Below are 144179 nucleotides of genomic sequence, written 5' to 3'. Positions count from 1 at the left end.
GCTTGCTTTGTGTCATGTTCAGAAGCCATACAACAATCCTTCCAACCCCCCACTGCGCCCCCGCCTTCCCAAGTATACACAAACACTGAATAAACACAAGGCATGTTGCAGTCTGTCAGAATTTTTTGTCAGACATGATGCCATTATCAAGGCATATCAGGTTGGGATAAGTTGACCTAACTGACCACAGGCTTACAAATGTCTTGGGAAGAAGGGAAGATGGTGAATCAAAAGGTAGCTTTGCTGTATTTTCCTGAGGCTGTTTTATTGACAAGAATGACAAGGGTCCCAAGATGCACTATTATCCACAACCGGCTACCAGACATCAAATGGTGCTGAGCCGTCTTTGTCAGAACTGAGAATATGGCTCACCGCGTACCATACAGAGCAAGGCTTATTACATTTTGTACAGCTAAGGTTTGTCAAAAGACAGGGTCAATGTGCAGTGCCCTAAAGGGAAAATGTTAAAAAAAGAGATACACAGTCATCTTCAAAACCTTAGCCTAGAAACAGAACTCAGAGTTGAGAGATGACTAAAGCCTAGAACTTTCTTCATATCAAACGAAAAAGAAGTCGTTTTCCTTAAATCATACATAAACCAGACAGACCATCATTTTATGAATCAAAGAACAGGTTTCAAACAAGCTGTTAGATTGTTGATTCACCTCCATATTCAAGGTCAATAATACTTTAATCATAACTTCAGTTTCTCTTTTCTACCTCTGCCTCCTGTGTTTTATCCTTTGTAGCAGAACAGTCGGCTAATTTTAAATACGAACTACAGTTCTGCACTGATATATCTGTGGGCACTGAGATGAAACATCGCTATACCTCAAGAACATTTTTTAAAATATCAGAATGCTCCTAGGAATGGGTGAAGGAAAATCGTGATTTTCATTTTTGACATGTAACAACTCTGAATCGACAGGCATGAAAGCATGAGAACTTTTTCTGTTAGCTGTCGGAGTTACCTAATTTGTGTAAGAATGTTCAACTTGTTCTGCAGCTTTAATACAACAATGTGAGGGATCTTAGCAGGAGAAAAGGATAGTTTTCTGCTTTGACAGGTCTGCGAACTTCTGAAAGGTCAATGGCAATAGTATACTCAATTGGATACAGCATCTTTCTCACCTTTGCCTATTTTCTCTGCTCCTCTCTTTACTTGTTGGTGCATGGATTCGCAAGCAGTAGCTATTTTCCAATTTCTCAACCAAATGAACATCTTCAAGTCAGTTCAGTAAGTATTTGCCAGGCTATCTGAATGTGGTGGGTACAGCAACCAGGCCCAAACTTTGGCGAACCCAATGTCCACACATGTGTACCTCTAGCAGGGGTCACCAAATAGTGTAAGGGAGCAGGAACATTCTTGGATTTTCCCATCCCTAAACCACGGCTAATTGGGATATTGCCAGCTTCCCCTCTCCACCATTGAAATCAGCTAACTCAGCTAACAGAATGAAGATTAAAACTAGAACCTTACTTAATCTGTAAGGATCAATAAATAAATTCACTAGGCACAGGGGGACCCATAATGCATCTATCATCTGAGCATCAAACAAGTATCGAAATGGTCTGGGTAGCTCAGGCAACTGAACACTTGATGTCCAATAGAACAATGTGTCTGTGAGACTCCCAGGGGTCACTCATTCACCTCATTAGGGCGAGTTTTATCTGATCACCATGAAACATCATACAAAGAGCCACCTAAGAGTGAGATATTCCACCACAGAGGATGGGGGACTGTTAAAGAAAAGCTGTCATCCTTTGTCTCAAGATGTATTTGAGCTCTGTTGTATAATCACAGTGTTACTTTGGTGCAATGATTATGGAAGAAGTATTCCATCCTGCTAGCTGGTAAAGAGGTGTAGTGGGGAGCAAAGTGTCAGGTGTAATAAAGGAAATATAAAATCTAGGAGCAGTCTAACAATCTTGATCTTATCTCATGTAAAACAGACCCGTGCTGTTGCTTCAACCCACAACTGAAAGTATAAGTGAAAAGAGACAAAAGGAGTTCAATCTAATACACTGCATAGGGCAAACTTAAATATCTTCCAACCATTTTAGATAACATCCAATAATAACCTCTCCCATAGTGCTGTAATTCAGTCCTGAATGGTACAAAATTAGCCAAAATACTAGTGCTCCCAAATCATCTCATTGGCATAACTATTCACAGCTCCAAAATGCAACTTAGGTCTGTTGTAGGGAGTTGATCAAAGGGAAGACCCAGAAATTATGGTTCAGGTACAATTTAAAAAGAAGTGGTAGCACTGGGGGGTGGGGGGGGGGGGGGGTGGGGGCGGACCTCAAAAGTTTTTAAATACTTTCAAATGGCATTTCAATCTGTTGGTGACCTTTGGCTGAAGAGAAGAGGAGGATGGAGATGGCAAGCAGAGAAGAAAACCAATGTGGAGGTACCGCATGCCATGAGGAAAAGTGACAGCATCCAACCCTGGCTGGTGAAGTGGATGGCATGCTGTCTGAAGTAAATGTGAAAAAGGTTGCCCTCTTTGGCACTCCAGGTTGCCTATCCCAATAAGACCAGTACTGCAGCATATCTGCAGTGAGTTCAGCATAAAAGGTAAAGATCAAAATTAAATTCATATCCCTTAGCGCAGTGTTGTGCCTAAGCTGCAATTTAGGTGCAAGTCAGATTGCAGTCAACAGCATAAGTCTGTCAATGTGTCCCAGGTGAATTACAGTTTATCCACACAGATTTCCTTGGATAAATTCAGGTATGGATGCCTGTACAAGTGTTGGTGGGTGAGAAGGTAATAGTGAGTATAATGTCAGTTGCCTGGACTCCTTTCACTTTCTACCTCAGAAAAGCTTAGTTCTGGGCAAGGATTCCCATTGGGAAGTACATTATGCTGCTATTAGAGCTGTAGGGAAAAAAGGCAACAGTAGAGCAATTGGCACAAGGCTCCAGAGAACCCGAGTACCTAAGCAACTGCAGAACAAAACAAATCAGGAAAAAAACTACAGAAATGGCTGCAAGTTGTTCATTGGAACTTCAAGGCAAAATGTTGGACTGGGCTGCCAAAGTGTAGAGTTCATGCGCTGTTTTTAGTGAGCAAGAAAATGGCTTGCAGAATAAGGAAGTGGTTGATGATACAACAACAGCAATTTACATTTCTATTTCTAACTTCCGAGGTGTGCATCACAGATCCTATGGCTCTCTTTGATAAGAAGCAGGGAGTTCTTTGCTAGTCTTGTCCAGTGTTCATTGTTAAATCAACAACACCAAAACACATTACCCAGTCAGTTATCTCAATAGTTAGGTTGCATTAGTTTGTTTAATTTAGTTTGTATTCCCTTGAGTTTAGAAGGTTTAAGGGCAATGTAATCGAGTGATTTTGAATGATAAAGAGATTTGATAGAGTAGATACAGGGAAATTATTTCCTCTGTTGAAAGAATCCAGAACATGAGGGTATAATTTTAAAATTAATACTGGGCCATTTAGGAGTGTCATCAGGAACCATTTTTTCACATAAATGGTAGTGGAAATCTAGAACTCTCTCCCCCATTAGGCCGTGGATGCTGTGTCAATTGAAATTTTCAGAACTGAGACTGATAGATTTTTGTTGTGTATTAAGGCATATGGAACAAAAGCAGTTAAATCAAATGGAGGTACAGATCAGCCATGATCTAATTAAATGGTAGAACAGGCTCAACCAACTGAATGCCCTACTAATGTTATCATGTTTTCAAATACAATGCTAAGGGAGCACTTTTTCAATGATAAGAGTTTTTGCAATGTTATAATTAATGACTTGGCAGAGAATTATGAATTATCTTTTTCCCCTCTTAAATCAACTCAAAAATTCACCTTTTGCCTATGATTTGGAAGATAGCCTCTGTATCTATACTAGAAACTTGTTCCTCATGTCCAACACAACCATTTCTAGAATATAAACCATAGGGATGCGATTTTAACTCTATCTGTTCGGCAGAAACCAGGTGGATGCCTGGCTTACTTATCCACCATGGAGCTTCCAGGAGCTGACTATTCCCAGTTTTAACCTGTTATATTGAATAGGTGGCAAGGACATATAGCCAATGCTGTTGGGATCCTTTTTTCACACATGCATTATGTCTCGATGTCATTGGGACCCAATTGGAATTTTAACAAGACAGTTAAGCAAGGAGGCAATATGACTTTCCCACAGGTGATGCCAGCAGGAAGGTGGTTGGGTCCAGCAGTGTCTGCTGCGGATTTGTCATCCTTCCCATTATGCGACCAACCAATCCCATGAGATGGCACCAACAGTCAATCCTGCCACCTACCCACTAGCAGAGAGTAGCCTCTGGCCTTGCAACACTCCACCACTTGCCGCTAACTTTTGGCTCAAAACAGGCATGATGTTGACCAATGGGTTTAAATGAGCTCTAGCTGTTAAAATTGGCTGTGTATCATTCTGCCACATGAGGGCAGGAAGTTAACTTGCCAGCGTGATTGCCCTTCCACCCCCACACTGCATCCTATCCCCTCCCCCCGGAAACCCGCTGGCAGTTAAAATCTAGGCTGTACCCTTTAATATCTCAGTAAACCTGTTGCATTGGAAAGAACATTTTAATGCTCAAACAAAGGAAATATGAGAACTTTTATTGAGACAATTTCCTTTAATACTACATAAAACATAAAAGGAGCTAATTTATAAAGTGTACTGTTATCTCTCAGAAACCTTTTAAGCAATTGTTAATCTCTGTGAGATGCAGAAGTTCACATCCTTTTTTTGTCTTAATGAAGCATCTAATATGAAAAAAATCATATCAAGCTCCGATTTTCATGCTAGATTTCTAATGCACTTAATTGACTAATGTCAGGAAAAGGATACAGGCTACCATTGCTAAATTCAGTTAACAACCATAAATGCCTAATAATGAGAAAAGCAAAATAATGTTTTGAACAGAATTATGTTCAATTTGACTAACATTTGCAATGTCCTGGGTATATAAATTTCACGCGGTGAGTAGGCACATTTAAATTAGGTGTAGCCAAAGTAAGAAGGACAATGTGAATATTACATCAATGTAATTATTGCTTTTATTCAGTGTAGCATTATCATTCAGCATAGTCTATCATTATCATGTAAAAACTAACCACACAAAAACCCACAAAGGCTGCTTTTATTCAGCTAGACCAAATGCTTTCAGAATTAAATAGTGCAATGTAGACGGGGATGACTTCTTCTATATACTAGTAATGAAATCCTAAACCCATTTATAAAGAACAGATTTATAATTTCGTTACACATAGTGCACAGAGGAAACTTTTCCTCATAATGGCTTCAGACAATACATTAAATAACGATACATGCAAAGGTCTCTTACTGAACAACCTCTTCAAAAGTCTTATCTGATCCCATAGGATTTTGGTTATTTCTGACAAGATGCATTGGAATGATTTTCAGGACCTACGGGGTCTGTTACTTTTTTTGCAAACTGTAGTATATTTGCACCTTTTTTCTGCAGTTTTACTTCTTCAGAGAATTAGGTGATTCTTTGAAGTTTTATATGAAGCTGCGCAAAATACCTGATCATAGTCAAGAATAAAGATTTACTGCGCTGGGATTTTGTTTGCACCTTAGAAGATGGATATTTGCCTTGAAAGCTGCAAAGGCTATTTGGACTTTGAAGATGCAATGCCTTTTGCACAAGTGTGCATCTCTTCTCTCTAAGAGAAGTTAATAATGTAACATGGGCCCTATTTCCATGGATGAGTTGAAAAGTGACTGGAGTTGTATCATATTAATAGTTACATATTTCAAGTGATTTACAGAGAGTAAACTTGCAGGGAACATAAAAATTGACTGTAAAAGCTTCTATAAATATGTGAAGAGAAAAAGATTAGTGAAGACAAATTTAGGTCCCTTACAGTCAGAAAAGGGGGAAATTATAATGGGGAACAAAGAAATGGCAGAACAATTAGACACATACTTTGGTTCTGTCTTCACAAAGGAGGACACAAATAACCTCCCAGAAATGTGAGGGAACCAAGGATCTAATGAGAGGGAGGAACTGAAGGAAATCAGAATTAGTAAAAAAAAAGTGTTAGTAAAATTAATGGGGTTAAAGACTAACAAATTCCCAGGGCCTGATAATCTACATCCCAGAGTACTAAAGGAAGTGGCCCTGGAAATAGCGAATGCATTGGTGGTCATATTCCAAAATTCTATAGACTTTGGAGCAGTTCCTGCAGATTGGAGGGTGCCAAATGTAACCCCACTATTTAAAAAAGGAGGGAGAGAAAAAACGGAATTACAGACCAGTTAGCCTTACATCAGTAGTGGGGAAAATGCTAGCACCTATTGTAAAGGCGGTGATAACAGAACACCTGGAAAGCATAAACGGGATTGGACAAAGTCAGCATGGGTTTACGAAAGGGAAATCACAGTTAACAAATCTACTGGAGTTTTTTGAGGATGTAACTAGTAGAACCAGTGGATGTGGTGTATTTGGATTTTCAGAAGGCTTTTGATAAGGTTCCACATAAGAGGTTAGTGTGCAAAATAAAGCACATGGGATTGGCAGTAATATACATAGTCTAATAATCTAACAAGACTAAACAGGCTAGATGCAGGGAGGATGTTCCCGATGGCTGGGGAATGCAGAACTAGGAGTCATAGTCTCAGGATACGGGGTATGCCGTTTAGAACCGAGATGTGGAGAAATTTCTTCAGAGGGTGGTGAACCTCTACTGCAGAAGGCAGTGGAGGCCAAGTCATTAAATATATTCAAGAGGAGATAGATATATTTTTTAATGCCAAAAGATCAAGGGATATGGGGAGAAAGCGGGAACAGGGTACTGAATTAGATGATCAGCCATGATCTTTTTTGAATGGCGAACAGATCCAAAGGGCTGAATGGCCTACTCCTGCTCCTATTTTCCTGTTTCTATGTTACAGTGATTAGTTTGCTGGATTTTTGAATATTCTGGTGGATTATTTATAAATTATTCACTCACATGATATATTGCACAATATAATTTAAGGGTGACACAGTGGTGCAGTGGTTAGCACCGCAGCCTCACAGCTCCAGCGACCCGGGATGCAAACTGAGACAAACATCAACTGCTGCTGGAGGACCATCAACTCAGTGAAAGATATTCTTTGGTCTGCCTGAAACCTGTTGGTCTTCCAGCGTAAAGCGTTGTCCACAACTGAGTGTTGCAGATTAGCACATTCCAAGGTCCAGGATTATGTTCTGCGTGATGCCCTAAAGCTTGGGGCAACTGCTGGAAAGGCCACAGTCTAAGGCCTTCCTGTCTTAGTATACCAAGGGGTTGGAAACTGCGTAAACACCCACCCTGGGCTGTATGTTTCACATGAAATGTATGTTGTGTTCTCTCTTCTCTCTTTGGCCTACTTGTCTCGAGAGACAATGGATAAGCACCTGGAGGTGGTCAGTGGTTTGTGAAGCAGCACCTGGAGTGGCTATAAAGGCCAATTCTAGTGACAGACTCTTGTGTTACTGGACTAATGATTTGGTGACATGAGCTCAAATCCCACTGTGGCAGCTGGGAAAATTAAATACAATTCATTAAACAAATCTGGAATAAAAAGCTAGTATCAGTAATGGTGGACATGAAACTGCCAGCTTGTTGCAATAACCCAACCAGTTCACTAATATTCTTTAGGGATGGAAACCTGCTGACCTTACCTAGTCTGGCCTATATGTGACTCAGAGCAACTATATATAGGGACAGGTGGGGATGTTTGGTAGGAATATGGGATTAGTGTAGGATTAGTATAAATGGGTGGTTGATGTTCGGCACAGACTCGGTGGGCCGAAGGGCCTGTTTCAGTGCTGTATCTCTAATCTAATCTAATCTAAACTCTTAAACCATTCAGTAGTATTCAAGAATTTGGCCCTTCACCACCTTCTGAAGGGCAACAGCCTTGCCAGTGATGCCCATATACCTATGAATAGAGGGGGGAAATATTCATTCAATAAATTGGCCAAAAATCAATCTGAGCAAACTAAATGCCTTGTAGTCTTATACTCTGTTGATGATTTCCCATGTTAACTCGCTTGGCTGCGAAAATATAAGGTCCCATAATTGGTCAAATAAGTCAAATTAGTTTGCAAGAAAATAATATCACATAAAAAATGAGATATAGTTTCAAACATGATATTATATAAGCAGGTGTTGCAAAATATATTTTTTTAAATGGAACTCTGATATGCAAATGGAGTGCAAATCTATATCCAATACACTCTTCGCAGCCCTTCGGGAAAAGGAGATGGTGGATCCTGTCGGATGGTTCCCTGAGCAGACTGTCAAAGTAATTGGCCAGAATGCCTCATCACCAGCACTTTCAAACAAGTACCAAGATGGAGCTTGGCTGGTGTTGAGAAGGGCCCTCCCCATCAGATCCTTCATGCACACCCGGAATCTCACCCCTCTGTACACTGCCCTCAAGGTGGCTGGGTTGGAGAAGAGACTGTCGCCCACCTCCTTCTGGAACGTACCTTTGCAAAGAAGGTCTGGAGAGAGATGCAGTGGTTTTTGTTGAGGTTCATCCTGAGCAGCTCCGTGGCACAAGGCTCTGTGCTCTATGGGCTGTTGCCAGGGATGCACACCGAGATAAACATCAGCTGCTGCTGGAGGACCATTAACTCAGTGAAAGATGCTCTTTGGCCTGCCCGAAACCTAGTGGTCCTCCAGTGCAAAGAGTTGTCCATGACCAAGTGTTGCAGACTGGCACATTCCAAGGTCCAGGACTATGTTCTGATGGATAAAGTTTGGGGCAGCCGTTGCAAAGTCTCAATGGGAAAAGGCCACAGTCTAAGGCCTGCCTGCCATAGTATACCGTGGGGCTGGAAACTGTGTCAACCACCCTCTGGCCTTTTATTGGCTGCCCCAGGGAAAATCACAATGAGTGACTGTTTCCCATAAATTGCGGGCTTCTGTCCCACACTTCAGTCTGAGAATGGGGTTCAGAGGCCCGCAGGGAAAATCCAGCCCATGGTTTCTGTTTACCCCATTGATGCTAATACGACATTTTTCTTCTTAACACCCCTCTACAGCAAAAAAAATCTCCTAACCTTTCCTTTCACGTTTTTTGGTGCTATTCCCAAATTTATACCCTTTAATTACTGACTCGCTCATTATAAGTTTCCCGATTTGCTCAAAATCCCTCAAACCACCTCTATCAGATTTCCTCTTAAATGTCTCTGCTCTAGTGAAAAGGCATAATATATCTAGTCACTCCTTGTAACTAAAGCCATCAACCTTCATATCTTGTTAGTAAATCTTTGTGTATCTTTTACATGATTTTGGCATGCTTCTTATAGCAGGATACCTAGAATGACAATCAATTTTCCATCTGTATCCTATCCCATGATTTGAATAGGTTTAGTATTATCTTTTTGGGTTTGTACCTGATGTCCCTATTTATAGGATCCATATGATTTTGAGGAGTGCTTTCCCATGCAGGAGAGCCTTGTATTCCCTGCATTTCATATTTAAGAGCTTCTGTGTTTAATCTTCAAACAGAGCAATTCTATAGCACAGCTGTATTGCAGCACCAACACCTGGACTGTCCTCTTTCTACAAATGCAAAGGGTTAAGAACCTGCCTGAGCCTTTTAATTGCTGCGCCCTCATACTGCATTGGACAACTGGCTGTGCAGGTGGTAAATTGGTCCAAGTTTCACATACCACTGAAAACATGAATATCAGGGGTTAATGAGCAGACAAGAAAGCTCCTTAGAAAAAACCTTGAGTAAGCCATAGTTAACCCCGAATAGTATACCAACAGCATTATCTATGTGTAAATGTTATGAATTCAGACTCCCAGCTTGAAACTTCACCCTTCGGTGATGCACACTGGGAATTCTCACACTGTGGTCAGCAGGCAAATTAATTTTAATGGACATAAACTCCTGTAGGAACACTGACCTCCATTTTGAAATTCTGAACATACATTCCCAATAGGAGAAGCTCTGTGACGGCAGTAGAAATTCATAAAACCTATATAACCAGTGACGTTTCACTCTTGTAGTTTATGGCATAAGTTGAACTGTTAAGTTACATTCATAGGACACTCTAAGTCAGCTACACCTATTAAGAAAGCTATATTGTATGGCGTAGCTCCAAAGAGGAAAAAATAGTTGCTTCAGTTTGTTTTTTTCTTTAGTGGAGGATTTGGAAAGGATGCCTCTTCTATCCTAGAAACTACATAACTGAGCATTGTGCTAGCTGAGGACATTATGGAACTATACTTGACAAAACTGATGATTTTATTGCACTAGTTTTGGCAGCTGAACAATTATTTGGAAATTAAATTAATAAACAGAAAAAAATCTGGCCTTACACTTTTCCCACCAACTGCTAAATTAAAAAATATTAGGCAATAAACTTTGTAGTTACTAAGATATTTGTGACATGAAGAGTAATGACGTTTTCATTATGGTTTTCAGCTATTAAAAAGCTTAAAATAAATTGTAATTGTTAATTTTGTCTTTGGCCAGAAGATCATAGACTCATAAACTAAATTATGACAGAGAAATACTGTTTCATACTGCATAAAGCATTAATCACTGGTACGCACAGATAATACATTAGGTCAGACAAAAGTAATGTTTAGTTTCCTGTCATGAAACTTTTAATAAAATTGATGAGGGAGGGAGAAACATGCAGAATATAATAAAGGTACAGGATATAATTAAATGGGCTATTGAAAACCAAAGTTCAACCAAGCCTTTATCCGATACCATATGAAACAAACTGTAAGATATTTTAGTTCCAGTAACAAAAGAAATGTGGTGAAGTACAAAATAAAAAATGAAAGCATTATTTAGAAACAAAAGAAAGTTAATCGTCTTTCTTATTTTTCACCTTGCTGATAGTTAGGCTCTTTATCTTGGCTTTGCAATATAAAAAATGCAAATTGAATGGGACTGTCTGAACAGCTGATAACTCCATGACAACATTCCATGCAACTCTGTCTATGGCAGAAGATGATGTGGCTGTAGGGCAATCAAGCAATTCATTTTTCTCCGGCTATTTCCTTTCTTCCTGTGATGGAACCCAGCAGAGATCTTGGAGGATGCATCCAACTGAAGCAAACAAGAAATAACCCGCAGCCCTAGGACTCAATCTTACAACTTTAGCATTGCATTCAAAAGACAACAAGAGAAGGTGGCTGTAAGAGCATTCACTACTCTTACGGTTTCTAAGTAAATGTTTGAATCTGAGGTCTATCTCTCATTTACATTTGCTGGTCTCTTTTGTAGAAATCTCACTTCAATCAGAAAGTGGTAATAAAGCATTGTCTTGTGAAGAAAGAACAATAACAATACTAATCTTAGCTCCAGTAATGCAATCATGAAAAGTGCTGTATAAATAGCCATGTGCTCGCATTCTTTTCAAAGGACTCTGTAAGACTGAATAATATAAGAGAATAATGTGCTGGTAAAAAATTATATATATATTTGAAAAGGAAATATGATGTTAAACATTGGTGTCTTACTAAAAATACTTTATTCAAAATGTTTTGATGGTTCAGAAGGTTAAAAATGCCAAATTGAAATGTCTTTCCAGACGAACCTCTCAAAGGTATTAGCCACAGCATTGACAAACAATCATTATAAAGAGACAGAAGAAAGACTGCATATCTCCAAGGCCTCTGCCACTGTTGTTTTGGATTGTGACGTAATGCATAGGGCAGCACAGTGGCGCAGTGGTTAGCACTGCAGCCTCACAGCTCCAGCGACCCGGCTTCAGCTCCGGGTACTGCCTGTACGGAGTTTGCAAGTTCTCCCTGTGTCTGTGTGGGTTTCCGCCGGGTGCTCCGGTTTCCTCCCACAGCCAAAGACTTGCAGGTTGATAGGTAAATTGGCCATTGTAAATTGCCCCTAGTGTAGGTAGGTGGTAGGAGAATGGTGGGGATGTGGTAGAGAATATGAGGTTAATGTAGGATTAGTATAAATGGGTGGTTGTTGGTCGGCACAGATTCGGTGGGCCGAAGGGCCTGTTTCAGTGCTGTATCTCTAAATAAATAAATGTAGAACAACTGGTAATTTATAGAAAATAGAAGCTATGTTGTTTAAGCCAATTTTCAACCCTAATAGTTGAATTCTGAGAAGCACATTTGTTGACTTTCTATACGTTACTCCTGATATATATCTTAATTTCTGTCTGCCTTTGATTCTTATAATTGAGAACCTATGTATGGCCTTTATAATGTGTCTATCTTCATAATGCACAATTAATATGGTCCCAAAGTCAGTGTATAAAGAGGGATGGACTATGGCTGGTTTGCCAAGAAATGTTATGCTTGGACCAGATTTTATAGACTGTTTACAAAATGATCTTTTTGTAATATTTGTACCACAGCCCATTTAATTACTCACGCAGCAACTAAATCTAAATCCAAACATTTTCCTGTACAAAAAATGATGTTTTTGCAGGAATTTGTTAATATACAATATATGGATGGTTTGGCAATATTCATTGTACTGAGGAATGATGTATAAATAATAAGAGCAATTTATATTAGATTAGAAATGCATATTTATGGTGTGTTTATGCATGGTGCGTTCAGATCAGTAAATAAGTTTGAAATGGAAGTGGTTTTGTACATTGCAATTGTCTGCTTACTTTAGATATATGTTTTAACTGTACAGTACAATCAAGCATTTCAAATTAAAAGGAAGGCATTCAATAATATATGACACCATATATTCACTCAGAAGCATCTCAAAAGCTTCACATTAAATCAATTTCTTTTAAATGTATTGACTTATGTAGGCAAGCCATTTTACATCAAAAAGATCCCACGATAAACTGAATGGCTAGTTAATTTGCTGTTGAGGTTGAGGAAATAATGTTGGCCAGAATGTTATCCCCAATCTTCTTCTAATCGTGCTACAGAATCTTTTACTCACCTGAACCATTGAAACTGGCAGAAAAGTCCAGTTCAACACCTCATCTAAAGGGTTTCACTGTATGATTAATCACTTTACTATTTCCATTCTAAACAAAGGTAAATGATATGCAAAAGCTGGAAATTGGAAATAGAAACAGAAAAAGGGGAGAGCATCATGTAAAGAAAATTGAAATGCATGATAAGTTAATATTTGCCTACTTAAGGCCCGCCATTCCATTTTTTTGGGTGCAAAAATGGTGTAGTTCTAGTTGGTCAGAATTTGGGTCATAAGTGAGATATGCCTGTGATACATCCCTTCTAAAATTCATGCTGAATTCCAATCGAATTGGCTGTTGATAGGAGATGTGGCTAATGTATGTATGTATGTATGAAAAATGACATTATAATGAGGGGAAAAGTAGTTATCCCAAATCCTGCCATTTACACCAGAATAGATCCTGACTTAAGTTAAATTTGTGGAAAAGACAGCCAGGAAGTTATTGAGGTTACAGGCTTTGAACGTCCACAAACTGTGAATGAAACATTAGAATTAACTGAAGCAATTAAAAGAAAAAAACTTTCTTCGGTTGTGCAGTTAGGAAGTGATTCTGCATGCTGCCTTTCAGCAGTGACAAACTGGAAATTGTTTTCTTCCTATTGTTTTATTATAGAACCCTTATCAGGGAGTTTGCAATGGTCAGTATATATCATTATAATGGAGGCAGAACAGGAGAAAGAGGAAATGAAAAAGACATGCTGGATAAGGGTATACCAACAGAGAAGAACAATTAGGAGTTACCCTCTCACCTAAATTTACAGACCATGCCGCTCCTTCACTGAGATTTGCCTAAGGAGGCAATGGTTCAGCAAAGAGGCATGGAAGGGACTTGTGGCATGAAGTTGGTAGTGCACCCTTCTGAGGCTACAGTCAGGGGGCCCCAACCATTTTCAGGTTCAGTCTTCATTTGAAATTTACTAGAAAGAACTCCAGTTGCCCACTTTAGGTAGTGAAAAATCAGCTTCTGTAAGGAGCCAGCCAGCAGGTAAGGCCTGTTGGGGAGGAGAGTAGATTTTGAGGACAGAGTAGCGAAAATGGGCTCGAAGATTTTTGTATGACCAGGAGGTGAATAAATGTGTGGTTCTTAAGCCTATTCTGCTGCTGCATCGTGCTGATACTTAATGGTCAGGAATGTCAGTGCTGTTTGGCTGCACTGTGGTATTAAGAGACTCTTGGAATCAGAGGCCCTCATATCATGACTTCTGAGTCCAGGAAAGGCTCTTTAGCAAGCTGTAACACCAGTGCCAATAGGCAGCCTGATTCTCTACGCCATTATACATAGGCAGTCAATTGAAAAGATCACGTGAGTCGTCACCAGGAGAGAGTATGGCATCAAGACCTTGACCTCGAATAGACTATCTGACCAGCTCTACCTCTGTTACTATGACATTCAGGTCAGGCTCCTTGAAGTTTTCACTAATTTTGTTGATGTGGCTACCATTCTTATATTCCTGCTTTCTCAGTGCTGCCATTCCTCTTTCAGCATTGGCAGCTTTTATATCCTGGCATTGCAGCAGATTTATGCCTCTACTCCAATTATTTTTCAATATCAACCTTCCAAAGCCCTCCCCCATGCCTGGTTTCCCAACCCTGCCTTCCCATTCTCCACATAACCGCCCCTTCACTCCTATCCATGTGTTATTTTCAACCTCTCAAACTCCTTCCAATGTATTGGAGGCATTGCAAATTGTACTTACCCTATGCTCCTCCACTATAATTTAACTGTCCTTGCAATTTAATGAAGGATCAGCAGTGACCTTTGAAGATGGGAGGTCCCATTGTGCCCTGGCTCCGTAGTGCAATGGTGTCATCAGATTATCAGGCCCTTAACATTCGACATAGAGTTTTACAGCACAGAAACAGGCCCTTCGGCCCAACGTGCCTGCGCCGACCATCAAGCACCCGTCCCAACTAATCCCATTTCCCCGTATTTGGCCCGTAGCCTTGTATGTTATGGTGTTTCAAGTGCTCATCTAAATACTTCTTGAATGTCGTGAGTGTTCCCGCCTCTACCACCTCTTCAGGCAGTGTGTTCCAGATTCTAACCAACCTCTGGGTGAAAAAATTCTTCCTCAACTCCCCTCTAAACCTCCTGCCCATTACCTTAAATCTATGCCACCTAGTTATTGACCTCTCCACTAAAGGAAAAAGTTTCTTCCTATCTATCATCTCAATGCCCCTCATAATTTTGTATACCTCAATCAGGTCTCCCCTCAGCCTTGTTCGCTCCAAGGAAAACAACCCCAGCCTATCCAGTCTGTCTTCACAACTGAAATGCTCCAGCACAGGCAACATCCTGGTGAATCTCCTCTGCACCCTCTCCAGTGCAATCACATCCTTCCTATAGTGTGGCGACCAGAACTGTACACAGTACTCCAGCTGTGGCCTAACTAGCATTTTATACAGCTCCATCAAAACCTCCCGGCTCTTATACTCTATGCCTCGGCCAATAAAGGCAAGTATCCCGTATGCCTTCCAAACCACCTTATCCAATTATTAGTCTGCAGCCACAATTTTCCAGAAAATTAATTCCATTGAGTCTATAATTTAAAAACTCTGGTTTTGTTTTAATAAATTTAAGTTGAAATCAAATGATTATTTTCTCCTATTGTCTCCTGGGCATTCATATATGAGAACGTCGAAGCTCCTACAGCTGGATGTTAAAAGCATTTCGGGGGTTGGGATTGGAGGCAGGCAAGTGGTGGGTAGCCAATTGAGGGCAATTAGGGCCAATAGGCCATGTTCCCGCGCTGACTGGGATTTCCAGTTGGCAGTGCGGGCAAGACACATCGGCCTGGACCATGGCCAGACAATCATGGTGGCCTCACATCGGGAAAGAGGGAGACAAACTTCATCCTGTGAGGGACCCCCACCCATCTGCACTAGTCATGGCCACTGGGCTGCAGCTGCTGGCCACCCCATGGAGGGGTTGCCCTTCACGATCATGGCCCGGCAACTGTGCTGTTTTAAATTTTAAAAAGACTGATCTCTTCTTCAGAGGGCACCTCCCATTGGCCCTCCGGCCTTGGGAGCCGGCCCACTGTCCTTAATTGGACAGAGAGCCCGCTCCCTGCCATTAATTGCCCTGGCCCTTTAAAAATCCTGTTGGGTGTATCTGGAACACATCGTACGGTGTCAAGATGCAGAACTGGTCCTGACCTCCGGTTCTTAAAACGTGACTGACAATCCAGCCCCTAATGTTGGGAATCCAGTGTCATGCCCTCTGTGCCACAAGCCTTTTCTGGGACAAGAAGGGGGTTCAGAGTCATGCTGGGAGCATGTAAGTTAGAAAGGCCATGGGTTTAAAATGCCATTGAGACATTTGGGACAGAGATTTGCACATGTCATGGAATGCAATATGTTCTTGTACTGCTAGGAGACCAGGGTGTGGGAGGCAGGATCAGAGTGTATGTGTAGTTGGGGAAAGATGATGTCCATGGAGGTTGGGGGAGGCTTCAGATTAGAATTGATTCTTCTTTGGCCTCCTTGTCTCGAGAGACAATGGGTAAGGGCCTACTGGAGTGGCTATAAAGGCCAATTCTAGAGTGACAGACTCTTCCACAGGCGCTGCAGGTAAAATTGGTTGTCGGGGCTGTTACACAGTTGGCTCTCTCCTTGCGCTTCTGTCTTTTTTCCTGCCAACTGCTAAGTCTCTTTGACTCACCACTCTTTAACCCCGCCTTTATGGCTGTCCGCCAGCTCTGGCGATCACTGGCAACCGACTCCCACGACTTGTGGTCAATGTCACAGGACTTCATGTTGTGTTTGCAGACGTCTTTAAAGTGAAGATATGGACGGCCGGTCTTATACCAGTGACGAGCTCGCTGTACAATGCGTCTTTGGGGATCCTGCCATCTTCCATGCGGCTCACATAGCCAAGCCATCTCAAGCGCCGCTGGCTCAGTAGGGTGTATATGCTGGGGATGTTGGCCACCTCGAGGACTTCTGCGTTGGAGATACGGTCCTGCCACCTGATGCAAAGGATTCTCTGGAGACAGTGAAGATGGAATGAGTTGAGGCATCGCTCTTGGCTGACGTACGTTGTCCAGGCCTCGCTGCTATAGAGCAAGGTACTGAGGACACAGGCTTGAAACACTCGGACTTTTGTGTTCCGTATCAGTGCGCCATTTTCCCACACCCTCTTGGCCAGTCTGGACATAGCAGTGGACACCTTTCCCATGCGCTTGTTGATTTCTGCAACGAGAGACAGGTTACTGGTGATAGTTGAGCTTAGGTAGGTGAACTCTTGAACCACTTCCAGAGCGTGGTCGCCAATATTGATGGATGGAGCATTTCTGACGTCCTGTCCCATGATGTTCATTTTCTTGAGGCTGATGGTTAGGCCAAATTCATTGCAGGCAGCCGCCATCCTGTCGATGAGTCTCTGCAGACACTCTTCTGTGTGGGATGTTAATGCAACATTGTCAGCAAAGAGGAGTTCCCTGATGAGGACCTTCCATACTTTGGTCTTCGCTCTAAGCCGGGCAAGGTTGAACAACCTGCCATCTGATCTTGTGTGGAGGAAAATTCCTTCTTCTGAAGACTTGAATGCATGTGAGGGCAGCAGTGAAAAGAAGATCCCAAACAGTGTAGGTGCGAGAACACTGCCCTGTTTCACGCCACTCAGGATAGGAAAGCGGTCTGATGAAGAATCAATTAAAGAGATAATAATAGAATAAATAGGGATTAGTAAGTATTTGGGAGTTTTGCTTGCTTATCTTTCCAAATCAGAGAGTACTTATGTAAAGTTTCTATCAGAAGATTACTAGATAGAGTAGAGCCCCTTGTTAGGCTCGAGGTACCTGATCTGCAGATGGAACTGGCCTGATAGGTCCAATGGTCTTATCCCATTTCATGCTTTCTTGTGTTCTTATTGCACCTCAGGATAATGACATTGTCTGCATACAATGGACATGTGTTTATGTTTCTGAGCAATTTATGGCAAGTTACTGTTTTTTCAAATAGGGTAGAGTTCCTTTAACAGTTGTCAAAGAATATTTTGTGCATGAAAGCAAGCAACTTGTAGAAATCAAGCTATACATTTTAATACGTGTATACCAGCTGATCTGAGTTGCAATTATTTTCATAAGACAACTTCATCTCAGCTGTTGAAGACTTGCAGAAATATTTAAAAATCAGGAATATATAATCAAAGTGGAGGAGCTGTCAAGCTCAATGCTACCTTGAAATAATAAAACTTAGCTTTAATAGTCAGTTCAAATTATAACAAAGAGGAGGTTGTGACATTTTATCAGAACAAGCTGCCACTTGGGAAGCAGTTTAATATGTTGAAATATTTTGGCAAGCTGGCTGCTTATTTCAGACATATAATGTTAGAAGATTATTACTCAGTGGGTTTGCTTTTCCTTTGAACTGAATGGCATCAGCAGTAGTCTATTCAATATTTTTGAATACTGACTGATAGATTGAATCGATCTGGCGCTATCCCTTGTAATGGTGAGGATAACTGCATGGCTACCAATCTTAGAATCTCTATCCCGTATATGCATATTCACTCTGCCAGGAAATGTTGGTGATTAGTTAGACCGGAGGTGTCATTTTTTTTTAGGTTATAGCACAATTGTTACAAAATCCCTTGAGATTATATTACCCAGGCCATGAAGTAGACTCCGAAATAAAGCAGTTAATATTGTGTTGATTAACAGCTCTTAAAAATATAATTGGATGAATATATAGTTAGGACCAGGATTTAAGGTTATAACAATAAGTACAAATTCAGGTGATTGACAACTTGGCCAATTATGATGTTAGCTAATTGCGTTCGGTAACCTACTGTTTATGGTACTGAATTAGCAGCACAGAGGTTGTGAGTTAAATTCAATAGATCTGGTAATTGTGAGCGAGCTTCTGGATTGTTGTAAAAACAAAACTGGTTCATAAACGTTCTTCAGGGAAAGGAGTCTGCTCCCCCTACCTGGTTTAGCCTACTTGTGACTCCAGTCCCACAATGGCTGGAATTTTTCGTTGGGTGGGAGGCTCCGCCCACCAACCAAAAAGTTGGTGGCGAGCCCACCTCCGCCGGGCCCCATGAGCCAGGCCGGGTTTTTTTGCACCCCATTTTGCCCTTAATTGGTGTTGGGCGGGACTACCACCTCCTTGAGGCAGGATGTCCCACCTAATGGAGCTGCTGGCCAATCCGCGGGCCGACAGCTCTTAGTTCCAGCAGTGCCACCGGGAGCAGTGGCCACTGTTGGGACTACAGCCAGCCATCGCAAGCAAGGCGAAGGATGGCCCTGGAAGACAGGTACATTTTTAGTGCCTCGCCGGGGACAATTGGCTGGGCCTTGGTGAGGCAAGGAGGGTGGGTTAGGGGGGAAGGGGGAGTGTTGTGTGTTGAGGACAGTTGTGGCATCAGGGGCGGCCCTCCGTGGGGCACAGGGTGCTCAATCAGGAGGGCCTCCCCACAGCCTGCAAGAAGGCCACCTGGTTCTTGAGGCTTTTGCCGGCTGGCTGCCGAGGGTAAAATACCCACAGTGGCGCGAGGAGGCCTTAAGTGCCAGTTAATTGGCCACATAAGGGCCTTGATTGGCCTGGGGCGTGCTGGCCTGTTCTCGCTGCTGCTTCTGCCCATGTAAAATAGCAGCAGGGGCGGGAGGGGGTCGGGAATGGCCCCCGCCCCCGCTGTCTCTCACTCAATTTTACGACCACCCCCGCAAACAGCGCACTCATTTGGGGGCCGTAAAATCTTGGCCTATGTTTTTGACTTTAAACACTTTCTGGGCAACAACAGATCGACAATAAATACTGCCTTGTCAATGTCTCCCAAATTCTAGGAATGAATAATTTAAAAAATGCTGCTCGGGTCATGAATGTCAAACAAGAAGGCCAATGCACTATGATATACAATGTAGGATGCAAAGTTAGAAATGAATATGACAGGCTTAGGTAAGTTAGACAAGGAAAAATTGTTCCCATTAACTGATGGTACAAGAACTAGGGAACACAAATTTTGGGCAAAAGATGCATGGGGGATGTGATGAAGAACATTTTTGCGCAGTGAGTGGTAATGACCTGGAATTTGCTGCCCACGAGAGTTGTGGAAGGGAGACATGTAAGGAATTGGGATGTCCACTGCAAATGAAACCCGACCCGAGCCCGACAGAACTACATCCAACCCAAGCCCGACCTGGCCCGAGTCCTTTCGTTTTTTCCCACGCTCGACCAGACCTGACCCGTCCATCAGTTAACCTAGCTTCCATTTTTCACTTTGTTGCTTATCTGCACAAGCTTAAAAAAAACTGTAACTAAACAACCTTTCAAATCCAAAAAGTACATTAACATTGGAGCCACGTACTGGAGGTGGAGATAGAGTGTGTCCGACCCAGCCCGACCCGACCCAAGTTCAAATGCTGGACGCAGAAGAGTGACCCGACCCGATCCCAACCTGACACATGTCGTCGGGTCCTGTCGGGTCCGATTGGGTTCGGGTTGGCTAGCCATGATCTAGTCCGCTGATGGCAACAAAACTTTGAATCCGCTGCAATGTATGAACTGTTTACTGGAAAATGTAAAAATATAATCTAATATAATCACTTTTGTATGGAGATCAGACTTGAAACATTCCAAATACAATGTTAGTTTAAAGATCAAGGTGGTCTCAATTTGACTCTGTTATTTTTGATGTACCATTAGTAATAGTTTGTTTAGAGAGTGTAATTACTTACTTCAAAGCAAATAATCAGTCCTGTAGAAATATCACCCAATAAACTTCCCAGAAAATTGAACTATTGAATATGTCGTTTTATTTCTAAGGCTGACCTCTAATCAATATGGTTAGTATAAGAAATCTGAAATGATTGCATCACTAGAGAAATTCACTGAGATTAGCATTAAAATTTAATCCTTTGGGGCTTCCACTCACATTTAAATCTGCATTGAAACTGCTCTCTGCTTTCAGTCGTGAACACTCACTTAGCAACGATTGCACCTTAAAGGCGAGTGATACTAGGAGAAGCACCGCACACCATTTCTATCATAAATAACACAGGGATATTTTTGTGGTTTAATGGTACATTGCGACATGAATTAAATGTTCATGTCACAGTATTTAGCATGCACAGTAAAAGAATTTGATAAAGGCATTAAAACATATTTGTTTACCATTTAGTGCTCTAGTGCCCGGGGGTTGGGGAGGGGGTGGGAGGAGGTGGAGACACGAGCACACAAATTTCTGACTCAAAGCTGATGAGTGGTACTACTAAGCCATAGCCAACATGGCTGTTAATGTCCTTTAGGGAAGGAAATCTGCCATCCTTACCCAGTCTGACCTATATGTGACTCCAGATCCACAGCAATGTGGTTAACTCTTAACTGTCCCCTGAAATTCCCTAGCAAGCCACCCAGTTGTACCAATTAAAGGGCAATTACGAATGGGAAGCAAATGTTGACCTTGCCAGTGGCGCCCACATCCCATGAATGAATAAAGAAAAGCTTACCATTTCCTGATTAGACATTTCCGATAGATCAATTTGTTCTCTTTGTATCTTCTCAATGCTTTCACTTTAATTTCCCATGATATCTTCCTGTACATTTCCTCTCCTCATATTCTGTCTGTTTTTTAAATTCATGTGCATTTAAGAACTGATTTGTTTTATATTAGAATTTGCTATTTCTGTTCAGACTTATGCTCCTCTCAATTACTTTGCCTGTTTCTCCTTGCTGCTGTTTTTCTTTTTTGTCATTTCTACATTTTGTTCATTCTTCAGCTGCTGTTTTTCATGCTTTCCTGCTAACATCACCTAACCCTACCACTCACTCCATCACCTCCATGTGATCAGACGACCAGTCTGACATCAAGTCATGGATGAGTCATCAACTTTCTTCCATCAGAAGGACTGAAGCCATACTCTTAGGATCTTGGGTCCCTTAACAATGACTCCCCCTCCCCAATCATATGTTAAGCTGAAACAGACAGTGTGAAACCTTGGCATCCTACTTAACAGAGCTAAACTTCAAGCCCTGCATTCTGGGTTGCCAAAATCACTTATTTCCACCTCTGCAACATTGCCTACCTTAGGCCCACCAACATTGCCATGTTTTTGTCACTCAAGACTCAATTATTTCAAAGCTCTCCTTGCTCACTGCTCATTGTCTACGCTCCATAAATTCCAACTTATCCAAAACCTCAGTCAAACATGGCCTGTCCCATGGTCTGTCCTACTTACAAATTACCACAGTCCTTATTAACTGCAGTGACTTGATCCCTCAAAAATCACATTTAAAAGCCATATCCTTAGCTTCACGTGCCTCCACCCTCTCACCCCTTACTGTGCAAACTCATGCTCCTCTCTGGACCTTTCATCTCTCCATTTTTAAAAATGTACTCAAAATCCTATTTTTTGACAAGCCTTTGACCATTCTGTAATCAGTATAGTTTGGCCATGTGAGCCGCATGGAAGATGGCAGGATCCCCAAGGACGCATCGTACAGCGAGCTCGTCACTGGTATCAGACCCACTAGCCGCCATGTCTCCGATTTAAAGACGTCTGCAAATGCCACATGAAGTCCTGCGACATTGACCATAAGTCGTGGGAGTCAGTTGCCAGCGATTGCCAGAGCTGGCGGACAGTTATAAAGGCGGGACTAAAGAGAGGCGAGTCAAAGAGACTTCGCAGTTGGCAGGAAAAGAGACAGAAGTGTAAGGGGACAGCCAACTGTGTAACAGCCCTGACAACCAATTTTATCTGCAGCGCCTGTGGAAGAGTCTGTCACTCTAGAATTGGCCTTTATAGCCACTCCAGGCACTGCTTCACAAACCACTGACCACCTGTAGGCACTTACCCATTGTCACTCGAGACAAGGAGGCCAAAGAAATAGTAGTGTACTGCACATATCACTAGTATGGGAAATCCAAAAGCTTGGACAAATAATCCAAAAAACACAAGTTCAAATCTCACCATGGCAGTTTGGGAATTTTTACTCAGTTTAAAAAAAACTAGTATAAGTAAATGTGACCGTGAACCTATTGGATTGTTATAAAAACCCAACTGGCTCACTTATGTCCTTAAGTGAAGGAAACCTGTCATTCTTGCTCAGTCTGGCCTAAATGGAACTCCAACCCCACACCAATGTGATTGACTTGTAACTGCCTTCTGAAGTGGCCAAGCAAGCCATTCAATATCAAACACTTTCATAAAGATGGTCCACTATCACCTTCTCAGGGAAACTAGGGATGGATAATAAATGCCAGCTTTACCATTGATACCCATATCTGAGACTCCATGGCCCAGTTCATTCATTCCATTTCCCTATTGATTTCCATTGTGAATTGCATTGAGTATTTTTACACTAGTGTTATGTAAATGAAAGCTGTTCTTTCTTACTGGCTTACTTCTCTTAATGTATTGTTTCTTCCTTTTTTCATTTTTTCTAATTCTCTAGGTTTTCTCAGTTTTATTTTATTTGTCACTGCTATTCAGTACTTTTCTTCTATGTATCCCTTACTGATCTCTGCCCTCCATTCTTTAGCTTTACTTTTTTTGGCATGCAAAGCCTCTAAATCCTGAGAAAAGGAAATTAGTCCCACTCTCCAACCCCTTTCCCATAGCCCTGTACATTTTTCCTCCTTCAAGTATTTATCTATTTCCCTTTGAAAATTATGACTGAATCTGCTTCAACACTTATTCAGGCAGTGCTTTCTAGATCATACCAATTTGCTGTGTATAAAAAAAAAGTCCTCATCTCACCTCTTGATCTCCTTGCCAGATATTTCACATCTGTGTCGTTTGATTACTGCCCCTCCTGCCACTGGAAGTAGCAGAGTCCAGCTCAACAGAGTACTGCTTTGACAGAGTACTTAACTCGGGGAATTTGGTAAGTGAAAGAATTTAGCGCAGTGAGGCAAAAGGTGCTGTTCTGGTCTTTTACAAAACAAGGAGCAGTCCGAGTGAGGGAGCGGGAGACCTGAAAGTTGAAGTCTAGAGGCATCAATTAGGTCAGCAGCCACAAGGAGGACCAGGCAGGTAGGCAGGGATCCCATGAATGCATCTCACTCTACAATTGGTATTCAGTTCTGAATACTGGTGAGAGTGATGGTTTTTCTGGGGAGTGCAGCAGAGCCAAGTCCACGGCATCATGGGTGGCTCAGTTGCATGTGGGGCAGGAAGAAGAGTGTGTCGTGAACAAGTTTCCATTTTTAATATTTTTGAAGACTTGTGTTCAAAAGACTGTGGAAAAAGCTGAGGAGGTGCTGGACTTGTTTTTTTTTAAACCAGGATGTACAACCCTAACCATACATGATGTGGATGTAGGAGAATCCTCTCCTATAAATCAGCATCCTTATTGCTAGGTCCAGAGAAACAGGCCCAGGTGAAAGCAGAAATCCAATACGTGTTGGAAAACTGTCTAATTGAACACAGTCAAAGCAGCTAGAGTTCCCCAGTGGTGTTATTGCCTAAGCCTGATGGTTCAACTAGATTTTGCATAGAGTAGGGAAAGGTTAATGCAGTAGCAAAGGCAGGCTGCTACCCAATTCTTCGCTTGGAAGATTGTATTGACAGAGTTGGCACTGCCATGTTTCTTATCAACATAGATTTGTTAAAGGGATTCTGGCAGGATCCTTTAATACCCAGAGCTAAAGAAATAGCAGCATTTGTCACATGAATCTTTTCCAATGCCAAGTGATGGCATTTGGGCAAAAAAAATGCCCTAGCAACTTTCCAGAGAACTTTCCAAGTGGTAGCTAGTGTTCCTAACTGTGTGGTTTACATTGATGTGCTGGTATACAGTGACACTTGGAAGGACCACTTGGAACAACTAGAAGCTCCATTTAGAAAGTTACAGTTGGCTGATTTGGGGATAAACCTTGCCAAAAGTGAATTTGCAAAAGCGCGGGTAACCTACCTAGGGCATATCATAGGGCAAGGCCAAGTGTTGCCAAGAACAGCGGAAGTACAAGCATTGGTGGAGTTCCCTGCTCCGAAGACTAAATAAGAAATCATGAGCTTTTTGGGGATGTGTGGTTTCTACCACATGTTTGTACCAAATTTCAGCACTATAGCTGTCCCACTGATGGATTTGCCATAGTCAGGGGAGTGCCAAGCATCTTTTGAGAAGCTGCAAGCAATTTTGATCAATGAAACAGTGTTAGTGTTGGCTGCCCTAAATTTCACTGAGCCGTTCAAGGTAGCAATTGATGCTAGTGACCCGGGGGTCAGTGCTGTCCTGTTCCAAGAAGATGAATTGGGCATAGAAAGGCCTGTGAGATACTTTTCCAAAAAGCTAAATTGACACCAAAAGAGATACTCTACAGTGGAAAAAGAAACCCTGGGCTTACTACTACCTCTTAAACATTTTGAAGTAAATGTCTGCCACAGCTACAGGGAGACACTCATATATACTGATCATAACCCCCTAGCCTTTGTGGAAAAATTCAAAAACCGGAATGCCAGACTATTTCAATGGAGTTTACTATTACAGCCCTATCACTTAAAGATTATCCATATTGTGGGGAAAAACAATGTAATTGCTGATGCTTTGTCGAGAATTTAACTTTGCTTTGAGTTATCTGAGTACACAGATGGTACAGGGCAGAACTTTATTAGTTACAGGTAAAGAGTGAATGAGAGTGAGTGTGTAAATGTGATTTGATTTTTTCATATTCTGTTTTTTCCCACACTTTATAATGAAACATATTTAAAAATGGTGTTTCATTCCCCTAAGGGTGGAGGTGTCATGAACATGCTTTCATTGTTAATATTTTTTGAGAACTTGTGTTCATAAGACTGTGGAAATACCTGAGGAGATGCTGGACTTGTTTTTTTTTAAAAAGGTCACTGGAAGGACACTTGGCACTTTGTTTAAACAAAAACACTTACTGGAAGTCACGTGTCTTAAGCTAAGTAAACAGCAGGAGCCTTGTTGACTACTGGAGTTGTTTATAGAGAATTGACATGTCTAGATTTATGGTGGTCAGGAGCTGGTTTCGTTTTTGAACAGTTTGAATGGGGAGTTGGGGTGTAAGCCTGTTAAGAGAGAGTGGCTACTAGCTCATCCTGTTCCACCTCTTTGAGAAACCCTGAGAATCCAGCATGAGAACTGGAGAAACTGATGCAGCATTTCTCCTGAATTCTGCAAAACTTTCTTTTGGCATCTCCTGAATGAACTGCTTCTGAAAAGATCCCAGTGACAACTGTATGTGTCTAGTGACACCCATCTATGTGTATCCAGATGCCAGACCAACTGGAAGATTCCATATCTTATCCTTATTCTTCAAGAAATAACAAATATTTGGCCAAAGTACTTTTTTCTTTCTTTGTAAAGTTGATCTCTGCAGGGAAAGCTTCTTTATTTTTCCTTGTGTGTGTGCATGTGTGTTGGGTTATTTAGAAGGGAATATATTTATACTTTCATATTTCAACCAGTGTGTTAATAAGATTTGCATCTTTATTGAATAAGTCTTGTTTTACAATAATTCAATAGCTTTGTTGCTTATTAAAGAAACCTGGTTGGTATTTTTATTCTGAAACTAAACTAAATAAAGTATATAATTGGCTGTATCAGTAACTGGGTAAAACATTGAAATATATGCTGTGACCTGTGGATAAGTGGAACTAGAGAAAGACAGTCCACTATCAACATCTGGGGGTTACTATTGACCAGAAACTGAACTAGAGTAGCCATATAAATACCAGAGCTACAAGAGCAGGTCAGAGGCTAGGAATCCTGCAGTGAGTAACTCACCTCCTGACTCCCCAAAGCCTGTCCACCATCTACAAGGCACAAGTCAGGAATGTGATGGAGTACTCTCCACTTGCCTGGATGAGTGCAGCTCCAACAAAACTCGAGAAGCTCGACACCATCTAGGACAAAGCAGCCCACTTGATTGGCATTCCATCAACAAACATTCACTCCCTCCACCATCGATGCACAGTGGTAACGGTGTGTACCATCTATAAGATGCACTGCAGCAATGCATCAAGGCTCCTTAGACAGCACCTTCCAAACCCACAACCTCTACCACCTAGAAGGACAAGGGCAGCAGTTGTATGGGAACACCACCACCTGCAAGTTCCCCTCCAAGCCACACACCATTCTGACTTGGAACTATATCACTGTTCCTTCTCTGTTGCTAGGTCAAAATCATGGAACTCCCTTCCTAGCAGCACTGTGGGTGTACCTACCCCACATGGACTGCAGCGTTCAAGAAGGCAGCTCAACACCACCTTCTCAAGCGTAATTAGGGATGGACAATAAATGCTGTTCCAGCGATGCCCACATCCCATTAATGATTTAAAATAAAATCTCCTCCATCCTCAGTCGTAACAAGTGGAAGAGCAATAGTGGTAGGGGATTTGATAGTGAGATGAGCAAACAGTCACTTCTGGAGCTGTAGACATGACTTCAGGATGGTGTGTTGCTTCCTTGGTGCCATCTTTCCCTTCTCACCCATGGCAGTTCATCCTCCTTTCACCCTCCTTCACCCTCCCACCTTCTATCCTTTCAGCTTTATGGAGGTGACTAGGGAAGGGTTTCCCTTGGGGAAAGGGCTTGTGGACAAGCTCATCATCATCAGCCAGAGTTGCTGCCTGCCTGGCTCTTGAAAACTTTTGTTCCTCCACGTGAGTTTTTACGGAAAGGAGAAGCGAGTTTTTAAACTCCTCGAGGAGGATCACCCCTCCGAGGCTTTCATTAGTGGGGTCTATCTTAAGTACCCATATCTATTGGTCGAAAGTGAGCTGCTTGTGAGTTGCTTATCCCTTTCGTCCTCGGTGTAAATTTGTCCAGGCCATTTATGGAGAGTTTAGAAAATTTTGGTGGTGCACCTCTGGTACCAGTTTGTATGCGCACAGGATAGCATTTTTCGTCCTCTCATAGTTTGATAAACTCTCATCAGACAATAGGGAATAAACCTCATTGGCTTTTCCTGTTAATTTGCTTTGCAGTAGCAGGGTCTATCCTGCTGCTGGCCACTTCAACTGTTTTGCAAGCTTTTCAAATAAGATGAAAATGCTTCCACATCATCTCATTGAACTTTGGTATCAATTGGGAGAACTTTAAGACCTCAGCACTCAGTCCTGAGCTGGGTTAGTCCCCTCACTAGCGATGTCTTCACTGGATATATTTGGTCTGCCTCTAGTCAGTTCGAGTTGCCTTAACTCTCTTCCTTGCCTCTCCTCCTGGAAAGCTCTTTCTTCTCCCTTTCCTGGAATCCTCTCTCTCGTTCTTCCTTTCGTTCCTGTCTCTCTTTATCCTGGAAAACTCTCTCTTCCTTTCATTCCTGTCTCTCCCTTTCCTTTACTTGGAATTCTAGCTCTAGTTTCCGCTGCTCCAGCTTTATCTTGGTCAATGCTAGCCTGCCTGTTCAAGATTCTATACCTGTCTCTGGTTCCTCAAGTTCAATTTCAAAATGGTCGGCCACAAGTTTTAGTATTTTGGGTTTCCTAGCTTTTGGACAGATATTTATCTAGCCATACTCTTTAACTCTTCAACATATAAAACTTTTAAACTGTCCCAAGTTACTTTACTCTGTTCTAGGATGGTATTGGCCTCGAATGTGGCTATTTTTAGTGCTCCAGCACTGAAAACCACAAGAAAACCTGTATTTTAAATTATTGCTCGAGATCAATTTGGTTTCCAGCTTCCAATTTCTCATTTGTCCGTGGGTTCGATCCCAGATGTAGATCCCCCATATTTCTGTTACAATCAGGCGAGGAGGGGTCGAATGGCTCCCCTCTTTTTCCTCTCCTTGTTTGACCGCAACAGTTTTACTTCTTTTTGAAAAGGATATATTTGCCAATTCAGTGAATGTTTAACTGTTTATGCACTGTGATAATAAAATATCCATTGGACAAGTTTTCTTGAGTTTAACAAAGAAAGAGGTTAGTTTTATTATATTTAAACTGATCTAAGTAAAAATAATAAAATAAACTCTGACTTACACACACACACACACACACACACACTCTCTCTCTCTCTCTCTCTCCCCCACCCGAAGTTCACACATATATACAAATAGATTACAGAGTGAAGGGGCAGGATAGATTGGTCAAGTTAGAGTCCAGAGAAATAAAAAGGGTAGACAGTCTGTGGAGATTGGTGACTCGGCTGGCTTGAGGCTGAACTCGGTGGTCGTGTGACTTTTCCTTGGTGGTCTCGATGCCTTCTATTTAAAGATGTAGATGGCTGATTTGGCTGTTCTCCTGGAGACAGTAGCGCAGGGTCGATTTCCTTCAAGGAGTGCCTGTCTGTGGCAGGGGCTTCCCTATGTGGTCATGATCAGCAAACACGGTTCATAGCTTGCAAGGTGGGTTGGAGAAAGAGGAAGGAAGGAAAGACCCCACTCGGGTCTACTCTCATCAGCATCTCAGCTGCTTGTCTTCTTTACTGCAGAGAAAGCAGAAGCTTACACACATGAAGGTTGGGCCTGTCACATGACTCAAGCATGGTCGTTACTAGTGTATTTCCCCTTGCAACTTAATTACTTCATGTCAGGGAATCCCCTTGTCAAAGCAAGGACCTAATTTTTCAAGTAACTAGGTTGAGTGGTTCGTCTCCACCAGTTGAATCCCTCAGGTGACGCCTTGATGCCTTGATAATGGGGACAGGATATCTGGTTCACTTAGATTCTCCAGGTCATTGTCCTTGATGGGTCTTTGCTGACATGGGCCAGAATTTGACACCACTCCGACGAGCGGGATGTTGGAGGGGTAAAGGATTATCGTTTTTAATTCAAGAATTTATTCGCCAGGGGTAAAACCCCAGTTTTGGGAAAATGGCTGTGAAAAGGACCCTGTTTAAAACACAGTTACCAAAGGACAGGCTGTTGGTCTCAGACCAGAAAGGACAAGCTTTTCAAAGGCTAAACCACATCCCACCCCACCCAACAGAGATATTGCCTTCTGCTCTCAGCCAGCCCCCCACGTCTTCACTGCTCCAAGCTGGCTAAAGAGACAATGAAATCCACCGGTTGATATAATCAAGTCAATCGGTATGGACAACAGAACCCATCGGAAACAGTTCACACCTCGTATAGTATTCAACTAGATGACGCAAGACCAGCAATTCCCATTGTCCCCATCCCCACCCCCCGAAACCAGCTAGATGAGAGGCGGGAAAATACCACACATTCAAACAAAGCTTTCCTTCCAGGGACCAATCGAAGCATTTTCCACCTTCTGACTAGATCATTCAGAAAACAAGGGAACATTTGGTTTTGGTGGAAAAAGCAAGACCGCTGAAACAGTGGAACTGAAGCAGCCTGAGGAAGGAGAGGAGGGTCGAACTGTTGATGTCAAACGGACACCAGCCACACAGCTCTACAGGACAGACGATCAGAGCACGCTGTTCTCTCTACAACCAGGACCAAAGGAAGTCGCATGTCCTAAGGAACCCGGTACGGCCCCCAAAGACTTCGATCATAGAAGACATGACCCAGCAGCCAAAGTTAGCAGGGTGAGCATTTCATCCACAGCCTGCAGAATACTCAACTCACAGCCGTGTGGAGAGTTACCTCTGCACGTCCCAACCAAACCTTAGAAAAGGGGGTTAGTGTAGTGTAGAGAATTAACTGACCATGAGTAAGGGAACACGAAAGGCCTTAGTTTAAGAAGTCCAAGGGGAAGTAATCTATTTGTTGTTAGTCATATAGGAACGTTAGCATCGATTTTGCCATATTGAGATTCATTGTACACATTAAACATACTTTTATTATTCAAAATCTGAAACCTGTGTCGATTGCATTATTCATCATCCTTCAGTGTGATTCATAAGGGTAAGCCCAGACCTTCGACCGTAAATAGGTGGGTTCGGTCGTGACCAGCAAGGCTGAATGACCTTCACACGATCGGAAACACCCTACGGTGGGGGGGGGGGTGGCATAAAATGGAGACCTTCCCGACGCTCACCCGCCTCTCGCTGCCACTTTACGCAGGGTGGCGGCAGCGGATAGCGGTCCACTCGCCTCAGGCCAATCAAGGCCCTTAAGTGGCCACTTAGCAGCCACTGAAGGGCCTTCACCTGCCTCCACGTGGATTTTACATATGGCAAGTGGGCATCCTGGAGCTGGGAGAAGCTGCCTAATGAAACCAGGCAGCTTCTCAGCATCCCAGGGTGGCCCTCATGGTCAGGCACCCTGTGCCTGATGGAGGGCTACCCCCGCTACCCACAACAACCCAACACACCCCCCTTCCCCCCAAACAACCACCCTTGCCTCACCGAGGCCCAACCGATTACCCCCGGCAAGGCAACCAAAACTTACTTTCCTTCCTGGCTCCCAGGTATCTTCTCTGCATGCTGGGCTGCAGTCCCAGCAGTGGCCACTGCTTCCAGTGGCGCTGCTGGGACTAAGAGTTGCCAGCCCGCTGATTGGCTGGCAGCTCGCTGATTGGCTGGCAGCTCTATTAGGTGGGACTTCTTACCTCCAGGAAGTGCCGCCCATGCCAATTGAAGCCCGGGGACCCGCAAAATACGGGTTGGATCCCCAGGCGAGGCGGAAGCGGGTTCAGTCGGTGTCCAGCTCCCGTCTGCCTAGTGAGTCACCTTTAGTCTCTGCTTTTTTAAAAATTCAATTCGGTTTCCAGCCAGTGGATTAAAAATTATTATTTGACATAAAGCACACTTTTGTGACAACTGGAAAAAAAAGCACATCTACAGTTTATGAATGTCTAAAAGATGCCAGGAAATTTGTATGCCACTCCAATCTAAATATATTATTTTCTTTAAATTATTTTTTATGAATCTGTTACAATAATAGCACTAAATCAAATCTGAATTGCATACTGTGAATTTTATATACAATAAAATCCATATTTAAGTTATACATTCTGTGTGCTATGAACCCATTTACATGTAGCCTGAACTTAAGACGTTAACCCCATGCAAAAAAAAGGGAGATTTGTTATCTGATTAAAAATTAATGAATGAAGTATTATCTAAGTTTGATCCATTTCCTGTTTTAACTTTGAACAAATAATGACAAGGTGAAAGGAACGTTTCATCTCATCAAAGAATGTTTGGGTTTTTAAAGTAGGGATGTTTAAAGCGTACTCAATCTATGGATTATTTATTACTGGTTGACATATGGACCTATATCATCATAAATTCTTCTAATGATTTCCTGGCAAAGGTCAGGAACTTTTCAAGCTAAACTGTATTCTTGCAACATCTTAACTCTTGGCACTTTATAGTGTTCTCTTTCAAGCATGTTTTTCAAATCCTATGGGCAGACACTGGGTATTACAAAAAAGGAAAAAATGCAATTAAAGTACTTCTGTCATAATTTAGCAGAAAAAAATATTATTCTATTTCACTCCTACCAAGGCTTCCTTGATGGTTTTAAAATTAGTAATAACCATTTAATGCCATTTCAACTTTCTGGAGTATGAGTTACACTGGTATCATATAACCAACAGACAAACAAGAATAAGAAGTACGTGCTTGAGACAAGTTTCCTCAGTCATGCTGCAGTGCTGCTTAAAATTACATAATCAAGAAGAACTTTAGATAACACATTGCTTATCATTTATATTTTATGATAGGTTCTTAGACTATGTAGTTTTTAGCATCTAAAATGAATTTTGTCCTTACTACCGTTTCTTTTAATTTTATTTTTATAGTCCCTATTTCAATCACTGGCAATTTAAAGAAGGAAAGACTTGCATTTATATAGTCTTCATGACCTCAGGATGTCCCAAAGCGCTTTACAGACAATGAAGTATTTTTGAAGTGTAGTCACTGTTATAATGTAGGAAATGCAGCAGCCAAATTGTGCAGAACAAGCTCCCATAAACAACAATGTAATAATGACAGACCATCTAGTTTTGACATGTTGATTGGAGGATAAATATTGGCCAGGAAACCAGGGAGAGCTCATCTGCCTTTCTCTGAAATAGTGCCATGAGATCTTTTATGTCCACCTGAGAGGGCAGACGGGGCCTCGGTCTAACATCTCATCCAAAAGACAGCACCTCAGATAATGCAGCGCTCCTTCAGTACTGCACTGGAGTATCAGCCTAAATTATTGTGTTGAAGTCCTGGAGTGGAACTTGAACCCAAAACTCTTGAGTTAGAGGCAACAGTGTTACCAACTGGGCCACAGCACATAGGACACTTACCATGTATCAGTTTTTGCTTAAATTGCTGCATTGGACATTTTATTGAAGTAAATTACTGATTGTACAGAAGGTGAGGATGATATAGATTGAAAGAGTGACAAGTGAAGGTTAGTCCCCACTATTCTCCTTGCTTTGCTGTGCATGTTGACTATAATTACAAACACCCGGCCAGGTGTTCGATTTAGATGTAGGTGAGCACTTTGGCGATAGTGATCACAATTCGGTTAGGTTTACCTTAGCGATGGGCAGGGACAGGTATATACCGCAGGGCAAGAATTATAGCTGGGGGAAAGGAAATTATGACGCGATTAGGCAAGATTTAGGATGTGTAGGATGGGGAAGGAAACTGCAGGGGATGGGCACAAACGAAATGTGGAGCTTATTCAAGGAGCAGCTAATGCGTGTCCTTGATAAGTATGTACCTGTCAGGCAGGGAGGAAGTTGTCGAGCGAGGGAGCCGTGGTTTACTCAAGAAGTTGAAGCGCTTGTCAAGAGGAAGAGGGCGGCTTATGTTAGGATGAGACGTGAAGGCTCAGTTAGGGCGCTTGAGAGTTACAAGCTAGCCAGGAAGGATCTAAAGGGAGGGCTAAGAAGAGCAAGGAGAGGACACGAGAAGTCATTGGCGGATAGGATCAAAGAAAACCCTAAGGCTTTCTATAGGTATATCGGGAATAAACGAATGATAAGAGTTAGAACAGGGCCAATCAAGGATAGTAGTGGGAAGTTGTGTGCGGAATCAGAGGAGATAGGGGAAGCGTTAAATGAATATTTTTTGTCAGTATTTACAGTAGAAAAAGAAAATGTTGCCGAGGGGATTACTGAGATACAGCCTACTAGGCTAGATGGGATTGAGATTCACAAGGAGGAGGTGTTAGCAATTTTGGAAAGTGTGAAAATAGATAAGTCCCCTGGGCCAGATGGGATTTATCCTAGGATTCTCTGGGAAGCCAGGGAGGAGATTGCAGAGCCGTTGTTGTTGATCTTTAAGTCGTCATTGTCGACAGGAGTAGTGCCGGAGGACTGGAGGATAGCAAATGTTGTCCCCTTGTTCAAGAAGGGGAGTAGAGACAGCCCTGGTAATTATAGACCTGTGAGCCTTACTTCGGTTGTGGGTAAAATGTTGGAAAAGGTTATAAGAGACAGGATTTATAATCATCTTGAAAAGAATAAGTTCATTTGCGATAGTCAGCACGGTTTTGTGAAAGGTAGGTCGTGCCTCACAAACCTTATTGAGTTTTTCGAGAAGGTGACCAAACAGGTGGATGAGGGTAAAGCCGTGGATGTGGTGTATATGGATTTCAGTAAGGCGTTTGATAAGGTTCCCCACAGTAGGCTATTGCAGAAAATACGGAAGTATGGGGTTGAAGGTGATTTAGAGCTTTGGATCAGAAATTGGCTAGCTGAAAGAAGACAGAGGGTGGTGGTTGATGGCAAATGTTCATCCTGGAGTTTAGTTACTAGTGGTGTACCGCAAGGTTCTGTTTTGGGGCCACTGCTGTTTGTCATTTTTATAAACGACCTGGATGAGGGTGTAGAAGGGTGGGTTAGTAAATTTGCGGATGACACGAAGGTCGGTGGAGTTGTGGATAGTGTCGAAGGGTGTTGTAGGGTACAGAGGGACATAGATAGGCTGCAGAGCTGGGCTGAGAGATGGCAAATGGAGTTTAATGCGGAGAAGTGTGAGGTGATTCACTTTGGAAGGAGTAACAGCAATGCAGAGTACTGGGCTAATGGGAAGATTCTTGGTAGTGTAGATGAGCAGAGAGATCTTGGTATCCAGGTACATAAATCCCTGAAAGTTGCTACCCAGGTTAATAGGGCTGTTAAGAAGGCATATGGTGTGTTAGCCTTTATTAGTAGGGGGATCGAGTTTCGGAGCCACGAGGTCATGATGCAGCTGTACAAAACTCTGGTGAGGCCGCACCTGGAGTATTGCGTGCAGTTCTGGTCACCGCATTATAGGAAGGATGTCGAAGCTTTGGAAAGGGTGCAGAGGAGATTTACTAGGATGTTGCCTGGTATGGAAGGAAGGTCTTACGAGGAAAGGCTGAGGGACTTGGGGTTGTTTTCGTTAGAGAGAAGGAGGAGGAGAGGTGACTTAATAGAGACATACAAGATAATCAGAGGGTTAGATAGGGTGGATAGTGAGAGTCTTTTTCCTCGGATGATGATGGCAAACACGAGGGGACATAGCTTTAAGTTGAGGGGTGAAAGATATAGGACAGATGTCAGAGGTAGTTTCTTTACGCAGAGAGTAGTAGGGGCGTGGAACGCCCTGCCTGCAACAGTAGTAGACTCGCCAACTTTAAGGGCATTTAAGTGGTCATTGGATAGACATATGGATGTAAATGGAATAGTGTAGGTCAGATGATCGGCGCAACATCGAGGGCCGAAGGGCCTGTACTGCGCTGTAATATTCTAATTCTAATTCTAATTCTAATTAGGCAGTGTGAGATAGGATGCAGGAGAAGAGCTCAGTTTCAAGCTAAATATGTATTCAATTTGATCAGACCTGAGCTGTATTGGATTCATGAATATATCAATTGTGACTCAATTCTGACCATTAAGAATCAAGTGCAAGATTATAAGATTACTGTGTGTGAAGATTTTACTGAAAAATAAGAGTAAGGTCCACTAGCATAACAGGAAAATAATATATTAATGAAAATATTCTTTAGTGGGTTACAATGCTTCTATATGTATATTGCAAAAAGAATTATAATATATACACAATTCATTACCTAATGATATATCGCTTGTTCCATTTTGTATAATGTTTCTATATTTGTCCAAACCAATGATCATAAACGGAACAGTATGTCACACTGTTGTGCTACTACTGCTCTCACACTGACTTACGGGTTTAACATTTATTAAAGAAAAATGGTAACACAATACCACCACTGCAATATTCTATTTGTAGTCTATCATCATTTTAGGGTCAGGGCACCAGGTCGATATCCTACAATTGATTACTGGCACTTTTTGCCAACTCAGTCATTGGACCTAACATATTTTACTGTGAGTTGAGAATAGATCCCATAAATATTGTTCTGATAACACTTCATTCCCCTATTTTTACCATCATAGTGGCCATATTTGTTTTTTTTAAAACTCTGAATCAACTTAAAGGCTCTTTCAATTTAGCAAAGTGCTTAAATATACCCTTCAAAGGCAGTTGTTTAAAGGAAAAGGAAACTTTACTCTGGAGTGTAAGATTCTCAGCAATGTCACATTTCATGTAGTAGTTATACAGCCAACAATCTGTAGGGACTTTCATTGCATTAGTTCAGCTGGTTTCAAACCCATGTCTCATAGGCGAAAGCATAGTGCTCTCTAGACACGAGAATTTAATATCTGTCAGTCTACCATAAGCTGTTGGTAACTTGGAAAAAGGTATTTTTGGCAACATGGGCCAAGCCAAATTGTAGCCAATTGTAACAATGACCTATCCTTTGCAGGTGAAAAACAAGAAGGAAATGGACATAAGGTTATGTCTGGCATAAGCAGGGTAGTAGACAACCATTGTTAACCCTTCGTCTCCCACTCGAGGGCATAAACAGCATCAAGGTTGACACTTCAGTGCAGCATCAAAGGAGTCCTCCATTTTGGAAGTTCTGTCTTTCACAGTGGATATTAAACTGAGGGTTAAGACCCAAACTTTCTCTGTGGGGTCAGGAGGAGCATGCTTGCTCTTGGCCCTACAAAATCAATTCCTCTGGTGATGGAGCTGAAGAGCACCTCCAAAGGTAAGTGGCGCATTATTTTTGAGGGACACAGAGGTACCACCCCAGCAGCTCGATAGCCAGATTTGAATGAGGCCAGGGCCTCAAGATCACAGGGTCCTCATTGTTGCTGGAATAAGCGGCTCCACCAGTTGGGGGGGGGGGGGGGGGGGGTGTCAAAGGTCACAATTATTTTCTTCGTTAAAATGATTAAATATAATTAAAGGAATTTGGGGTGGTCAGCCAGTGAACATGTAGGCCTGCTGCCTGGGAGGCACTGTGAGAAGCCAGTCCATTTTTACAGCTGGCCCCTATTAACATAGATGCAGCGAGCTGCCCACAGGAAAAGAATGTCTCGAGCCCACGTGCCGGGTTCCCACTAACGAATATTGAGTGGCCTAGATGCCACCTGGTTACGACACATTGGGGAACACATTCAGGAGGGGATTTCATGAATGCTGGACATGACAGAGGCCTCAACTTCTTTGTGGATTCTCGAGGAGCACCTTTCCTCTTCTTGGCCTCACAAAACTCTAATGTTTACACTTACCTGCAAAGGCCTCTGCTTCTTGCCTACTGAGCAACAGAGTCACTCCTCCCTCTCCTCCACCCAGTACCTCCCACCCTCCCAGGACATTGACAGTGTAAGTTCCAGAAAGCTCAGCGAATATCTTTGCTGGAAAATGCAATGTAATGTGCTACTTAGCAAAGACTCACAACATTTAAAAAATAAAGCAAAATACTAGAAGCTAGAAACCTGGAATTGGAACATTAAAAGCTGTAAACACTCAGCAGGTCAGGGAGCTTCTCTGATGAGGGGAAGCTAGGGTTATCATTTCAGAACTGTCAGACGAAAGGTCATCGCCCCAAATGTTAACCTTACCTTTCCTTCTCCACTGAGGCTGCAGATCTCACAAAATCTATCCAGTAACGAACTGCAAATTGGTTCATTACAAATACTGTACAGACCAGCAATGTTCTTAAAGTCATCTGACTTACTTCCTAATGTATCATCCACTCAGCATACAGTATACAAGACACAATGAATGTATTGTCTGCAAGTATGTTCAAAAATTGGTCAAAATGTGGTTTATGGTATTTATTTTGAAATATCAGAGAATGGGAGCGACTTAATTTGTTCAATTCTACTTCAAATAATTAGTTCAAAGGTGCTTTCTGTTCACTAGAAATAAACATTTACTGTGGAGTCAAGCCTACAACAAAGTGTGTCACTTCAAAATGTGCTTTAATGTCGTGAATGATATTTTCAACCTGGCGCGCTGTTAACATAACTACTGTCAGTGAGAAAATAGGCCCTTATATTCTTCCTAATGCTCATAAGAATCTGGAAAATTCTGACAATATGGGCCTTTTTGTTTGGTACATTTGAGTAATGATCAATATTATTAATATTTGATATGATTATAATAATATTAATGCTTCTTTCATGTTCATCTGAATAACTTTTAAACTCGTTGGGAAAGGGATTAAAAGCTTTCAAAAACTTCAAATGAATCTTTAGACATTACAATACAAACCTGACTGATGCAGGGACTGGGAAGCAGGTGTGGAGTGAGGTCATAAATAGATCTTTCCCTCCCATTATCTATCTGAAAGCTTGGATCCTCTTGTTAGATTCATTCACTTCATTCTGTTGAAAGATCTTATTCCAATAGTTCTTCACTTGCAAGAGTTGTCTGTACGAATTGCAGTAGTGTTAGGTGTTCCCTGCCAGTTAAAAACAGGGTTATATAAGTCGCTGGGTGCTTTAGTATAATTAGATTGATCTCAATTACACATAGGCTTGTTAATCTATTTATAATAAGCAGGTGCCTGCTATTGCAAAAGTTTGTTTTGTCTTGAGTTGGAGTACTTTTAATTTAATGGAGCTACTGGGAAAAAGTCTTTCGTAAGGAAACATGAAGTCTGGCTGTGTTGAATGCTGGTATCAGTTGTTTATATATTGTAGCTGATAACAAGAGAGAAGTCATTAAGAGCTAATGCAAAAGACTCCAAACTGTTACGATTTTATTGCAATTCAGTAAGTTAGAAACACAATTTCATTGTTCTCTTTTCTTTTTGCTTCTTGTTTATGTTAACTGGGAATTAGATTCTCTGATACACTAAGGGAAACTTAGTTAATTCTTAACTGCATATAATATTTCTGAAAATGGCTCCATAAATAGCATTCTAGTGCACTGCAGTAGAACCCACTTCACTGGTGGGAAAGTATTTCAAATTTTGAAAGCTTTATTCCACGGGTTTTAGAATTCCAATCACTGAGTATCCCTGAGAATAGGCAAGCTTTTTGACATTGTGCAGACTGTGACAGTCTGAAAATAAACAGTCCTGACCTTAATGGCTTCATATATCTTTGCTAAAGTTCCTACAAAGAAAGAAAGATTGATATTATTTTCTTTTTTAATCCTGATTAGTTCACATGTAAAAAAAAATCTCGATGTCCTGAAGGCAATTTTTCATCTCTTCAATGCCAAGTTGTTTTCGCTGGTTCCATGAATTTCTACCACCACTCCATGCACACTTTTCACACTGTGCTGACTGATATGGTTTGAAAGTGATGCTTATTATGCTGCTGGTAAGTTGCCTTCTAGAGAGTGTGCAAGAAATGCACAGCTTGATTTGTTCTCCGATTTATGCTGTTTTTCTCCCTCCTCCTTCACTCTGGCAAAGGCCTTTACCTTGACCCGGTCCATCTCCAATATGGCCTGGCAGTAAATGGAAACACATAGGATGAAGAATCACAGCTGTGATTTCACTTTTTATTACTGTACAGGGTAATGTATTTATACATAAACAAGCTAGATCATTAACCCACTGGAGCAAGCCCTTGGCTTAATGACAGCATTCCAGCCTCTAAGTCAGAAGATGCAGGGTCTGAACCCTATTCCAGACAGTCACGGCGAATGAAAATTTGGTTAAATTTATCTTCAAACCTGGGTCCCAAGCAATACAAACAGTCCAAGATTGGATCCTAATCTAAAGTTTTTCCAAGTCAACATAGGACATTGTCAATAACTGTCCTCACCCTGTCCCAATTTACTGTATGATGTCTTTTTAAACCACTAGGAGGCATCTAATCAGATCACTTCGCCACGTGGCCACCAAGCAAATTAAAGCCCATAGCAATAGCAATATGACCTATTATACAGAATTAACTAATTATGAAAAAAAGAACAAAAAAGATATCAGCAGAAACAATATACTGGCAGTAGCAAAAAAGGATATAACTGTTAAAGAGATAGAAACAGAATGCATTGTGTTATAGCTAGGTGAGGAGGGAGTCCCAGGCTCCACTCTTGTCCTTCCTCTTATTCCTTTTTTTTAAACAGCGTTGTATTTACCACCTCAATGAGTATTTTACATTTTACCTTTAATGTGATAGTGAAAGAAGCAATCAGACAGGTTTTCTTGAGTTTAAACAAGAAAGAGGTGAGTTTATTATACTTAACAATCTAAAACCAATCTAGAAAAAAAACTATCCTACACATTCACGCACACATTCTCTCAAGACTCATCGACACACAAATAGATTACAGAGGGAAAAGTAGATTTTGTGCTTGGATTAGAGTTCAGAATAAATGGAAATTAAATACACAGTCTGTGAAGTTGGATGATTCGATGGTCTTCCAGCTGAAGCTGTATTCCTAAAGTCCGTGGCTGGTCAAAGGGTACTTTGTGGCTGGCCCACTTGGCTTGTGGCTTTCCTAAAGGCAGACTTGTAGGTTTCTCTCTTCCCCTGGTCTCTGTAGAAATATGTAGGTTTGGAGGGTCCACAGTCACAGACGGGGTTCAAACTTTTATTATTGGGAGAGAGAGAGAGAGGGAAAGGCACACAGCCTTTCTCCTGCTGTATAGTCCGAGTTGCTGCCTGTCTCTTTGTTCAAGGAAACTTTAGCTTTCACAGAGTGGACAGATAGTTACACGATGGCCCAGGTGTATTCACTGGAAACTTCTAATGATATTCAAGGTTCGGAGTTGGTTCCCCAGGCCCCAGGATGCCAGTATTTACACTTGTAGGGGGTTTGCTCTTTCAAAGTCAAGGTGTTAGGATTGCCTTGAATGCCATGCTAATGAAGCAATCTTAGGTGATTCAATCACTTCAAGCAAGCCATTGTTCTGGGTCTATGGTACATAGATCTCTGGCTCCAGGTGGGTCTTTGGAATGTGAAAAGGTGTTTCAGATGCAAATTGTGGTGGCCATCTTAACTGCTAGTTTTTTCAAAGTTAACTGCAGGATTTTTTCCATTAAAAGTTGAATGTAATTTTCCAACTGATGAATTAATAATCCCTATTTTGGCATATTGTGTTTTCTTGATAATTGTTTATGATTGAGATAAAGGATAAGAATGGCGGGATCACACAATGAAGTGTTTTCTACAGAATATAGAAAGGAAGTGGAGGGAGAAATACGTAGGCAATAAATTTAAAAAATCATAATAATTGGGGATTTCAACTACCTTCAATAAACTGGCAGAGTGAGGGAAAGGAGAGGGAGTTTTTACAACATGTACAGGACTCTTTTCTAACCTATATATGTAAGAAACCCAAGAAGGGAGGAAGCATTGCTGAAGCTTGTATTGGGAAAGGATAAGAGAAGTAAGCACTGGAGAATATCTAGACAACCTGTCAAAATTCATTCTTGGGTTGTAAGCATCACTGGCAAGGCCAGCATTTATTGCCTATCCCTAATTGTCCTTGAGCAGTTGTTGGTGGTGAGTAAAGGCCTGCTCAGGTCAGGGGAAAAATCCTGACCCGAACCCGACAGAACCACATCAGACCCGAACCTGACCCAGCCTGAGTCCCTCCACTTTTTTCCTGCGCCCGACCCGACCCGACCCGAGCCCGAATCGACCTGACCCAACCAGAGCCCGACCTGACCACCAAAATGTTCCTTTACCTACTTTGCGACTCCCAATCTTCAGGAAGCTGCAGCATGAGTGTGATGATGTCATAGAGACGCTCACTCACTCACTGCACAGACTCAGAGTTTCCCTCTTTGACATCCCAGACACGCAGCTCAGGTAGGTTTTTTACTTTTAACACTTCTTACTCTGTGTGTCTGGCTTGACTCAGACCCTTGTCATTGGGTCCTGTCGGGGTCGGGTTGGGTAGCAGGCCTTTAGTTGTGAGCCAGCTATAACACACACAGTTAGGTTACAGAGTGGGGAAAGGTAGATTGGTTGAGTTACAGTCCATAAAAAAGATATACAGTTTGTGGTGTTTGGTGATTCAGCTGGCCTCTAGCTGAATTCAGTGGGCCTGAGGCTTTTAGTTTGAAGAGGTAGATGATTGGGTCAGTGGGTCTCTTGGAGACAGCGACGTGGATGATTTCCTCCAACGGGGTTTCTGATTGTAGCCAGAGCATGCAAAGAGTGGTCAGTAAACAAGCAGGATTTGAAAGCTTTCAAGCTAGAATGGAGAGAGAGGGAGGACCCCCACTTAGGGTATGCACATGTCAGAGTCCAGTTGCTTCTCCTTTGCTGCAGAGAAAACACCAGATGAAACTACAGATGGGGAGGAGCTTGTCATATGACAGTCACTCAGTGATTCAAAAATAGCAGTTAGCAGTATTTCTCTGCTTGCTGAAAGAACAGGTAGTTCCTTTAAACTTCCTGGGTCTTGGTTCATGCTGGGGACTGAGAAGACATTTCAGCTCTCTCTTCACAAGAATTGCAGTGCAGGATACAGTGTTGCAAATTAGGTGACCATCCTAAGCTTTTCTTTTTTAAATGTCTTTTTTTGAAACAATAAATTCAGATCTCCAGTCAGTTATCAACAAAGCACATTGGTGTAACAGTGGTTATAATGTGTAAATCTACAGCAAGGAATAGTTGAGTTGATTAGCATAGATGCATTTATGGGGAAGCTAAGTAAAGACAGGAGGGAGAAAGGAATAAAAGGATATGCTGAGAAGATGAGATGAAATCGGGTGGAAGGAGGTTCATGTGGGGGCTCATGTGGGCCAAATAGCCATATTTCTATGCTGTAGTTCTATGTAATCTGATCTTCCAACAGTTTTCAAGTCTTCAATTCTTCCTGTTACCAGTGAGCTGTGTTCCTTTGCATATTGCCACTTCCTGTCTTTGAGTTCCCTGACAGTTCAATGTGCTTTAGATTTCCCACCTGAACTACCTGAAGAATACTTGTAGGATATCATTGCCAGGTCTGATATCTTGCTCTCACTGCAACACAAATAATACATTAATCGTCTTTACTCAAGGTGATCTACAGAGGGAGGTCGAGTATCTCAGGGATCTATACTTCACTGTAAAATACTGCTCAGATGTACAAAGGGAAAGGTACATTGTCCAGAAAACTAGTTATCATGGATAACTATGGTTTAGAACTGTTATTTGGGGTTAAGCTTCATACGAATTGAAGTGTGCTGACACCATGCAATAGAAGTTCCTACCACACCCTGCTTCCACCAGCCCCAGTGCTAGACAGTCTCAGAGCACCTAAAATGTGCTTCTCTTGTCCAGGCTCAGGAGCCGCATGATTTTTTTGTCCCAGGCTAGTAATATGGCATGGGAATCATTTGCTGGCACCAGAAGATGGAGTAGGAAATTTGGGTCCAGGAGTAGGCTCTTCTGGGCATCCAACATTGCAGTCTTCCAGCTGTTGATGGTGACCAGCAGCTAGAAAGTCCTGATTTCCAAAGGACAACTTGGGGATGGGAGAGGACTGAATTCTTTGGGGTTTTAGTTACACTTATATCTTTGGCCTACCCAAAAACCTCCACCAACCCTTCCCCTTGTAGGAATTCAAGTAGTCACAACACCATGTTTATCTGGGTGCCTCTGGAGGAGGATGACCAGTGAGCAATCCTCTAAAAATTGGAATCTAAGAATGCCATTCATGCCTCATTATAGACTCATAGAATGTTTACAGTACAGAAAGAGGTCACTTGGCCCATCATGTCTGCGACGACCGAAAAACGAGCCAGCCAGCCTAATCCCACCTTCCAGCATTTGATCTGTAGCCTTGCAGGTTACGGCATTTGAGGTGCACATCCAGACACTTTTTAAATGAGTTAAGGGTTTCTGCCTCCAGTGCCTTCGGGCAGTGAGTTCCAGACCCCCACCACCCTCTGGGTGAAAAGATTTTCCCTCATCTCCCCTCTAATCTTTCTACCAATCACTTTAAATCTATGCCCCTAGTCACTGACCTCTCTGCTGAGGTAATAGGCCCTTCACATCCACCCAATCCAGGCCTCTCACAATTTTGTACATCAAATCTCCCCTCAGCCTTCTCTGTTCCAAGGAGAACAACCCAAGCCTATTCAATCTTTCCTCATAGCTGCATTTTTCCAGTCCTGTTAAGTCTCCTCTGTACCCTCTCTAGTGCAATTACATCCTTTCTGTAATGAGGTGACCAGAACTGTACATGATACTCAAGTTGTGGCCTAACCAATGATAATATACTTCCAGCATAACCTTCCTGCTCTTATATTCTACACCTTGGCTAATAAAGGAAAGGATTCCATATGCCTTCTTAACCAACTTATCAACCTGAGCTACTACCTTCAGGGATCTGTGGACATTCACTCCAAGGTCCCTCACTTCCTCTACACCTCTTAGTATTTTCCCATTAATCGTGTTTTCCTTTGCCTTGTTTGACCTCCCCAAATGCATCACCTCACACTTCTCCAGGTTGAATTCCATTTGCTACTTTTCTGCCCATCTGACCAGACCATCGCTATCTTTTTGCAGCCTACAACGATCCTCCTCGTTATCTACCACACGGCCAATCTTTGTGTCGTCTGCAAACTTCTTGATCATGCCCCTACATTTACATCCAAATCGTTAATATACACCACAAAAAGCAGGGGACCCAGTACTGACCCCTGCAGAACGCCATGGAAACAGCCCTCCAGGCAAAAAAACACCCGTCAACAATTATCTTTAGTTTCCTGCCACTGAGCCAATTTTGTATCTGCCTTGCTACATTTCCCTGGATCCCATGGGTTTTTATTTTTCTAACTAGTCTGCCATGTAGCACCTTGTCAAAAGCCTTGCTAAAATCCATGTAGACCAAATCAACTGCACTACCCTCATCAATCTTCCTTATTACTTCTTCAAACAATTCTATCAAGTTAGTAAGACAAGATCTTCCCTTAACAAATCCATGCTGACTATCCCCAATTAATCTGTGATCTTCTAAGTGACAGTTTATCCTGTCTCTCAGAATTGCTTCCAATAATTTGCCCACTACTGAGGTTAGACTGACTGGCCTGTAATTATTTGGTCTATCCCTCACTCCCTTTTTAAATAGATAATAACATTAGCAGTGCTCCAGTCCTCCAGGACCACACCTGTATCCAGTGAGGACTGGACAAGGATGGACAGACCTGCCACTATTTCCTTTCTGGCTTCTTTTAACAGCCTGGGGTACATTTCATACGGCCCTGGTGATTTATCAACTTTCAAGGGCGCTAATCCTATTAATACTTCCTCTCTCCCTATGTTTATCACATCCAATACTTCACATCCCTCTTCCTTAACTACAATATCTGCATCATCTCCCTCTTTTGTAAAGACAGACGCAAAGTATTCATTAAGAACAATACCAACATCTTCCGCCTCTACACATAGGTTACCTTTTTGGTCTTTTATGGGCGCTACTCTTTCCTTAGTTATCCTCCTACTCTTAGGGCTGGATTCTATAGAACCCACGACATCGGGATCCGTGGCAGGGGAGGGGCCTGAAAATGGCCCCGGATGAGGCCCGCCACGGACCTTGACGCCGGAAGGGCCCAGCCCAATATTGCCGGTGGTGGCGAGGCCTCATAGCGGCACCACCCCCCACGCCCGCCCCCCGCCCCCCCAACTTGGCGACGGAAGCGAATTTAAATATTTAAATAAATTAAAATACCTGCAAGAACCACCCTCATGTCACCTCCTGAAGTCCCACCACGATCTTCACCCCAGTGGCCGGCACTACTGCACCTTTGGACCCCCATCCAGGGAAACGAGGCGGGTGGGGAGGAGGTAAGTTTCTCAGTGCGGGATCGGCGGGGATGAGTCAAATTAACGTCATGGGCGTAGGGGATTGTGAGTAGAGTTATCGTTTAATGTTTGTGCAGTTAGGTGGGGGGAAACTCAGGTTGTGAAGCTAAGTGTTTTTGGGGGGAAAGGGCAAATTATTAATTTAATTGATATGGGGGGAGTGGAAGAGGATCAAAAGACAATTTCATTTTAAATATTTAAATGTCCTGGTAGGGCTGACAGTCCTTTTAAAATGGTGTCAGCACCTGCGCACAGGTAGCTGACGCCATTGCCAAGGACAGACAGCCCACCCCCTCCATGTGATCGGAGCGGGGGCGGGGGGGGTGGTGCGGCCCACCCCGGCGATTTAAATGGACTCGCCGGGGTTCTTTGGCGTGCAGCGGGCTGTTAGAATTCAACCCTTAATGTATTGATAAAATACCTTTGGGTTCACCTTGATTGGCTTGCCAATATTCTTTCATGCCCTCTCTTAGCTTTCCTAATTTCCTTTTTGATTTCACCCCTTCACTTTCTACACTCCTCTCGGCTTTCTGTAGTATTGAATTCTCGGTGTCTGACATAAGCTTTCCTTTTCTGCCTTATCTTACGCTGTAAGCTCCTAGGCATCCATGGAGTTCTAGTTTTGGCCATTCCACCTTTTTCTTTTTGGGAACATATTTACTCTGAACACCCTGAATTGATTGCCTCCCACTGCTCTGACACTGATTTACCTTCAAGTAGCTGTTTCCAGTCCACTTTCACTACATCACTCCTCAGCTTAGTAAAATTGGCCTTGCCTCAATTGAGAACTCTAACTCCTGTTCTATCTCTGTCCTTTTCCATAATTATGTTAAAACTGGCTGAATTATGATCACTACCACCAAAATGCTCTCCCACTGCCACTCCTCCCACCTGCCCATCTTCATTTCCTAAAATTAAGACTAAAACTGTGCCCTCTCTTGTTGGCCTTGCTACATGATGGCCAAAAACGTTCTCCTAAATGCACCTCAAGAATTCTGCTCCCTCAATTCCTTTCACACTAAAGCTACCCCAGTTAATATTGGGGTAGTTAAAATCCTGACTATTACTGCCCTATTTTTTTTTTACTTCTCAGAGATTTGCTATCATATCTGCTCTTCTATCTCCCTCTGACTGTTTGGGTGTCTATAGTACACTCCCAGCAGTGTGATTGCCCCTTTTTTGTTCCTTAGCTCAATCATATGGCCTCATTTGATAAACTTTCCAACATATCATCCCTCCTCACAACTGTAATTGTTTCTTTGATCAAAATTGCCACTCCCCCTCCTTTTTTATCCCCCTCTCTATCGCATCTGAAAACGCTGTAACCAAGAATGTTGAACTGTCATTCCTGTTCCTCCTTCAGCCAGGTTTCAGTAATAGCTATGATATCGTACTGCCATGTGTCTATCTGTGCCCTCAGCTCATTTGCTTTATTTGCTATACTCCTTGCATTGAAGTAAATACTCTTGAGCAGTGCCAAACTCTTATTTTTTACTTTCTAACCTTTGTTCCTTGTGCCTTCCAGACTCAGTCACTAATTTTCTGGCTTCCATTTTCATTTCTTATTCTGTCCCAACAGAGTCCATCCTCAGGTCCCCATCCCCCTGCCAAACTAGTTTAAATCCTCCCCAATAGAACTAACAAAATGTCCTGCAAGGAACTCAGTCCTGGCTCTGTTCAGGTGCAACCCATTCGGCCTGTACAGGTCCCATCTCCACCAGAGCTGGTCCCAATGTCCTAAGAATCTAAAAACCTCCCTCCTGCACCACCATCTTTCCAGCCATGCATTCATCTGTCTTATCCTTCTATTCCTGTACTCACTTGCGTGTGGTACTGGGAGTAATCTGGAGATTAATATTTTTGAGGTCCTACTTGCTAATTTCTTATCTAGCTCAGTAAACTCTTTCTGCAGGACCACATCCTTCTTTCTCCCTATGTTGTTGGTACAAATGTGGCCCACACTGCTGGCTGTTCACCCCCGCCACTCAGGATGCTCTGCAGCTGCTCAGTGACATCCTTTGCCCTGGCACCAGGGAGGCAACACACCATCCTGGATTCACGTCTGCGGCCACAGAAATGCCTGTCTGTTCCCCTAACTATTGAATCTCCTATCACGATCGCTGTTTCAGTCTTTGTTGTGCCCTGCTATGCAGCTGAGCTATCCATGGTGCCATGACCTTGGCTCTGGCTGCACTCCCCAGATGAACCATCACCTTCCTCAGTATTCAGTACTGAATACCTGTTGGAGAGTGAGGTGCACTCAAGTCTCCTTTACTACTTGCCTGTCTCTTCTTGACTGTCTTCCTGCATACTCTTGCATACTCCTGCATACTCTTAAGCTGCGGGGTGACCACATCGACAAACGTGCTCTCATCTTCATGAATGCACCACAGTGTCGCTAGCTGCTGCTCAAGTTCCAAAATCTGGAGTTCAAGAGTTGGAGCAGCCCTGCTATTCCTTTGAGTATTAGAGAGCAACCTTGCTACTGCAACTAAATTCTGCTACTCATAAACCCTGCTACTATTAATACTAATAACCCTACCAATAGTAACAAACCTTACCAATAGTAATAATAACTTTAATACTGCTAATATTAAACTTTACCAATACTAATCTACCTTACCACAATTAATATACCCTACCAATACTAAAACGTTACGTAAATGGGCGAGGTACTAAATGAGTACTTTGTATCAGTATTCACCAAAGAGAAGGACTTTATGGATGATGATTCTAGGGAAGGGAGTGTAGATAGTCTCGGTCATGTCGTTATCAAAAAGGAGGAGGTGTTGGGCGTCTTACAAAGCATTAATGTAGATAAGTCCCCAGGGCCTGATGGGATCTACCCCAGAATACTGAGGGAGGCAAGGGAAGAAATTGCTTGGGCCTTGACAGAAATCTTTGTATCCTCATTGGCTACAGGTGAGGTCCCAGAGGACTGGAGAATAGCCAATGTTGTTCCTTTGTTTAAGAAGGGTAGCAAGGATAATCCAGGAAATTATAGGCCGGTGAGCCTTACGTCAGTGGTAGGGAAATTATGAGAGAGAATTCTTCGAGACAGGATTTACTCACATTTGGAAACAAATAAACCTATTAGCGAGAGGCAGCATGGTTTTGTGAAGGGGAGGTCGTGTCTCACTAACTTGATTGAGTTTTTTGAGGAAGTGATGAAGATGATTGATGAAGGAAGAGCAGTGGATGTTGTCTATATGGACTTCAGTCAAGCCTTTGACAAGGTCCCTCATGGTAGACTGGTATAAAAGGTGAAGTCACACAGCATCAGAGGTGAGCTGGCAAGATGCATACAGAACTGGCTCGGTCATAGAAGACAGAGGGTAGCAGTGGAAGGGTACTTTTCTGAATGGAGGGTTGTGACTAGTGGTGTTCCACAGGGATCAGTGCTGGGACCTTTGCTGTTTGTAGTATATATAAATGATTTGGAGGAAAATGTAGCTGGTCTGATTAATAAGTTTGCGGACGACACAAAGGTTGGTGGAGTTGCGGATAGTGATGAGGATTGTAAGAACATCCAGCAGGATATAGATCGGTTGGAGACTTGGGCGGAGAAATGGCAGATGGAGTTTAATCCGGACAAAATGTGAGGTAATGCATTTTGGAAGATCTAATACAGGTGGGAAGTATACAGTAAATGGCAGAACCCTTAGGAATATTGACAGGCAGAGAGATCTGGGCGTACAGGTCCACAGGTCACTGAAAGCGGCAACACAGTTGGATAAGGTAGTCAAGAAGGCATACGGCATGCTTGCCTTCATCGGTCGGGGCATAGAGTATAAAAATTGGCAAGTCATGTTGCAGCTGTACAGAACCTTAGTTAGGCCACACTTAGAATATTGCGTGCAATTCTGGTCGCCACACTACCAGAAGGACGTGAGGCTTTGGAGAGGGTACAGAAGAGGTTTACCAGGATGTTGCCTAGTCTGGAGGGCATTAGCTATGAGGAGAGGTTGGATAAACTCAGATTGTTTTCACTGGAACGACGGAGGTGGAGGGGTGACATGATAAAGGTTTACAAAGTTATGAGCGGCATGGACAGAGTGGATAGTCAGAAGCTTTTTCCCAGGGTGGAAGAGTCAGTTACTAGGGGACATAGTTTTAAGGTGCGAGGGGCAAAGTTTAGAGGGGATGTGCGAGGCAAGTTCTTTACACAGAGGGCGGTGAGTGCCTGGATCTTGCTGCTGGGGGAGGTGGTGGAAGCAGGTACGATAGTGATGTTTTAGAGGCATCTTGACAGATACATGAATAGGATTGGAATAGAGGGATACAGTCCCTGGAAGTGCAGAAGGTTTTAGTTTAGACAGGCATCAAGATCGGCGCAGGCTTGGAGGGCCGAATGGCCTGTTCCTGTGCTGTACTGTTCTTTGTACTTTGTTCTTTGTTACCAATAGTAGTAATTACCTCACCAACAGTATAATAAACCTTATTTCAAAATTTAATTCTTTTTTAATAAAAATTAATCGCACCTTATTTAAAAATAAAAGATGTTTCGCTGTAGAATGGCATCCCTGTGCCCATCTCTATCCTTTTTTCTTCATCTTTGTGCCTGGTGTTACGGACAGATGGGAAATGATCGGGGTGGTTTCCCTTTTTCACCTCTCAACTGACCGAAGATAGCATTTTTGTTAGAAATAAAAGCAAAATACTGTGGATGCTGGAAATCTGAAATAAAAACAAGAAATGTTGGAAATACTCAGCAGGTCTGGCAGCATCTGGCAGCAGATGCTTCTCTCTCCACAGATTCTGCCAGGCCTGCTGAGTATTTCCAGCATTTCTTGTTTTTATTTTTGTTAGAAATGTGTTTAACCCCTGAGTGTTTTAATGGTCAACAAACAGACAAATGACAGGTTTTATTAAATGTTTATTAAACAACACCCAAACATATTTGCAACTCCTCCCACACTCACATGCACACAGAGACACAAAACACAAGAAAAGATAAAGATTAAACGATAACATGAATTTAAGTCTGATAGTTTTAAAAATAGTTCACTGTAAGTCTGCAGTTCTTCCCATGGGGGTGAAGAATTAAAAATGGTACAGGCCTGTTTTTCCTTTTTCCTGGTTCGTTGAAGACAAAACTTGGAAAGTTTCAGGAGGGTGACTTCATTTGATTGTATCTCAGTCACAGTTCAATGTCAAAAACCCTAGAACAATTTTTCTGGTATGGAGTTCAAGGTTACATCCAGTCACTGCCTACTTGTACTTTTAAAATGGTGGTCTTAGGCAGGGTTCATTTTCTTCCGCTGGAGCAGATGGAATCTCTCTCTTTCTCTCTCTGGCTCTGCCTTTATCTGCCTAGCATATACCTTTATTAAGCTCCTTATCAGACCCCCTGGTTTCTGTCATGTGACCATGATTTCTCTTTACTATTGTCCTCATAAATGGTGCCTGATGGTTAGACAATAGGGTCTGGGTGTCACCCATCTACATTCTATTTTGATAAGTGGATTTTTTTCACACCCATAATTTGAGTTTCAATTTGGAGACACCATATCTGCCATGCCTTTGTTAACCCAATTTTTTGAGGAGAGGTAGCCATTAACATAAAATGGGCCATTTATATTTTAATGCCTTCTCCAAGGCTGGTCCTGATATGAAGACTGACTCAGGGTTCTTGCAATTTCCATGTGTATTGGCAGTACAGGATAAGGTCAACTGACTTCTCAACTCCATCTTCAGGAAAAATGCATTTTGGGTTTGTTTTATAAGTTCATTATATAGTTCATAATTCCTCCATGCGACACTGGGAAAAAATGGGCGTTCCCAGGAAGGAGGGCAGCAAATGCTCTCAATGAGTGGAATTTTAGGCTCTCCCCCGTAGCAGGTTGGGAGGCAGGGAGAGCATATGATCTGTGGGATTGTGGCAGGCGGGGGGGGGGGGGGGGGGTAATTAATCCCCAATTAAAGGCCTTTTCCCAGCACAGATGTAATTACCCATGCGGCGGGCAGCCTTGTCGCCGCATAGGAAGCATGGTAGGAAAAACCATGCGGACTGCTTCCCGGCTCCAGGGTGGGGGATGGTGACCCTCTTTCAAAGGCACTTATTGCCTGAATGAAAGTCCCGGCATCAGGAAGGGGGGCCCGCAGAGAGCCAACCCTCTGCCTTTGCTGCCGACACCCTTCCACCCGCGACCCCCACCTGGCGCGACCTCCTCCGCCCTGACCTACCTGGCTCCAACGCTGCTCCTTGGTGTATGGTCGCTGCAGCGACAGCATCAGCCACTGCCTCCGCGGTGATGCTGCAGCTGCCGGCTTCTGATTGGCTGGCAGCTCCCCAAGGGCAGGACTTCCGGCCATGGGGTCCTAAATCCTATGCAAGATCCGCCGCTGTCCATTAAGTGCCTAATTGGCACTAAATTTGGCAGACCTTCCGGAAAAGAGGTGACACGGGGACCTCAGCGTCGGTTTCCCCCGACGTCGAAATTCCCGCCGCCAGCATAAAATTCCCCCCAATGTGTTTTTGTTTTGGTGTAGCTCAAATCAGAATGGTTATTAGTGGGTTTTAGATGGACCTAAATGAAAGAGGACTGTTTGTATGCAATTCTTCTAGGTCAGCTTGTTAGCATAGTCTGATGAATGTCGACTTCACATTAATTGTGACAGCAGAAAATTGCACGTGATATTTAAGTGGGTGGGGACAATTAAAGGAATGCATCACAACAACTTGATAAAAGTTCTGAAGGGCATCTCAAACTGTTAGCAACCTTTGCTAAGGATAAAAGGACAGGGTATTAAGAATTTAAAGGCAAACTGAAGGGAATCTAAGCTGGTGACATACATCTGCAAGCAAGTGATGTCGCAGACCAGCACCTTTTTGGCTGCTGAAATTGAGTTCGTGCTGTCTGAGCTGCTGGCAAGATCTGATGTCCTCAGTGCCACTCCATGACACCATTCCATTAGTCAAAATTGCCAACATGTCTACAAGAAGCTGAAGCCAAATTTTAGGCCACAGCTGACCATTACTTTTACTGACTATGCCAGGCACATGCTGTCCTTGCAGCAGATGGCACAGCGGAACAGCTGCCTTTCTGCTAACTAAGAGTCTGAAAAGATGGTTCTTCACAGTCATTGTCTAATAGGCTTGCCAAGGCCTGCTGGGAATAGCTGATGAGATCTTGGCAATTGCAGCAAGTCAGACAACACTGGCTCTTAATCACCTTAGCATGCCATCTTTTATTGCAGTGCCACAAAAAGCATGCTATACTGTAATTGGTGTGCTTTGGAGTTGCATGCCTTAGTTATACCACTGGATCTGTTTTCTCAGTTTCCTTTGGAAAGGGAAGGCTCCAATAGCATGAATTATCAGTTAAAGTAAAGTATGTTCACCTCTACAGATGAGGGTGTGTGGGTATCAGCAAGTAACATTCGCGCCACACAAATGCCAGGCAATGACCATCTCAAACAAGAGAATCTAACCATCTCCCCTTGACTTTCAATGGCATTACCATCGCTGAATTCCCCACTGTCAGCATCCTGAGGGTCACAATTGACCAGAAACTGAACTGGACAAGCTACATAAATACCATGACTACAAGAGAAGGTCAGAGGCTGTGAATTCTGCAGCACGTAACTCACTTCTTTACTCCCCAAATCCTGTCCACCATCTACAAGGCCCATTCAGGGGTATGATGGGATACTCTCCACTTTCCTGGATGAGTGGGCAGCTCCAGCAACACTCAAGAAGCTCGACATCATTCAGGACAAAGCAGCCCGCTTGATTGGCACCCCATCCACCACCTTCAACATTCACTCTCTCCACCACCGATGCACAGTGGCAGTAATGTTTACCATCTACAAGATGCACTGCAGCAACTCACCAAGGCTCCTTCGACTGCACCTTCCAAATCCACGACCTCTACCACCTAGAAGGACAAGTGCTGCAGAAGCATGGGAACACCACCACCTGAAGTTCCCCTCCAAGCCACACACAATCCCGACTTGGAACTATATTGCCATTCCTTCACTGTCATTGAGTCAAAATCCTGGAACTCCCTTCCGAACAACATTGTTGGTGTACCGACACCCCAAGGACTGCAGCGGTTCAAGAAGGCAGCTCACCACCACTTTCTCAAGGGCAATTAGGGATGAGCAATAAATGTTGGCCTAGCCAGCAACCCCCACATCCCCCTAATGAATAGCTTCTGTACCTTGATCTGTGTCATCACGCTGAAGGTTGTGCTCTTCATCCAAATACATCAGATAGGAGGATTCAATGATAAATCCAATGATACTGAGGCAAAAAAAGACAATGATTGGGACAAAAGTTCATCACGACCTATGTGTGAGCAATAAAAAAGCAAAATATACTTGTCTTTAAATTACTTTGCCTTAAGCTAGCAATCCTGAGAATGTAAACTCAAATCCCGCTATAGCAGTTTGAGAATTTGTACTCAGGTTTTAAAAGATCTGGAAATAAAAAAGCTGATATCAATAAAAGTGAACTGATTGGTTGTTGTAAAAACCTAACAGGTTCATGAGGTCCTTTAGGGAAGGAAATCTGCAGTTCTATCCTGGTGTGACCTTGATGTACACCAATCCAACACAACTCTTAACAGTCCATTGAGGTGACCCATGAAGCCACTCAGTTGTCACCTTCACCACACGGACTGCAGTGATTCCAAAAGAAGGCCCAATACCTTCTCAGAACAACTAGAGATGACCAAGAATTGCTGACCTGCCACATCAATGGAAAATGTTATCAAAATTATGCAGATACAGTCTTTTGTATAAGTACTATCTCTGGACATAAGTCCAACTTGCCCAAGACAGGACTGAACAAACTGCCTCTTCTTATAGTTCAGGTGTACATTAAAAAACCTTAGCACTATTTGAAGAAACAAATATGAGCTTGCATTGCCCAGTTGAAGTGCTGATCATTCCTGCTCTTTTCCTTTTGCAGTGAGTGTATAGTTAATTAATATTCACATTATGGACTGGATTTTATGAACACCTGAAGCATAACTTTACATGGCAGAAGTATGAATCAGATGTTTGTGCTGGAAGATCAGTACATTCTGCACAAATTACTGTCCCTTTGTGCCACAATTTGCAAAATCTACTCCAATATTTGGGATCTTGAAAAGAAATTTAGTAATTAAATGGTTAAATATTTTATAATTATTGATAGCTCCACTTCTAGAAACTTCTTTTTAAAAGTTCAGCATGACTAGTTCTTTGGCAGGAAATGGTATTTATTATATTCACTCTGATAAACACATTTCTTGTCACAATATTCAAAGTGAGGAAAATAAAATCCTAAAGGGCAACTATGTAAACTGTCCAACACTAAAAGGCTACTTTGTAAACAAGAAATAAAGTTAAAGAAATAACCTTCCCAGCTGCTCTCCCTGCTGTAGTAAGCCAATGCAGATTAACATCCTGAAAATAAGCGTCTCTGCGCTGATAACCCTGTGAATGCTGGATCTTCCGGATGCTTAACCACACAGCAACATGTCTTCCACTGCAAAGAACTGGGTGGAATAGCCACGACCACTTTATTTCAATTCATTCCTATTCCGACTTGAGCAACTATTTGTGCTGAAGATACTGACCAAAGATAGGAACTTCTTTTTAACATTACTCAGCTGTATAAATCCTCAATGCCAGGAATTTCCTGATTTCTCCTGATTGGATGCCGTAACTTGGTCAGGAGGTTGACGACAGCCGCAGATAGATGCATGAACAAGATTTCCGCTGATTTTCGACAGTTGAATGGGAGCCCCCACCCTGCCACCGACCCAACCCCCCGGAGATGCACAAATGTCCGACACTTCTCCAACAGAGATAGCATCAGGCACCCTTGGAAAATACTATGCTCTACATTGCATCACCAAAGGCCCAGAACATTTTATTGCAAAGCCTCAGAACTATTGCAATCCCCAATCTGGAATTTGCCTGCATGGTAAGAGTGGCATTTTTATGCCCAGTTCAGATTGATTTCAGTCCAACTCCAGTTCCCCTTGTATTCTCAAGTCCACATCACCATTGCTCCACAATTACTCTCCTTTCCATACCTCTGCTATGGGCCATCACAGCATCTTTTTGACCAATATCCTGAAATAAAAGACAGCACAAAAGACACCACCAGTGACATTCATGCCACATAAATGCCAAGGAATGGCCATCTCCAACAAGAGAGAATCTAACTATTTGAAGTGGCATTCAACAGCATTTCAATTGCTGAATGTCCCATTATCAACATCTTGTGGGGGAGGCGGGGGGGGCGGGTGTCACCATTGACCAGCCACATAAATACTGTGGCTACAAGAGCAGGTCAGAGGCTGGGAATTCTGTGGTGAGTAACTCACCCCCTGACTCATCAAATCCTGTCCACCATCTACAAAGCCCATTCAGGGGTATGACGGGATACTCTCCACTTGCCTGGATGGGTGCAGCTCCAACAACACTCAAGAACCTCACCGACATCCAGGCCAAAACAGCTTGCTTGTTTGGCACCCCATCCACCAACCTTAACATTCACTCCCCCCATCACCGGCACACAAAGGCAGCTGTGTGTACCATCTACAAAATGCACTGCTGCAACTCACCAAGGGTCCTTCAACAGCACCTTCCAAACCTGTGACCTCTAACACCTAGAAGAACAAGGTCAGCATGGGAACACCACCACCTGCATGGTCTTCTCCAAGTCACACACCATCCTGACTTGGAAATATATCACCATTCCTTCACTGTTACTGGGTCAGAATCCTGGAACTCCCTCCTTAAAGCACTGTGGGTGTACCTACCCCACATGGACAGTGGTTCAAGAAGGTGGCTCACCAACACCTTCTCAAGGGCAATTAGGGATGGGCAATAAATGCTGGCCTTGCTAGTGATGCCCACATCCCATGAATGATTTAAAAAAAAGTAAATTCCATAACAACTTTATCCAACATCACTTCCAAAAATACATACAAATATTCAACTATTCCCTTAGTGCCTGCCTTCCGGGCGCCTTTTCTTGGTCAAGTGCTCCTATACAGTGCTACCCCAGGGGCTGCAGCATGACTGGTGGAAGGCTGCGGACTTTCACTGAGGGAGACAGCAGATGGCCTTGCAGGATGCCCTCAAGCATGTCTGGCCTGAGAAAGCCCAGCTTTGGACTACAGCTTCTCAGCATGGGCAGCAGCAGCCGGGGCTGGCTGGCTGAAAGGCAACAATAAGAGCACTGGCAGAGTGGCAGTGGTGGGAGAATGAATGCTGTCATCCTGAGAGATGACAGCAAATTTGTGCTCTAGAGAGCCACTGCCACTCCCCCAGGGCAGTGCCTCAGCAATCCTAGTCATCTTTTGGAACACAGATTGCAAGACTACAGTGAGAGCCTGCATAGCCCTTTGAGCACTAGGATCTGCAGCCAAGATGGCAGCAGTCTGAGCCTCCATGGCACCAAGCTGGGATTGCATGGTAACAAGCATGGATCTCATGGCATCAGTCTGAGTTTCCACTGCAGCACTGAGACATTGGATGGCTTGTGCCTCTGCTGCAATGGAAGCTGAGACATCAGCCACCGGACGCTGTATCATGGCTGGATCCGCAAGTGCTGTCATGGAGTAGACCACCACTCCCATGCTAGAAAGGATGGGATCCTAGTTCGATGCAAAGCCATGTGCTAAATCAGAGCCAGACTCCTCCAAACTCCTTGACAGTGACAACAGGCTCTGTGTCAGACCTGCACATGCACCAAGTATATCTGTGAGCATGTTCATGAGCATTCTTCTGTACATCACCCTGTTAAAATACTCATCTGAGTTCTCAGATAGTCTGTGACCTTGCAATCTGGTGAGCTAGCACTTGTGTGATCCTTTCCTTCTGCCCTGTCTGCAGCCTACTGACTCACCATGTGCTGATCCTGACTATATACTACCCTCTAATGTGCCCACAGTGCCATTATCTGAACTAGTGGCTGTGACTGTCAGATCAAGTAATGGTGCTTCTTCAACAGAGGTCTGCTGTTGCCTGTCAGTATGAAGCTGCACTGACTGACCAGGCAGCAACTCCTGGGTATCTGAAAGCAAAAATGTGGAAGAGGAAGGGTGGGGATGAGGGAAGGGGAGTGGGGTGGAAAGCATAAGATCCAAGGTCACACCATCTGCAGCTTGCACTTAATGTTAGCTAGCAGGATGAGGAAGAAGTGGGATTTGAGAAGGAGCATAAAGCAGGAGCCTACCATCATCGTGAATGTTCTCGGTGACACCAGATGCAAAGGTTTCAGTCACTGCCGTCCCATCGTCTTCTCCAAAGACCTCAGGAGACGCAGTCAGCAGTGCATTTCACGTTGGGCTGGATGCTTCAGTCATGTTGATCAGCACAAAGTTTGCGTCCTGCCCGCCTCAACTCAACCGGGCATGGGATAATCACGCATCGTGATCCCTGTTCCAGTTAATAGGCTGAATCGAATTTTCTACCTACATCTTTTATTTTTGCTCATTTTGGGGTTCCTGCATTCAAATGAGTTCCTTAATAGTCTTGTGAGAAAGGAACATATCACAGCTCTCTAGTAATTTACTGGAGTTTGAATGCAAGAATCTTCTTCAATTATCAATAGGCTGTGTGTTGCTGGGGAGTTGGGAATGGTGGAATTGGAGGCAGAAAGGATAATCCATCAAATTCTTTTGTAGTCCAGAAAGACTCTTCAACCTTTGCTTGCTTATCCATTAAGAAGTTTTTTTTTTGGGTGGGAGGCTTAGATGTTTCACTTGGATTATCAAAATCCAGCATCATAATTAATACAATTCTCATCTCTGTTTATAACAGGAAATGGTCTTTTAGCACTACGGTCAAGTCTTGTTTGGAGTCGGCCTGATCTGAACCCAACCTTTCTGACTTTTATAAGCTACATTGCACTGACTGAGTGAGTACACATCTACATCAATACAGGTAGGTAACGTCCACCATCCTATTTTATAAACAGGGATTAGATGAATATGCTGGTTTTAAAAAAGGCTGTGTAGCCATCTCCAATAGACTACCAGGGGTTTAATTTTATTCTAAAACACAGCAAATTCTTTTGTCAAACTACTAATCAGCCTCTAGGTAATGTGTATCTAACTTTCTAAATTAGATAAAAATTTATCTTTGCACTCTGATTCTGTGGAATATGCTACAATCACTCAATTACAATCTACATTATCGTAGGAAAACTCAAGGCACCAATTATAAGCCAGTAGCCCCATTGTGCGGTTAATTCATATGCTTCAGCGTTTGTGTCAGTATTCTGTAAACTGTAAAGTAAATCATGGTTTGTGAAATTGTCCCAGTTGGGCAAAATTCAGATGATCAAGAAGAAATTGGAAAAAGTCCAATTTGATTGAACCTCATTTTTATGTAAAAGTTCCTGTGACTATTTCCAGTGCAGAGACATTTTGATGAGAATTTCAGTCTGGGGTTCTCCTCCCAGTTGTGGTGTTTTGATAGGGATGCACTCTTCCTTTCCCTCTGTCACAGGAAACCTCAGGTACACCTCAGGGCCAGTATGCCACTTTCTAGATCTCCCCTTCCCCTTGCAGGCCCTGGGAAGTGGTGATAACATGGACAGACATGAGGGAAATTTCCTGGGGACCTGAGGCCTATCTTCCATGCCACCATTTACACAAAGTAAGCAGAGAAGAAGCGGCAGTAGGCCTCATCACCTGAATTTTCTTTTATTCTTGTCACAATCCTGGTAAATCCTTTAGCCTCCTGAGGCCAGAACACCCCCCAAAAAGTAATTTACTATTTTTGGTCTCCGTCTGTGTGCAATCTGGCCTATGTAAAAACAGTGAAAAGTAATTAATTTGGTTCTAAAACATTTTGAGGCCATGATAAGGTATTTATAAATACAGGTTCTTCCTTTAGTGCGCAACAAGGCCAAGGTCTCTTGAATAACTGTGTAGCAAGACATTTATGACAGTAACTTACATGAGCTCCATCTCCCAAGCACTATATTGCGGAACAGTATTAGTCTGGAGGATCCATAGTTAGAAGTGAAAAGAAACAGGAAAACCTAAAACAAATAGTTTGTTAGCATAAATTTATGACCTCAATCACTTGAACTGGCTCATTGATTAATCTCAATGCTATATTGTCCAATAGTGTAGATGAAAAGAGAGGCTCTAAATTAACAAACTGTAGTAGCATTTTAACAACTATAAAGTATTTTAGTGTACTAATGAATGATAATACGTTAATGCAAACTAATGCAATTGACAGCAAAGTATTTTTGTAGTCTATTAATTAATGGTAATAACCAATAAATGGTTGATTCATTGTATTTTAACTATCTTTAGTTCCTGCACTACATCTGCAGGAATAGATCATTTGCATCTCAAAACTGCAGCTGCACTGTCTGTGACGCAAATGGTATTAGAGTGAATTAGCCCAAAAATGACACGAGAATGTAGACTCTCAAGTAAAACAGAAAATCAAGAGGAAATAATTAATATTTTGAAATGCTTTTGTTGCATCCTCATCCTAACAACAACAACAACTTGCAATTAAATAGCACCTTTAATGTTGTAAAATGTCCCAAGGTGCTTCACGGGAGTGTTTCAAACAAAAGTTGACACTGAGCCACATAAGAAGATAATAGGCCAGATGACCAAAAGCTTGGTCAAAGAGATAGATGTTAAAGGAGGAAAGAGAGGTAGTGGGGCAGAAAGGTTTAGGGAGGGAATTCCAGAGCTTCGGGCCTTGGCACAGCCGCCAGTGATGGAGCGATTAAAATCGGAGAAAAACAAGGGACCAGAATTGGAAGAGTGCGGATATCTCGGAGATTTGTAGTGCTGGAGAAAATTACAAATAGGGACTGGCAAGAAATGGAAGGATTTGAAAGCAAGGATGAGAATTTTAGGATCGAGACATTGCTTAATCTGGAAACAATGTGGGTCAGTGAGCACTGTGGTGATTGGTGAATGGGACTTGGTGCAAGTTAAGACATGGGCAGCAGAGTTTTGGATGACTTCAAGTTTACTGAGAGGCCGGTGCATGGGAGGCCGGTCAGGAGTGCATTGGAATAGCCACATCTAGAGGTACCAAATGCATGAATGGGGGTGCAGCAGCAGATGAGCTGAGGCAAGGGTGGTGTCAGCTGATGTTACAGAGGTGGAAATAGTCAGTCTTTGTGATGACAATAATATAAAAACAAAATACTGCAGATGCTGGAAATCTGAAATAAAAACAGAAAGTGCTGGAAATACTCAGCAGGTCTGGCAGCATCTGTGGAGAGAAACAGACTTAACATTTATGATGAAAGGTCATTGACCTGAAATGTTAACAATCTGACAATTTAGAGACAGTGCAGTGGTCGAGAGAGGTGGTGGTGAGGTAGAGCTGGGTGTCATCAGCGTACATGTGGAAACTGGTGCTGTGTTTTCAGGTGATGTCACCGAAGGGCAGCATGAAGATGAAAAATAGGAGGTGGGGTCAAGGATAGATATTTAGCGCACTCCAGAGGTAATGGTGCAGGGCTAGGAAGAGAAACCATTGCAGGTGATTCTCTAGCTATGGTTAGATAGATAAGAATGGAACCAGGCGAGTGCAGTCCCACCCAGCTAGACAACAGTGGATAGCCGTTGAATGAAGTTTCTGTGATCAAACATGTCAAAGACTACAGACAGGTTGAGAAGGATGAGAAGGGATAGCTTACCTTTGGCAGAGTCACATAGGATGCCATTTGTGACTTTGATAAGAGTTATTTTGGTACTATGGCAGGGGCAGAAACCTGATTGAAGGGATTCAAACATTGAGTTCCAAGAAAGATGGACACGGATTTGGGAGGTGCCAACATATTCAAGGATTTTGGAGAGGAAAGGAAGGTTGGAGCTGGGACGGAGGTTTGCAAGGATAGGGGGCCCTTGTTTTTTTGAGGAGAGGGGTGATGATGCCAGATTTGAAGGAGAGGGGTGCAATACCTGAGGAAAGGGAACCATTAGCAATATCCTCTAACATGGGAGCCAGGAAGAGAAGTTGTGTGGTCAGCAGTTTCGTGGGAATAGGGTTAAGGAAGAAGCTGAGGGGTCTCATGGACAAGATGAGCTCGGAGAGGGCATGAGGGGAGATAGGAGAGAAACTAGAGAAAAATGTGAATACCCGGCCTGAATGGGGGGAGCCTTAGAGGAAGCTTGTCCTGGTGGGCTAGGGGAAGGGAGGTAAGTAACAGCTGATCAGATGGTCTCAATCTTAGTGCCAAAGAGGGCCATGAGCTCCTTATATTTGTTATTGGAGGTGAATGTGGAGGAGACAGGGGATAGGTGTTTAAGAAGATGCTTTGCAGTATAGAAAAGAAGCTGGGGATTATCTTTGCATTACAGGATGATGCTGGAATAGTGAGCAGTTTTGGCAGAGGAAAGCAGGACCCGAAAATGTTTTATGTGGTCCAGTCAGATCTGGTGGTGAATAGCGTAAGCAGTTGTCCACCATATTTGTTCAAGTCTACAACCCTTCGACTTAAGGGAGCAGGGATGAGGTCTGTATGAGAGAGAAGCCTTGGTGATAGAGAGTAATGGTTTTAATAGGGACTAGGGCAAGAAAAATGAAGGTGTGGTTAATCAGATCATTGGCTGGAGAAATGTTGTGTTGAATGGAAGACCAAAGGCTAGACAGTTGGGATTTTGAAATTGCTGTTGTATGTGAATTGGTAGAGTTTTTTCCAAGGTGCAGACACAGAAGGAAGTAGGGTTGTGAGGAGAAGGAGGATGTGTGTGGAGAGCAATACAAGGAAGTGATACAAGATGGCCTTATATGTGACTCAATGGGAGTAGCAAAGCCATGTGAGATGACAAGGTCAAGGAAGTGGCCATGAATATGGGTTGGAAAGTTTATACGGAGGCAGAGTTTAAGGGAGGATAGGATGGCAGTGAGCTCAGAAAAGAGAAAGCATGATGAAATGAGATGGAGAGTGAAATCAGTGAGAATGAGAAGCTGCTTGGTGCTGAGGGTGAGGGAGGAAAGCAGTGAAGATACCTTGGTGAGAACATTTTTATGATACTTGAGTGGACAACAGCCCCAAAATTAAAAGAAAAAACCATGTCAAAAGCAAGTTAATAAGAATGTAATTTATGTAGAAAAAATCATATCTGGGAAAGATCGAATAGATGACACAAATGGGTGGGAGAAGATTATAAAGCAGGAATCCAACTGAGGAGCTTTAGATACTGTGGAAATGTTAGATCAGTTTCAGAACACTGAGATTAGAGAGTCAGTATTAACCCAGCTCGCATGGTGAAAAGGGAGCATTCGGGTGGTTAAATCACATCTGGGGCTCCCTGTATCTTAGTTCCCAGCTTCCACCATTTTAATTTCTCTGTTTCTGGCTGTGTGTTAGGTACTCACCCCAAGGAAGTGGGGTTCTAGTTAAGAGATCAAAGGCACACTCCAATTGCATCATTCCTGCCTCCCTGGCATTTTAACTCCAAATTGTCGATGCACCGCCCAATCTCACACTCCTTTTCAATGGTGCTGCATTTGCTGCTGATGGACTTCTCTTGCAAACCAGTATTACCTCTGTGTTGTAGCGGGTCATTCTCCAGTGGCGGAGGCCTGACTCCTAATAAAAGTCATTTCATGACTAGCTTGTAGCATCACCCTACAACATTATCAGTGCCTTTACTCTTTGTTTTAAGGAGAAGTTGCAGTGACTGTGATGATGGTGCTTACTAAAAGTTCTTTCATGCATTAGAGCCTTGGGTGGAATGTCCCTGGCTAAGTACCGAGGAGTGAGTCCAAAGTGAACTGACTGTCTTACAACCTTCAAATCACTCACTTCATGCCCCTGGATGAATGTTTATTTTATTTCTGCCCAGTTTTAGTATAGGTATTGGCTGTCTGCGTGGACAGCATCAACATCATCCATGTACTTGTTGGAAGATACCATTGATACAAAAGGACTAATGAGTAAACCCTAACAGAAAATCCGGAGCGGAACCCCGTAGGCGGTCATGTGTCACCTTTGGCATGTTTCCGGCAGTTCCTGCAGCCATACTGGTGCCAAACGTCGTGTCCTGCACTCCTTTGGACCCCACCGGAAAGGCCGAGAGGGGGGTTTTGACGACTGGGCAACTCTCAACCTCCATAAATTTGCCCAGGCATGCGCCATGGAGAGGTCACTCCATAGTTGCCTCACAGCGACTAAAACAACACGGAAGGCAGCAGTTACGGGTTATAAGTCCAGATAAATTGGCGTAGAAACTGGGCGCCACGGGTTGCCTTTGTCGGTGGGAGAGGTCATTGCACCTCACTGGACAGCTACCGCCCGCCTCAAACCGGGCAGCCCCCGGTCAATAAGGTTCTGTCCCGCCACAGTCTGCCTGCTTCAATGGGTGCTTGGAGCTCAGGGTCATTGCCCGAAAGGTGGACTGATACACCGCACCAAACAACATGAAAAAAGGAAAGAAGGTACCAGCCCTTCGCTTTGCAAGCTGGAACATCAGAACTATGTGTCCTGGCCTGTCGGAAGACCTTACACAAATCAACGATTCTCGGAAGACCACCATCATTAACAACGAGCTCAGTAGATTCAATGTGGACATTGCAGCACTTCAGGAGACTCGCCTCCCCGCGAGTGGCTCTCTAGCAGAGCAAGACTACACCTTCTTCTGGCAGGGCAGGGATCCTGAAGAACCAAGACAGCATGGAGTGGGCTTCGCCATCAGAAACTCCTTGCTCAGCATGATAGAGCCTCCCTCAAATGGCTCGGAACGCATACTGTCCATCCGACTGCTCACCACCTCTGGTCCAGTACACCTACTCAGCATCTATGCTCCAACACTCTGCTCCCCACCTGAAGCTAAAGACCAGTTCTATGAACAACTCCATAACATCATTAGCAGCATCCCCAACACCGAACACCTATTCCTGCTGGGGGACCCAAGATCACATCGTTGGCACCAGCTAGACCTCATTGTCACAAGGCGAGCCGCCTTAAACAGTGTTCAAATCACACGCAGCTTCCACAGTGCGGACTGCGACACCGACCACTCCCTGGTGTGCAGCAAGGTTAGACTCAGACCAAAGAAGTTGCATCATTCCAAGCAGAAGGGCCACCCGCGCATCAACACGAGCAGAATTTCTCACCCACAGCTGTTACAAAAATTTCTAAATTCACTTGTAACAGCCCTTCAAAACACTCCCACAGGGGATGCTGAGACCAAGTGGGCCCACATCAGAGACGCCATCTATGAGTCAGCTTTGACCACCTACGGCAAAAGTGCGAAGAGAAATGCAGACTGGTTTCAATCTCATAATGAAGAGCTGGAACCTGTCATAGCCGCTAAGCGCATTGCACTTTTGAACTATAAGAAAGCCCCCAGCGATTTAACATCCGCAGCACTTAAAGCAGCCAGAAGTACTGCACAAAGAACAGCTAGGCGTTGCGCAAACGACTACTGGCAACACCTATGCAGTCATATTCAGCTGGCCTCAGACACCGGAAACATCAGAGGAATGTATGATGGCATGAAGAGAGCTCTTGGGCCAACCATCAAGAAGATCGCCCCCCTCAAGTCTAAATCAGGGGACATAATCACTGACCAACGCAAACAGATGGACCGCTGGGTTGAGCACTACCTAGAACTGTACTCCAGGGAGAATGCTGTCACTGAGACTGCCCTCAATGCAGCCCAGCCTCTACCAGTCATGGATGAGCTGGACATACAGCCAACCAAATCGGAACTCAGTGATGCCATTGATTCCCTAGCCAGCGGAAAAGCCCCTGGGAAGGACAGCATTACCCCTGAAATAATCAAGAGTGCCAAGCCTGCTATACTCTCAGCACTACATGAACTGCTATGCCTGTGCTGGGACGAGGGAGCAGTACCCCAGGACATGCGCGATGCCAACATCATCACCCTCTATAAAAACAAAGGTGACCGCGGTGACTGCAACAACTACCGTGGAATCTCCCTGCTCAGCATAGTGGGGAAAGTCTTTGCTCGAGTCGCTCTGAACAGGCTCCAGAAGCTGGCCGAGCGCGTCTACCCTGAGGCACAGTGTGGCTTTCGTGCAGAGAGATCGACTATTGACATGCTGTTCTCCCTTCGTCAGATACAGGAGAAATGCCGTGAACAACAGATGCCCCTCTACATTGCTTTCATTGATCTCACCAAAGCCTTTGACCTCGTCAGCAGACGTGGTCTCTTCAGACTACTAGAAAAGATCGGATGTCCACCAAAGCTACTAAGTATCATCACCTCATTCCATGACAATATGAAAGGCACAATTCAACATGGTGGCTCCTCATCAGAGCCCTTTCCTATCCTGAGTGGTGTGAAACAGGGCTGTGTTCTCGCACCCACACTTTTTGGGATTTTCTTCTCCCTGCTGCTTTCACATGCGTTCAAATCCTCTGAAGAAGGAATTTTCCTCCACACAAGATCAGGGGGCAGGTTGTTCAACCTTGCCCGTCTAAGAGCGAAGTCCAAAGTACGGAAAGTCCTCATCAGAGAACTCCTCTTTGCTGACGATGCTGCTTTAACATCTCACACTGAAGAATGCCTGCAGAGTCTCATCGACAGGTTTGCGTCTGCCTGCAATGAATTTGGCCTAACCATCAGCCTCAAGAAAACGAACATCATGGGGCAGGATGTCAGAAATGCTCCATCCATCAATATTGGCGACCACGCTCTGGAAGTGGTTCAAGAGTTCACCTACCTAGGCTCAACTATCACCAGTAACCTGTCTCTAGATGCAGAAATCAACAAGCGCATGGGTAAGGCTTCCACTGCTATGTCCAGACTGGCCAAGAGAGTGTGGGAAAATGGCGCACTGACACGGAACACAAAAGTCCGAGTGTATCAGGCCTGTGTCCTCAGTACCTTGCTCTACGGCAGCGAGGCCTGGACAACGTATGCCAGCCAAGAGCGACGTCTCAATTCATTCCATCTTCGCTGCCTTCGGAGAATACTTGGCATCAGGTGGCAGGACTAGATCTCCAACACAGAAGTCCTTGAAGCGGCCAACACCCCCAGCTTATACACACTACTGAGTCAGCGGCGCTTGAGATGGCTTGGCCATGTGAGCCGCATGGAAGATGGCAGGATCCCCAAAGACACATTGTACAGCGAGCTCGCCACTGGTATCAGACCCACCGGCCGTCCATGTCTCCGTTATAAAGACGTCTGCAAACGCGACATGAAATCGTGTGACATTGATCACAAGTCGTGGGAGTCAGTTGCCAGCATTCGCCAGAGCTGGCGGGCAGCCATAAAGACAGGGCTAAATTGTGGCGAGTCGAAGAGGCTTAGTAGTTGGCAGGAAAAAAGACAGAGGCGCAAGGGGAGAGCCAACTGTGCCCCAACAAACAAATTTCTCTGCAGCACCTGTGGAAGAGCCTGTCACTCCAGAATTGGCCTTTATAGCCACTCCAGGCGCTGCTTCACAAACCACTGACCACCTCCAGGCGCGTATCCATTGTCTCTCGAGATAAGGAGGCCCAAAAGAAAAGAAAGAATGGTTATGATGTTACAATGTAGGTGTTTGAATAAATTAAGGGTCATTTTCCAAGTACAGGCTATCAGAAATGAGCCTTGATACCACTATCATACATTAGAAACTCAGAGCCAGCAGGCCCACAGGTTTCTGAGAAGCACTGGCAGTGGTGATGGTGATGTTAGTTTCCTCAATGATCGCATCTACTTAGGAGAATTTACTCTGCTGTTGATTAATATAAAATGTTATGCCCAGTATATTTTATATTACATTATTTGATTTCACACCTGTGACAGTCAAAGATGGTAATAAAAGGAAGTGAAATTATACTTAATGGTTGGCAGCAATACCCAGTGTTAATTGTTGGCAGTAGTGCTAGTGTTTAATGATTCATTTAAATATGTTTAAGATTCTGTTTGAAGAGGAATATATCTATAGAATAAATAGAGGTGACCTAGAACGCTACAGTGGTTGGCAATTTATTATATCATTCATGAACACAATTGTATTAGCAAGGAACAGGAAGTCATAAAAAGTCATATCATACTCTGAACCGCCTTGCGTTCTGTGTATTATGCTTTTCTCTACTCTGATAATCTTCTTTATATTAAATTATCATTAATTTTCAAATTGAAGGTAATTAATAAAAGACCCCGAGGTGAGAAGAATACTTCTTTTTTTACGTAGCAAGTTAATATGATCTTGAGTGTGTTGTCAGAAAGGGTGGTGGAAGTAGATTCAATAGTAACTTCGAAAAAAGAACTAGATAAATATGTGAAGGGCAGAAAGTTGCAGGGCTATGATGAAAGAGCAGGGATGTGGCTGTAATTGAATACTTCTTTCAAAGAAATGGTACAGGCATGATAGGTCAAATGGTCACCTTGTGTGCTGTAGATTTTATGATTCTAGAAGAACGCAACAGTTTGAGATTCTGCAGCCTTTTTGAATAATTCCATTAATCATCTTAACCTAGGATGTAGTGTCACTGAATTTTATTCATCTCCTAAATTTTGTAATACAAAACCAAGAAAGAAAACATCAGCCAGGAGTCATATGGCCAGGGGCTGAGGCAAGTGGCAAACCAGCCAGTGCCCTGCTGTTAAAAGCCAGAGAAATATTAATGTCAAACTGCACAGCCCTGTCAGTTGTCCAACCAAAATAGCAGGAAGGAATTTCTGGCCTATGGCAGGAGCAGGGTGCAGGTTACACAAGGCCGTTACTGGGGACGCGAAGGAATTGTCCCTGGCACGCAGTTAAGTGATTAAGAGCAGATTAGGAGGGCCTTGTGGTCAGGGAAAAGGGAGAGAAGCCCAGGACACAGGAGGTAGAAGTACTCCTGCTCTATGTGGCTCACAAAACAGATCTAAAGAGATCTTCTGGCCCCAGCTCCTCATACCGCCAGGCTGGCCTGTTTGGAAAACCACAATGGCTTTCCCAAGCAGACCTCCAGCTAAAATTGTATTTTGGATTTTGTCATCGAGCCTGATCTGTATATTTAAGAAGGACCCACTGCCTTCCAGCGGGTGTCCCTCATACCTGCTGAGAAGAGTAGGTCAAAAATGGCAGAGCAAGCGTAAGGAGCTGAATGGCTTATTCCTGTTGCTTTGTAGACAAGACCATTCTGAAGTAATTTTGCTTCAACAACGTTGAAGAAAAGTGCAAAATCTGAAAGTGTATCCTCAGTGTACAGAAAATTTCCTGATGTGAAAGAATTACTTTTTTTTTCACTTCCTTTACATGGCTTCTTCACCACAGCCTTCTTTTCATTTTGTCATTATTCAGTATGAAATGTCTAAAAATAAATTGCAGCAATATATTTTGATATTAAAACTGTTTTGCAACACTATATCCTATGCAAAGATATTCTTTACCTGGACCTTAATGCTATCCAATTCTGTATATTTCTTTAGCCTTCCTTCCTCAGTCAGTTGTGCCTCAGTTGGTAGCACTCTTGCCTCTGATGTAGAAGGTTGTGTCTTCAAAACTCACTTGAAAACAAAAATCAAGGTTGACATTCCAGTGCAGTACCAAGGGAGTGCTGCACTGTTAGAGGTGCTGTCTTTCAAATGAGATGTTAAATGAGGCCCTGACTGCCCTCTCAGGTGGTCTTAAAAGAAATCATGGCACTGTTTTGAAGAAGAGCAGGGTAGCTATCCCTGGTCTCTTGGTCAATATTTATCCCTTAATCAACATCACAAAAAAGATTATCTGGTCATTAGCAAATTGCTGTTTGTGGGAGCTTGCTGTGCCCAAATTGGCTGCCACATTTTCTGCTTTACAAAAGTACTTCATGGGCTGTAAAGCATTTTGGGACATCTGGTTGTCATGAAAGGTGCTATATAAATTGAGGCCTTCTTCTTCTTCCTCTTATAATTTATCTAAATTTGAAACCCAGGCTTGATATTGGCTAATTATTATTTCTTGTGTGCGACCAGGTGAGGAAGGGGTCTCAGGTGCCCCTCTTGCCCCTTTTCTGGTTTGGCCGTAACAGGGTTTATCTTTTGAAACACAATGATTTTATCTTACTATTCAGTGAGCCCTTGCTCATTGCAGTCTCATTGCAATTGCAAATGAATCAATCAGACAGGTTTTCTTAGGTTTAATTAAGAAAGATGTAAGTTTATTAGCCTTATCACTCTGTCCCGGTTAAAATTCCTAAAATACGTGATGCAGCCATGCTCTCATGCATACGAGAGGCACACACACACAAATAGATACAGAGGGGGAGAAAGAATTATTGGAGGGGTGATGTAGAGTTGGCAATAAATGGAATACAGTTACTGTGTTTTGTGTTCTTGATGTAATGTCCTTGATTGAAGTTAACATCTGGAGTTCTCGCTGGACCCCAGTGCACGATTTCAGAATTGCTTCTCTGGTATCAGAAGGCTGAAGATATTCTTTGTCTGTAGTCTTGCAGCTTACGCTGCCACTGTGGGTTCCCTGGGACTTTGCTGGAGAGAGAGGCAGAGAGAGAGAGAGACTTTTCTTCTGCTAGTCCAATTGCAGTCTTTTCCTTTCTGTCAGGCACAACTCAAAAACCCCAGTCTTGGCAGCAGGTAGGTCATGTGACCATCTCTTTGTTTGAAACAGCCACTTCTGTGAGGGTTGTTGGATTTCAGAGCCTCCCAGAAATACAGGGTGGGGGGGGGTGCGGGGGCGGGGGGAGTTTTATCTCTTACAAAGTCAAAAGCTGCCGGTGTCTTTAGATCATCACTATGGTCCACACCAGTCTTGTTAATTGGATCGAGGAGCACCTCCCATTGTCTCTCCATTCATGTCTCTCAGAATGTAAATGTGCAACCATGTTTTCAGCTGCTCAGCTCTTTTTTTAAACAAGTTTTTTGCAATGTCCAGCAAAAAGTTTCAAGTAGTGTCCCACATGACAAAATTAATATGTTTTCATGTGTTAGGTGTGATTTCCGTCACACTTGATTTACCATGTCTTCTCTCCTCTTCTTGTCAACATTGATGTTGCACCATGAGCCTTGCCCCTTCACTGCGCTGTCTAAATAATGGAAAAAAAAATGTTGGCAAAAACATCTCCAAATATTTATTTTAGCTTGGGCTAAACTCTGCGCATTGCCTAAATCTGTCAGTATTTTACTGGAGTTTCCAACACTTCAAAACCTCCTCCAGTTTTTCATGTACAGTATTTGACACACATCTTCAAAGATTATTATTTTCTTCCCACATATTTTCTAACTGTCCAAAGTTAAACCTAGAAAGGTAAGAACTATATACAGCTCAATGAATTTCTCTGTGCATCATATCACTGATATAACTTACTATGTACACCTAATAAACCTATCCACTAAGGTCTTCAATACAAAGATAAGACCACCTGTACTTTTTTTTACTGGAAATCTCGGCAGGTAGTGACATATAAAGTGCTTCATCCTTATGTAGTGTTATATGCAGTAAGACCATATAGCAAACCTGGAGTCATTGGCAGTAACTGATATTGCAAAAACACATCAGCAGGAATGAAGCTTTCAATTAGCATTATAAAAGAAAGATATAAGAAATACATCTGTTGGATCCTTTTCCCCAAAACCAAACTCTGTTATTTATAAACTACAAAGCATACAGTTTTAGTATGGTTTGTTTAGGCAGATGTTTTATCTTATACAAACTAAACATACCACACTGTGCCAAAACTTTAAGGAGAATTGCTTTCACTGTAATTCATAGCAAGCAACCATTGCATTCTTAGGAATGATTTTAACTTGCCAAAATTGGTAATGGTTTTGAAACGGGGTTGGTGCACCTACTGCCCTGTAAATGTTGATGCTCTGGCCACCACCATTATGACAGGGGCCTACCGCTGGTTAGCCAAAAATGCCCACTTTGTCCCAGCCATTTTAATATGTAAATTGGACCTGTATGACATGCATAGGTCTCCAATTTCTATTTTAGGACATTAATGGTTGGCACATGCACTGTGCACGCTCTGACCAGTTTCACTGCTGAAGAGGCCCCAGTAAGGTGAGTTTTAAATTATTTTTGCAGAGTTAAAAGGAGCAGGTACACTACTTCAGGCTACTTTGGACCCGAGAATAATAATCTGGACTCCTGCCATTCTGGGCTCCTCTGACCTCCTCCACAATCACAACATCCACCTAGGCCTTGTCTCGCTACTGACCGGAAAGCCTATAAACGCTTGATATTGTGTCTGTCCAAATGTACCAAGTTGTATCGGAAATCCCATTTGGCACCACAACTCATTGGCTCTATTTAACTGAGACCTGGGCCTCAAAATTGCTCTGGACTCTTCAACGCTAGAACATCACTGGTTGGTAGGGATGTCCTGGAATCTCCAGAAATGAAACAATAATCTCCTGGATACCGCTGTGAGAAATCCAGAAGAAATATCATCGGGACGTTTCAAAGGAAAATTCTTTCAGGACGATTTTCTGCAGCACATTCAGATGCGAAAGGTTCTCTGAGGTGGTCAACATTTTTTTTTACTCGTTCGTGGAATGTGGGCATTGCTGGCTAGGCCAGCATTTGTTGCCCATCCCTAATTGCCTTCTTGAATTGCTGCAGTCGTTGGGGTGTAGGCACACCCACAGTGCTGTTAGGGAGGGGGTTCCAGGATTTTGACCCAGCGACAGTGAAGGAATGGTGATAGTTCCAAGTCAGGGTGGTGTGTGGCTTGGAGGAATTTGCAGGTGGCGGTGTTCCCCTGCGTCTTTTGGTCTTGTCCTTCTAGGTGGTAGAGGTCACGGGTTTGGAAGGTGCTGTCTTTGGAGCCTCAGTAAATTGCTGCAGAGCATCTTGTATATAGTACACACTGTGCTACTGTGCATCGGTGGTGGAGGGAGTGAATGTTGAAGATGGTGAATGGGGTGCCAGTTAAGCGGGTTGCTTTGTCCTGAATGGTGCCAACCTTCTTGAGTGTTGTTGGAGCTGCACCCATCCACGCAAGTGGAGAGTATTCCATCACACTCCTGACTTGTGTCTTGTAGATGGTGAACAGGCACTGGGGAGACAGAAGGTTCAGTTCAGTTTCTGGTCAATGGTGACCCACAGGATGTTGATAGTGGGGGATTCAGCGATGGTAATGCCATTGAATGTCAAGGGGAGATGGTTAGATCCTCTCTTGTTCGAGATGGTCATTGCCTGGCACTTCTGTGGCATGAATGTTACTTGCCACCTATCAGCCCAAGCCTGGATATTGTCCAGGTCTTGCTGCATCTGGACACGGGCTGCTCCAATATCTGAGAAGACATGAGTGCTGGACATTGTGCAGTCATCAGCGAACATCCCCACTTCTGACCTTATGATGGAGGGACGTTCATTGATGAAGCAGCTGAAGATGGTTGGGCCTAGGACACTACCCCGAGGAACTCCTGCAGTGATGTCCTGGGACTAAGATGATTGACCTCCAACATCCACAGCCATCTTCCTTTGTGCTAGATATGACTGCAACCAGTGGACAGGTTTCCCCCTGATTTCCATTGACTCCAGTTTTGCTCGGGCTCCTTGACGCCATACACAGTCAAGTGATGCCTTGATGTCAAGGGCAGTCACTTACGCCTCACTTCTGGAGTTCAACTCTTTTGTCCATGTTTGGACCAAGGCTGTAATGAGGTCAGGAGCTGAGCGGCCCTGGCGGAACCCAAACTGAGCGTCACTGAGCAGGTTATTGCTGAGCCAGTGCCGCTTGATAGCCTTGAGCTGAAAAGCTGGTTTAGTCCCCATTTAGAGAAAGACACCATCTTGGTAAAGGAGTTGATATCTGTTCTAGGAATGGCTATTTAGAGGCTCAATAAGGGTCTGATTGTTACTTAAAATGTCTGCTAGTGCTTATTGAAAAGGCTGCATGGCATTTTGCTGGCTAGTGCTTGTCTTAATGTCCTCTTTTAACAGTGATCTGCTGTTTGGGAGTGAACATGGCATTGGTGTGGATTTCAAGCACTACTTAAAGGGATACTCATCATTTCATGTACACTTATCTCTGGAGCTATGAAGCGGACCTCTGAGATATATTGGGAGACGTTTTGGTGCATTTTGGCAAGATTTCACCAATACTCAAGCAACATTTATTCCAGAAATTCTCAAGAACTTAAAAAGAGTAAGTGCTGTGTTATACCACCTTATTGGGCACTTTATAGGAGTTATCAGGAGAAAGGGAGTGCTTGGTCAAGGGCATCTTGCTATGGGTCCCCCTTGGCCTGGATGAGGAATGGGAAGAAGGCAAGCAACCGGGGAGAGCAACACCAGCTCTGCTGAGGTTTGTGGGCGAGGAGGGCAAGGAGGGCAAGGGGGGCAAGGTGGCATCCTTCCCTACTGTGGCTACAGGACACCCAACGTCCTCTGGGCCTCCTCCACCAGGCCCTCCAATGCCATGTCTGAGAACATTGTACCCTCTTGCTCAATCACTGAGCGATCCTGCAACGTGCTGCTGTGTACCAGTCAATGCACTCCACACCTTCAGTGGAAGTGGATGCATGGAGCCCGTATATACTGCTCCATGAAAATTGTGTCTAATCAGCAACTGCCTGCTAAACCTGTAGATGTCTGGTTTAGCACCTCCAGGCAAATTCAAATTATGGTAGTCAATGAGGAACGAAATTGTGTGCTAAATTCGGATTTTCAAACAGGCATGTCTTATTAGCACAGCACCTATTTCGTGCCGGTTTTCACTCTCTGGCCAAAGTGTCCCCTCTATTTATTAGCTATAAAAATAGTCAAGGTAGGGGGGAAAGAAATGATTAACTAAGTGGGACGGTTAGAAGAGGGATGTCATGTGATAAAACCTCCAGGAATACATCCAACCAGAGCTGTCAACACTACGAGTCAGTCACTCAGATGTTAAAACCTATCCCATAGTGTGTACAGAATTTGGTCTGTACAAGACATGGGCCGGAATTTTATGCCGCCCCAGTGGTTCAGATAGTGGTGAGGGAGCGGCGTAAAATTGAGCGGCAGGCTCTGGGAGGCCTACACGCTCCGCTTCCGCCTCCAGACAAGTTTATGGCAGTCAGGCAGGGTGGGGGGGGGGAGGGATGGGAAATGGCTCGCCCACCCGAGGCCAATCAAGACCCTTAAGAGGCCACTTAAGAGCCCTCGCCCGCCTCCACGGGCAAGGGGGTGTGCTGGGTACGTGAAAGGCCACCCAGCGATAGCTGCTGGCCTTTCCTCACCCCGGGGGCCGGGGGGGTGCGGGGAGGGTGCATGGCAGTTGGGCACAGGGTGCCCAATTGAGGGCCGCCCCCGCCTCCCAACCCAACCCTGGGACCCAAGACACCCCCCCCCCCCCAAATGACCACTCCAGCCTCAATAGGGAAGGACCGATCCCCCTGGTGAGGCATGCCCCTATTTACCTTCCCTCCTCAATCCATGGCGTCGGCTGGGCTGCAGTCCCAGCAGTGGCCACTGCTCCCGGTGGTACTGCTGGAACTAAGAGCTACCGGCCCGCTGATTGGCCGGCAGCTCACTGAGGCAGGATCTCCGCCCTCAAGCAGGTGGAAGACTCGTCTCGGGACAATTAAAGCCTGGGGACCTGTAAAATACGGGACGGATGCCCGAGATAGACAGAAGCGGGTTCGCCACCGACTTTCACGTCAGAGTCCGGCTCCCATCCATCGACTGTAAAATTCCGGCCATGGTATCCCTTTTTTGATCTACCTAATTTCAAAACTGTTACCAAAGTAAAGCTACAGTGCTCCACAGAACATAGAAACTACACTAGTATCCATTTAAATTATTTTGCACTCAAAAATATGTTCACATCATTTTAGGACTGATTAAATTAAAATTGGTGCCTAATCCTTAGAGTAATCAGAGGAATTCTTGTCAAATACAATCACATGGCTCACATAAAATTCTGCCATGAAATATGGAGGAAGAGAAGGAGTGTCTGAGTATACACAGATCACCTTTCTTACATCCATACTTACAAAAAGATGGACAGAAAAAGAATGGTCCATCAAGCTTATCCAAACAGTTGATGCAACTAAGCATCATAACCACACCACTCCCCCGCCCAGTGTTCACCCCCACCAGCATTCACATAATCTATCAGGAGAGTCACAAAAACAAATTTTTAAAGGGCCCTAGGCTATGCACTGAAAGAAATCTAGAAGATTCTTCTCTGATCCTCAAAGGCAAGCAACACATGTTCCATGAGATCAGGCTGGCCATGACATACAAACCCACAATCCCACCTACCTTCTGTACACCATGATATCAGTTACAGTGAGGAATTTGACCTTATATTCTTTCTCTCCCTATGTTTGGTACATCACTACAAGGAAAATTAGATTGATAAAATGAATGCTTCATAATGTAAAACAAGCTTAACACTAAAATAATGGAAGCTAAAGTTGGCTGCTCCTATACGATGAATAATATTCGAATGCAGGGCCTTTTCTAGCAGCAAAAGAGGACTAGGGCGGCACAGTGGCACAGTGGTTAGCACCGCAGCCTTACAGCTCCAGCGACCCGGGTTCAATTCTGGGTACTGTCTGTGTGGAGTTTGCAAGTTCTCCCTGTGTCTGTGTGGGTTTCCTCCGGGTGCTCTGGTTTCCTCCCACAGCCAAAAGACTTGCAGGTTGATAGGTAAATTGGCCATTATAAATTGCCCCTAGTATAGGTAGGTGGTAGGGGAATATAGGGACAGGTGAGGATGTGGTAGGAATATGGGATTAGTGTAGGATTAGTATAAATGGGTGGTTAATGGTCGGCACAGACTCAGTGGGCTGAAGGGCCTGTTTCAGTGCTGTATCTCTAAATAAATAAAAAATCGATTCATTTGGGCCCTGTTTGCAGTAATTCCATTACCATTCACTTAATGTAAGTCCACCATTCCAGTTTAAAAGTCTAAGTGCAAGTCCTGTCTTTTTTTCCCACGTACAAATAGCAATAGCACTGAAATCTGTAAGAATGAGAGCCAAATAAGTGACTTCTGTCCCCCACCCTGAGCGGCCACCAGTCACTGTTTTACCATTCAGGTTTTGTAGTTGCTTGACTCCCACTTACCAGTATAGACTAGATCTTTGCCACCGATGGGAGTTATTGGAGGGGAAAAAGAATTTTGTAAGCTGAATGATTGTCTACCTGCAGTTGCTCTTAAAAATATTTAACTTACATTTTTCCTGTAATAAATACCCAAGCTGCTGGCCAAACTGCCACAAGGTGAGCAAGAGTTGAGCACATCAGATTGGTTTTTTTTTCTTGTCTCTTCCTTCCCCCTCACACGGTTGGAGCTGCCTTGCAATGTAAAGTGGCTAGTTTTAACAGCCGAAGAGCCAAAGTCTGAATTTAGAGTTACTTTCCAATGCACTTATGATTGTGAGAGGCCTATGAGAGACTTAAAATAAGGATGTGTGCAAGTGAAACAAATGCACATGGGAAGTGACATGCTGCTTATTGTCTCCCAGCAAAGTTTGCTTGAGTCAGCAGAACTGTGTCATTATTCCAGAACCCAGACAATGACATTGCCAGGTCTATCCATATAATATAAATTTATTGATACTGATGATCAACTTAGTGCTTATAATAACAATGTCTTATTCGTAAACTAATTGGCATGCAATTAATATTTTTACACAACCATTGAGGCTGCTGTTCTAAAAGGTGCAGGATTTGAACATTATCCAGACTTAGGAATGGGCTCCACATACGTATCCATTATACCCATCTGTCCATGACAGCACAGTGACGCAATGGTTAGCACCGCAGCCTCACAGCTCCAGAACCCCAGGTTCAATTCTGGGTACTGCACTGTGCGGAGTTTGCAAGTTCTCCCTGTGACCGTGTGGGTTTTCGCCGGGTGCTCCGGTTTCCTCCCACCGCCAAAGACTTGCAGGTGATAGGTAAATTGGCTATTTTAAATTGCCCCTAGTGTAGGTAGGTGGTAGGGAATATGGGATTACTGTAGGGTTAGTATAAATGGGTGGTTCTTGGTCAGCACAGACTCGGTGGGCCAAAGGGCCTGTTTCAGTGGTGTATCTCTAAAAAATAAAATAGGGTGGCACAGTGGCGCAGTGGTTAGCACAGCAGCCTCACAGCTCCAGCGACCCGGGTTCAGTTCTGGGTACTGCCTGTGCGGAGTTTGCAAGTTCTCCCTGTGTCTGCGTGGGTTTCCGCCGGGTCCTCCGGTTTCCTCCCACAGCCAAAGACTTGCAGGTTGATAGGTAAATTGGCCATTGTAAATTGCTCTAGTGTAAGTAGATGGTAGGAGAATGGTGAGGATGTGGTAGAGAATATGAAGCTAATGTAGGATTAGTATAAATGGGTGGTCGTTGGTCAGCACAGACTCGGTGGGCTGAAGGGCCTGTTTCAGTGCTGTATCTCTAAATAAATAAAAATAAAAATAGATGCTCAAATTCGGTGGTTTTACATCCAGATAATGGTTTCACAGTTATTAACAGTTACAAGTGGAATGAGCACTTGCAGTTACAAATCCAATCCTTACCCCATCATAAGAGCATCCCATCCTGAGTTCAGAACTGAGTGCAATTGCTAGTGTGCAGCAGAAAGAGTTATCTAGTTTAGTGAAGGAGGGGCTCGGGTCTAGGTTTTTGGTGTCACCACTAAGTTGGCAGTAAATCTGTATCATTCTCCAGCATTATTGTATGAGAGGGCAGTATTTTCAATCTGAATAAAATTTTCATAAATACCTCCTAATATATTTAGAATGAAATGTGCATATTTTGGGACAAGAATTCAGCAATTTTCAAAATATAGTAGATATAAATAAGAAAAGATCTTTCACTATTTTTCCTTCGTGTACTTCTTTACTCAAAATTATACTTGTAATGAGCAGCCATCCAAATAAAAGGAATTTAACAAAGCAATTTTGGGGCTATGTAGAATTACATGGAATTTAACGCCAAGAAACAGGCCATTCAGCCCAACCGGTTTATGCTGGGTTTTCATGCTCAACATAACCTCCTCTCACTTACTCATCCAGCCTTAGCTTCATATCCTTCTAATGTTATTGACACTTACCCTGAAGATTTATGGCTTCGCTTATTAGTAAATTAAACCCAGTGTCAAATCTTAACATTACTTCCAAATCTTTGCCTGTCTTCCAAAAGGAAGAACAAATTGGCATTACACGCTGGAAGCCAGGAGTCCTGAGGGGAAACAAAGGAATAGCCTAGCCCCTGCAGACCTGGAAGGTATCACCGATCAAATTCAATTGGAGGACCTCACTCTGAAGGCTTTATTATTCACTGCGGAGCATAGAGTATCACAGGATGCTAACTTTCTTTCAGTCCTTATGGTCTTATTGCCAATTTTATTCAGTCTAAACTGCTAATGATAACATGCTTTTAATTACTTTTTAAATGAGTGCTTTATTGGCCTGTTTTAGAAAGTAAATTAGTAAAAAAAAAAGTATGCTGTTAATCAAAAATGTGTTACTCATCAAAATAAATTTTCATTTTAAAAGAGGTTTAAAATAAACCTGGCTCATTGACTCTGACAACCTACAAGGACACTTGGGCCTCCTGAGAATAGTTCCTCCAATGCTCTCCTGGATACGCCTTGCTGCACGGAAGTTATAAGTAGAAACATATTAAGCAGTTGTAGTCATTCATCAGCTAACTTTTACTATCTGTACTCAGAGAAATGAGCCTCCCAGGAACTTTTCAAAGGATCTATTCTTTCATTAGCTAAGTAATATTGAGAGAGATGTTTCTGTCACTGTAGTAGAACTGGAGAGATTTATTACAGCAGATTTTACTTAAAGCTACATCATCCACATTTTTATCTGGTATTCATTTTCCTTCATACAATCAAAGGCCTCATCTATGACATATATGACACTGCAAATTATCTACTAAGTTTCGGTGCTTTTATAAAGATTGAAAATTTGCTTACAAAAATTAATATTAACAATATTGACAAAGAATGGATTGTAAGCAATCATAATTCCAAAATAAAAGCAAATACTGTACAGCAAAAAAAAAGGATCTTTTAAGGTGGAATTAGTAATTGTATGCTAATTTGCCTGGTGCTTGTTGGGTGGGGAGAAGGAGAGAATTACATGTTAATGGTTCTTTAATTGTCCTGTGTGACCCATTAAAAAGAGATACAGCAGGTTTATAACCTGGTTTTGTACTAAACCATGCTTACAGCCAAGATTACACACACAAAGTTCTGCACCATTTCCTGTACATCTGTTCCCTGTATTTCAGTATTTGATTTTTATACCAAAGTCCAATTCAGTGGAACCCTCTTATAATGAACTCATGTTTGCAATAATGACATTTCATTAAAAAAAGATTTTTATTGTATTGGGAGACCACAGTTACATTAGAATTTCAATAGGAGATCTTACACTGTTAAAGGAGTTTCATACTAGCCATGCTTATGTAAGGTTTTACTCTATAATAATCATTTTTTTCAGAAATCTATGCCTTTGCTCTCTCCTTTAAAACATTTCTGCTCTTTTCTTCTTTCCCAACATTAACTGCCAACATTATGACCCAGGCTAGGTAGGGTAGACCCAAAGGGGGCCAATTTTAACACTATACAAGGTCTCCTGCAACGTTACTGCAAGCAAACCAATAGCAGGCAAACGCCCACCTGAATGCAGACAGTATGTTTTCTTTTCCCACATGGTGAAACACTCAGTAGACGTGGCAGAAACTGACACATCATAGCTAAAAATCCTGGTCGGGTTTTAGCCTTTGACCATAGGTCTGAGGGTGGGTGGACTGGCACAACACCCTATAGTCATTCTTAAAATAACAAAATATGACCTTTCTGAGCTGAATGCCATTAATCTAGCTTCTAGCTCTTTAGAGTAGGTATTTGCATAACTCCATACTTTCAGCAGCAAAAGGAAAAGATGTTTCTTCAGAGACAAATAGCTTTTCCTTGAAAAAAAATAAAATCACTTGGGGCGAGGGATGGTGGGGGGGGGGTGGGGAAATAGTTCAGATATACCAAAAAAGTGCCACACAATGAATTTAGCGCAAACTCCTGTTGTGAATAAATTTCTCATAAATGTGCAGATCTGCATAGCAAATAGGTTAACCTCTTAAAAAAGGCACTGATTTTATCAGTGGAGAAGAGAGCGGGTTCAGTTCATGGCCGTTTACACAGTGCACATTCTGCCCTCTTCAGTTCATTTGATGAGAGTGCATCCCCACAGCAAACTGTTACAAGTCACTCCCACTCCTGCTCTCCTTTGCCCTGTGGAAATTGCCCATTAATAGCAATTTTTGGCTGGTGTTCTTGACAGGAAACAGAACAGGAAATGATATAATGTTTCCAGAATTGTGCATTTCTCCCATGCCCATCTGCTCCATGTATGACCTTACAATTTACCGGAAACTATGAGGTGGCATGAACCTCAAAAGATTTATATATTTGAACTTTTTTTTCCAAGAACAGTTCCTGTACAGTAAAAAAAATAAACTGGAAAAGTTTACTTCAAAGCTACTCAGTAAACATGGAACTCTTAAAAGGACCATAAAGAATATATATAGAAAAATGAAATGATTATATTTGGAACTAATATTTTGGAAAGCATAAACTTAATTGAGGAAGACTAAGTGCAAGATAAAAAGAAAAAAAATCAAGGATGTATTATGAGAAATGTACTTGTGTGGGTTCGAAACAGTACAAGATGATGTTTTTTAACAGCCTCTGTCAAGCAGGGAAGTCATTAAACATTTTTAAGATTTTTACAAGATTCTGTACAATGCACTTTTTCCTGTTTCATTCCCTCCCCTCTTGAACAATACCATTCACTTAAACATGTTGGGCTGTACGCATCTCATTTTCTGTCAACATTTTCTGCTCATTGTCAAGAAACACAGATTTGGATCCTTTCCCTCTAGAAATGTTTTCTGTACTTGTTAAGAAAATGTCGACAATGTTGAACGATTCCCTAACGAAACCCTCCCAAGCAGATGCTTCTTCAAAACATTCTCCAGAAATTCTGTCCGTGTGCAACTAAACAGCATTTGACAAAAAAATTCCCAAGCTTTCAGTCCAACACAACACTGTGAAAAGCCGTGCATGCATGGATTCTACAAGGGGTTATAAAAACTGAGTAGTAATTTGAGTCCTGCTAAATTACAAGGAGACAGGGTAATATCATGGGACCTAAAGTATTTGAAGCAGAGGAACTGTACCAGATAAGATTAGTGACGTTAACTGCACAGTCATTTAAGAAGACCTTTGAAACTACAGCTCCCTTCTCCACATCCCTGCCCACACTACAGTTCTTTTTAGTATTGATAGGGTTAAAATGAATAAGCAAAGAACAAATTAGTGGATGAGGGGCTCTTGTGACACAATGACACTTGCACTGTGCTCTACAAAAGAGTGTAATGATAAAAACACCACAAAGGGAATGAGCATGAATTTTATTAATGACTAGAAGACAGTATGCAAAAACATCAAAGGTCCAAGGGAAGATTAATGACCCTGTGCGAGACTGTTTAATTACCTAGAGCTAATTAGATTCTTGACCAAATTTTTAATATCTGCATTTCTTGTAAAGCTTAATTGAGATTCCCTAATATTTATCAATCTTTCAAAAATCCCTTAGTGAGCTGTTTTTTTCCTCTGTACTTTATGACTCAGTTTATAGTCAATTATTAAATAAATAGCACAAACACTCACCAAAAACAGTATGTGCAGAGCACTTTATGCCTGTTTATTTTGACTAAAGAACCATCATTGGGATCTTTTTGTATATAATGAAGCACTCCAGATAATAAACTCACTAACTCTACTATAAACAGAGCAGGAGCTATTATGTTATCTGGATTATGCTGAGGAACTTCTCGTTTGGATTCTGTAAATTATCCAAAGCATTGGCCAGTTAATCCTTGTTCTGTTTACCTTGGTAAATCCCAGGCTGACTAGAATGTCATCATGCAGTTACTGCAGCAGCCATTTCCACCCTGTATCCTTAACTCATTCCTAACTACTCCCGAGGTTGGCAGCAGCATCTTTACTAAGTATGACACCTTCCCTGTTTTATTGGAACAAGGAAAGTTTCCCACATCAGACAAGGGATGACTCTGGTTATCTCATTTTGTTGGTCAGTGAGGGATCTGCAGAGACTCTTGGTATAGTGTGACTTTCTGGCTGCTGTTTAGCTACCACTGACTGATGTTGTGTTTCTATTCATTACTATGGTAATAATGATCATTGCGGCATGTTTTATGCTAGAATAAGGCGAAAAAGATGCCATGTAAGCACGGAATAAAGTGCTCTAATTAGCTCAAGCTATTCTATAAAAATGCTGGAACATTCACTACTGCCATCACACAGAATGGCCAGTTAGGACTGTGGGCTTCTATCATTCATTAATGTTCCTCTGTCTCAGCCAATCAGTTGGCTCCTTTTGTTTAGTCTATCAATTGATGAGAATTATTTTATCACTTTGCTAAAATTCCTTTTTAGTTGCAGCTGTTCTATACACATTTCCTTCACAGAACGACATGCAGATTTGGCAATTTATTGACGACAAAAAAAAAGAATTAAAGAAAGAGTGTGCAAAGAGAAATATGGGTTACTGCTGGCAAAGGTGTCATTTATTCAGAGCTGGGTATAAACATGTGTGAAATGTCAAAAGACAATTTAAAAGTTAGTTTTAATGCACTGTTTAATTGATCACTTTTTGCACTTTAGTTGCAGTGTCACATTTAATTGTATCTGTTTTACATGCACAAGGAAATACACTCTTCATTAACAGAACGGCATACAGATGTCAAAGGTACTGTATCAAGCAAAAGTCAGAAGATAGTATTGAAAACTAATATGTACATTTAAGGCATCTTAAGCCGTGTTTACACTCCAGCTGTAAATTCTGATTTTTTCCAGAGTTTACAGCTGTTTTGAATTTAAGCACACAGCATAAACAGAGCAAGTTAATTTACTCCATTGCTGACCAGCCTTCTGATGCCACTTTAACCCTCTCCCACCTAGAGTACCTAAAATTAGTAATGGTTCAATGCCACAGAGGACTTTCACTTACAATGCCACAGATTTTATCTCCCACGTTCTAGAACCAATTACTTGGCAGATTTTCAAATTGCTAAGTACAGCTTTAAATTTAACATAATTAGACATTTATTCTCTGATTTTTTTTTGGTTGCTTGTTTGCCTGAGTTGGCAGGGATGTCGAGATGCCATCAGCTGACTGTTATATTTAGGTAGTTACAGAAAATCATACTAAAATCATTGTATGGAAGCTAATGGATTTCAATTAAGCTGGAAGTCAACAATGTGATTTTGAATCGGAGCTGGTCTACTGTTCTACCTGACACTGTTTTTTGGGCATTTGTTGGGCAAGCAATTTCTCACTCTTCTAGTGAAAACAAGGTGCAAGAGGTGATCTTTTGAAACATATTTATAATGTGGGTTTATATCAATGCAGGAATAAACAGACTTTTTTGATTAACATGTCCAGCTACTCTTAAAATCTATTAAAAAAACAAACATAAACAGCATTATCTTTATCAGACCCCAGACTTCTTGTACACTTCAAGGAGGTTTAATCTCCTCTGGTCACGCACTGATTAATGTGTTTGCGTAAAATCCTTCTGTGTGCTGTTTCAAAAGAAACAGGTTAATAGATGCATTGAAATAGCACACAAAGAAATTTTATATAAACCCATTAACTAGTTCTCTGCCAGAGGATAATAAACACCATTTAAATTGTGTGGTATCATTTTGTTGTCATATTCATGAGCACTACAAGATTGGAAAAGTCTCAATTTTTCTGTGATCATACATTAGACAGAGACATGTTTGGTGCAGCATTTATTCATTTTCATTGTGCTCTGTGGTATCGAATGTTTGTCAGAATGTTACATAGAAAATAAATATGCAACTCCAGCCTGATTATAACATAGTCCTCTGAAACAAAGTCATCATGTGTATTTAACTGAGATGTGATCTCGCGTAACCAATTTATAACATGACATAAAGCATAATACTGGAATGTTAGGGACCCAGATTCAACCACAAGTGATGACATTAGAACCAAGAGTTTTATAATAAAGAGGCAGTAAATATAAATTAGGTGCTAAAACCAGCTACCATTAAATAGCAGTAGACAGTACTACCCATGACTGCTCAATGCTGTGAAGAGGCAGTTCCTTAATCTGGTCAACTCCTGTAAGTGCCAACAACTTTGGGCACATGAGCGCCTGAAGAAGGGTCTGTGGGACTCTTCGTAGAGAAATTAGCATCGTAAGAGAAATGAACTAAACTTTGAACTAGCCAATGGCATCCACAACCTAAAGCTGCTGCAATATAAACTGAGCCAATGAAAGAGTGACCATGAACAGTCCAATACACAGCACCAGGGATTAGGCCACTGCCTTAATATGGCGGACAGTCACAGGAGTTCCAACAATGATTGACAATGATGATGGTGATGAAGATGAACTCTAATTTATATGTTGGACCTTTTTTGTCTATTTCCAGGACTCATTAGCACAGTAGAGCAACTTGTATACTGATGAGACTTGTGCCATGCTGATTGAATAACGTGTAGTATCTCCTCAGATATGAGGAAGTTGGTAAGGAACCATGGGGGTCTAAATAGAATCATCAGATTGCGCATTGTCTGACACCATGAATAGTGGTCACTGTCAGAACAGTGTCTCAATAATTCTGTATTTTCTTTTTGTATTTTTTGAGTCCGTTATATTTCTGTGTAAATTCTGCTTCTTTATAATGTTAAAATATTTATTTTGGTGCAAATAGCTCTATTTTCTTTGGTAGATGGCTTTTGAATGTTAGGACAAGGGATCCACAAGAGCTTCTGAAAATTTGTACAGGGTCTCCTACACAGTAACATTTGAAAGTGGTGAGACTACACCTGGAGTATTGTGTACAGTTTTGGTGTCCTTACATAAGGAAGGATATACTTGCCTTAGAGGATGTGCAACAACAGTCCACTAGACTGATTCCTGGGAAGAGGGGAATGTCTTATGAGGAAAGATTGAGTAGACTAGGCCCATATTCCCTAGAGTTTAGAAGAATGAAAGGTGATCTAATTAAAACATATAACATTCTGAATGGGCTTGGCAGGGTAGCTGCTGGGAGGATGTTTCCCTTAGCTGGGAGTCTATAACTAGGGGGTACAGACTTGGAATAAGGGGTCAGTCATTTAGAACTGAGATGAAGAAAAATTTCTTCACTCAAAAGATTGTGAACCTTTTGAATTCTCTACCCCAGAGAGCTGTGGATTCTCAGTCATTGAATATGTTCAAGTCAGAGTTCAACAGATTTTTGCATACTAAGGGAGTCAAGGGATAGATATGAGGATAGTGCAGGAAGATGGAGCTGAGCTAGAAGATCAGCCATGATCTTGTAGAATGGTGGAGCAGGCTCAAGGGGCTGATTGGGCTCCTCCTGCTTCTATTTCTTATGATTTCTTAATGAAAGTCTCTGACATAACCTGCAATAAAGCAATGTGATTTCCTTTATAGTCTTGTTGAATGAAAGCAATATGCTGCAATATAATTTCATTAATTGATGATTAATATGTTTCCACTTGTGGGGAAGACCAAAGCTGGGGCCATAACTACAAGATAGTAATAAATCCAATAGGGAATTCAGGAGAATCTTCTTTATCCAGAAAGTGGTTAGAATATGGAACTCGCTATCACAAGGAGTAGTGGAGATGAATAGCATAAATGCATTTAAGTGGAAGCTAAATAACCATATGAGGGAAAAAGAATAGTAGGTTATTATAGAGGAAGAGGGACAGTAGGAGATGCATGTGGAGCATAAACACTGGCTTAGACCAGTTGGGCCTAATGGTCTCTTTCTGTGCTGTACATTCTACGTAATTCTATGTCATAGAAATATAGAAAGCATTAAGTCAATCAAATTTTAAAAAAAATTCAAGCATCTCATATGGGAAGCGATATAAACACTCGCGGCTTGATTGTCAACTCGGAGTCGGGAACCTGACGCCCGGATAACTTCTGGGTCCCGATCCCACACCTCCACGGCATCACTCTCGCCATACTATTTTTAAATGCTAATGGCCAGATTGGGCAAGAGATGAGCTTGGTGCCCGATTGAGGCGCCAAGCGTCTGCAGGATACAGGAGCTGCTTGCCTGGTGCCAGAGCCAAAGGCAAGCGGCAGCCATGATGGAGCCTGTTGCTGCCATGTCAAGGAGAGCAGGAGCTTCTCAGAGGGACAGCACTAAATATTAAATGGAACCCAGACGAAACGGCCAAAACAAAGGTACTGTGCATGTCACTGCGCAGGATATCGAGGCCCCCGATAATTTTAAATATTTACAAAAAACTTTCCCTTTGCCCCGCAGCAAAGCCAGCAGCTGTGCACTAAGGCGCACCAGACTGATCGGGTTCGCTGGAATCCCCTTCCAAAATTGCAGTGCCGACCTTCCCGGCCCGTTAACAAGTTCATAGAAACATCGAAGCACAGAAAAAAGGTACAGAAGTAGGCCACTCGGCCCATCGGGCTGCTCTGCCATTCAAAAAAGATCATGACTGATCATCTAATTCAGTACCCTGTTCCTGCTTTCTCCCCATATCCCTTGATCCCTTTGGCATTAAGAAAGGAGCTTAATGGGCCCTTAATTGGAGGCAAGCAGCTTCCTCGTTCCCTGCCCCCCGCCCTGAACATTGAAAATCGCGGACGGTCCCAGAGGTGTCAGGCTCCAGAGATGATCTCCGGGACCGCGATCCACAAATCGCATTCGCTCTGGCTCCCAACCCAGCAACGTTTTGAAAATCCGGCCCCAGATGTCAAACTAGATCCTCCTTCACTATTTTTTTATTTTATTTTTATTTTTTATTTAGAGATACAGCACTGAAACAGGCCCTTCAGCCCATCGAGTATGTGCCGACCATCAACCACCCATTTATACTAATCCTACACTAATTCCATATTCCTACCACATCCCCACCTGTCCCTATATTTCCCTACCACCTACCTATACTAGGGGCAATTTATAAAGGCCAATTTACCTATCAACCTGCAAGTGTTTGGCATGTGGGAGGAAACCGGAGCACCCGGAGGAAACCCACGCAGACACAGGGAGAACTTGCAAACTCCACACAGACAGGACCCAGAATTGAACCCGGGTTGCTGGAGCTGTGAGGCTGCGGTGCTAACCACTGCGCCACTGTGCCGCCCATTTTTACATGACGTATGCTGCAACATTTCACATGAATGTGAATTTTTACTGCAGTTTTCCTTATAAAGTCTGTTTCATTAAACGCTAGGAAGTTTATTGATAAAAATCTGAATTTCAACAGTTAAGAACTATAGTCCACAGAGTCAGAATGAGGTTAGCCCCTCTGGCAACTGATTGTTGTTTGAAAGTGGTTCAACCAATTGAAAATGTCTGAATATTGGATGATTAAGGGACAAAATAAACCCCTTTAACATAGTTCAGTTTTCTCAGAAATCATTTCACTGCCAAGGTGCACATGTGCCATTAATCTTTGTCCCAGTGTGACATTCTGGATGCTAATATGAGTGAGATTTCAAGAGATAAATAAGACGAGCAAACGTTTTAAATTGGTTTTGATTTATTAATAGCCTACCATTTATTTTTTTTAAAGTACAGCTTGAAACTTTGCCGTGTTTTCTATTTGGAGTCCAAGTAATATTTATTACTATTCGAGATAACATGAATGACAGAGTAGAAAAACACCAAGAAAGTTAAGGTATGCGAAAGCAGTGTAGTGAGACAAAGTGATAATAATGAAAGAAAGGTTTGATTTTATATAGCGCCTTTCACAACCTTAGCACTGGCGAGCCTTGACAGGCAGGGTAGAACAGCGCAGGCATTGGCATATACAGTGGGGAGAAGGAGAAAAGGTGTCAGAGCTGCAGGAGCATAGTGCCAGAGTGCCATATCGACACTAGCATTTGTGAGAGTGGAAGCAAGGTTGGAAAGAAGCTCTGGACACTGAGTGAATCAACAGACCATGGGCCTTGTTCATTTAGGTTTCAGTTCCTCCAATGAGGAGGAGCAGCAAAGACGGAGAGAGCTGCAGCAATGGGAGGCAGGGCAAAGCAACCAGAGAGGCAGCAATTTCTCTGGTCTCTGGCAGCAGAGTGGAGGGGGGTGCGGGGTGGGGGGAAAGGAAGGGGAAGGCGCAGAGAGCGGGCGTGCAACCAGCCTACTACGTGGAGAAGATATTACCCATTAGAGTGGATCTGCAGACCACGTCTCAGCTACCTTCAGATATCGGAGCAGCAGTGTTGCCTTAGACTGCACCTCTCCAGGGAGGCTGTCACAGAACTGTGTGCCATGATGGAGAATGAGTTGAGCCCCATGGAAAGTGGTGGCACCCAGTGGCATTGAAGGCCACCATCGCGCTGAACTTCAACAACTCCAGATTATTCCAGAGATCCACTGCAGATGTATGTGGCATCTCCCAGTCTGCGGCTCATCACTGCATTGGTCACCAATGTAATGTTTAAGAGGGCTGGCCAATACATGCGCTTTTGCACTGATCCAAACAGTCAGTCTGAGAGGACAGTAGGATTCGGGACCATCACTGAATTCTCCAAGGTGCAGGGTGTCATTGATGCATGCTTGCGGCCATCAAGGCTCCCACTGACCATCACAAACAGTTCCTGCAGGTGTGTGCACGCTTCCCAGGAAGCAGCCGTGATGCCTACATATTAAGGCAGTCCCAGGTTCCGGACCTTTGCGGTCCACCCTCCACATGCCTTTAAGGAGGCATACTGGGTGACAAGGGCTACTCATTGAAGACGTGGCTACTGACGCCTGTAAGGAACCCTAACATTGATGCAGAGGAGAGATACAACACCTGCCACAGCACAACTTGAGCGACCATCGAGCAGGCCATAGGGCTTCTGAAAATGCGGCTCCGATACCTACACTATAACCCAGCAAGGGTCTCCTGTATCATTGTGGTGTGCAGTGCTCTACACAACCTGCTGCTCTAGAGAGCGCGGCACAGTGGTGCAGTGGTTAGCACCGCAACCTCACCGCTCCAGGGATCCGTGTTCAATTCTGGGTACTGCCTGTGTGGAGTTTGTAAGTTCTCCGTGTGACCGCGTGGGTTTTCGCCGGGTGCTCCGGTTTCCTCCCACCGCCAAAAGACTTGCAGGTGATAGGTAAATTGGCCATCGTAAATTGCCCCGAGTGTGGGGAATATGGGATTACTGTAGGGTTAGTATAAATGGGTGGTTCTTGGTCGGCACAGACTCGGTGGGCCGAAGGGCCTGTTTCAGTGCCTGTATCTCTAAATAAAAAATAAATAAATAGAGGAGAACAATGGAACACTGAGGATATTGTTGAGCATGATGCCTCCTGCAATACTGAGGAGATGGAGGAAGATGATGACCAGGTGCAGGATGCTACAGAGCCCCAGGGACCACAGGCAAGACTCTGTGCCTTACATTGTGATGAAAACCACATATGCCAAATGGAAATATTAATTTCATCGTATGAAACTTTGCATGAGAACTTTTTACTGGACATTACAAATAACTTTTAAAAAGCAGAACAGAACAGCTAAAGATGGTCATGCCCCATTTGCATATGAGAAGATAAAGGCTGGCTGGGAGACAGAGCTAAATTATCCAGTCTAGCTAGAACAATAGGGGTGCTCCCTGATTTAATTAGCGAGAATTGTTTGTCAATAGTGGTAATCAAAAGCCATCAACACCATTTGACTTTGAAAGAGCCAAAACCCCCCTAACAAGTATATCTGAAGAAATCTGAAGTTCAATCAACCTCCCAGAAACTTCTGTTTTCAAACAAGGAGGTGGTCGCATGATATACCTGCTGGTCTAAAACTGAGTTTTGTGAATTGTGCCTCAGAAAGGAAGAGACTGTAACTGAACTCCAAGAAGAAAGCATTTCTCTCTCTCTGTCTCCCTCTCCAGCAAAGTCCCAGGGAAGCCATAGTGGCAGCTACTAGCCTGAAGCCTACAGAACCTTACAGACAATGACCAAGAAGAAGGATAAAGCCTCCCTTCAGCCTTCAGGGACCAGAGGAGAAAACCTGAATTGTGCACGTGGCCCAGTGAGAACTTCACTTTATACTATACTTTAACTATACTTTAACCTCCCAACCCTTTTTTCCCCTCTGTATTTACTTGTGTGTGTGTGTGCCTCTCGTAAGCATGAGAGTGTGGATGTGTAGCGTATTTTAGTAATTTTAACTAGGTTAGAGTGATAAGGCTAATAAACTTACAAGTTTCTTGTTTAAACTCAAGAAAACCTGTCAGATTGGTTCATTTGCAATTGTAATTAGAGTAACAGGAACAAATGCTCACTGAGTTGGTAAGTTAAACCATTGTGTTTAAAAGATAGAGCCTATTGCAGTCAAACCAGAGAAGGGGCAAAAGGGGAGCCTGAGACCCCTTCCTCACCTGGTCGTAACAATGTGCAAGGGATGCTCAGGCACGGTCATAGAGGAATTGTTCACATGATCCTTACTGACAGAACCATGCAATCCAATAAAGCATCAACACTCTGCGGTCCTGGTGCTGCCTCATTCATTGACCTGGTCCCAGTTAGACTGGACACTGTAGCATTGCAAAGGCGTCGATCTCACGTAGTGTGCGCCCACTCATTTAGCCCTTTGACGGAGCCAGGATGCTCCTAAGGTACAAATGGGCCCCCAAGAGATGCAAGAATAACTCAGACCTTGCCACATCAGAAATTTAATGTCATTACAAATAGTTTCAAGGTTTCAAAAAAAAATAACCCTTGAACCCCAAGTGCAGCAAGGTGCTCTCCTTAAATCTCTTTGATGTGCTCCTATGTGGTGCTCCCCCCACGCTCTCAGCTGAGGTGGAGGCAGGCTGCTGACCTTGCTTCACTGTGGTTTGGGATGACCTTGGCTGCTGTCCTCTGGCTGCCGAGGCCTGGAGGGCACCAGCACGTTAAGGGCCGCCTGCCGAAGCGGCTGAGTGAGGTGTTAGTGTAACTGACAGACAGGCTGATGAGTCACTGACCACACCAGGAGTGCCCTGAGAGGAGCCCCAGATGCTTCAGGCAGATGCTTTTCCTCCCTTTCAAGGCACATGTGTACCTCCCTCCTCACCTGAGGAGTGCGACAACCTGGCAGTGGTTCCAGGTGCCTCGCGACCACCACCCCCCCACCTCACCAGGCCATTGCTGCATGAGGCTCATGGAGTTGGTGATGGTATGCAGGTTCTCGCACAGCTCTGGCATCCACTGAGTAGTCAGCTGGATATGGCTCTCCATGAGGGTTGCCAGTCTTTCCATGTGTCATGTGCACATATGCTAGAGACATCATACGTGCATGGGTGCACATAGCCTGTGGGATCTCTGCCAGATGTTTCCTCAATTCCCTCTGCAGCTCCACCATCAGCCACTTTGTTGGTGACTCCAGAAGCATATCATTAGCCTGAGGCTCAGCATCCCCCTGGCATCCCATAGTCCTCCAAATGTCAGTGGTCTTGGCAGCCACAGCCTCTGTCAGCTGCTCAGCCATGTCTGTGGTGTGCTCACTGGGGATCGTGACCCCAGATCTACTAGTGCATGCATCCACACCGCATGAGAGTATCTGCTGCTGGAGGGTGTGGAGAATGATGTGATGGTACATCCTCTAAGGCTCCCTCCTCCTCCTCAGAGGTGGATGGCTTCCCCTCCCCCTCCCCCACCCCACCCCCTCCCCCATCTCTGCAGCTGACTGCTCTTGTCTTCGACCTGTGTGGGAGGGAAGAGTAATTAGAGAATGATGAACATTTCATCGCATCCTTCAGTCCACTCCTCATGTGAAACTCCACCTGACACATGAGCACTTTTCTTAGTGTTCGCCAGAGGCTCCCTTGTGCCCATCCATTTGGCCACTCATTCTCTTGACTCTCCAATCCTGTCTCACCATCTGCGATAGAACGACTCCCATGCTAACCGCCAAGCTCACTGGGGGTCGGATTAAGAGGTACAGGTCACCACCGCCAGTCCTCACCCTTTCCCTGGCATTGTGGGATTGTATGATTAATTAATGAACTCATAGTGAAGGCGCACTTTGGTAGCAGTGATCATAATATGATTGAATTTTACATTCAGTTTGAGGGAGAGAAAAGTGGGTCTAAGATTACTATTTTAAACTTAAATAAGGGCAATTATAAGGGCATGAAAGCAAAGCTAGCTAAAGTGAACTAGCAAATTAGGTTAAAGGATAGGTTAATAGAGATGCAATGGCAGACATTTGGAGAGTCATAGAGGGAGATACAGCACTGAAACAGGCCCTTTGGCCCACTTAGTCTGTACTAACCATCAAGGCTTTTATACTAATGCTACATTGATCCCATTTTTTCCCCCTTACATTCCCACCTTCCCTCAATTCTCCTACCACCTACCTACACTAGGGGCAATTTTTATAATGGTCAATTTACCTATCAACTTGGAAGTCTTTGGCATGTAGGAGGAAACCCACATGGTCACAGGGAGAACTTGCAAATTCTGCACAGGCAGTACCCAGAACTGAATCTGGGTTGCTGGAGCTGTGAGGCTGTGGTGCTAACCACTGCACCACTGTGCCACCCTTTTTTGATGGGGCTATTTCAGAATACACATACATTCCAACTAGAAAGAAAAATGCCAAGGGGAGGATCCACCACCTGTGTTGAACTAAAAAAGTTAAAGATAGTATCAAACTTAAAGAAAAATCATATAATTGTGCAAAGATGGGTGGCAAGTCAGACGATTGGACAGAATATAAAATGACTAAAAGATTAATAATGAGGGAAAAATTAGAGTACGAGAGAAAGCTAGCTAGAAATATAAAAACAGATAGTAAGAGTTTCTATAGATATTTTTTTTAAAGTTAGCAAAGTGAGCATTGGTCCTATAGAAAGTGAGTCTGGGGAATTAATAATGGAAAATAAGGAGATGGCAGATAAATTGAACAGGTATTTTGCATCAGTCTTCACTATAGAGGATATAACTAACATCCCAGAAATAGCTGTAAGTCAGGAAATGGAAAGGAGGGAGGAACTCAAAAAAATTACAATCACCAGGGACATGGTACTGAGCAAATTGTTGGAGTTGCGGGCTGACAAGTCCCCGGGTATTGATGGACTTCATCCTAGGGTTTTAAAAGAAGTGGCTAGTGAGACAGTAGATGCGTTGGTTTTAATTTTCTAAAATTCCCTAGATTCTGGGAAGGTTCCATTGGATTGGAAAAAAGCCAATGTAACTCCTTTATTCAAAAAGGGAAGGAGACAGAAAGCTGGAAACTACGGGCTGACTTTTTCCAGTGGCTGTGAACTTCAAAAACAGCACAGCACATGCACGAGTTGTGCGCCGCAGAGCTGCCACGATATTTAGTGCGGCGGCTCATACATGGCCGGGGCAGTCTGACCGCCCCAATGACATGGAGGGGGTGGTGCTCCGTCCACGGCAACAGCATCCGGTGCCACTGTGCAGGGGCCGGTGACATTTTTCAAGGGCTTAGAGCCCTTACTGACATTTCTAATTTTTAAAGCAACTGTGCATTTTAAAATATTAAAAATAATTGCAGAAAGCTTTCCAGCCCCCCTCCTGTACCCCACCTCATCCCAATAGCCTCACATATCATTTCTGCCCTCTCCACCCGCAAAATACTTACCTTGATTATCTGACCTTCCTCCATCCAAAGTTCAAAAACTTTTTCCTTTCCCCCTTCCCATCACCCCCTCGACCAATCAGGTATGTTTTTTCCCTCTGCCCCCCCCCCCCACTCCTGCACTGAAATACTTACCTCCTCCCCCCTCCCCACCAGTGTCCCACATCGGATCTCCATTCGGAGGTCCGATGGCGCAGGAGTGCCGGCCACCAATGGTAATATGGAAACAGGATGCCCAGCGCAACGAGGTAAGTAATTATCCTTGATTTGAATAAATTAACATATTGTAATGATGGTCCCGTCGCTGAGTAGCGGGGGGGTCCACCACGAGGCCTCGCCGCCGTCAGTAATATTGGGCAGGGCCTTCCCGATCCGGAAGCATTTTCTGGCCTCTCCCTGCCATGACCCCCGACATCGGGGGACTGGTAATATCCAACCCTGTAGGCTAGTTAGCTTAACATCTGTCATAGGGAAAGTGTTAGAACCTATTATTAAAGACGTTATAGCAGGGCACATAAAAAATTCAAGGTAATCAGGCAAAGTCAAGATGGTTTTGTGAAAAGGAAACCATGTTTAACCAATTCATTGGAGTTCTTTGAAGAAGTAACATGTACTGTGAATAAAGGGGAACTGGTGGATATACTGTACTTAGATTTCCAGCAGGCATTTGATATGGTGCTGTATTAAAGTTTATTGCAGAAAATAAAAGCTCATGGTATAGGGGGTAACATTTTGGCTTGGATAGAAGATTGTCGAGCTAACACAAAACAGAGAGTAGGCATTATTGGGTCATTTTTTGGTTGGCAAGATCTAACGAGTGATGTGCCACAGGGTTCGGTGCTGGATCCTCAACTTTTTACGATTTATACAAATAACTTGGATAAAGGGACCAAAGGTATGGTTGCCTAATTTGCTGATGACTCAAAGATAGATAGGAAAGTAAGTTGTGAGGAGAACATAAGGAGGCTACAAAGGGATATAGACAGGTGAAATGAGTGGGCAAAGATCCGGCAAATGGAGAATAATGTGAGAAAGTGTGAAATTGTCCATTTTGGCAGGAAGAATAAAAAAGAAGCATATTATCTAAATGGTGAGAGATTGCAGAGCTCTGAGGTGCAGAGGGACTTGGATGTCCTAGTGCTTGAATTGCAAAAGGTTGGTATGCGGGTACAGCAAGTAATTAGGAAAGCTATTAGAATGTTATCGTTTATTGCGAAGGGAATTGAATACAAAAGTAGGGAGGTTATGGTTCAGTTATACAGGGCATTGGTGAGACCACATCAGAGTACTGTGTACAGTATCGGTCTCCTTTTAGGAAGTATGTAAATGCATTGGAAGCAGTTCAGAGAAGGTTTACTAGACAAATCCCTGGAATGGGAAATTTTTAATGTCTTATGAGGAAAGGTTGGACAGGCTAGGCATGTATCTGCTGGAGTTTAGAAAAGTAAGAGGCGACTTGATTGAAACGTACAAGATCCGGCGGGGTCTTGGCAGGGTGGATGTAGAAAGGATGTTTCCTCTTGTGAGAGAATCTAGAACTAGGGGGGCCACTGTTTAAAAAAGGGGTCGCCTATTCAAGACAGAGATGAGGAGAAATTATTTCTCACAGAGCGTCATGAGTCTTTGGAACTCTCTTCCTCAAAAGGCAATGGAAGCAGAGTCATAGAGAGATAGAGCACCGAAACAGGCCCTTCAGCCCACTGAGTCTATGCTGACCATCAACCACCCATTTATACTAATCCTACATTAATCCCATTTTCCCTCTCACATCCTCACAATTCTCCTACCAATACTAGGGGTAATTTTTACAATGGCCAATTTACCTATCAACCCGCAAGTCTTTGGCATGTGGGAGAAAACCGGAGCACCCGGAGGAAACCCGCATGGTCACAGGGAGAACTTGCAAACTCCACACAGGCAGTACGCAAAACTGAACCCAGGTTGCTGGAGCTATGAGACTGCAGTGCTAACCACTGCGCCACTTTTAAGGTTGAGGTAGATAGATTCTTGATAAGCAAGGGGGTGAAAGGTGATTGGGGGTATGCGGGAATGTGGAGTCAAGGTTACAATTAGATCAGCCATGATCTTATTGAATGGCGGAGCAGGCTCAAGGGGCCGAGTGGTATAATTCGTATGTTCGTATGTTTATATGTTCATATATTTTCCTACAAGTAGACAGATGAGCATTGTGAATCACCTGATAAAGATACACCCATCGCCCTATGATGCTGGCCATCTGATTGTCCATAATGTTCCCACAGGTTTGTCTTCTGCATGGAGCCACTCAGAAGAAGCAGTACAGGATTCACCTGAGACGGGCCAGGGTTACTATCTGATATGCTGCCATGCCTGTCAAGCCCAATGCTGCTGTCTGGTCCCATCACCAGGAACTGGGTTGGCATTCCTTTTCTAACTAGTTCAGCCTCACGCCTCACTACATGTAAGCCCCCTAAGGAGAACACATTGTGGTGTACCCACCTTGGCGGATTTCATGAGGTCATTCACCCTCTTGCCGCACTGCAACCAGTTTCTGTGAATGTGGCCTTGCTTGAGCAGCCAGTAGGAGAACCTGCAGGGAGGCATTGCTAAACCAGTGGGGCCATCTGGGAACTTCCCTCTACCATTGTTGCACCTTTCTGCTGTGTCCCTCTGAGTCTTCTTTGCTGCTGCAACAATTGAAAAGGGTGCTAGCAGCCCTTTAAAGATGGCGCCAGCACTCCCAGCAGCGTGACCTCACACTGCCACCGGCACCCAACTGGGTGTCTCTTCTGCTTGCCGGCAATTAATTGGCCGGCCGCCACATAATCACACTTCACAGCCTGTCGCCGCGCAAATGGCACCACCGCCCACTTCCAGTCCCAGCGGCGAGACCACGGACAGGGCCAAAAAATTCAACCCATAGATTTGATTTTTAAACTATGTACTGAGGATTTTAAAACACAAGCTATATGCCAATGAACTGCAGTGCAAACCCCCAATCAGCCAAGCCATTCAGGTTGCCAAGACTATTTGCCCAAGATCCAAGACACATCTGATATTTCCTGCAGTGCTGAATGGCATGTGAAACTGTATTAACTTAGGTAATGAAAGAGTTAATAGAGATGTCAGGAATGCAAATGCATCTCATCAAAAGAGGAAAGATAACGGCTTTTTGAATTTTATGGTCTATCTCTGGTTCGGTTTCAAAAGCAGTGTTTGGTTTTGTCGCAGACTAAACACATCTTGTTCTGCGAGACACACCTGGTCCTTATCAGACCAACAGCTAAAACCTAGCATGAGAACAAAATAAATCCCGAGGATCATTTCCTGTCGAGCAAACGGATTTAGTCATAGGTTTATTTTTCAAAAAACCCAGTGACCGCACGTAATTATATCACAGCAAAGTGTTCAGTTTTGTTAGTGGAGATAATGCAAATTGTTTATTGTGCTTGCAGTCAGTAAGTTGAAACACGTTTTGCATGAATTAGTATTGAATAATGACCGAAACTCATGTTTATTGATAGGTGGAATTCTCTAGCAGCTCTATTTGTGGGAAAAGCATGTACAGAAAACAAGTGTAGTCTAGGGTCTCTGAGGTAAACTAGTAATGACAGGTTCCAGAGTGTCTGGCTACTGTTTACACTGAGGAGTCTCGCATTCTTTGTACTTTGAACTGATTCTATTGTGACAAATTACTAATTTTCATCCAGTTTAGTGCTGATCACTGCTTTAAAAAGAAAGTTTGTGCACATGTTTAGCCGTCAGTTTAAATGGCCACAACACAATCTGGAAAAGCTTTTCGTTCTTGGAAATATTTAAGCACCTTTTTAATTTAATGGGATGCATGACTCCACCCTGACAGTTAAACTAACCTGATCAGCATTTACATTCTCATGTAGCAAGAAAGACATCAATCATATTTCAAAATAATTCGAAAAGGAAACAGTACTGGGGGAGAGCACTCAGGCATGTGATATCATTTTACAGTGTGCAGGGATGACAAAAAATACATTAATTTTGCGGCTGAGCCCTCAGTTACTTATGTCTAAAATAACATAGCCATCTAGCTGGTATCTTGCAGCATCAGGGACAAAAGGAGAAAGTGTTTTGTATATTATGAGTGCTGTAGTGTACCTGAATTATTGACCTTTATGTTTTCATTATAAGCTTTGATGTCAGTATCTGTAGTTTTGTAGACCAAACATCCAGACTCTTCAATATATTCTTGTCTTAAAATGTGTAACTATCCACGGCACATATTGCAAAATAGATATCAGGTCTATTGGCAAAGCCTGTTACTGTTTGAGTTAATCCCACAACCAAAAAGAACTGGGGTGAAAAATATGAACACTATCTTTAATTTAAATTTTGCTTGCTGGAAGTAAAGCCAGTTTATATATGGTTTGGCAAATCAGAAGTAACTATAAGACAACAATGATCTTTTACAGTGGAAGAAGATGTAGATGTCAGACTGGGTGACTAGCTGCAAACTGCATGGTAAAACCTACACTCGGGCAGTAAAAATACAATAAAATTTTTCTGAACCTCGTGCTGCTGCTCCTGATGAATTGCTGTTTTATGCTTTGTAATGCACAATACGTTATCAAGCCACTGATTTACAATATTCAAATAATGTCTCATTAGATTTTGTAAGCAATGTTATTTTCAGGGTACAGTTCCATGAATGTGAATATTTGTGTGGAAACGGTAAATCAATGGCCTTGATTACCGCTAAGTATGCATTGCTGACTTTTTCTCATTTTTAAGACCAAGGCAGTAAGACATTGGAACATAGGAGCAGGAGTACGTCATTCAGCCCGTCGAGCCTGCCCTGCCATTCAATATGATCATGGTTGATCATCCACTTCAGTGCCTTTTTCCCACACTATCCTCATACCCTGTTATGTCATTTGTATTTAGAAATCTGCTTTAAACATACTCAATGACTGAGCTTCCACAGCCCTCTGGGTGGGGAATTCCAAAGATTCACAACCCTCTGAGTAAAGACATTTCTCCTCAGCTCTGTCCTAAGTGGCTTCCTCCTTATTTTGAAATTGTGTCCCCTGGTTCTAGCCTCCCCAACCAGGGGAAATATCTTAGCTGCATCTACCCTGTCTATCCTTTTAAGTATTTTGTAGGTTTCAATGAGATCCCCTCTCATTCTTCAAAACTCGAGAGAATACAGGCCCAGTTTCCCCAATCTCTCTTCATAGGACAGTCCCACCATCCCAGGAACAAGTCTGGTGAACATTAAGTGCACTCCCTCTATGGCAATAATAACCTTCCTAAGGTAAGGGGACCAAAACTACACACAGTATTCCAGGTGTGGACTAACCAAGATTCTATACAATTGAAGCAAGACTTCAGTACTTCTTATGATAAAGGCTAACAAACCATTAGCCTGCCTAATTACTTGCTGTACCTGCATGTTAGCTTTCAGTGACTTATTGACAAGGACACCCAGGTCCCTTTGTACATCTACATTTTCTAATCTCTTACAATTTAGGAAATACTCTACACCTTTGTTTCTCCTACCAAAGTGGATAATCTCAAATTTTTCCACATTATATTCCATCTGCCACATTCCTGCCCACTCACTAAGTCTGTCCAAATCCCCTTGAAGCCGCTTTGCATCTTCCTTACAACACACATTCCCACCTAGTTTTGTGTCATCTGTGAACTTGGAAATACTACATTTGGTCCCCACATTCAAATCATTGATATATATTGTGAACTGCTGGGGCTCATGCACTGATCCCTGTGGTACCCCACTAGTCACAGCCTGCCAATGCGAGAATGACCCGTTTATTACTACTCTCTGCTTTCTGCCTGTTAACCAATCCTTAATCCATGCCAGTAGAAGAGATCTTCTAAATTGTTGGTAGCTTTTAGGAACAGTTGCCACAATACTGGGGTGCTGTGTAGGTGTTTTGGGGTTCTTGGAGTTTGGGAACAGTGGGATGTGGGCTGCCAGTATCTGTTAGGAATGGAAAACAATGTATGGCAAAACTATAGAAGTCTTGGGTGTGGGAAGTGTGGGAAAAAGGTTCTGGGATATGGGGACACTGCCTATGGATATGGCATTTGTTAGGTGGCAGTGGCATGGTATGTACGATGTTTAAAAGGTTTTAAATGTTTTTAAAACTTACTTGAAGACTTTTAGGCCTTAGGCAAGTGCCCATAGCAGCACCTTGAAGGTCTTAAAGAAATGTGAACAACAGCGCCACCTTTCCTGGAGACCAATTGTAGAGGACTCTGTTACAGGAATATAACTAGCACGAAAAGGGTGACAGAAACAGTATGACAACAAAAAAGCAGAATAGAAACAGCTGTGACAGGAAAAATGTTATGGGAAATGAATGTGAGCTGCTAGAAAATCCCTGCATACACAAAGTCTTTAATATACTACATATAAAAATCTCAGATGTTCGAGTGGGTAAAGCCAGAAGTCAATGCAACAGACATGCAGACCTGAAGGTCCTAGTCTATATTGAGTTAGCTTACCTCAGTCAGGCCAATAATGGGAGTGTTATAATTGGCTTCAGTGCCCCTGGACAAAGAAAAATCAATCATTGATCCACTTCCTGATTGTAATCCAGTGACCCTAGCTGGAAATGGGTATGCGTCAACATTCAGAGAGAATGAGATTGAGCTCCATTACAATACTTCATACAGTCAAATAGCTTTCTGGCATCCCAGGCTCAAAAATGAAGACTAGCCACTTGGGTAAAGTACCAGAGGGACGTTAGCATCCTTGGGAGACGTATTCAAGAAAGAAATCAGACCAATAGGAGAGCAAAGAAGAAAATTGGGGAGTGGGAAAGGTGTTGGGGGGGGGGGGGGGGGTGGAAAGCCTCATAAAATACAAAGCAATGAATTACACTACCAAAATAAAAAATTTTGAAGTGTTGTACAATACTTTGCAACTAGGTAATCATTAAATCCTGTTGAGAAGAGAATATCAGACAAAGCTTTCCACAAATCAATGAATCCTGAAAACAATTGATGTTAGGAATGGTAAAAGTGGCCTTCATCCAGACATGCAGCCAGGAAGAACGGACTGACTCTCATTATGTGAACCAAATCAGAGGTGTGGTTAGTGGTGCATCACATGCAAATGAAAAATTGGGCTTAGATCAAATTATTTACTCCACCCTTGCTCAGATTTCTTGGACAAAAGAGAATAGAATCATAGAATCATAGAATGATTATAGTACAGAAGGAGGCTAATTGGCCCGTTGTGTCCATGCTGGCTCTCTGCAAGAGTAACTCAGCTCGTCGCAGTCCCGCACCCTTTCCCTGTAGCCCTACATATTAGCTCTCTTCAGATAATTACCCAATTCCCTTTTGAAAGCTGCAATTAAATCTGCCACTACCAAACTATCAGGCAGTACATTCCAGATCTTAACCACTTGCTGCTTAAAAAAGTTGTTCCTCATGTCACCTCTTCTCTGGTTCTCAACCCTTCCGCCATTGGGAATAGCTTCTCCCTACCTACTCTGTCCAGACCCCTCATGATTGTGAACTTTGTATCAAATCTCCTCTCAACTTTTTCATCTCTAAGCAAAACAGCCCCAGCAGCATCAATGAAAATAGTTTACACGTGTGAAAATATCACTTGCAGATCCTATTGTAGTCTCAATGAACTACTGGCCATTTTATTTACCTGTAGTATACCTCTATCAAATTATTCCAAATCTCTTTGTGACCTCTACTGAATCTTCCTCACTTCAAAACATTTAAAATGTTCTCTACAATCCAGATAATAATTGATGTCTATCAAATAGAATATTGCAGTAATGGTGATGTTCTTAAATTATAGATCCTTCTTCATTGGTAATAGTGAAATATCCTTCATTTTTGTATCTAGAAAATCCAAGGAATAGATTTAACAGTGCTTAGCATATCGGAGAAAGAAAGACTTGCATTTATATGGCACCTTTCACAACCTCAGGATGTCTCAAAAAACTTTACAGTCAATGAACTACTTTTGAAGTGTAGTGACTGTTGTAATGTGAGAGGGTATAGAGAATTTCCAATTGTACTCGTGACCATGTAACTGATATCAAAGTTTTGACAAACTCACTTCTGAAGAAGCGTCTCTATCGCCAACACTAACCTGTTCTCTCACTTTAAAGATGCTTTTGGACTGATTCTGTAGTTCCGCTGCCAAGAGCAGCAGTGGGCAGGGAAAATGGCAATCATTCCCCATGGGACCTGCGCCCTGCGATTCTGCAGCGGGTGGGCATTTTACATATTCACTGCGGCCGACCCCCCCCCCACAATCACGTGATGGGGCAGCGTTGGCAACACCGTTCATAGCATCACTATGCGGAAGCAGGTGCAGGCGCCATGTTAAAAGGCTGCCAGCCCTGCAGACAGCTCATCAAAGTGTAGAGTTCAGCCCTTCCCTCTTCCCTATGCACAAAGTACAGAGTTCACCCCTTCCCCACTTTGCTGGCACCAGCTTTCCCTGGACAGGAAAGTAAAAGTGCATAAGTGCCACACATTACGCTGAATATCAGGAACTGAAGGCTAAGATCACTGCGGATTAGATTTTAATTAATGCAAACATATAATTTCAATATTTAAACCACGGGCCCATCACAGAGTGTCCGCCATGGAGCTTCCCCACTGCCAGGAAGATCGGGCCCGGCAATCCCATCATCAGGTTCCATGGCGGGCTGCTGCCATTCCGATTCTCTGGCTTTCCCCCGCCATGGAATCTGACATCAGTCTGGGAACAAAATTTCCTGTTTTTATTATGAACTATTGCAAAAAGATTTTCCTAGGTCTTTGTCCAGGAACACCAGATTGGAAGGGAATATTGGAAAATTGGGCAGATTGGAGAACCACCAGTAAAGCCACCCATTTGTCCCTTCTCGGGAAGGAAAATTGAGTGGGTTCATTTAGATATGTGAACTTCAAACTGCCCAACTTTCTGATAGTCTCTGCATTCAGCTAATCCAGTGCAATGGATAAATACCCCCCAAAAAACTTACTCTTTTTATCCCTAAAGTTTTGTTTGTTTGGCCAATTGTCTCAGTTGCTTTGCCCTTCCCACAGCTTCCACCCAAGAAAAGAAAAGGGCAACCAAAAGGAGAATAAAAAGTATGGGCTTGCATTGCAGTTCACTGAGTCTTAATAAAACATGTTTTCAAATAGAATTGGCTCAGTCACAAAATACTGCCTTGTTGTTTTTCAATTAATCAGGGATCTGAGGCCCAGTCGAACACTTTCCTAGCAATAGGATAATGACACAGATGCAAAGTACTGATAAAAAAAGCTATAAATTCAGGAAAGCTAAAAATGATACAACTGGTCGAAAAGCAAGAGATAGCTGTGCAGCACAGGAAGTAATGCTACTAGCATTGGTCTTGTAATCATTTCCAAAACACGAGTAATACAGCTATAATAAAGAATGAACTATGGATTTACACATATCTTATATCATAGCTATGCTGCTACTAGATCTATTCTCCAGTTCTCCAAAGTAAGGCTGGCTAAACCATTCAACAAAATATATGCATTACCCTATGGATGTAGAAATGGATTAAGAAGTCACTCTGATCCAATTTTGAAGTCTGAATTCAAACAATAACATATTAAAACATCTATATAAAAAAGAGGTGTGACCTTGCCAATACAAATTTGTACAGCTGCTAAGATGACCGGATTGATGGGTATATGTATATCAGCACAAAGCACCTTATCAATAGAAACACATAGATTCAATGATTTTTATTAATATTTTCCATTGGCTATTAAATCAAACAGTATTTGATGAGTTTATGTATTTTTCTACACTATTATTCTCCTCTGCTCTTATTTAATTTTAAGGGCATATTGTATTTGATGCATTTCCAAGACTATAATATTTATGTAGGCCTATTTTCCGAGAATCTTGAGGAAAATCCTCCACATAATACAAGACACTGTCATTAATAGTCATAGTTCTGAATAAAAAAATAGTTGCAATGTATGAGCATGGAATTGTCAAACAAGTAACAAATGCATGAATGTAACAAATGAGATTGATATAATAGTTATTATACCATGTGTTCTCTTATTAATAACAAATATTTAACACCTTAACGTCCTTTCAGCATTCCAAAAAAACATCCACTTTCAAATACCATCTGCACAAATGATGGTTCACTTTCCAAGTTTAATAGTCGAAGAAATGCATATAATTTTTGAACACAATTTTTAAATGAATTAAAATGTATGTCATATGGTTTTGGTTTGTTGTTCAATTTCTACTTCCATATTTAAAGGTCTAAAAGCTGAAAAAGATTATTCACCTTTTTATGCTTTTCCTGCATTTTGTTTTATACGTGTCTTTTAAACTAGATGAAAAAACAGGCAGGCAAGAGGCAGTTCAGGTTCAGAGTGGTGCAACCATTGACAACCATTGAGGAACATGAGAGAAATGAATGGTACCCTCTTGAGATGGCTTCTCGCACACATTGGCAGCTTACGTGCTTTACTATTTCACTGCTTTTCCTTCAGTGATCACCAGAGACCTCTCTGCTAGCTCGAGGTCACTGGGGTTGTGTCCTCTTTCACACAAATTCAGCTTTAGTCAGGGTTTTTCTGATGACAGAATGTGAATTTCTTAATGCACTAGTGAGCTATGTGGCTAGTATGGGACTGTCACTTTAATCTAACTGCTTCAAAAAGACTGCATGCAGCATCAATAAATGTCTGCAATTTCTTTCAGGGGCGGGAGACATATTTTTGACCAACATTTTCTTTCTGAGTCAGTGAAAATCAGCTATTACCACAGTTAATATAAAAAATTGATAGGAAACAGGTGTCCTGAGCTAGCTCTTTCTTTGAAAAAATCCTAAATAATGCATTTAGTTGGATTAGTGCAATTATTCAATGAATTGATGTTCCTTGCCAGTAAAAGAAAAAAAAATGCTGAAAATTGGGAATTATATTAGGAAAGAGAAAAATAAAATCCAGATTCCAGTCATTTACATTAAAAAGAAATCAGACTATTTCTCTCAAATGAAATTTGATAGTAACCATTTTGTGTACAGGAAATTATTTCCACCTTTTCCATTTATTCTATGGTGTGTAACAGCTGTAAAAATTGCAACGTGCAATTTTCAAATGCTGAATAGTCTAGCATAGAATTAGACAAACATCCAGAATCATAGAAACAGTCTCAAATTATTGTTTTATTAGGACATGCTGAGGAAAATATTTTATAATTTTTGTTTCAGGGTGGGTTCGGAAACACTACAGCAACCACAAATGCTTAAAACAGACATTTTAATAATGTGATAGCTACATTAATGCAAATAGTCTCTTTAATTTGTGAATATTGCCTATTCCCATAGCTATACTGCATTACAAGAGCAGTAAGACTGCATGGGGCTTATGGACTCTGGAAAAGATTGATGACAGAAATCAGGATTACAGTCTTATCTATTGCCTTTATGATTTAAGAGGTATCAGTTGGCTCAACACAAAATTTTCACTTTTATAACAGACACTTTGGCACAGTGGGGTAAGTTTTAACTGTTGGGTGACTAAATGATGGAGTATGCCAGCGAAGAAAGGTTAGGGTCATTTCGAGGCCCAAATTGCATTCAGAAAGAACCACTGAGCAGCCTGCCCCAAACAGGCATGCTGTTGTAGCCAATACAATTTCAGCTGGTGAATTATAGTTAGGTCCAGAGAATTTCCAGCTGGCAGCAAGGTAAATCCTGGGGGCAGCAGGGTTGGGGGGAGGGGGCAGGGAGGGGGACTGTGGGTGTGGAAACCCAGTGGGCATGGAGAAACAATCCTGCTCTTTCTGGCTCCACAAATAATTAAAAATAGCTTTTGGACTGTTTTTCAGCTATACCGCCAGTATAACTGGTCTAATTCTGTTCGCTTTACCCAGTTCTGTTCTAAAATAGCAATTGGGATCCTTTGGATGTCATAGGACTCCATCTTACATATTAAAAGGGCTTACCACCTGAAACAGGTGGGAAATTTGGCTTTATTAATAGAGGCATAGAGTACAAGAGCAAGGAAGTTATGTTGGACTTATATACGAACACTAGTTCGGCCTCAGCTGGAGTTCTGTGTCCAGTTCTGAGTGCCGCACTTTCGGAAAGATGGGAGGGCCATTAGAGAGAGTACAGAAAAGATTCATGAGAATGGATCCAGGGATGAGGAACTTCAGTTATGAAGATAGATTGAGGAGGTTAGGACTGTTTTCCTTGGAGAAGAGAAGGTTGAGAGGTGATTTAATAGAGATATTCAAAATCATGAGGGGTCTGGACAGAGTAGATAGAGAGAAACTGTTTCCATTCATGAAAGGATTGAGAAAGAGGGGGCACAGATTTGAAGTAATTGGTAAGTGAAGCAAAAGTGACACGAGGAAAAGCTTTTTCATGCAGCGAGTGGTTAAGGCCTGGTATGCATTTCCTGAGAACGTGGTGGAGGTGGGTTCACTTGAAGCATTCAAAAGAGAATTAGACTGTTATATAAAAAGGAAGAATGTGCAAGGTTATGGGGAGAAGGTGGAGGAATGGCACTAAGTGAATTTTCTTTTGGAGAGCCAGTGCAGACACAATGGGCATAATGACCTCCTTCTGCACTGTAACGATTCTGTGATTCTGGATCAAGCGCTGCTCCTAGGCCTCGGCTGGGTGCTCCACCAGCAGCAGCCACCACCTCCATGATGGCGCTGCTCAGTTAAAGAATTGCCAGCCTCTGATTAGCTGACAGCTCTAAGAGGGCAGGACTTCATTGCCAGGGTCCTTGATCCCGTGGAAGACCCGCTGCTGTCTAGTTAAGTGCCTAATTTGCACTTGATTCGGCAGGCCTCCCACGGAAGGAGCCTCACGGGGTTCTGGATGGCGCTTTTGTCAGAGATCGAGACCTGCATCGCCCGGATAAAATCCCGGCCATTGCATTAGAAAGTACATGACAGGTGAAAGAGGTGTATAGCAGTAGTGTGAAACGGGATCATAGTGAATGGCAGCCTGCTTTACTTTACCTCTGACTGCAATGGGTATACGGTTGCAAGGGTGTTTAGGCATGGAAATGGGGCAAGGGGCATGTGCTGAAAGAATTTGGATAGCAATTTGTAAGAGTTCTCATCAGGGAGGCTGAGTTAAATATTTAAATGATTCCTGGTAAACAAACAAACAGCATTTTCTTACCTATTACAGATAGATTTATTTACTCATATACCACATTTATATTAATAAATAAAACTTTGGATGTAGCATTGGAAAGCAGTTATTTACCTTTCCTGACCATCTGTTGAGGATGGGGGCTTTTATAGCAAGCACAAATAAATATATAAAACTTCAGACAAATTAAAACTAATTTACATTTCTTCTTCTTTACAAAATATCTCTGTACCAAAACATAATGTTACCAAAATCAAATAAATATTAAAAGTGCATGACTTTTACTCAGAACCACCTTCCAAACTTGATTAATGGTATAGTCCTTTCAGAAATTCTATTTATATGAACAATGTAGTGTTTGGCACCTAAATATAAATACTAATAAAAAATGTAGCGGCTAAAACTATTTAGAATGCGTGACAAAATATAGAGATCAACTCTTAAGTTATTCCCATCTCATCAGCATTTTTCTCAGTTGTATCTAAGCTCGGCTATATTACAATACTAGCTGATTGTCATTGCAGGAGATCAACAACTATATAGTGTACACTTTTTTAACCTTCAGGGTTACTGCAAAAAATGTTGAAGATTTCATTATTCATTTGTTATAGTGTTCTATATGAAAGATCAAACTCCAGTTACTTTATATAAAATTACATAGACTTTCAGTGGTTTTCTTTGGGATTTCCAGTCTTAGTAATCTTCAATTGTAGGGGAATGGCTTACTCATTGCAACTTCTGCAATAAATCAAAAAAAAACTCTGGACATTATGAATACTAGTGTATGTACGGTTTACGTTCCTCTTTTAGTTATTCAACTTCTTTTGGGCCTCCTTATCTCGAGAGACAATGGATACGCGCCTGGAGGTGGTCAGTGGTTCACTGTCAGTTATTCAACTGACAGTGATGTATCTGGTAACCTGCATGAACTCAATGCTGAAGCTTCTCCTACATGCACAAGTCTCCAAACAGAATAGGCTTCTCAAATAGGAAATTCGACTATATAAGAAAATTTAGTTATTTTCTTGTACATATTGTCATTTTTTAAATATCTTTATTACATTACAGATTGGCACAGTCCATGGCCCCATCTGGACTAAATCTCCAGCTTCATTACTCTTGTCCTTAACAATCTTCATTGGCTTCCCATGTCCTGGAAAATCAACTTTAATATTCTTATCATCACCTTCAAATCCTTCCATGGGCTTGCCCTATCCTCTCTCCATGATCTCCTCCAGTCTTCCAACAATGGCCTGCTTCTTGTTCTTGCTCCTTCGACTTCAATGACCTTTCTCCACCCTCTGGAATTAGTTGCCTCAACATTTTTACCCTGATATCACTCTCTCAAGATTCTCCTCTTGATTATCTGTTTGTCCCCATTTGATCATTTTCCTCTGCATTCCACCTTTTATAATGCCAACTCACTTTCCAGTAACTTGCGCTGGGGCATGTTTCTTTGTAGGTATGGACCATTATAAAAATATAAGCTTTGTCACAACTGCGGCACAGTGGCGCAGTGGTTAGCACCGCAGCCTCACAGCTTCAGTGACCCAGGTTCAATTCTGGGTACTGCCTGTGTGGAGTTTGCAAGTTCTCCCTGTGTTTGCGTGGGTTTCCTCCGGGTGCTCCGGTTTCCTCCCACATGCCAAACACTTGCAGGTTGATAGGCAAATTGGCCATTAGCAATTGCCCCTAGTGTAGGTAGGTGGTAGGGAAATATAGGGACAGGTGGGGATGTGGTAGGAATATGGAATTAGTGTAGGATTTGTATAAATGGGTGGTTGATGGTCGGCACAGACTCGGTGGGCCAAAGGGCCTGTTTCAGTGCTGTATCTCTAAACTAAACTAAGTGCACGCCTAGGTGATGATTGAAAGACATTTCAAAATATATTTGGACTGATTTGATTTGTTTCCGTTCTCCTTCATTTTATTGGTAAGAGTTCCAGTCTTTTGTAGTTCCACATTGGACATTTACTTTTCTGCTTTCCTTATGGTTGATTAACATATTTCCTACCTCTTGAGATATGATTTGTCACTGTTTTATGAATACAACATTTAAGCCAATCAACAGCAAAAAATAGCATTTATTCATGTGCAACACTAAAGAACAACACAGGAATTATATGATGGACAAAGATGTGATATATGTTGAATAGTTTATTGGAAGAAGGTTTCTTCCAACATCCAAAAGGGTTAACATCAAGAAAAGAATGTGGAAAATTATATTAACTCTGGACTCTACCATGGCTACTATAGAAGCATTAGGACAAGCTGTCAGTTGGTCAAATTGAGAATCTTCACAAAATAGTATGGCAATATCTTAACTTATCAAGGAAATGTTGAATTTCTATTCTGTGGGTTTCAGTTGGCCTCCAATTCATCCAATTGATAGCTTGGTGAACTTATTACATTGTAACTGTAGTAAAAGTGTTGGAACTAAAATAAACTTGTGCATTAACCATGTTGAAAAGACAGGAAGACAATATTGCCTTTCTATATTGTAAAAAATCTTTTCAGTTTCCAATTCATGAAATTGACAGTTTATTTCAATGAGAGCACTATGATTATGGTGAAAATATTGCTGATAGCATAAAGTTCTTCAAACTATATTCTGAAGTATATGACCGCTTAACTTATGCTTGTAGTTTTAGACACATATGTCATACTAACAATGAGATGCTCCCTGGATAGTTTTGAAAAACTCCACTCAGTCTAATAGATAAGTAACTGCACCAGAGTACAATATTAATTCATAATTTGTGTAAACGCATTGCTCAATTTTAGTGTTATCAACATCAGACTGAGTCTTTGATGAGATCCCCACTGTATTAAACCTGTACTCCTTCATAATTGATTTTGCTAAAATCACTGTCAAATTTGATGAATCAAAAGTAAGTTCTATGGTTATTTATGCTGTTTTACATGACATTCATGCACTAATGTGCAGTGGTTTTGAGCATGCATTGACATAAAAAAAACATGCATTTAAGTAGCACCTTTCATGACCATGGCACGTCCCAAAGCACTTTATAGCCAATGAAGTACTTTTGAAATGTAGTTACTATTGCAATATAGGAAACGTGGCAGCCAATTTGCACACAGCAAGCTCCCACAAAAAAACTGCAATATGACAATGACCAGATAATCTGTTTTTTGTGATGTTAGTTGAGGGATAAATATTGGCCACAGCATCAGGGATAGCTGCCCTGCTCTTCTTTGAAATAGTGCCAAGGAATCTTCTACATTCACTTGACAGGGCAGATGGGGCCTTGATTTAAGGACAAAGGACAGCACCTTCAACAGTGCAGCATTCCCTCAGAGATGCATTGGAGTAACAGCCTTGCTTTTTTATGCTGAAGTCCTGGGGCCCGCCCACCACCCCCCCCCCCCCCCAAGTCACGTGGAGGGGGCGGGCTCTCCGCGCTGGCAATGGTATCAGCTGCCGGTGCGCAGGTGCTGGTGCCATTTTTAAAGCACAGCCAGCCCTGCTGGCTAATTTAAATTTTTAAAGGGAACCACCTCCCCCCCCCCATGTTCAAATCTAAATTCTGTCGCCCCCTTTACCACCTCGCAATAACAATAAAATTAAGTATCTGCCCTTTCCCCCCAAAACAGTGACCTTTCAGATATGACTTTGCCCCCGCCTCGTAAACCGGATAAAGTTCACAGTTCACCCCACCCCACCATCCCCTACACTAATAATGAAAGTTTGACCCCGTTCCCTCCCCCACATTAAAAATTGCACATTTCCCCCTTCCCCACCACTGCGCGCCGACTTTTCCCAGACCAGAACGTGAAGGCGCGGGAGGGCCGGCCGGCACTCTTAAGATTGTAGCCCGACCGTAGGATCGCTGGTATGTTTATCTAAATGTATGCATTGCGCTCATTTCAATATGGTAAGCCAGGTCTCATCACCCAGTGGCAGGGGTGCCGCCACAGGGCCTCATAGCCACTGGGAGGATAGGGCCCAGCTCTCCCAGCATTGGGCTCCATGGTAGCCTGCTGCCAGAACAATCTTCTGGTCCCCCTCCCCCCACAGAGCCCGACATTGGGAGCCCTGTAAAATCCGGTTCCTGGAGTGGGACTTGAATTCATACCCTCCTGCATCAGGGGCAAGAATGCTACCAACTGAGTCACAGCTGACATGCATACAGTCATCCAGCTAACAAGTCAGAGACCTAAATTGATTTCCAAGCACATTAAGGCAATCTATTTGCAAATAGGTGAGCAAACTCAAAGCCTGGCATGCAATGGGGAGTAGAGGGGATAAAAGAGCCTGGTGGGGACGGAAAATCAGCTCGGTCCTGGAAATACAGAGGGGCTTATTTTCATTTTGGGCCCTGGTGGAAAACTGGCAGTTGTAAATCAGATGCCCATTATATACCAGCCCATTTTTCCGATCCATTACTTTAATTGCTTTAGCTCAAAGTGAAAATTGCTCCCAAAGTCATCAACTATAAGGGTAGTTGCATAGAGGTTTCACTAGACCTGGGATAGGCAGTTGTCCTCTCTGCCCCATAGAAGGACTGTGACATACAAAATGGCAGGGCTGGTGCAAGAGTGTCCCCTGTCGGAATACCCATGGATTTCACTTCCTTGGGCCTCATCAATCTAGATCTCAGAATTAAATCAGCATCCAGGGGGCAGAACAGGGACCTACTAGAGTCTCCAGACCAGAGTCATGGCCTGGGAGATCCTGAAAATGATCATTTATTCTTAAATTTCTGCTCTCTTATAGATCATTTCAGGAGTATGAATTCTTGGTGATGACCCAGCAGCACCGCCTCTTTGCAGTCATGCAACACCACATTTGATATAGCCCTCAACAGGCGCCCAAGATGTATTCGTGAAGTTTGGGCATCAAGCAGAAATGTTTTAAAAAGATGACCCTGGCTTGACCCTATATTCTTTGGCAGGTTTAGAAGCTGAAGTCCACACACTTATGCTGGCATAGCACTTTGGAGAATGTGTAGGTCCACACAGTGCGAGAGCTGCACACCAGGTGTAGTATAATTCTAGCTTGGTGAAAAGCCATATTTTGAAGATGCTCAGTCCATCTATTCTGAAATTTCATAAACTAATTTTTCAAAGTTTTTAACATTATGAAAGAAGCACCCATTCTTTCTTAACAGAAAACTAACCACTAAAAATCAAAGATTTGCCCTTAAGCAGCTTTGTCCAGAATCCTTTTTTCATTATGGTGCAATCAGCAGTATGACTCAGGTCTGACTCCCTAATGGTTGCACCATATAAATACAAGTTTAGGTCCAGTATCTGTAATAAAACTGCATCCTTATTATTTAGCATGCAGAGATCAAGCATGTGTACTTTCTACTTAGATGCTGGCAATTTATCCACTGGTAAAAAGAATATTATGATTTAAAGGTCATCGTTTGAGCAGCACAAAAATAAAAAGTGGTCACTGTTAAACTCAGTTCAGCAAACTTTCCATTGTACTATTTCAAAAATGAAATGGATTGGAATTGTCATTTTACAGGACCTACTTATTTTGCTGAGTGCAATATTTCTGTAAAAATGACTGTGAGGGAATCTGGGTTCAAATGACATAAAGTACCTTTCTTTACTATCAGCAACTTGTCTTTCAAACAGGCTTTAAAATCAGCTACTAACTGAGAGAAATTGCATCGGGAAAATCTTCCTGATCTACTTGGATTTTCAAAGCAGCCACCAGTTCCTTTTCATCACCTTTCACTATTGCCTAAGGTCTATTGCAGCATGAAGGTTAGTTCCCAACTGGCAGGTAGCAGTATCAGCCCATTGACATGCAACAGCAGTTTCTGTCTTTCCAGTAGTTGATAAATCACCAGTGTGTATTTGCATAAATAATTTATTCTGTTTTTGCATAACATGTGTTTGATGTAATTTGATGCAATAGTTAGATATATATCTCCTACCCATCAATCAGGGAATTAGATGATGCAGCACAGTGCTTTCTCGTACCATTACTCAATTTTCCTTCAAATAGTGAATCCAATATATCAATATTGTGACTCACCTTGAGTTGTTAAAGAGGACCATGAAGGAGTGTCATTTTTATTGGACTCCTGGTACCACTGATGCATTATGCACAATCATTTTCATATTTCATTGAGCTGTAAGCTTCAGTTTAATTATGATAATAAGATGATCCACTTTGCAAATCTTGAACAGAATTCATGGCAACCTTTCTTCATTATCGTTTCAGTATTATCTGAATACCGGCCCAAAATATTAACAGCACTACAATGTAATCAATACAAATATGTTCCCCATAAAAGAAGTTAGATGTCCTTTAAATAAAGCTTGGACTCTGTGGGAGTTGTCAGCTATATAACAGATTGTGGTAACTTCTTGGTTGCCCTTGGCATTAAGGAATACTTTCGAGGGGTTCAAGGGAAATGACCTTCTCCCACCACTGATTTGGTGGCACTTTCAAGCCCTACAGTATATGGGTCAATCACATTTTAGGTCACTGATATGGCTGCAGAAATGTAATAAATAAACGCACAGAGGTGTGACAGCTGAATTTGATTTGTGGCCTTGTGTCTACTGAGGACTAGTCTACAATTTTACTTGTGACTCTTAAAAGCCAACAATGTTAGGTGTGCTTTATCACAACTCCCTGGGCTCCATGTAAACTTCTGCTTCCAGAGTAAAGGCTATTGTTACCAACCCCTTTAATTTGGATCAATGTTCAAGGAAGATTTTCAAAACCTTCTAATTTTTCGGAAATAGACTCGATGGAGTCAATTCAAAGTTTTGTTCCAGATTCGCATTAAAGTTCTTTTTTATAATCACATCAACAGTGTTGACTCCAGCACACAAATGCAATTTCAGGCAGAAGAAAGCAAAATGCCCAGGTCAGATTATGTATCACTATTCCTCACCAAATCTATCTGCCATTACGGAAACAATTTTAAAACAAAAGCATACTGGATACAGTTAGTACAATCATTTTCAATTTCTGCAGTTTAAATAGCCCACTTTAGGTCACTGTTTAAGTCCCATGTGATTAGTTTTCCAAAGGAGATGTGAGTATTTAATGAACGTCTTTGGCTAATGTCAGTCTATTTTGAGAGTGATGTCATAATAGGTCGCTCTCTGTTGTTAAGATGATAATGTTATAATAGTCATTCTCCTCTGCTGATCCAGTATCTAATAATATCAATGTACCTTCCTTGAATTATAAATCAATAATGAGCATCATCTAAAAAATTAATTTTGATAATTTTTGACATCCTCTTTCATTTTAACCTGACTTTAAATTTCTATTGATCACAGACTTCATTAGATTGTATCCATATAGTTGAAATATTACATTTAGCATTTATATTAATTAGTTTTAATCAATCTTGACCAAACACTGCTTGAAACCTTTTTTTAACCATTAAGCCTCTCAATTTGTCTCCTGACCTCCATTATCAATTTGATTTTGAATGGTGTCTTGACTGTCATTCATTAATCACTAGTTAATGACATGGTGTGGTGAGGGCAAGTTAGAGAAACAAGAGAATTGTGCAGATGAGATCAGAGTGCTTACAAAATAAATACATTTTACAAGGTGGATTATATTAATTCACATTCCAGATGCAAAGCTTTACACAAATTATTTTTTAGTGAATAGAATATCCGACACTAATACACCCAATTTTTAAAAATCTGTCTTGCATGCTTCCCAACTTGGTATAGCCAAATAAACTGACATTGTTCGTCACAGTGGTTATGGCTGAATACAATGAGTTAATTTCCTCCCCCATCCATAGTGCACTAATATACAATTGTACCAAAGAATTCATGTCCAACACTAGTTCAGATTAGCTTTGGTAGTTAACAAAAACTGTTGCCCATATAATCGTCAATTTGAATTGAATATTATTTTTCCAGAGCTCACCAACTTCCCATAAAACTGCTGCCCAATCTTTTAATAAAGAATGTGGTTTCAGATAGACTGATGAGTGGTCTCTGAAGGAGTGGCCTTCACATTTGTAAAATCCAGCTTTTTTTTTTCATGTGCCATTGTGATCAATTCCCAAAATTCCATTCCATTTCATATCCGCAAATGCAGCTCTGTACACAAAGATGCAGACAGTTTATTTTCCGATGTAGAAAGCACAGTGTGTATTGTATGTGTTAGGGACCATTCATTTTTTTTTGGAGCGGCTACAATGAATGTATGGCAAGGTAAGTATTCTTTATGCATAAGATAATAATGGAGGTTATTTGGCCCAACTTTGTTCATCAATCCAGAAGCATCCTAAAGATCCCCCCACCCCCTTTGCAGCATCCAATTCTTTCTTAAATACTTCCAAGATTTTTGCTTTCACAGCTTCTCCACAAAATCTATTCCACGGATTGATCACTCTACGTGAAAAATTTCCCCACACTAGTCTTAAGTTTATCTTTTACTAGTTTTTAATATGTGCCCTCTTCATCTTAACCTTCACAACTTAATGTAAAGTAATATTCTAGATTTACTATTTCAATAACAATCTAATATATCTCTATAAATTCATCTGTCAGATGCCTTCTTTCCAGGCTGAAAAGCCCAACTGTCTCCATTCTTTTTTTGTAGTTCATCCCTTTGTATTCTACTTCTCAACATTCTATTGTCTTATGAACATACAAAAAACGAACATACGAATTAGGAGCAGAAGTAGGCCATTCAGCCCCTCTAACCTGCTACGCCAGTCAATAAGATCATGGCTGATCTGTTTATGTCTCGAATTCCACACTCCCATCTACCCTTAATAACCTTTGATTCCCTTGCCTAACAAGAATCCAGCCTTAAAAATATTCAATGACCCCCACCTCCACAACCTTCTGATGCAGGGAGTTCCAAAGTCGCACAACCCTCTGAGATAAATAAATTCTCCTCATCTCTGTCCTAAAAGGGCAACCCCTAATTTTAAAACAGTGCCCCCTAGTTCTGGACTTACCCACAAGAGGAAACATCCTTTCCACTTTCACCCTATCAAGACCATTCAGGATCTTATAAACTTCAATCAAGTCTCCCCTCACTCTTCTAAACTCCAGTCAAAACAAACCCAGTCTGTCCAACCTTTCCTCATAAGACAGCCCGCTCATTCCAGGCATCAATCTAGTAAACCTCCTCTGAACTGCCTCCAATGCATTTACATCTTTCCTTAAATAAGGAGACCAAAACTGCACACAGTATTCGAGATGTGGTCTCACCAATGCCCTGAAGCATAACATCCTTACCTTTATTTCCAATTCCTCTCGTAATAAAGGATAGCATTCCATTAGCCATCAACCTTTTGTTGATTGTTTTGACATCTGGAGTATTGCATCTACTAAGGCTTTCGGGTCTCTTTTGGTTTTATATTTGGTTATTTTAAGGTCATTCAGGGAATATGTGCTGCTTATTTTTTTCTTCCTATATGCAGTACTTCACACTTCCTGTATTAAATGCCAGTGATCTGCCCCCTTAGATATTTTGCCCAGCTCATTCTATAATTTATGAACGGAATCATTGAAATATACTACCTCTCCTTGTTTGGTACCACCTGAAAGTTCGACCACCTTGTTAGTCTCTTATTCCTATTGTGGCAAATGAGTTCAAGTGACTATGACACCTGATACCAGAGGAGGGAAACAAAGCAAAAATGAGTGTAGAACATATATGCCCCAGTTCTAGCATCACAACCTCCTCTTTGTAGAGGAAATAAAATACCAATATTTTTGAAAACCCAGTTTTCAGGATCAAACCATATCTATAAACTACACATGAAAGAAAACCTGAGCCTTTACATTATGGACTGATTGAAGAGAAGGTTAGCTTTAACCAATCAGATCATTATCTTATATACCCATTGGTAGGAAAAAAAAGAATACAATACACAAGTTGGATCAAGACATTTAGCTTCTGTCTCTAAACCACATTAAATTGCACATCTGTAAATGTTCACCCTCATTTTTGCTGTTGGCAGTTCTTAGTAGGCCTAAAGCTAAAAGAAGACCAACCTCAGACACCTCCTTGTTCTCTTCAGCACAAATGCTGCAAAGTTTTCTTTTTGGTCACTTCATCTTCAGTTTTCACATCCTCTGTGTCTGATGATGTCACTACATCCAATGATGCTAACGTACATTTGATGTGGTTTCCTGTGAAAATGCAAACCTTCCATCAAATCGTCCCCAATGCTGTCTCAAAACTCCAGATCTGGTGTTTTAATGGGAGAAAGTATACTGGTGTACACTGACATTTATACTCACAATTATTTCATTTGAACAATATTATGTTTGAATAGTTATGTTTGCACCCCTATCCTATGTAGAGTGAACCAAAGCTTACTTATTTTTGCTGGTGAAGTGGGGGGAGGTGAATTGAATTATAAATCTAACTAATATTTCTGCTTCATTTTCTGTTTTTTTGTCAAGCTATAATAAAAGTGATGATGAAACACAATCATTAGTTGTAAATGCTGAAATTACAGTTTTTACATTTTAGAATTTTTTTTAATTTGTGTTTTACACCCTGTGGCACCACCATCTCCATCACTCCATGTGTTACCCGTTTTCTAAACTTTACCCCTGCTGTTTGAAAAATATTCCTCATTTTCATCCTTCGGAGTACAAAAAACCCCAAAGGCAAAACATTAGTGATCTTTCTGCAAAGTAAAAGGCTTTACTCAAACAGTTATTACCATCACCACTAGCTCTGCCCCTTGCTTCATTGCTTTTTGGTAAAGTATGCTAATGAAGACGATATGTTCAGAATATTTCTGTGCAACTGTTTGAGTTCACCCAGATATCTAAAATGGGCAGGCTATCAGAAGTACTTGATCTGTCAGCAAGATTTATGCATCAGCAATAAAACATAAGGATGATATCCAGTTTGACATTACCTTTCATTTTTCAAAAATGTTTTACCATGAGTTAACCATCTACTTACTGAGAAACGAAGGGTGTGCTGTAAAGTCCTCATTGTAGCTATAGGTTGCTATTTTGTGATTTAAAGACATGAGATTTCTTTTTAGCTGAAACTGAATTTCAAGCCCCACTAAAAATAAATCTGTATAATGTTGTCTTTGAAAAAATAACAAAACGTCCACAAATGAGTTAAGCAACATAAAACAAATTATAACAAAACTTCATTGCATCCAGTGGCCAATAAATCATGCATTAAAATGATAAATATAATGAAGGTATTAAAGAAAGGACCTTGGTTGCTCTGTTCAAGTTAGCATTTTCAAGTAAAAATGTAGACAATATTAACTATTAACATAGTCTATCCATTCCATAATACCTAAGATAAAATATCATGAATGTAATTTAAAAGGTACAGTAAATAACTACAAATTTTGTGTGAATTTCTAAGATATGGGAGATAATTTTAAACCATCCTCCCCCCACCCCCGCAGGTTAGTGGGGGGCTAAAAATAGAAAGTTAGGTAACCCAGTCCCTGACCTGCCTCCAACCCACCCACTTCCGATTTTAATGGAGGTGGGTCAGAGGCTGGGCAACCAAACAGTAGTCAAGTGGTGGGTTATCAGTAAAATATTTTAAGGCGGCGATGTGCCTCCATTTTAATATTACTTTTAATTTGAACACCCGCAGCCATGATATTCCCAGGCCCCAGGAAACCCAACAGCTGAAGGGTGGCGCGAAGGACTGGATGGGCCAGGTAAATGTTTCTACAGCACTGCTTGCTGCTCAGGAGGAGCAAGAATTCTTCCCCCCGAGCCCTACAAGAAAACCTGTAAACCACGCACCCACCACCCACAAACAGACTCAATTAGCAGAAACTCAATATGGTGATTACTTCGATCTGGGACTGTGGCCAGATTTATGGATGGGACCCACTTTCAGCACAATAGAGCAAAAGATTGCAGAAACTCGATTTGTGTTGGACGTAATTTGTGATTGAAGTGCCTCGATCGTTTGTGCTGGTTGACCGATTATGGCGAATTGTGGACATAAAACTGGTGCAATCTAGCAAAAACTCTAGGCCAAAATATCAATGATGCAAAATGTGATAAAAGACTGAAAGTGTTAAAGCATAGCTCAGTAGTCCAAAGATGCTAATATAAGGTACTGCAAACAAGCATTTAAAAGCTTGTAACAAATTTTGGCAAGATGGCAGCAGATTGTCATTTGCATACGTGTTAATTATACCAGAATTTCAAACTTTTAGCTTTTAATATCTACAGTCTGCAAAAGTTAATACATCGTGAATAAAGAGTCTGGAATCAATAAAGGGGAAAGAATGTAACAATTTGAGAGAAAAGAACGACAAGTCTTTGAGCCTTAGTTTCGAAAGAAACAGTAATCTATCTTTTATGACTTACATCTGATTAACATATGCTTTAAAAAATGCTTATGTTTTTACTGAAGGCAGCTTTGCATATAGTAAAAACTAAGAAACAAGCACAATTCCTGAAATGCTGGTAACTACTGTCAACGTCTACAACAACCATAAATCAGTTTCTGAATATATTAAAGCAGCACCTGATGATAATCATTTACATCTTGTTGCCCAACCATTCAAAAGCCCCTCTTTTCGGTGGAGACCAGAATGTGTTTTGATTGAGAACATAAGCTTTGCTTTTTTAAACAGTTTGAATTATTTTAATAAAATGTCATCTTGCTGTGGTACTCCTTAGAGCAGAGAAGGCTAAATGGAGATTTGATAGCATTGTTCAAATTCTTGAATGGTTTTGACAGAGTAAATAAGGAGAGACTGTTTCCAATGGCAGAAGAATCGGTAATAAGAGAATACAGATTTAAAGTAATTGGCTAAAGAATCAGAGGCTACGAAGGAAACATTTTTTACGCAGTGAATTGTTATGATCTGGAATGCACTGCCTGAAAGGGTAGTGGAAGCAGATTCAATAATATTTCAAAAGGGAATTGGATAAATACTTGAAAATGAAACATTTGTAAGGCTAGGGGCAAAAGCAGGGGACTGGGACTAATTGGATAGTTCTATCAAAAAGCTGCACGGGCACAATGGACTAACTGGCCTCCTTCTGTGCTGCACCATTCTACAGCTCTATGACTCTTGCTTGCATTTAATCTGACTTATTGATCAATAGTCAGAGCTAGCTTGCATTGATCTAAAGGAACAACAGCAGGAATTACTCTGACAAGATCACATGAAGTAAATAAAACCTTGCTGTTGCACTGTTCACTTAGGTTAGGGTCTTGAACTGACTAAAGTTATCAAAACAATGGAGGTGATTTTGAGCGGCAGAGAACCCTGAATTTCAGCAAACAGCAATTTGTTTAACAAGTATTTCCATATTAACAATAACAACTTGCATTTATATAGCGCTTCTAATGCAGTAAAACATTCCAAAGCATTTCGCAGGAACGCTATCAAAGTTTGACATCGAGTGTCATGTAGGGCGCCACCCGCCAAGAATGAGGCACATTAATTTTGCCACATGAACATTGATTTTTAAACTGTTATTGGAGTAAAGAAAGAATATGCTTTTTGAAAGAAAGCAACACCAGACCCTTGACTGGAAGGGTATTTGCATATTTAAGATGGTGCTTAAAGGGACAAAGGACCATTCCCTGCTCCAAGTTAATCCATTATGGACTTCTGATTACCAGACGTTGAGGGTGAAGGAGCTCGCATTCCAGGTTGACTGTTAAGATGGCTGAATACACAAACAGACATGGTCAGACCAGTTTAGTCACATGACCTACTGGTTGTTGGAGGTTTTCATTGAACCTGCCACAGAGAATTTGAACTCAGAAAGCTGTTTGCTCCTGGACTGAAAAGGCCTCTCCTGGCTGGCTTGCCGCAGCCTCTCCTGTCTGCTCCCATCTCTTCCTCATGGAACTGAAAACCATTGAAGACACATGAGCCCCAAGAGAGAAAAGTCTCCTACAGTGAAATAGTTTTAAGAAGAATACTGGACCCCAACAAAAAGCAAGACCATGGCTGGAATTTTACGCCACCCCAACAAGCCAGATGGTGGTGGGGGGTGGGGGGGGGTGGTGGGTGGCGTAAAATGAAGCGGGATGCTCCGGGAGTCTTTCCCAACCTGCTCCCGCCTCTGGCCCACATTACGCAGGGCGGGGTGGGGGTGGGCGAAAAACGGCCCACCTGCCCAGGACCACCAAGGCCCTCAACTGCTCACTTAACGGCCACTTAAGGGCCTTTGCCCGCCTTCACATGGATTTTACACATGGCAAGCGGGCATCCTGGAGCTGGGAACAGCTGCCTAGTGAAAGCAGGTGGCTTCTCAGCATCCCAGGGTGGGGGGCCTGCTCATCGGGTACAGGTTGCCCAATGGAGGGCCGCCCCCACTTCCCCAACCACCCCCAGGACCCAACACGCCTTCCCCCAAACGACCACCCTTGCCTCACTGGGGTCCCATCGATTACCCCCAGTGAGGCAACCAAAACTTACCTTAAAAACCGGCTCCATGTCTTTCTCTGCGGTTTGCTGAACTGCAGTCCCAGCAGTGGCCACTACTCCTGTTGACGCTGATGGGACCAGGAACTGCTGGCCTGCTGATTGGCCGGAATCTCAATGAGGCGGGACTTCCTCCCTCAAGCAGGTGGAAGTCCTGCCTCGGAACAATTAAAGCCTGGGGACCCATAAAATACGGAACAGATCCCCAGGTGAGGCGGAAGCGGGTTCGCCACCGACTTTTCAGTCAGTGGCCAGCTCCCGTCCGCCCAACGTAAAATCCAGCCCCATACCTTCAATCAAGGTCAACAGCGAGCTCAAAGCACAGTAACAAAAACCCCTCCTCAGAGATTGCCTCAAACTGTTCCACTGTATCTTTTCTTCTGCTCTTTTCCATCTCTATTTGCATGTGCATATCATGTATGCATGCTAGCGTGGGACGCGGCATGTATCCGTAGGCATTAACCAAATTAGAGTTTTAAGTTTAAGTTTTCATAAATTTCACTTTTCTTCTTTAAACCTAAAAAAGCCTGTTTGTGCTCATTTCTTTGCCTTATATTGGAAAGCGGAGAACAAGGATTCACCAAGGGGGAGCTCAAAACACGATGTGTTTAAATTAAAACCATGTTACAGTAAGACCAGGTGAAGGCTGAAAGAGAACCCCTAGACCTCTTTCTCACCTGGTCATAACCGAGACACATAAGGAAATATTAAAGCACTTAGTCAAAGAGGTAGCTTTTAAGCAGTGTGTTAAAGGAGGAAAGAGAGGTAGAGAGGGTGAAGGAGGGAATTCCAGAGCTTAGGGTCTTAGCAGCTGAAGGCACGGTGGTAGAACAATTAAATCAGGATTGGGCAAGAGGCTAGTATTAGAAGAGCACAGAGGATTATAAGATTGGAGGAGACTATAGAGATAGGCAGGGGCAAGGCCATGGAGGGATTTGAAAACACGGATGAGAATTTTAAAATCTAGGCATTGCTCAACTGAGAGTCAATGTAGGTCAGCGAGCACAAGGGTGATGGGTGAATGGGACTTGATGCTAGTTAGTAACAGGCAGATGAGTTTTGGATAACCTCAAGTTTATGGAGGATGGATGATAGAGTGCATTAAGATAGTCAAGTCTAGAGGAAACAAAGGCATAGGCGAGGGTTTTGGCAGCAGATGAGCTGAGGCAATGGCAGGGTCAGGCAATGTTTCAGAGGTGGAAGTAGGTAGTCTTAGCGATGGCATGGATATGTGGACGGAAGCTCATCTCAGGATCAAGTACAACACCAAGTCTTGCGAACAGTCCGTTTCATCCACAGTTGCCAGGAAGAAGGGTGAATCAATGGTTAGGGAACAAAATCTGTAGCAAGTATTTTATCTTTGGCTAATTTGGGTTTTCCCAAAGCATTAGTATAGATTAGGTGTTAACGGACTGAATATTGAACAGCAGCAAGTGCAAACCTGAAAAAAAACAGTGGGTAAGCAAACTGAACAAACTAAGATGAAATGAAATAAATGCAAAAAAAAAGGATTGTAAAAAATGAAAAAAGAAAAAAAGAAAAAATAACTAAAAATGAAAGTAAAATGGGGGGCTGTCATGCTCTGAAATTATTGAACTCAATGTTCAGTCCGGCAGGCTCTAGTGTGCCTAATCGGTAGATGAGATGCTGTTCCTCGAGCTTGCGTTGATGTTCACTGGAACACTGCAGCAAATTTGTCTTTCAACACACCATTAACATATTGTTTGCCTTTGCTCCATGACCTTTTGGTCAGCTATGTGGCCTTGTCCAATCTACACCTTCTCCTTTGTTATCTCTTGCCCCACCCCCACCTCACTTGCTTATAACCTGCGACCTTTCTAATATTTGTCAGTTCCGAAGTAGGGTCACTGACCCGAAACGTTAACTCTGCTTCTCTTTTCACAGATGCTGCCAGACCTGCTGAGTGGTTCCAGCATTTCTTGTTTTTATTTCAGATTTCCAGCATCCGCAGTATTTTGCTTTTATTACAAAGAAACTCATGATATGGTGAAAAGGCAAGATATAAGCTTGAAGACCATGGGTAAAACAACTGTGAAAGCAACCCTTCCTACAGCCAAAAGAGAGAAAGTTCAAAAGAAATACTGGTCCATACAGTGGAAAGAAGAAAAAACTTACCTCCAGCTGTGGGAGAAGAGCACTGAATGACAGGCTGCAAATAAATTCCTATGATTGAGCGAGTCATTGGACTGATGATCGAGTAATCCCAGTTTAACAAAAAAAGCTCTGAAGTGCTGAAAAAATTGATTTTTGAAAAGCTCCATGGGAGAGAGGGAAAAAATGGGGAAAACCAAATTCCTCTGTCAGGCTGATGGAGGTTGGTATCATTACAATAGGCATCCGAAAAAAAGCGCAGGAAACCCCGAACACAGCAGAGTCTCCATTTACGCAGCCAAAGTTGAAAAAAATCATTAAACCAGTCAAGCATGAAGAAGATAAATAAACTCTAGCCATAAAAGCCACGGGGGAAACCCTTGAACTGCCTATCGAACAGCTGAGTAAACATGTAAGCAAAGTGCTGAAAGTGAAAAAAACAGAGAGCACTGTCAAGCACCTGTTACACTCCATCAAAGCAGCTAGCTTAGAAAAAATTATTAAAGGGGGAACAGCACAGAGTTAATAGAACATGTTTTAAAACAAATTTTAAGCCACAAATAGAAAAAGCATAATAAGTACAGTGCTGAAAGCACACACATAGCTGAACAAAGTTAAATATACAGCAGAAAACAAACAAACAGCAGAAGGATGGACATCAAATTTCCCAACATGAACTTGAAGGCCATTGATATCCTATCCAAGTTCAAACTTTTTATCCAAAGATTTCAGTTATGCTTCATAGACCAAGCAGTTTCATAACCAGAGAAGCAGGCTGCGCAAATACTGATAGCAGTTGGATATGAGGGGTTATACAGAATAAATACCACAAAGTTGTCCTGCATTTAAAGGTCTGTGCAAGGCATGCAGTGCAAAAAGACACTGGGCCCGCCTATGCAAGAATTCTGGCTCCAAAGATGCAGCCAGAGATCACAATATGACGCAAGCAAACAGAAGAAGGCACAGCAACAGGGCAACAGTAGCAAGGAGAGTGCCAGAAACCTGTGTAAATGCAAGCCGATACACAAAGTCCACAGTGAAATAGACCTAAGACAAGACTCAGAGTGAAGAGGTTCTCAGCCAGAAGATGAGCAGGTGTTTCACATTGTGAACATGATACATTGTGTTGATGAAGTCAAACAACTGGAAGCATTTGCTACTATTAACATCATGTGCTCAAAGAAAGTTGACAAATACACACTCAGGACTAAGATTGACATGGGAATTAGTGCAAATATCCTACCAGTCCAAATCCTGAAGGATATATACTAATGTTGTTAGAAATTAATGATACAACCAACAGCTGCAAAGTTAACTGCACTCTATGGGTCACCCATCACTTGCAGTGCCACACTAACAATGCAATGCAGCTATGGCAAGTCCACATGGAAACCAAAAATATTTTACCTGGTAGACACAAGTGGACCAGCAGTGGCAGGACTACCAACGTGTAAGGACCTCAACATCATGACTATCCACAAGATCACCAAGGTACCCATTACAGCAGAAGAGACCAAGGGTACCCGCATTGAATAATTCCAGGACTTACAGCAAATGTACCCAGACAGGTTCGGCGCCATGGGAGATTTCAAAGGCAAAGCCGTACTGCACCTCAGAGAAGTTGCACTCCCTGTATCCAACCTCCTGATGTCTGAGATTAGTCACAGTGCTTCCAGGGTCTCAGTTGTTCTGGTGTGGAGAGTATTAGTCCCTTCTCAGAGATGCCACACCAAGAGAATGAAGATCCAAATTCAATCGGTGAAAGTTCTTTGTCAACAGGCAATGTTTCTTTGCGCTCCAACAACTCAGATGAAGAGATAGATGTTGTAACCATTGAGAAGCAAAGGCTGGCAATGGGGAACATTGCCAAGGGGAAATCTCCAAGGACTGGAGCTCGCTCGCAGACTCTGGCCAGCATCAAAAGGTGAAGTCTGGAAATCCAGCAACAGCACAACTATGCCGCGCCCTCACCGCTGCTCTCTAGACAACCGCCAGCACCAAAATGAGCCAGAATGGACAGGTACCTCCATGAGTCCAAGTACTCCTCCCCCAACAAGTCCTCAACTTTGAGCCCCAGGTCCTCAGACGCAGAGGATGAGGAGAGGCGAAGGACACACAATGTCCTGAAGAGGCAGAGGAGGACTGAGTTGAAGCATGGTCTGTTGGTTCTTCGGGATGAGGTATCGGAACTTTCCAAGAATGACAAGTGGTCATCCTGAGAAAAACAACAGAGTATCTTAGCAGGCTGAAGACAGAGCAACAGAAACTGAATGCAGAGAGAGCGAATCTTCACAAAAAACAGCAACAACTTAGATGCAAATTCTCAGAGATGCAGGAGACACTGCTTGAAAAACAAGGGCGAATGAAGATGGTGCATGACCTACATGCAGTGACAGAACAACAGGACAACAATAAACACATTGACCAAATGTCTGCAAGCCAAAAACAGCCAAGAGTGAAATCCACATCTCCAGAAGGTTATACCATTAGAAGATCTGGAAGAGCTGTCAAACCACCAAAACGATATATGAACTCTTCAGCTTCTGCACTCCATACGAGACTTAGCTTTGGAATGAACGGGGATGTTGCATGATAGCTTTAAGAGTGATGACCCTTTAAGAACTCAGTATGCTAATGAGCTATGTACCAGGATATAGTCATGTGACTAGAAGCCATCATCTCTCTCTACACTGGAACACCCTAAACAAAGATTCCGTATATAGTTTGCTCTGTATTGTGCATATTAGTTTAACTGTTAGTAAACCCTCTAGAGATCTTCAAGGAACTGGAATCCACGTACCTCATTGTGTTGCTTAAGATAACACAAAGAAACTCATGACACACCTACAGCAATACGGATTTGTAATGCAAACTTTACATTGCATTTATTGCATGTGTGCACTTCATTCATTGCATGGATGCTGTAAAAATAAGCCTGTAGCACAGCAGAATTGAAATATAACTTCCTGTGCTACAGGAGATGATTTATTTAAATGAGAACAAATACATTGGAATGGCTACAAGCAAATTAAAATATTCAGTTTATTATTAATATGTGCAACATCATTAATTTGCTTTGTGAATGATAATAGCATTGGTTATATGTCACTTGCTGAATGTATATCATTTAAGTTCTAAAAGAATTGCATATTACTGGAAAAGAATACGTTCTTTGAAGGAGATAATTGCTTCCACCTATTTTGTTTCTTTGATCTTAAGAAAAAACCCTTTCCCCAGCGAAATAAAGATTAAAGCTTGCACATACCAACAAATGACAAATCTTTCCTAACCCCATGCACCAGTTAAAACGTTTCCGTCAAATATAACTGTTAAAACATTGTTAAGCACAACTTCAGCAGATTTACTTCCTGCAAAGTGCTATTTTACAAACCTAGGCAGGATACCAGTGAGTAGAATGAATTACAGGTTGCCACTGCATTTCCTGCGACAGGACTGACAGGGGATCATTTTGTCATGGGACCACCTCCAGCGTGTTGTGACAACCGGTCATTACACCTCTGAACACAAAGCTCAGCTGCAGGTTTTATACAAGATGCAAATGGTCTCAAATGGACTCATTTGTTTGTTTGACAAAATTGGAAAGGCTGATAATGTATTTTCTCCTCACAAATTTTAGAGTGTAAAAGCAACCTATGACACAAGGATGATTCAATAAAGAATGTCTCCACTAATAATATGCTTTTTTTTAGTTATCTGAAATCTTTCTGTAAAAGGATCATACTAAAGGAAGTCGGCTCACTTTGATTTCATTCCCACAGTCAATGTAATATTGTTATTGTTTCTGTGGTGCCTACACTTATTTCTGAGGTCAAAATTTATTTGATGTTCAGTCTCAGAGCACTAAACACATTTATCTGCAGAATGCAGGAAAATGTTACATTCTCTGATAAATAGAAACAGCAGGGTACTACTGAAAGTGTTTATCTAGACTTAGCATATATTTGACAAAAATGACAGATAAAAACTTTTTCCGTATATCTGCTTATAGACCCTGCACAAAGGAATGGAATTTTCTATCAATTTAGCCAGTACTCATAGGAAAAACAGCTGCATAAATTGCAGTTGGAGAAAGAATAACCTATAATCCTCTTTTTCAGACCACCAAAGAGGCCTCTAATACAGATCATTAGGAGGAACCTTTAATTTTCCCTTTCCTTCAGCATTGTTTGCAGTAATTCTCATTCCCCATGGGATTTTAAAGTTCAAACTGCTTCCTTGTAAATCTGAAGATATGCCCCCTGGGTATTCTTTCAAGAAAATTACAAATCATGACACGAGTGACAATCAATCAGCATTGACTTTCAGCAGCCCTTTCGTATTTTTACTGAAAGTAGTCAAAGTTTGGCCACTTGAAAAGATAATCCCCTTGCACATGTTATTTTAATTTTATTTCTGCCTGGTTGAGTTCACATTGCAGTCAGGTTCACTAATATAGTCCTAAAATACTGCTGTACACATTAACCCTTTACTCACCCTGACCCATTACTGAAAATGACTCAGTTCTGACCGAGGTCAGAAATGTAGTGGCTTTCTTTCACAAACATTTTAGATTTTTAAGAATTAAAGTCTGGGGTTCCAATATTTCAAAGGTTAAATGACCCTCAGCCTGAAAATACACATTTCATATTGCATAAGCAATAATATGTAAAAATCACTGCAGTTTTGAATGATTTAACTTTAATGTTTTTGCTGAGGTGGTTTAGTTATAGAACTGAACATGTATAAAAGCCTTGGCTAAGTTAATATTTTGAATAATGATGATTCACACCTGAAACATTCTCCTTGAAATACATCGCCAACAATATCTATTTTTATTCTGTATTTTATATGAATCTGTTTATCAACCCCAATAGAGTTTGTGTTAGTTCTGCTCTCCTTAAAGTTGCGTTGAATAGCCAGCAAGGTAAGGGCCTCACTATTGCACAACAACAATAACAACTTTTCAATGTAAGAGAAATAAAAATTTCTCTGTCTTTAAGTTATTCTGGTTGTTCATTCCCTATAATTTTCTCTCATATATGCTATTCTACAAATGGCCAATTGATTGTATATCAGGCCTCTGCCAACTTTGCAATTGGTTATATAAGCAGAGATGCATGGGAATGACCTGGGGCAATAATAAAATGAAGTTCTGTATATGCAAGAATCACAAAAATACACAATAAATACCAGATTTAAATTTACATTTCATTTTTCTAAAGAGAAAGATTAGCACCTAGGGCCCAGTGCTGACTGATGTCACTGTTTATAGTGTCTGGATATTTAATAGCACTACTGAGAAAACAGAAGTCCTCCACAAGATCCAAAACCGGCAAAATCATTAGACTCCCAGTTCTACAGGACACTGTGAATGCAGCATGAACTAGCTATATTAAAATAGGTCTAATGTAAAAATGATTTAACCGTCTGTGCCTCAGAAGATTTTGGGCCTCTTATATTAGTGATTTAGCTGTTTGTATCCCTGAAGATTTAACCCTTTCTCCACTGTCCTTTGTAGGTACTATTAATTGCTTCTCTCCATTTGTGCACTTTGAATAAGATGTTCTCTCCTCTCTCTTGTAAAAGCATTAACTCCTCACTGGGATATTGGTTCTGAGGTTCTAAAGTTGTCAGGGAAATTCTAGTACCTTGCCCAAGTGATAAGCATTCATATTGGAACTTTGACAGTGAATGTCACAAAGCTATTCAACCATGAGGGTGAGGGTGGAGTCTCTACTCACCTGAACACCACGGATGCACACTTTCAGCCGGCATCACTGTTTAAGAATTAGAACAGGAACCCAGCCCAAATTTTCCCTTTTAAACTGAGAGGTAATTATAGCACCCCTACCATTGTTGAAGCTGTGTTCAGTTAATTCAGCACAGATTGAACCCGGGACCTTGTGGGCTGTTACATTCAGCTACTCACTAGATGTGCGGAGCCTTGGCTTTCCATTTAATATTAGTACTGCTAAAGTTTCAAGAAGTAAATAAGATGCAGCAAAATGTTTTACAACTGATGACTATTTTACAAATAATTAGCCATATTCTACAAAGCTGAAACACTATGGTTGAAATTTAGTTATATTTGAATTCTAGTGATAGTATTAACTGATGTTACACATGGTTGGAAACAATTAATGGAAATGCACATTTTAGCTGAGGAAGGCTCATTGGCTTGTTCAACATCGTGCATTTGTGCATTGGTACCATTTAGCACTTTCAGTACTTTGATTTAATGCCATTTTGTAAATTTTTCCCTGAATAAGCTTTAATCACAGAACAGGGCTGTCAAATGGTATCCATTACAGTACAGCAGGAAAACAGAGCTGTAAAGCAAAAATTCAGGCTTCTGCCATCCAGGAGAAATCTTGTTCAAACCTAAAACATAAGCCAATGCTGGAGAAATAATTAAAATTGCCATTTCATTGCATTTAATACATTATGGTGTTTATAATCCTTCCTAAGAACTGCAATTTACAATTGTTTTATGCAAAGATCTAGCATGGAAAAGTAATAACGCAATGCAATTACTGCAAAAACAATTTCTGTAATGCAGTGAGGCTCCAGTTACCTTTCTTCTGAAGTGTCATCTGAAGTAGATTATCCCTATAAGGCATAATATGTTGCCTAGCAGTACAAAAAAGTCTGCAGAGGACATTACTGGGAACTGATGACTTGTATTCTTCAAGATAATATATAAAACATGACATCATTGATGGTTGGTCATTAACAAGTTCTCATCCCTGAAAATAAACTTCATTATTATTACCAAATATGTCCATTTTTGAATAATCTGTTTTGACAGTAGCTATATCTTGTATAAACAAAGCAAACTGCACTATCTGTGCCAACACTCTGAAATTGTTCCCTACAGTGCATTACAAACTATGTTTCTAATGGTAATTAGAACTGTTTTATGAGCTACCAGATGAAGCATCTGTAAGGGTAATCGTAGATCACAAATGTGAAATTGCTGCAGGATTGCACCTGTATATAGAGGTTCTATACATCCAGATAGGCCACTGGGACATAATCCCAAGACCTTTATTATTAATGGAAACAAATCTGATGATAAGTGATCTCATGCCTGCTAATGATTGATTTGCCTCATCCCATGGGTGGTTACCACTCAGTCTTTGCGTAATATAACATTGCACTGGATTTTTCATATACACGGTAGTGGGGAACATCTCCTGCCATCATCGCATTACATTACGTCTGCATTCTGATGAGAATACCGGCCACCAGCAAATGAGTGGAAAATCACCCCCTATATGTCAAAATAGAACTTTTTCTTAAGCATTGTTGGTGCCAACAAATGTAATTTTTCACACTTACAGCAAGGAAATGAAGAGGCAGGGAATAAAGTTACATCGACTTCGTCAGAGCACCCAGTGTCTTTCAGGATGGCTCTTCAGCCGCCCAGTGGTATAAGCCCTTGTGAAAGACACGGCCATTTAATTGCTTGGATTAACGGGGTGTTAAGGCTACCAACCCCATCTTGATGTGCTTATCACCTCATTAATGCCAATGTTTTCATGAAAAAATAGGATCCCTGTTTTTTTCTAAGCATCTCAGCTATTCTGAGGCTGTAAAAATTATTTGATATGGAACAAGTACAAGGAATGGTGCTGGCTTAAAATCTCAGAATAAGCCACACAAGACTACTAATAACATGTTTAAAACCGTTTCTGTTACTCTAGCTACCTTCTTGCATGGCATTCACCATGTTAGCAGCGTTCTCTGCAACATTCATTCTATCTGTCAAGTTGCTGGGATGGATCCAGTCATCTAACAAGAACCATAAAAAAAAGAATGTTAGCAACTGTGTCATTCTCTAACAGAGTGACATTAAACAGTGTCAATCCATGATAATCTTCACTGAGTGCCCATTGAACTGTGGCTGGAAGGTGACCTGATATGTAGCCAGAGACAAGTAGGCATAAAGCACAAAATAATGTCTTTTTAAAAAATTCATTCATGGGATGTGGGCATTGCTGGCTAGGCCTGCATTTATTGCCCATCCCAAATTGCCCTTGAGAAGGTGGTGGTGAGCTGCCTTCTTGAACCGCTGCAGTCCATGCCAGGTAGGTACACCCACGGTGCTGTTAGGAAGGGAGTTCCAGGATTTTGACACAGCGACAGTGAAGGAACAGCGATATAGTCCCAAGTCAGGATGGTGTGTGACTTGGAGGAGAACTTGCAGGTGGTAGCGTTCCCATGCATTTGCTGCCCTTGTCCTTCCAGATGGTAGAGGTCACGGGTTTGGAAGGTGCTGTCTAAGGAGCCTTGGTACGTTACTGCAGTGCATCTTGTAGATGGTACACACTGCTGCCACTGTGCATCGGTGGTGGAGGGAGTGAATGTTTGTGGATGGGGTGCCAATCAAGTGGGCTGCTTTGTCCTGGATGGTGTCGAGCTTCTTGAGTGTTGTTGGAGCTGCACCCATCCAGGCAAATGGAGAGTATTCCATCACACTCCTGACCTGTGCCTTGTACATGGTGGACAAGCTTTGGGGAGTCAGGAGGTGAGTTACTTGCCATAGGATCCCTAGCCTCTGACCTGCTCTTATAGCCATGGTATTTATATGGCTATTGCAGTTCAGTTTCTGGTCAATGGTAGCCCCTAGGATGTTGATAGTGGGGGATTCAGCGATGGTAATGCCATTGAATGTCAAGGGGAGATGGTTAGATCCTCTCTTGTTGGAGATGGTCATTGTCTGGCACTTGTGTGGCACGAATGTTACTTGCCACTTATCAGCCCAAGCCTGGATATTGTCCAGGTCTTGCTGCATTTCTGCACAGACTGCTTCAGTATCTCAGGAGTCACGAATGGTGCTGAACATTGTGCAATCATCAGCGAACATCCCCACTCCTGACCTTATGACTGAAGGAAGGTCATTGATGAAGCAGCTGAAGATGGTTGGGCCTATGACACTACCCTGAGGAACTCCTGCTGTGATGTCCTAGAGCTCAGATGATTGACCTCCAACAATCACAACCATCTTCCTTTGCACTAGGTATGACTCCAACCAGCGAAGAGCTTTCCCCCTGATTCCCATTGACTTCAGTTTTGCTGGGGCTCCTTGACGCCATACTCGGTCAAATGCTGCCTTGATGTCAAGGGCAGTCACTCTCACCTCACCTCTTGAGTTCAGCTCTTTTATCCATGTTTGAACCAAGGCTGTAATGAGGTCAGGAGCTGAGTGGCCCTGGCGGAACCCAAACTGAGCTTCACTGAGCAGGTTATTGCTAAGCAAGTGCTGCTTGATGACATCTTCAATCATCACTTTTAGCATGATGGTAGTGCCACACAACACACCGGAGAGCATCCTCAATGTGAAGGCGACTCCTACCAATACTGTCAGGGACAGATGCATCTGTGGCAGGCAGATTGGTGAGGACAAGGTCAAGTATGCTTTTCCCTCACCACCTGCCGCATCCCCACTCTAGCAGCTATGTCCTTTAGGACTCAGCCAGCAATGGTGCTACCGAGCCACTCTTGATGATGGACATTGAAGTCCCCCACCCAGATTACATTCTGCACCCTTGCCACCCTCAGTGCTTCCTCCAAGTGGTGTTCAACATGGAGGAGTACTGACTCATCAGCTGAGGGAGGGTGGTAGGTGGTAATCAGCAGGAGGTTTACTGGCCCATGTTTGGCCTGATGCCATGAGACTTCACAGGGTCCGGAGTCGATGTTGAGGACTCCCAGGGCAACTCCTCCCGCCTGTATACCACTGTGCTGCCACCTCTGCTGGGTTTGTCCTGCCGGTGGGACAGGACATACCTGGGGATGGTAATGACAATGGCTGGGACATTGTCTGTAAGGTATGATTCTGTGAGTATGATTATGTCAGACTGTTGCTTGACTAGTCTGTGGGACAGCTCTCCCAACTTTGGTACAAGCCCCCAGATGTTAGTAAGAAGGACTTTGCAGGGTTGACAGGGCTGTGTTTGCCGTTGTCGTTTCCATTGCCTAGGTCGATGCCAAGTGGTCTGTCTGGTTTCATTCTTTTTTATTGACTTCATAATGGTTAGATACAACTGAGTGGCTTGCAGGGCCATTTCAGAGGGCATATAAGAGTCAACCACATTGTTGTGGGTCTGGTGTCACATGTCGGCCAGACCAGGTAAGGACAGCAGATTTCTTGCCCCTAAAGGGCATTAGTGAACCAGATTTTTTTTTACAACAATGGTTTCATGGCCATCATTAGACTAGCTTTTTTTAAAATTCCAGATTTATTAATTGAATTCAAATCCTACCTTCTGTTATGGTAGGATTCAAACCCATGTCCCCAGAACAATACCCTTGGTTTCTGGGTTAGTAGTTCGGTGACTATACCACTACACCACCACCTCCCCTATTGTCTGTTAATCAGATAAATGCTCCTTTTACAATGAAAACACATTTTAAACAGCCTAAGTTTTTCTTAAAATGGTATAATATAAAAAAGGAAATCTGTATGAATTTCTTAGTTGCAAGTAACGCCCCTCTGAAACCTTGTACCCTTCTTAATGTTGTAGATTCGCGTCAACATTTGGATGTATTCAGAGTTTAGATTGTTCCTCTAATTTTTGGAATGATCGTACAAATCTGAACCCAAACTCTGTTAAAAACAAAATGCCAATGTACTTCTTTATGTTGCCAATAAATTTAAACACATTATCAAAAGATGCTGTAAACTATCAGAGTGCTTAGAGTCAAATGCATAGCCACAAGGATATGATATTGCTCTCAAGTGACCAATGGTCCTCATTGCTAAAACCAAAGCCTCTCTCTCTCTCCATTACATCTTCTCCCAGTACCATTCACTGTGGCCTGTTCCACCTGCCATGAAATGTCCTATTCCAATTTAAGGCTTCAAAAGGTATTTAAAATGCTTCCTCAAGCAAACATTAATGGGAACGTTTGAATATAAGAGTGTAAAAGGTATCAAGGAAGTGCCACTAAACCTATCATCTCACACCGTTTTAATTGACTTCAATTCCACTTACTTGGCATCTCCCGGTTTATTCTTTGAGGCCTTCTGTTTCCGGAAGTGGTGTAGAAGTAATCAAAAAACTCTGGAATGAATCATCTTAATGCTGCTTTCAACTTTCTTCCATATAGTGTAACCTTGGAATCCAATTTATATGAGCAATAATTTGAGATGGCTTGTGCTAAAAGCTAAAGGGCTAACTATTGATAAGGCCCAATAACGAGTACGGGGATCACAATGTGTGAATAACCCATGCCCATTGACATACGAACATACAAATTAGAAGCAGAGGCAGGCCATTCAGCCCCTCTAGCCTGCTCTGCCATTCAATAAGATCATGGCTGATCTGTTTGTGTCTCGAATTCCACACTCCCAACTACCCCTGATAACCTTTGATTCCCTTGCCTAACAAGAATCTATCTACTTCCACCTTAAAAATATTCAATGACCCTGCCTCCACAACCTTCTGAGGCAGAGAGTTCCAAAGTCGCACAACCCTCTGAGAGAAAGAGATTCTCCTGATTTCTGTCCTAAAAGGGCGACCCCTAATTTTAAAACAATGCACCCTAGTTCTGGACTCACCTACAAGAGGAAACATTCTTTCTACCTTGCCAAGACCATTCAGGATCTTATAAACTTCCATCAAGTCTACCCTCACTCTTCTAAACTCCAGTGAAAACAAGCCAGTCTGTCCAATCTTTCCTCATAAGACAACCTGCTCATTCCAGGTATCAATCTAGTAAACCTCCTCTGAACTGCCTCCAACACCATCCAGAATGGCAGTATGTTCCTACCTTACGCACCTTCTCAAATCCTACTTCACTCTCATCCTGTAATCTGTTAAGATGTACAAGCTGCAGATGGTGCAACCATCTACCTCTTGCTTTCCCCCACCCTCACCGCTCCCTCAACTCAACCCTCCCCATCTGCAATAAAAACAGTAAATGCTGGAAATACTCAACAGGTCTAGCAGCATCTGTGGAGAGAGAAGCAGAGTTAATGTTTCAGGTCTGTGACCTTTCATCAGAACACCTTTTGCATATATGCTTTCAGAAACCCAGGAACTGCAATTTGGCCAGCCAGTAATGCCTGAGGATAAAAGCCCAGAGGAAGAGCACACTCCTGAGGAAGAAACACCATGACTTGATCTGACGCTTGGAGGCACCAGCTCAGATACTGGCACTGTGCATCCCTTAGAGGGTAGTATAGAAGTATTGTCAGATAAAGTTGGTATGGAACAGTTACTTTTATTTCATGATTGTGGAAAAAAGGATGCTGTAATCGTCCATGAGAGAGGGATGGTAAGGTGGGGAAATGTTGAGAATGTGGAGCTGGGCATTCATTCAGAGGAACTAGGGGCTGATGAGATGCTCACAGACAGCTTGTCTGGCTGTGTATTTGCCACCCGTCTCCTTCCTTTCTCCTCCTTCTCCTCCACCCCTTCCTCCTCCTCCTCCTGTAGTGGTTGCTGAAGCCCTGGTGGCAATGGCTAAGTCCTCATGATAGCCAAGGTTTGGGAGGTTGCAGCAGACCATCATAAATCAGGAGACATACTCTGGCGAGTACTGGAGGGCTCCCCCCAGAGTAGTCCAGGCAGAGGAACCATTGCTTCACGATGCCGATGGTCTGTTCCGCGATGTTCCTCATTGCAACATTGCTGTCATTGTACAAAGAACAAAGAACAAAGAACAAAGAACAGTACAGCACAGGAACAGGCCATTCGGCCCTCCAAGCCTGCGCCAATCTTGATGCCTGCCTAAACTAACACCTTCTGCACTTCCGGGCCCCATATCCCTCTATTCCCTTCCTATTCATGTATTTGTCAAGATGTCTCTTAAACGTCGCTATCGTATCTGCTTCCACCACCTTCCCTGGCAGCAAGTTCCAGGCACTCACCACCCTCTGTGTAAAAAAATTGCCTCGCACATCCCCTCTAAACTTTTCCCCTCACACCTTAAACCTATGTCCCCTAGTAACTGACTCTTCCACCCTGGGAAAAAGCTTCTGACTATTCACTCTGTCCATGCCGCTCATAACTTTGTAGGAGCACTGTCCACGTGTGGTCAAGTTGCGGGGGAAGGCATTAGCTATATGTAGAGTAGATAGCCCTTTTTGCTGAGCAGCCACCCTCTGGTTTGATGTAGTGGCTCGAAGATGACTGGAACTGCAGACTGGCTCAGGATGAAAGCATCATGACTGCTGCCAGGAAAGCAGACCTTCACTAGCATGATGGCCTGGGTGCTGTCTCTCACCCTTGAGGATTCAGTACATCTCCCCATTGAACTGTAGCACATGCAAGGCCACGTGCGTGCATTCGATGGCTCGCTTTACCACGAGGAAGTCCACTATCCTGACAAAGCCACATTTCCCCTCCTGCTTCTCTTTACTTGGAGGGAAGACAATGAAGTCCTATCTCCCGGCGTACAGAGCCTCTGTGACCTCCTGGATGCAGCAGTGGAGGCAAAAAGTGCTATGTTGGCAATGTTGCCTGCTCCATCCTGGTGTAGAAATTGAGGGCCACAGTCACCTCAGCAGCCATTGGCCGCTCCACCCTCGCCCAGCTATGAGGCTGCAGGCCTGGTTGGAGGAGGTGGCACAGTTATGTGACCACCTCTGTGGTGAAGCACAACTTCTGCAGACGCTGCTCCTGGCTGAGGTGCAGGCAGGTCATGTGTTCCTTGAGAACCCTAAATGGGTAAGACCTCCTTGTGAGAACCTCCTCCTCCTCTCCCCTCAGTGAGCAGCTTATCTTCTCTGCTGCCTCTGCTTCATCTCCCTCTGATGTTGCAGCCCAAGAGGAACTGGGAGAAAGTGCTTTGTTCAGACACCTTTCCAAAGCATGCAACTCCTTCCAAAGGTTTAACACCACTCCCTTTTACCTTACAGACTTTTGTCAATTACCCAACAACACAGTACTTCCAACAACACTGCAGCAGCAATCAGATAGTTAAAATCACCTCACCTACAACTTCATTGGTGATGCTTTTAACCCATGCTGCTGACATCATGATTTGCCCATTCTGCATTCTTCCACAGCAACATGGCTATTAGTATGGGTTGCGTCGGAAGTAGTCAGGAGCAGATTCCCCACCGTTTTCTTCCGTATCCGGCTCCCTCAGCCCTGGAACTAACGATGCTATGGAGCCGAACTTTGCGACCAATAAGTGAAAAAGGACAAATGAGGTGTTGTTGTCTCACTACTGTATTTCTCATATTATTTGCAAGCTCCCATTCGTTTTGGGTGAGAGACTGTGACGTAGTGGTAATGGCACTGAACTAGTAATCTAGAGACCCAGGTTAATGACTTGGGAAATGGGTTCAAATCCCACCATGGCAGCTGGTGGAATTTAAATACAATGAATTAATAAATATCTGGAATTGAAAGCTAGTCTCAGTAATGGTGCCACAAAATTATCATAAAAAACAAGCTGGTTCTCTCATGTCCTATAGGGAAGGAAATCTGCCATTCTTACCTTCTCTGGCCTACATGTCACTCCAGACTCACAGCAAAGTGGTTGACTCTTAACTGCCCTCTGAAATGGCCTCGTAAGCCACTCAGTTGTCAAGGGCAATGAGGCATGGGCAACAAATGCTGGCCTTGCCAGTGATGCCCGCATCCCATGAAAGAATAAAAAAAAAATTCTACCTGACCGTTTGCCCAAAATGAAAAGTGCTTGTATTTATATGGCATCTTCCACAATTTCAGGATGTCCCAAATCTCCTCACTGCCAACAATCTAATTTTAAGGTATAGTTATGTCTGTGATTTGGAAGCGTGGCTGCCAATTTATGCACAGCAAGATCCCACAAACAGCAACATGATAATGGCCAAATAATCTGATTATTTTAATGGTGATTGTTAATGGATAAGTATTGCCAGTGAGAACTCCTCTTCTCCAATGTAGTACCATGGGATCTTGTACATCCATTTAAGAGGACAGATGGGCCCTCAGTTTAACATCACATCAAAGGACAGTGCTCCCTCAGTATTGGATTGGAATGTCAGCCTAGTTTTTGCACTTAGGTCTCTGGAGCAGGACTTGAATCCACAATTTTTTGACTCAAAAGGGGGAGTACTACAACTGAGTTATGGCTGCCACCTGGGAATGTATGTTATGTGCAATGGTGATGGGGGCATGGCGTTGCAGTGCTCAACTCATTTTCCTGTGCCATTACAACTCATGAACTATTGTACATAAGAAAGTAACAGCAGGAAAATCAGACCCAGTGAGTTGACATTGGTGATTGAAATCAATACTACTGAAAGCTTAACCTAACAATATGAAAATTGTCATTATAGAGCACATGCAGCATCCACAGTGCGATGAGGACATGCATGGACTCCTATGCTAAGTGAATTACCCATGTAACTTCATCTCAGGTCTTTCAAAAAAGCATTATCTCTTATAAAACTGTTAGAAAGGATGATTGAATGGAACTGGAATCAGAAACAAGAAGGAACATAGAAAGACCTAAAAGGACTGTTCATGAAGGCATCAGGACTGAGCTTTTACAGTCCAGACAGAGCGATAATATTTCAGCTAATGCAGCACAGTCTAATGCCCACTGGAAAACAACAGGAGCATTTAGAAATATAAAACATGGATTTGAGAGGGGTAATTCCTAAGTCTGTGCTACCATAGTGAAATCTTAATAATCGGTTGCCCATATCACAACAATGCTCCGCTCATGATTTTCCATCTATTAAGTTTAAATGGGTGGAAAACTGTGGTCAACATGCTAAAGCTCTTCTGGCATGCACTGCTGGTGGGCAAAGCTCCCCCTCCCACCCCTACAGTGTACACTAAGAATTGCCCCTTACATGTGTGTTGTCCATAGATAATCTAGCTGATCTAGATGCAAATTGCTCATCCGGTTTAAAATACTTACCAAAACAACAAGTGGAACTGTGCATAATCTCTATATAACTATGACATATAGGATCTATTGGATGAGTAATTATGATATTCTCTTTAACTCTTGGGGCTTTATATATGCAAAAGAAGACAGTGAAAAGCAGTAAAACTAGGCCACAGGAATCCTACTGCTGTTTTTCCTTCCACCACTGTCAGAAATGTTACTTCGGGCCTGATGACCACTGATGTAACCTTCATGCCTACTTTGATCATGTTTACCATTACTATCCCAATCTGCATCATTATCATCGTCACTTCAGTATAGTCCAGGAAGACATAGCTTCGACAGGTGTCACATTAATGTGCTTATCTTCAACTTGTTTCCTGCTTTTCTTTACTTGTCTTATAATGTGAACAGACTGCTTTTAGATCATTATTGAGATCTATAGTAAAATAATTCCAGATGACAAATGTTGTTCGATAGTGGAGTCTATCTTGAGACTTCTATTCCTTGCAAAAGATAACATGCTGGTGGTTTGAACCTTACTGTCAGTGGCAGTTGTTGCTTTTTGTGGCAGTGCTTAGGGGCCTTAGTAACAATTGTTGAAATAGTGAAAGCTGTAGTGGAAATGACAGCAGCAGTGACAATGGTCTTTCTGGAATATTGAGTATGAGTGGCTTTCATGAGTCAAATGGGACTGCATTAGAAGTAGCCTTAGGAAAGGCAACAGATGAGACACTGGAGAGCTGGCATAGAAGGATGCAGCAAATAAACTTTGCCTTTGTATTCGAATGGTAGAAAATCAAACCTTACTGAGCATACAGAAGGTAGACATGAAAAGATGGCAAGAGCAGCTTCGGGAAAACAGTCAGCGATGTAGGTGATTATTTTAAACTTACGGAACCAAGGCAGGTAGCTGTAGTTAAGAATCAGAACAGCCATGATCGAACCTTGGCAATTCTACTTGACTCCGAGATGGGTTTCTGAGCCCATATCCGCTACATCACCAAGACCGCCTCTTTTCACCTCTGCACTATCACCCATCTACACCCTTGCCTCAGCACATCTGCTGCTGAAATGCTCATTAATGCCTTTGTTACTCTAAACTCAATTATTCCAGTGTTTCCCTGGCTGCCGTCCCATTTTGCACCCTCCATAAACTTGAGCTCATCCAAAACTCTGCTGCACCCTAGCCCTCACCAAGTTCCATTCACCCATCACCCCTGTGCTCACTGACCTACATTGGCTCCCAGTCTGACAAAGTCTTGATATTAAAATTCTGATCCTTCTTTTCAAATCTCTCCATGGCTTTGCCCCTTCCCTATTTCTGTAATCTCCTCCAACCATATAACCCTTAGATCTCTGCATTCCTCCAATTCTGGTCTCTTGCGCATCCTCACTTTTCATTGCTCCATCATTGGCGGCTCTAGCTTCAGCTGCCTAGGCCCACTCTCCCTAAACCTCTCTGCCTCCCTGCCTCTTCCCTCCTGTAAGATGCTCCTTAAAACCTACCTCTTTGACAAAGCTTGAGGTCACTTGTCCTAACAGTCCTGATGAGGCTCTGAGTCAAACTCTATTTGGTGACTCTCCTGTGAAGAATGTTGGGATGTTTTTTATTATGTTAAAGGTGCTATATGAAGCAAATTGCTATTGTAATTGAATGCCAGAACAAGCTCGAGGAGCTGAATGGCCTACTTGTGTTCCTAATGGTGGAAGTATTTCAAAATGGAAATTAAAATTAGTCTGATATGTAAATTTATGAGTAAGTGGAATTGTCAGGAATGTGGCATGCTAATTATTTTGTTTAGAGTTGTACCTATCATTTAGAATTACTACTCAAAAAATGAGTTTTTTTTATGAAGTAAGTTCTTATGATCTGGAATGGATTCACTGAAAGAGTGGTGGAAGCAGATTCAGTAATAACTTTGAAAAGGAAATGGATAAATACCTGAATGGGAAATAAATTCCAGGACTTTGGAGATAGGGTAGGGAAGTGGTTCTAATTGGATAGTTCTTTCAAAGAATTGACATAGGCACAATGGCCAAATGGATATCTTATGTGCTGCATCATTCTTTGATTCTATGATTCTATGATAAAAGCAAAATAAAACTCTGAAGCCTACATAAAAACTAATAGAAATGAGCTCATACATGTTTATATGGATGTTGTTTTTGACTTTCTTTTTAAAATGATTCAGGATGTTTCTAATGGGGTACAAGCGTCTAGAGTCTGAAGTGAGGAAGGAGTCCTTACAGAAGTTGGAGATTCTGCAAAGGTTATCAAGCAATTGGACATCAGTAAGGCGTTTGCCTGTACTGTACCCGGCAGGAAGATCTCTGATAGTCTCGCGCTACTCAGGGATACTATCGCCTACGTACGGGACAGGAGGGTGGACACCTGCCTCATCAGCCTGGACCAGGAGAAGGCTTTTGACAGGATAGCGCACACCGACATGATGGACGTGCTTTCCAAAATGGGGTTTGGGGAGGGAATCTGCAATTGGATCAAACTGCTCTACACAAACATCAGTAGCGCAGTCTCAATCAACGGGTGGGAATCTGAAAGTTTCCCGATCAAATCTGGAGTCAGACAGGGCTGTCCTCTCTCCCCGGTCTTGTTTGTTTGCGGTATTGAACCCTTTGCTGAGTCTATTAGGAAGGATGCGAGCATAAGAGGGGTGACAATCCCAGGCAGCGGAGGCACTCAGGTCAAAACCTCCCTGTACATGGATGACGTCGCCGTTTTCTGCTCTGATCCGCTGTCCGTGCGCAGACTGATTAGCATCTGCGACCAGTTTGAACTGGCCTCCGGAGCCAAAGTTAACCACGGCAAGAGCGAGGCCATGTTCTTTGGCAACTGGGCTGACCGATCCTTTGTCCCCTTCACCGTCAGGTCAGATTACCTGAAGGTGCTGGGGATATGGTTCGGAAGGGCCGGGGCGTGCACCAAAACATGGGAGGAGCGTGTAGCCAAGGTACGACAAAAGTTGGGCATGTGGGGGCAGCGATCTTTCTCCATTGTGGGTAAGAACCTGGTCATCAGGTGCGAGGCACTCACGTTGTTGCTCTACGTGGCGCAGGTCTGGCCCATACCCCACTCCTGCGCCGTGGCAGTCACCCGAGCCATTTTCCGCTTCGTCTGGGGATCTAAAATGGACCGGGTCCGGAGGGACACGATGTTCAAATCTCTGGACAAGGGTGGTAAAAATGTACCCAACGTGGCCCTCATCCTGATGACCACCTTCGTGTGTGGCTGCATCAAGCTGTGTGTAGATCCCCAGTACGCAAACTCCAAGTGTCACTACGTGCTGAGGTTCTATCTGTCCCCTGTGTTGTGAAGGATGGGCCTGGTCACATTGCCGCGGAACACTCCATGCAGTTGGGCAGTGCCGTACCACCTATCCTTCGTGGAACAGTTTCTGCGGGCAAGCACCTTTGACCACCAGTCCATCAGGCAGTGGTCTGCACGGAATGTCCTCAAGGCCCTACGGGAAAAGGAAACGGTGGATCCTGTCGGATGGTTCCCCGAGCAGACCGTCAAAGTCATTTGGCGGAATGCCTCATCACCAGAACTTTCAAACAAGCACCAAGACGTAGCTTGGCTGGTGGTGAGAAGGGCCCTCCCCGTCAGATCCTTCATGCACACCCGAAGTCTCGCCCCCTCCGCACAGTGCCCCCGCGTTGGCTGTGGTGGGGAAGAGACGGTCGCCCACCTCCTCCTGGAATGTGCCTTTGCAAAGCAGGTGTAGAAAGAGATGCAGTGGTTTTTGTCAAGGTTCATCCCAAGCAGCTCTGTAACACAGGAGTCTGTGCTCTACGGGCTGTTCCCAGGGACGCACACCGAGACAAACATCAACTGCTGCTGGAGGACTATCAATTCGGTGAAAGACGCCCTTTGGTCTGCCCGAAACTTGCTGGTCTTCCAGCGCAAAGAGTTGTCCACCACCGAATGTTGCAGACTGGCACATTCCAAGGTCCAGGACTACGTGCTGAGGGACGCACTAAAGCTTGGGGCAGCCGCAGCAAAGGCTCAATGGGGAAAGACCACAGTGTAAGGTTCCCCCACCAAGCTGGACTGAGGGGCTGGATCCATGGGAAACCCCTCGAACTGTATCGTTAATATTCTGAATTGCTGTAAATGTAAAACTGTAATTGACATGACAATTGTGAAACGGAAGGGTTGGGAAGAAACTCATGACAGTATTGAAGGAAACTGATCTTCCTTGCAATGTTTGTATTTTTTGGTGCTGTTTGGAAACTGTTTGGCAATGTAATTTTTACAGATTTTATGAATAAAGTATATTTTGGAAATAAAAAAAAATCAGTAAGGCGTTTGATAAGGTTCCCCACGGTAGGCTATTGCAGAAAATACGAAAGTATGGGGTTGAAGGTGATTTAGAGCTTTGGATCAGAAATTGGCTAGCTGAAAGAAGACAGAGGGTGGTGGTTGATGGCAAATGTTCATCCTGGAGTTTAGTTACTAGTGGTGTACCG

At 42.5% G+C, this 144179-nt stretch overlaps 1 long non-coding RNA gene across 2 annotated transcripts; it reads right to left on the bottom strand.

The window, feature by feature from the left end:
* Positions 1–38263: 38263 nt before the first annotated feature.
* Positions 38264–117433, bottom strand: LOC137371694 (uncharacterized). 2 transcript variants are annotated; one of them, XR_010975271.1, is made up of 3 exons: positions 117328–117433; positions 53928–54010; positions 38264–39459 (listed from the first exon to the last, which is right to left on the bottom strand). It is a non-coding gene; the product is annotated as an uncharacterized lncRNA (long non-coding RNA). The 2 variants fall into 2 exon arrangements; XR_010975270.1 differs by lacking the exon at positions 117328–117433 and adding an exon at positions 59677–59734.
* Between the last annotated feature and the right edge of the window lie 26746 nt (positions 117434–144179).

Source organism: Heterodontus francisci, chromosome 7 (genome assembly GCF_036365525.1).
Source record: "Heterodontus francisci isolate sHetFra1 chromosome 7, sHetFra1.hap1, whole genome shotgun sequence".
Taxonomy (NCBI): Eukaryota; Metazoa; Chordata; class Chondrichthyes; order Heterodontiformes; family Heterodontidae; genus Heterodontus; species Heterodontus francisci.
The sequence above is the reverse complement of the archived record's forward strand: the minus strand, read 5'-3'. Positions and strand labels throughout refer to the sequence as shown.